This window comes from Rhinolophus ferrumequinum, chromosome 9 (genome assembly GCF_004115265.2).
Source record: "Rhinolophus ferrumequinum isolate MPI-CBG mRhiFer1 chromosome 9, mRhiFer1_v1.p, whole genome shotgun sequence".
In the NCBI taxonomy this organism is placed as follows: domain Eukaryota; kingdom Metazoa; phylum Chordata; class Mammalia; order Chiroptera; family Rhinolophidae; genus Rhinolophus; species Rhinolophus ferrumequinum.
In genome coordinates this window covers 22,547,943-22,690,770 of record NC_046292.1, presented here as the reverse complement: position 1 = coordinate 22,690,770, position 142,828 = coordinate 22,547,943, and the positions used below count along the sequence as shown (strand labels likewise).

Here is a 142,828-nt window from a genome sequence, read left to right as displayed (position 1 = left end):
CGTCAGGTGTGTCCTCTCCGGTATGAAATGGATGGGTGAGGAGGACACCAGAGACAGCCTCCCTAGATCCGCGCAGCCCTCTGTCCTTTACCCCAAGATGCTCTTGCTAAGTGGAAGCGGAAGTAGCTTGTAGGCAAAGAGCCCACTTCCAGGGTTACTTCCGGCCTTTCTAGCTCTGCAGGGGGCCGGGTCGCCCCTTTCCACCTCGCCTGCAGCCCGGGCTCACCACTTTGTCGTGGGTGTCCCGGTTTTCAACTGGTGGAGTCTGGGAGCTGCATCTGGGTCGTTCTACCTACGGTTTCCGCTGTCATTTCTGGCTGTTTGGTACAGTCAGAGCCTCCTCCGGGCCGGCAGAGGGCGCGAGAGCTTGTGGCTCGAAACTACCAGCATCTCGGACACGGAAGTCGAGCCACCGGAAATCCTCCGCCCGGAGTCGGAGGGGAGTGATCCGAGGGTTCCGGTGGTTGGCAGCGCACTCGTCGAGGGTCAACGATGCAGTGGTTAAGAGCATCGTTTTTTCCAATTGAAAAAAGAGCTCTTAGAGGAAGACGCTCGCTCATATTCACTCATGGAGACCAGAGTGCTTGCACACAACTCCTCGGAGCAGAGGGATGGCCCCTGGGGAGTTTTGCTCCGCCTGACGCGTCCCCGAGGCAAGTCTCCCAGAATTATAGCCCCAGTCCACAGATGGGGAAAACAAAACCCGGAGGGAGACAGAGACTTGCTGGGTAGGGTTGCCAGATTTAGTAAATAAAATTCAGGGTGCCTAGTTAAAATTGAAGTTCAGGTAACCAGCAATGGTTTAGAGTAAGTATATCCCAAATGTTGCATGGGATGTACGTCTACTAAAAGATTAGCCATGGTTTATCTGAATTCAGATTTAACTAGGTGGCCTGTATTTTATCTGACAGTCCTAGGCCACAGTCACCCGGCTGAGTGGAAGAGCAGAAAGAGCTATTGAAACATCCTATGTACCTCCCCACCTGTGACTCACTGGTATGTGGCCCTGCACTCTTCCTAGGGGTAACCCTGCGGTGGCCGGCAGGGACCACAGCCCATTGCAGCCAGTGGTCCGCCCTCTGCAGGCACTAGGCTGCTGTTCAGAAGCTGAGGAGAAGGGGCCGGATATCCACCCCTCAGGATTCAGGGGTACCCCATCACCCTCCAAGACTAGTTTCAAAACACTAAACACTTTGTGCCAAGCACAAACCTAGGCTCCACATGACACTGGCAAGTAGGAGAAACTCCTCCCTGTCTTTTTTTTTTTTTTAATTAACCAATTTGCAGGAAGACAAGCAGAAAAATTAGAATACACTGTGATCAACAGTTCTTTAACATGGGTAAATGCAGGATGCTATGACAGCTCAGAGAAGCAATACCAAACCACGGCCTAGAGTAAGAGAAAAGGAAGAGACACCCATGCTGAGACTTGAACGATTCATTCAACTGTTATTTATTGAACATCTATGTGTAGGGCGGTATTTAGGCACTGGGGACACAGCAGTGAACAAATGTGTGCCCTTAAGAGCTTAATTCTAAATAAAATGTATGTCAGAAGGTAGTCTATGGGGAGAAAAAAGTAAGGCTACTAAGGGGATTAAGGAATGCTGGGATGGGAGTGGGGAAGTTACAGTTTAAAGAGAACGGTCAGAAAGTCCTCACTGAGGTGACATTTGAGCAAAGACCTGAAGGGGTAAGGGGGAAAGATCGTGAGGGTATTTGGGTTTGTAAGGAAATGTGCTTGGCCTGTTAGAGGAACAGCAAGAAGGGAGTGATGTACTGCCTTCAACATAGCTCTAAGGAATTTTTAGTGATTATATTATTATATTATGTTATATTATATTATATTGACCCAGTCTTATAGTAAAATAAGACCTGGTCTTATATTAATTTTTGCTCCAAAAGACGCATTAGAGCTGATTTTCCAACTAGGTCCTATTTTTGGGGAAACACGGTATGTATGTATGTATATATATATATATATGTATATACGCTCCACACGGGATGTGGAGCGCAACATAGGGAAGATAATCGGTATTGCAACAGCTATATAAGATGTCAGAGGCGTAGTAGCTTGGGAGGTGGGTTATCACTTTATGAGGTGTTTAAATGTCTAGCTATTAACATTGCTTTGTACACCTGAAACTAATAAATAAATAAATACTGAAAAAAATAAAATGGAGCAAAGGGTTGAGTGGAAACTGCCATCCTGTTACCTCCCCTGTGGTCCCTTTATGGCCAGAAAGAGCTGGCTTGGACAGGTAAGTTTCCTAGGGGAGGGAAGACACCCACCCAGAGAGCCACCATCTCCCTCCTGAGCAGGGATGGACAGAGATGACAACTTGTGTCCCTCAGACCCCCCGTCAGGCTCCCTGGCCAGGCTCTCCCTATCCAGGCTGCGGGTGAAGGAAGTGCATGTTACCACCAGCCCACCAGGTCTCCCTCTGCCCCTCTTGAATACACTTTCAATTGTCTTCTCAAATGTCCTGTCATGCTTCTGCTCCAGAAGCACATCGGCCTCCACACGGCTGCAGAATGCAAACTCTGGGCGCTGGAATTCCAGGCCTTCTGTGAGTGCACTGCACTGTGAGCTCCTGGAGGACTCTCTCAAGGACGCATCTGTGCATCACGTCCACCACAAGGCACGGCCACAGGAAGTGTTCAACAGATGCGCTATGAGCTACCTTTCAAGATCACTTATTGAACACCTAAGTGTGCTAGACCCGGGGCTGAGTACTTTATACCATTTTCTTATTGAATCCTCAGAATAACCCTCCGAGGGAAGTATATTCATATTTAGCAGCCACGTATTACAAATGGCTAAACAGATTGACAGGTTAAGTGCTATGTTTATTCGTTTGTCCATGTGGCATACACTGTTTGAGCACCTACTTTGTTCTAGGTGGTGAGAACATAGCGGTGAAAAAAATAAGGTTCCCACAGCCACGGAGCTCACCTTCTAGAGGGGCTGACAGATAGCACACAGACAAACGTTATGGAGTATGTCGAGTGCTAACAGGTGCTGTGAAGAGGAAAAGCAGTTAAGGGAGAAGAGAGACTGGAAAGTGCTGTTTTCTAACGGGTGATCAGAGAAGGCCCCACCTAAAGAAAACACCTGAGCATAACCTGAGTGAAGTGAGTGAGCCCCACAGATAGCATGGGAAGATCATTCCAGAGATGGGACAGTACATGTAGGCCTAATAGGGCCAGTGCTGCCTAGGAGTGGCGAGTAAGGGGGAAGAGAGGCAGTAAGAGAGGTAGTTGGGTCAGGACTTTACATATTAATCTTGATGAAATGGGAATCGTGAGAGTGACAGGATCTGGCTGCTGAGTGCAGTGGACTGGAGAGGGGGAAAACGGGTCCAGCTCCTGGGTGACAGAGGATGGTGGCTTGGTCTGGGGCAGTAGCAGGTTTGTTAACCTCCCATAGTGAGTAATCACACAGGACGAGCTTCAGGAGCTTCAGGTGGGTCGTGGCGAGGTGGTGTTGGGAGGAGAACCTCACTTAGGTGAGGTCCCAGGCCAGGATGGGTCTGTGACAGGCCAACAAGACAATGACTCCGGGGCAGCCAGAATGGCATGAGGGTTCACTGTCAGTGGATTGCTTAGGGAGGCGCTCAAAGAAGGCAAATGTCAGTGGTCAGGAATCCAGGAGACCTCTGGTCAGTGAAGCCCAATAACATTCTCTACGTTTAATGTGGGGTTTTTTTTCTCTTTGAAAAAAAAAAAAAGGAAATAACTGAAAAGAAATGATTGTTTATTATTCTCAAGTAAGTCACATCAAGTGCTGTGTATATCTTTCTCAGAAAAGTAAATTTCACATTCTTGCAGTAAGTGTATCAAACACTTGAAGGCTCCAGTGAGAAATCTGTTCGAACTCTGTGCCAGCTGCTGTCACTTTAAAAGCCACAGAGAGCTCTCCCTCATGAATCTGCCTCAGACAAGGTATTGAGATACACCTGGATCTCACTGCAGCCAGCTGTCTCAGCAGGGCACCTGCTGCCTTTGGAAGGAGATGCTGGGCTCCAGCAGAAAAATCTGTTTGCCCTCTTCCGCCCCCCGCCCCACAGCAAAAAAAAGAAAAAAAAAGCATGAGTGGTTCCAGATCTACTTGGGCATCAAAACAGAAGTCTCAGAAATAGTCATATAGTCAGAAAGTTGAACCGAGCATGGTAATACATAAAACATGGCTTTGGGTGAAGAACAAATGGGCAGTAGAATAACTTTCCGATTGCTCTCTGGGTCTCTTAGTGTCCTGACCTTTCAGTCTATTTATTGTCAAAGTATCAAAATATAGGCCCAGCCTGGAAAAGGGAAACACCTCTGCTTTTGGCAAGCACCTTGATTACTCAGAACACATTTCCTCATTAGATGACCTCAAAGCCATGAACATGAGCAGGATTGGCTGAGATACTGAAACAGAATGGTCAGGTGTAATATTGTGATTTATATTAAGAAATATATTTTTGGTCTTCATCTCCATTACTGGCATAGAGCTCCTAAAATCCTTGGACTTTCCTAAGTAATGAGAGTGACAAAGGTGTCCTTTGTTATGTCCCACATTCCAGGGAGGGGAAAGGGCCTGGAGACTGAGTTCAATCACCAATGGCCAATGATTTAATCAATCACGTGTGTGTGTGTGTGTGTGTGTGTGTGTGTGTGTGTGTGTGTGTGTAATGAAGCCTCCATAAAAAACCCAAAGGACAAGTTCAGATTGCTTCTGGGTTGGTGAACACATGGAAGTACTGGGCGAGTGATGTGCTAAGAGAGAGAATGGAAGCTCCTCGCCATTTCTCCGTACCTCCTTGCCATATGCATCTCTTCCATCTGGCTGTTCCTGAGTTCTATCCTTTTTTAATAAACTGGTAATCTAATAAGTAAAATGTTTCTCTGAGTTCTGTGAGCCCCTCTAGCAAATTAATTGAACCCAAGAAGGGGGCTGATAGAACCTTAATTTATAGCCAGTTGGTCAGAAGCACAGGTGACAACCTGGATGTGACGATTGGCCCCTGAAGTGGAGAGTGGAGGATGGAGCCCTTAACCTGTGGGATCTGAAGCTATCTCCAAGTAGATCGTGTCAGAATTGAGTTGAATTGTAGGACACCTAGCTGGTGTTGGAGAATTGCTTGGTGTGTGGAAAAAACACGTGTACCAGGCTTAACCTGAGAGAAGCTCAAGTGACTGTATGGACAATGGACATGAGGAGATCCAAGATGGTGGAGTAGCTAAACGCTGCGCCAGCTTCCTTCCATGAACACATTAAAATTACAACTAAATTATAGAATAATCAACCTGGAGAATCATCTGAAGTCTAGTTGAACAAAGTTTTATAACTAAGGATATAAAGACGAAGCCACGTCAAGACTGGTAGAAAAAGTGGCGACACAAAATGAGCTCGCCCCACACCTCCACGTGGCGGTTGAAATCCAGAAGAGATATCTCGGCTGCGGAGTTTCCGACCCCCTCCCTCATCCCCTCGGAGGTGCGAGGGACCGCAGCCACAAAGCAGTCTTCCCAGCCCAGAGTACCGCTGCTGGGAGAAGAAGCCCCCACAAAAACTGGCTGTGAAAAACAGTGGGGATTCTGAGCATCCAGGTGGATGGAAGGCTGCGGGAAACCCAGACACCCTCGTAAACGGCCCGCACACAGGCACTCACCTTGGGCTCCAGCGCAGGGACAGTAACTCGGGAGGTATCAGAGACATAGGGGTGGCAGACAGAGGAACGTGGTTTCAAGGCCAGGGCTGGAGGACAGTCGCCATTTTCCCTGTGTGAGGTCCTTCTCCCACGCAGCCTGGCAAGCGGCTGCCATCTTAATGTATTGAGCCCGCCCCCAACTCTTACGGCCAAATCTGAATCTGATTGGTCTGGGGCTCTGCCCTGCTGACTCACTGGGACCCCGCCTCACCCAACTCCCCCAAGGATGGAGGCACTTTCTCTGAAAGCAGCCAGCCCACCCACATTCTTTCTTGGAAAACAGTTGGAGTCCACAGGCCCCAGGCAGGTGACGACTAGCCTCAGTATGCTCTGAGACTTTTCCTGAGTAGCTCCAGGCTCAGCACTGGCACCAAACCAGAATCTACTTTAACCTGGTGAACACAACTCTTTCCACTCTAATGACTCCCTAAGACCCTGCCTCACCCAACTTGCATACCACAAAAGGCTTTATCAGTGGCTGAACTTCAAGGGAGCTGGCAGGTGGCAGCAGGCCTTAGGGTGTCCTGGCTTTGTGCGGAGCTACCCCAACCCAGTACTCAGTTCACAGTGTGGCCTGTATCCGGCTGGTCACAGGCAGTGGGTGACTTAGGCCTGCACCAGAGCCCCTCCAAGAGGCCCCAGAACCAACATACTTGGAGGTTGGATTCAGACCACAGCAGAGCTCCCCCACAATTAGCTCCACAAGTGGCACACATAAAAGGTGGTCTCATCAGGCATCAGAGCCCACTGGGGCAAATACCACTCACTAGGGTAAGCCCCCTCCACATCTGCTCATAAGCTGTGGACATGGATCAAAAAACAAAACCCTTACATATCGTGCCTACAAGAGAATCACTTCAGATTGAAAGACACACACACAGACAGAAAATAAAGAGATGAAAAATATATTTCATGAAAATGGAAACAAACAAAGAAAAAGCTGGAGTAGCCATCCTTATACCAGACAAAACAGACTTTAAAACAAAGGCTATAACGAGAGACAAAGAAGGACCCAGTAATTCCACTTCTGGGTATGTATCCAAAGAAATCCAGACCGCTACTTCAAGTGACATGTGTATCCATATGTTCATTGCAGCATTGTTTACAATGGCCAAGACGTGCAGGCAGCCTGGGAGTCAGTCAGTCAATGGAAGAATGCATAAAGAGGAGGTGGTACATATATACAGTAGAATATTGCTCGGCCATGGAATGGGTTCTTGTCTTCTGTGGCGGCGTGGATGGACGTGGAAGGTGTTGTGCAGAGTGGAGTATATCAGACAGATAAAGACAGATGCAATGTGATTTTGCTTATATGTGGAATTAAAGAACAAAATAAACAAATCACAAACTCATAGATACAGAGGACATTTTGATGGTTGCCAGATGGGAGGAGGTTTGGGAGTGTGGGTGATAAAGGGGAAGGTATTAAGAATTACAAATTGGTTGTTACAAAGTAGTCATGGAAATGTAGGGTATAGCATAAGGAATATAGTCTAATATTCTAATAACTATGTATGGTGTCAGATGGGTATTAGATCTGTAGGGGTGATAGATGGGAGTGGGTTAGGGGACAGGGAGAAAAAGGTGAAGGAATTAAGAGATACAAATTGGTAGTTACAAAATAGTCATAGGGATGTAAAGTACAGCATAAGGAATATAGTCAATAACATGGTAATAACTATGTATAGTGCCAGGTGGGTACTAGACTAGTCAGGGGGATCACTTCTTAAATTATATAAATGTCTAACCACTATGTTGTACCCCTGAAATTAACATAAAATAATATTGAATGTCAACTGTAATTGGAAAGTTAAAAAGGGAGGGGAAAGGTGTAGGGCAGTGAGTGGTCTAAATTTCCAGGTATAAAACTAGTAAGTCATGGGGATGTAATGTACAGCATGGGGAATACAGTCAATAATATTGTGATAGCGTGGTACAGTGTCAGATGGTTGCTGCACTTATCATGGTGATCACTCCTTTAGGTATATAAATAGTTTCATTGTATATACTTGAAACTAATATAATATTGTATGTTAGCTATATTTTAATAAAAATATTTTTTTAATTAAAATGAAATATCCAGAATAGGCAAATCCATAGAGATGGAAAGTAGATTAGTGGTTGCCAGGGAAATGGGGAGTGATTGTTGATGGGTACAAGGTTTCTTCGTGAGGTGATGAACATGTTGTAGAATTAGACAGTGGTGATGGTTGTACAAACTATGAATATACTAACACCCATCGAATAAATACTATACTTCGAAAGGGTGAGTTTTAAGGTATATGAATTATATCTAAATTTTTTTAATTACAGAAGAAAAACCTTTTGGGTCACCCAGAGCAGCTGGGGAATTAGAAAATCTGAACTCTTTTGCTAAGTAGGTGCATAGCCTGGGACCTTAGCAGTATGAAGGAGCCTCTGTTGTGACCAGAGCTCCTAGTGTGAGGAGACAGCAACATCAGGGCCCTTGCACTGGACATGGCAATACTCTATGGCCAACCCTGTTATAACAGTTACTGCCTCAACAAGCAAAACCAACCACCACATATTCGACACTACTCATTGCCTTGTAGACCTGCAAGGAGTGAGGGTGCAGCATTTCCTCAAAACCTCCACGACACCCATCTCTTTGCTCTTTATCTTGGGTATGAATTTCCAAAGCTGTGTCAAATATTCAATTGCCCCCACTTTGGATCAGGCCTTAGGCTGCGTGTTAGGTTCACACAGAGGTATCTCTCAGTCATGAGCTGTATACAGTTCCAGGGCTGAAGGGAGGCAACTCGGACCCCACCGCAACCCGACAGCTCACCCTTCCTCACAATGCCAAGAATGGAGGCCTGTGGAGAGGAGAGAGATGAGTCAAAGAAGCTGGTGCCAGGGGCAGACACCCACACCGCAGCCAGGTCAGTACTGAGGCAGAGGCCGTGGGGTCCTCTGTGTGGAGCGGGAAGTCTCCCCAGCTTAGCCCAGGCTACTTTGTGAATTGAACTGCTGGATCCTACTGGACTATTAAAAAAAAAAAAACAACCTAAGTATTTATTTGCTTCATATTTACAGAGGTGTGAAGGAGACCACAGGAGACGCCAAGAACAGCCCCACACCTGGCTGACCAGGCACTTTGCGTTGCAAAGGAGGCGGACACAGCTGGAAGGGACAGGATTTATGTTGCATACTTGAACTACAGCGAGTGTAAAATTGGTCCTATTTACAGGGCAGAAACACTACAGGTGGAGCACGGTGGGTGGGAGCAGCAGGGCGAGCACCGGAGTCCTGGCCAGAGGGTACCCTGCTTGCCGCCTCCCCCACCTCTCCCAGAGGCATCTCTGAGGCCCCACTGGGGTTCTCCCCGGGGGTGGGGTGGGAGCCATGGGCCCGCTCACATGATGCTCGCTGGGGTGAAGACAGGGCCCACGCACAGAGTGTCTGTGATCTCCCAGCCGCAGGACAGAGGCTTGCACACGCCCTCAGCATCCTCGTCTGGTTCTGCAGGCAGCAGCTTCTCTCGCAGTGCTTCCCTGCAGGTGAGAGAGGGGCACTAGAGTCACCACTGTGGAGCCCACAGGCTGGGGACTCCTGATGCGCCTCCACCAGAAGACCAGGCCCCATTGGGCAGAGAGTTCTCACCTGAGCCCCAGAGCCCAGCTGAGGGAAGGGGCAGGACAAGGCCTGCTGACCCATCTTCCCCTTCCCTCATACTTCACCTCCACAACAAGGAAAGAAACCCGCATTTATTGAGCACTTACTATGTGCCCGACATTGTGCCAGGCACTGTACTTACATTATCTAATTGTATCCACCCCCAAACCCTGTAAGGGCATCATTATCATCCCCATTTTACTGATGAGGAAATTGAGATTCAGAGAGAGGTGACCTGCCCAAGGTGGTAGAACTAGGATTCAAACCCAACTCTCTCATTCCCACATTCTTCATAAACAAGGTTTGGGATTAAAAAGAATCATCTCCTGCCCCACTCAAAAAACCCCACAAACTGTTTCTCCTCCTACCTACCCATGTTGATACACGGCTCCATCACCTGATCGCCACAAGCTGGGAATCTTGTCCCCACACCCAGCCGATCCCTGCCGAGCCCAGCTCCTAACAGCCTCACAGGTACCTGCTTCTCTCCATTCCCGCTGCCACCACCGTCTCTAGCCGGAAATGCAGTCTCCCTGATCTGCTCCTGCCTCCTCTAGGCATTTCTGGCCCAGGGTCCTCCTTCCAAGCGGCAAATCTCTGCTCTTGAGTTGCCAGCAGCTTCCCTCTGCTCCCAGGCCCCTGGAGAGCTGGCCCCGGCTGGCCTCCCCCACCATATCCATCCTCACCGGCTGGGTGCCATCCACAGTGGCCATCTTTCAGGCTCACACGTCCCACCCCGGGCCTGTGCCTCTGCCTGCATCATCAGCCCTTCCTAATCCCTCCTTAGCCTTCAGGTCTCGGCTTCAGTGACAGATCTCAGGGAAGCCTTCACTGAGTCTGAAGGCACAATGTACTTCTCCTTGATAACAATAAGGGTTCAATATCTGCTTCCCTGACATTCTTTAGCTATAGCAGGGCAGGGACTGTATCTGAGTTACTCAGTGCCTGGTGCCCCAGCAGCAGGACAGCCCAGAGTAGGCACTTACTCTGTAGACACTGGGTGGGAGGACGGAGAAAGAGCGTTGGGTTCAGTGTCAAGAGGCCTGGGGTAGGGGGCATGCCAGCTTGTCCTTTACTTCTGCCGGGATCTGCTTCTCCACAGCCCTCTCTCTTGCACCTCATCCTCCCTGCCCTCCTTTGTACTTCTAGCCCATTCCAGTCCCCCACCTGCAGGAGTGCATCCCTCTTTACCAATGTGTACAATTCAACAACAAATCAGTAGTTAGGATCCTTACACAGAACCCAGTCAGGCAGTTCCCTTCCAGGTGGGAGTTTCTCCAGGCCAACCACCCTCGGCCTGAGCCGCTGTCTCCTTATCTTTCAAAAGGGGTTGGTCCAATTTCTTAAAACCCTCCAATGGCTCCCTACTGTCCTCAAGATCAAGTCCAATGTGCGCCTCCTAGGTCCTTCCTGATCTGGTCCTTCCCAGATGCCACTCCAGCCAGACAGAGCTACATGCAGTTCTTTGAATGAACTGGACTCTTTCAAGCCTCCACACCTCTCTGCCCATGCACCCTGCTGTCAGCTTGCCTGGCCCTTCTGTGCCTGGCTGATTCTCCTTACCCATCATGTGATTCCACCCCTCCCCTCGTTGGCTCACCACCATTTTAGATGCTCTTGTACCCCCAGGACTGGGCACAGAGCCAGTCTCTAAAGAAGGATATTTTGACGAGGCCCCTGTGATACAGGGAATTTCTTGACATGGCCATTTAAATACATCAGAATGTTTTGTTCCTCTTAATGATTGAAGCTAATTGTCTGCAATCGAATCGCCTCTGTCTGCTGCTGATAGAGCCAGGATGGGATAAGGAAGCTTGCATGGTGACTAGTTTTTTTACTTTGTTTTTTAGGCCTTGTCAGAATATCCCTGATGTCAAAATGGCTACATTAGCCTACCCCACACCCCTGCAGGGGGCAGAAACAACAACGTTGTGTGAATTTCCTACTGAGCCCCATCAGGCCCTCAAGCACCCAGCGTGCCCCTCAGACACAGGCTGCCCTCACTCCTGAAGGCCCAGCATAAAAGCCCCTCCTAACCTGGCCTCCACAGCCATCTCCCAAAGGGGGGCTCTTCACCTCTGACCAGCTGTGTGAGCTCAAGCAAGTGACCTATTTGTAATAACACTGAGTTTTGCACGGGTGAGCGGAAATAATCATAAGGCCTTGACAGAAGCGTTCAACAAACTCTAACTTTCCTCCCGTCTCGCACACCCTCTTGCCTCCTGGATCCCTAAGCTGGCCTGGCGAGGCAAGCAGGGCCAGCGTGATGCCCTTGTCTTCCCTTAATCCACACAGTGGCAGGAGTGGTCTTCCTCAAATCCAAGTCAGACATCGTCACTCCTTTGCTTCAAGCCAGTCCATGCTTCCTGCTCGCTGCTCAAAGCACTTCACTCAGCCTCCAAGGTCCTTCTCAGATCCAGCCCTGCTCCCCCTCCAGCCACGACCAACCTCGCAGTTTCACAGTTTCACGAAGGCAGCATGCTTGCTCCAGTTCCCTCTGCCTGGAACCCCTCTCCTGCCTCCTGCTGCCTAACTCCCAAGCATTCACCAGGCTTTGACTTCATCCTTCCTTCCTCAGGGAAGTAAGTGGATCTGGGCCGCAGGGAGGAATCTAAGCTTCCACAGCCCTCCCCCTCCAGCCAGCACAGAATTATCGGGAGTCCTGTCTGCCTCTCTGTGTCTCTCACAGGCTCTGAGCTCCTTGGGAAGCTCAGTCTCATTCATGGCCACAGCCAGGTGCCAAGCACAGGCCTCACTTGAAATCAGCAGCCTGTCAAACTGGATTACACAGAAGCAGGGTCTCAAATCTCAGGTGTCCCTCATTGCTTTTGCCCAGGTTGTTCCCTCTCCCTCCCCCTCCATTTCCCCTCAGGGCCCCCTTACCAGGCCACCCGGGACATGGCATAGGTGACGCGGCAGGTCTGGGTTCCCCCAAGGAGGGAACCCATGCCCACGGTGTAGGCGCCCATGTTCTCAAAGACCAGCCAGTCCCCTACATGCAGTTGCGGCAGCCAGAGTCCCTCAGCTATGCAGTCACAGCCATCGACCGCCGGGCCCCACAAGCTGCTGTTGTGCAGGGGCTGTTCTATGGATGGTTTCTGCAAGAGAGAGCGGTGGCCACAATCAGCTTTCCTGGGCATACTGTCCACAGCCGTTGCACTCCCGCCCTCATAAGCCTTCCATGGTTCCCATAGCCAATAGGAGAAAGACTGGTGGGGCCTCCTAGCCTGGCATTCAAGGCCCTCGCGCTTCTCTGCCTTCATTACCTCTTACACTCGGAAGCCACAATGCCTGCCTGGTCTTAAATCCAGGCGCCAATACTTGCTAGCTGTGTGACCTTGGGCAAGATTCTTAACCCCTCTGTGCCTCCGCTTGCTCCTTTGTAAAATAGGAATAATAATAGTACCTACTTCATAGGATTACTGAAAGGCTAAATGAGTACATATAAAGCATTTAGAACAATGTCTGGCACATAGCAAGGCCCCATAAGACAGCGCTGCCATTATTATTGTCTTTCTGGTTCAGTCTTCACTAGCTAATCTGACACTTTGCAGACCTTGGGTATGTCCACACCTCTGTAGCCCTTCCCCCTTCCTCAAATCCAGCTTGTCCCCTGGGCCCAGCCCTGGGGCACACTTCCACAAAGGCCTCCCAAATCCCTTCATTCCATAGCATACCCAGTCATAGGAGCCAGAAGTACACAGGTGAGCTATACCCACCCTCCCTCCGGCTCTTAGTCTCGTAAGGAAGACAGGCCTCCAACAGACAATCACAGAGTGACCTGGCAGAAGTCACAGAGGACCCCATGGGGTAGACATAATTACTCCCATTTCAGGGAAACTGAGGCTCTGGGAGGGTAAGTGACCTCCCAAAGATACAACTACCAATTACATTACATTACATTTTTTTTCTTAATTGACTTCCAAATCCAGAAAAGAAATCTGTAACACAGACCATTTGTAGACAACCAAGATACCAAGGCAATTTGTCACAGTTTAGGGGGATCCTGCCAGGACTGTATTGGAGGAGGAGTCATGACTGAAAGAGGGACATGAGTGAATCCTGACCGTTCCCCTCGAGGCCCCTCACCCCTCCTTCTGCTGCACTCACTGTGTTCCAGTTATTCTGTTACTCTGAGTTCCCCAAGTCGACCCTCTTTCTTTCCCCCCACCCTCAGCCTTCCCCATGCTATTCCCTGAGGCCCCAAACCTGCCAACTCCTAATTTGCCTTTACATCTCAGCTAAAACAGCCTCATGGAAGCCTTTTCTAAAACTCCATGCACCCCCAAGCTTTGCCTTCATAACATTGACCATAATTTATAATTAGGTATTTGTGAAATGTATCCGCTCAGCTTGTCTTCCCTCTCAGACTATAATTTCCATGAGCCCAGAGATCATGACAGTCTTGCTTCCCCTCATCTCCTCCATGGCTAGCATTCTGGCATATAGTAGGGGCTTTTTGAATATCAGTTAAACGAATAAATGGGAAATATATGAGTGATGAAATAGAGAATGAGCAAGACAGAAAGAAAGAAAAAGAAGATATGAATAGAAGCTAACCAAAGAGCCTAAAAGGAGCCGGCGAAGACCAATAGAGGAAAAAGGAAAGGTGTTTCAATACCTTATTCAACAGCAGGAATAAGTAAAATTGAGAAAGAAAAGCCACAGGTTTTTCTTTAATAATAGTCATATATTTGCAGAAATAATAGTCATATATTTGACAAAAAGTTAAATAAGCCATTAGTCTCGTTAATAAAAACACGCACACGTTGTTAAAATCAAGAATGAGAATTATCCTATATTTACTTGAAGTTGTTGAATGCATTCATTCATTCAACAAATATTTATTGAGCACCTACTGTGTGCCAGGTTCCAATCTAGGAGCTGGGATACAGCAATGAACACACACACACAAAACAAAGTTCCTGGGCCAGCCCGGTGGCTCAGGCAGTTGGAGCTCCATGCTCCTAACTCCGAAGGCTGCCAGTTCAATTCCCACATGGGCCAGTAGGCTCTCAACCACAAGGTTGTAGGTTCAATTCCTCAACTCCCGCAAGGGATGGTGGGCTGTGCCCCTTGCAACTAACAACGGCAACTGGACCTGGAGCTGAGCTGCGCCCTCCACAACTAAGATTGAAAGGACAACAACTTGACTTGGAGAAAGTCCTGGAAGTACCCACTGTTCCCTAATAAAGTCCTGTTCCCTTTCCCCAATAAAAAAACAACAACAGGAAAAAAAAAAAAAACAAAGATCCTGAGCTCAAGAAGCTCACATTCTAGGAAGGTGAGACAGACAAATATATCCTCGTTCATATAACAACATTCTTGTTTATAAGCTTTTTGTTTATGGGTAAAATTAATCTCAATTGCTCTGAATTATTTTCCTTAGCTCCAGTCATCAAAAACTGTTAAGCTAACTTTTAAAGATGGTAGTGGGGCCGGGGGGATACTATACAAATGTATCAACAAGAATCCTTGAAAAAAAGAGGTTTCAAAGGTTCTTCTACAATAAAGTAAAACAAAAAAAGGCACCCTTGAGTTATAAGTTAGAGTTCTCTCACTTCTTATTAAAGGTATAAATTTTAAAAAAAAGTGGAAAAAAAGATTTTAAAACTTCCAGTGGAAATAATGCAAAATTACCCTTTTGCTATTTAAAGCCATTATATTAATGAAAGCATTAAGTTATTAAATTCTTGGATGTACTGGGCCACAATAATACTTATTCAAATAAAATAATAAAACCTTAATGGGAGAAATAAAATACAAGACCTTTACCCTCTCCTAGATGGAAAAACTTAGTAAGCAAAACAGAGAATTCTTCCCAATTTAATAAATAGATTAAATCAACTACTACTAATTAAAAACCCTAAGGTATTTTTCTAAATGCTAGAAACAGTGCAATAAAAGAAATATGGGAGCCTATCAAAGGATATATAAATAAGCAATAATGACAGACTCAAATTTTTGTTAAATATTTTAAATCATACAAAAGTATATTTGTATCATGTGCAAGACATAGGGAATGACAATAAAATGAATATCTGTGTGCTCACTACCCAGCTAAAGAAATATAAAATTTCCAGTATCTTTGAAACCCGCGTGGTCTACCCCAACTACAGGCCCCTTCCTTAACCCCTCCAGAGGTAACCATTACCCTGAATTTCATTTTCATTATTCTCTTGCTTTACTTTGTTTTCTATGAGTATACCTAACCTTAAACAACATAGTATTTAGTTTTGCACATTTTGAACTTTATGTAAATGGATTATAATCTCTGCAACTTGCTTTTTTGTTGTTGAAATTTACATCCCCCAAATTCACCCACCTGATACATATAGCCATAATTTGCAATCTGCTGCATATAAGTCATTGTACGGCGTACACTATACCCATTTATGTACTACCCTGCCAACAAACATAAGGTTGTTTCCAATGTTTTATATTATAAAAATTGCTCCTGTGAACATTCTTATATATCTCCTCAAACAGTTTCTTTACAATATATACCTAGGAACCTGCTGGAAGATGGGGCATATGCATGTTTAACTTTAATTAACGCCAACTTGTTTCCCAAAGTAGATAAACCAACTCCCACCTAGCAGTGTCTAACAGATCCAACTACTACTCCTTAGCCTCACCAACATTTGATATTGCCATGCTTTAAACTTTTTTCTAATGTAGTCAGTATAAAATGGTATCTCATTTTCATTTTAATTTGCATTTCCTTGACTACCAACAAGGTTGAGCACCTTTTCATTTTGTATGTGGCTTTCCTTTTCTGTGAACTGCCCATATTTCTTTTGTTTACTATTTCATATTACTTTTTTCTTAAGGTTCTTCTTTGTCTCTATTTCTTATTTAAGAATCCTTCAGAGACCAGCCGGTGGCTCAGGTGGTTGGAATGACGTGCTCCTAACACCGAGGTCGCTGGTTTGATTCCCACATGGGCCAGTGAGCCTCACCCTCTACAGCTAAGATTGTGAACAATGGCTCTCCCTAGAGCTGGGCTGCCGGGGGGGCTGCCCTGTGCTGTCGCGGGCTGCCGTGTGCTGCCATGAGCGGCTGGTGGCCAGCGTGAGTGGCCGGCAGCCAGCAAAAGCTGCCGTGAGCTGCTGTGAGCGGCCGACCAACAAGGCACAACCGGCAACCGACTGCTTCCGCAGGGGGGAGCGCAAGGCTCATAATACCAGCATGAGTCAGCACAACTAGACTGAGAAACAATGGCTTGAACCGGAGTGGAGGGGGAGGCAGAAGAAGGGGGAAAAAATCCTTCACATATTGTCTACTAATCCCTTATCAATTTTATACATATGTATGTATATATTCAATACTTTGTCCCAATTTGTGATTGCCTCTTTCCTTTTGCTAACAGATAAACAGAAGCTCTTCGTTTTAATATAGACAGTCTTTGCCTTTTCAGTTTTTAAGACATTCTTCACTGTGCTTCCCTGTTTCGAGATCAAAAAGATATTCTCCTACATTGTTTCTGGAATTTATATTCATGTATGGTGTGAGATAGGGATCCAATTTCATTTTTTGCATATGGATAATCAGGTGTTCTAGCATCACATATTAAACAATCCCCAATGATCTGCTTTACAAGCCCTGTCAAAACTCAAGTTTCCAGATATGTGTGGTTCTTTTCTCTGCTCTCAACTATGTTTTGCTGGTCTATTTTTTTATGCTGGTATCCAAACTCAACTATTTTAATTACCCTCAACGTTAGAAATTGTATTATCTGTTTTCTATTACCTTAGTGGTGACTTTAGGCATTCACATTTTAACCCGCATGCCTAACTTCAAGTCCAAAATTAATCAATATTATTACCTTCCTCTCAAAAAATTCCAAACTTTAGGACACCAAGTTGCTATCCAGTGTTTTACTCAAACTTATTTGTGGCAGAGGCTGCTAGTTGCCTATCCCAGTAATTCCAACCCTTCATTTGCACTGGGCACATGATGACCTAGAATAAAGATCAACTTCCCTTGCAGGTACTTATGGCCCTGGGACAAAAGCCTAAGTTTTATGTGGCTACTTTTAGGAAATTTCCTTAAAAGACAACTGGAACATGGACTTCACCTCTTCTTTCCTAAATGTCTTGAACTTTAATTTGTACCAACCAAGATGAGAACAACACCTAGAAACAGGTCTAACTGGAAGCTACAGGCCTGCACATGACTATGAAACCACTATATGAGCTCTGAATTGCCTGCGTCCAGACATTTACATGAGAATGAAATAGGCCTCCATATCCTGTTCAAGTCATGTAATTTGGGACCTGCTACTCATAGCCAAAGCTACTCATAACTGAAACCTGTTTTTAACCCCACAAATGATATGTTACTTTCGGTGGTGGTGATAATATTGGGAAAATGTAGACCCACCCAGTCTCTTACACATTGCTGGTGGGATTGTCAATTAGTAAAATCACTTTGGAAAATAGTCTGGCACGATCACATGAGGCTGAACATTTGCATGCCCTATACTCCGTGGTTCTACTCCTTACTCATGTGTCACAGAGACATGAGCAAGAATATTCATAGCGGTGGTATTCATAGTAGCAAACACCTAGAAACTATCCAAATGCCTTGAGAGAAGATGGACAAATCAGCTGCAGCATATTCACTGACAAAGTGTTAGATAGTCACATGAATGAATTTAGAGATATACAGCAGTATTGATGAACCTTAGACTGTGATATTAAGTTTTTGAAAAAGTCCAAAAAGGTTGCATACACCATAACACCATTTTTGTAAAGTAAAAAACAAGTAAAATAAATTATAAATACATTTGGATGTGATAAAACGATATGACAGAAGACATACAAATGATCAACAGGTATATGAAAAGATGCTCACTATCACTAATTATAAAAGAAATGCAAATCAAAATCACAATGAGATATCACTTCACACCTGTTAGGAAGGCTGTTATCAAAAAACCCCCAAAGACAACATGTGTTGTGGAGAATTGGACCCTGGTGAGAATGCAAAATGGTATAGCCACTTTGGAAAACAATATGGAGGTTCCTCAAAAATTTACAACAGAACTACTATATGATCCAGCATCCCCACTTCTGGGTATATATCCAAAAAATTGAAAGCAGGATCTCTGAAAGATATTTGCTCGCTCATGTTCACTGCAGCACTATTCACAATTGCCAAACCATGGAAAGAACCTAAATGTCATCAACGGATGAATGGATAAAAAATATGTAGTGTATACATCCAATGGGATATTATTCAGCCTTGTAAAACAAGGGATATGCAACAACGTGGATGAATGCTCAGGATATCATGCTAACTGAAATAAGCTAGTCACAGTAGGACAAATACTACATGATACCACTTATATGAGGTATCTAAAATAGTCAAATTCATGGAAACAGAATAGAACTGAGGTTTCCAGAGGCTGAGGGGAGGGGAAAATGGGGAGAAGCTACTCAATGGGTATAAAATTTCCATTCTGCAAGATGAATAAGTTCTAGAGATCTGCTGTACAGCTATGTGCCTACAGACGGGAATACCGTATTATAAAATTAAAAATCTGTTTTGAGGGTGGGTCTCATATTAAGTGTTCTTACCACAGACATAGATATAGATAAAAAGAAAAAACTGTATAAAAAAAAAAACACGAGTTGAAATAGTGATGACTTTGCATGGGAAGAGACAGAGAGATGAGGTGATAAATGACAATGTTTATTACACTAAAAAGAAAGCAAAGCCAAGACCTCCCATGAAGCATTTTTATCCAAAAACTAATTGGAAATCTACTGAAATCATTAACTCTAACTATCTAGTTTCAAAAAAATACAGGGCTCCAAGAAATATATTCAATAGCACCGAAGGGAAATCCAAAGAATTCACCAGACAGAAAAATCCAGAATGCAGGAAACTACAGGACCAACAAATCTGTTTCACCAACAAATAAACAAATAAATTTAAAAAATAAAAAGCGGTTGGGGAAACCAATTGGTTAAGAGAGAGAGAGACAAACCAACCAAATGTAATATGTGGGCTTTCTTTGGCTCCTGATTTCAGCAAATCAACTATAAAAACCATTTATAAGGCAGTTGGGGAAATCCAAACACTGACTGGATGATGGTAGACTTGTTTGTTTTTTAGTTTGATGATGGTTTGTGATTTTTCAAGTCCTTATCATTTAGTGATACATACTAAAATATTTTTGAGGAAGTTTCAATAACATTTGTTCTGTACCTTTTTGTACTTTTCTCATGACATTGTTGTAGTTTATGTACTAATCTCACACACACACACACACACACACACACACACACTCACACACGTGTTTTACCCCGCAGGCCTCAGCACAATGCTTTGTATATTGAGGTACTCAAGTATTTGTTTAATTTTAAAGGGGGGGAGGGCAAGCATATTCCAATGACGAGAAGTATACCTTGAACCAAGGATTACGTTTAATACAACTTTCTATATCTGAGGCCCATAAACAAAATTTCTGGGAGTGAAGAGCAGGGGAGCAAAGCTGCCACAACAAGTAGTGAGGGGACTTTCCTTGGGGAAGTAGGTGCAGAAACCCCCAGCCCAGCTGGACCCTCTGACACACTCCCAGCACAATTATAGCTAACTTATTTTGTGTGCTGTCATTTACACAATGTCTGTCTCCACAGCCAGTCTGTGGACCCCACCCTGGATATGGTCACATTGCAGGACTTGGGAAATGGCTGATAGCCCAAAGGAAGAATCCCCAGTATCTTTCAGAGGAAGAGCAGCACGAGCCACAAAGAGCGTCAGTAATACCCTGGTGCCCAAGTCAGGAACACCAACTGGACATTAATCAAAACAGAGAAGTGGTGGGGCAGGGAGAGCAGGCTGGGACCACTTCCTGCTCATCTGACCAGCTGATGAAGCGAATAGGAAGTGAGATGGCATGTAACAGAAGAGGGGGACTGCAGGAGAGAAGAATTGGGAAGCAGCTGCCACCTGCTGTGTAACCTGGGGCTTGGTTAGCCTAGATTGGCCTGCTTCTTTCTGGGTGCAGTAGGATGTGGAATCCCACAAGAAAGCAGGCGACACTAGTGCACCACAGCAGAAAACTGAATTTCTGAGCACATCAGGGAGGCTTACTCCGACAGGCAGACATAACCACCTTGAACAACACAAGGCCTGGGCACCTGAAGGAGGGAGGGGGCTCCCTATGCCTGCAGCAGATAATAGGCAAGGAGAGCTACAAAGAGGACGGCTTTGTAGCAGGGCTTTGAAAAACTAGACAGAATGCAAAGGAAAAGAAACATACACACATATGGAAAGCTGGTGATGGTCTAGATGCTGATCAGGCACTTAGGTTTCCTTCCAGAAGAGGGACCGCACACACAAAGGCCTGGAGATGTGAAAATACAAGGGTGTGTCTGACTTTGTTTCCCCTTCACATGTCCATTGAAGCTGCAGGAGGCCCAGGGCTGGATCCCGAAGGCTAGGAAATGTTTTGCCTATTCCTGTTCTTTTGCTAATATGAAGAAAAACCACTAACGAGAACTGTTTCTTTCTACTTCTAGGAATTTACCCCAGAGCAGTCATCAGAGATGGATGTCAAGATACACTCACAATGCTCAAAAACAGGAAACCAAACGGCCAACCACTAGAGTTAGATTGGTAAAAATACTCTGCCGTCATCAAAAAGCATGTTGTCAAAGATTAGCTACGGGTATGGAAAAAGCCACATCCCATATTAAGAGAAAACACACAGGTTACAAAACAAAAGTACCCCAAACTTATGGGAATTATGGGTAATAACCTTCTTCATCTATTTTCTACAATGAATATGTTTTATTTTTAAAATTAGATAACAACACAAAAAAAATCTTATTTAAACACACCCACATAAAAGAAAAAGAATACAAAATAAACAAAAAAAGAAATCATAATAATAACTAATAATGAAATAAACACACCCACACAACTGAACGCAAGCCCATGTGGGAGAGGCTTACCTTCTGCAGGATGGGGGTAGGGCAGGTGTTGTCAAACAGGACTGAGTTGAAGAATCCATACACGCCCTCATCCAGGTGGTACACGATGGTCTTGGGGGCAGCACCGGGCTCCTCTGCAGGGAGGGAGGTGGTTAGGGGGAGGACCAGCAGCAAGATGAGGGGGGCGGGAGTGGGGAGCTGGCACAATGGTGAGTCCCACAAGGATGATGGGTTACAGAAGCAAAAGGGCTGCCCCTTCCTCAACTATGGGCTGGCTGCGGCCTCCTCCTGTGACATGAGGTTCACTGCCACATTGGAAATACTCACCCTTGCAGCTGAGTAACCCTGCCCAATACACTCACCCTGCCTGCATCTCAGCCCCTCAATGCCCCAGCAAAGGCAGAAGAGCAGCCCACCCAAACTCAAGACCCCAAGAGGTTAAGCAACTTGCTCAGAGGCACGCAATTGAGACAGTGCATGAACTGGAACGAGAAGCCAGGTCTCCTGGTGGGACTAGACAGAACAATGCCCCAGATCTATAAAGGAGGCCAGGAATGCCACACACACACACACACACACACACACACACACACACACACACCCCATTCTACCTGAAGCCCACCACCCCTCCGTATGGATTCTATCTGGGGAAGAGCACACAGACCTCAGACTCTCCTGCCTGAGGTTCCTGCAGCACAGGGCAAAACCCCAAAACCAGAGTCCCCCTGACATCTGTCACTCAAGGATCTGCCCGGAGGACTGGTCCTTCTAAAAGGGCAGGGAAGAGTGCTGATGTTGGTTGACAGTGTGGGCAGAGACGCCTTGAGTCAGCCCAAGCTGAACTTGAATCCCAGCACTGCCCCTTATCAGCTGTGTGATTTTGGGCTAGTGACTCAACCTCTCCATGCCTACATTCTCAGAATGCCTACACTCTGTCATCTGTAAAGTGGGCTTAGATAAATCTAAGTTGTCATTAATTGTTTTCATTACGTATGAGACACAGTAGGGTAAGAGCCTGTATGTAGGAGACACACATAGGGTCAAATGCAGGCTTTACCTCTTACTACCGTGTTTCCCCGAAAAGAAGACCTAGCCGGATAATCAGCTCTAATGCGTCTTTTGGAGCAAAAATTAATATAAGACCAGGTCTTATAATAAGACCAGCTAGGTCTTATTTTCGGGGAAACACGGTAGCTACTAAGCAGTTCACTTATATTCTCTCTGGCTTTCAATTTCCTCATCTATACAATGGGGTTAATAAAGTATCTATTCTCCCTAAGGTTATTTTGATCTTAATCTTCATAAAATATGAACATGCACAGGAAAAAAAGATGGCAAATAAGTGCCTTAGAGGTGAGGGGACTTGATTACAAGTTTCCCTAAAGCAAGGACCCATTCTCCAGATTCCCCCGCTCCCTAAAACCAGACCAGGCTCAGCCAGCCAGTTCCTAGCTTCAGGGAAGAACAGGGCTCTCTGCCCATCTGACACTTACCCTCCCTGCCAGGCTGGTCCAGAAGAACCTCCTTCTTAGCGGTGATGCTGACTGCCAAGGTGAAGGCCGAGGTCACGTAGTAGCGCCCCAGCTTGGCAAGGATGTCCACCCCACAGCCCTCTGGGAAGTACAGGTCCAAGGCGGAGTTGATCACAGAAACAATCTGATGGGAGGAGGTTGGGGGAACAGTTACATGTTTGAAATGTGGGGTTTATGCTGCAGACTTGCTACAGCTCTAATTGTTTCTTGAAAACTTCTTTAATTTCAGGAAGAAGGACTTGGCAGCTGCTAAGTCCCCAGCTGGTAACTGAAGACAGCTGGCCAAAAGGTAGGCGGGAGACCGAGCTGCGTCAAGCCCCTCATGCTTGTGTAAATCACCCTTCTCAGTGCCTGCACAGTGGGAAGAGGTACTCAGATTCCAGAAGCCCTGGGGCGGATCTTTCTTTCATAAATAACCAATCTCTTAAATAACACATTTTTTAACAAAAATATTCAGAAAATACAAAAAGGAAAAAGAAGATCAAAATGACCTCTAATTCTATCACCCAAATTAACCTAATCATTGTTGACTTTTTGGAGTAGCTCCTTTGTTTTTAATACAAATACTATTTTTTATTATAAACATGATAGGGCTGTGTGTTTTTTATTATAAACATGATAGGTGTGTGTGTGTTTATAACCTGTTCTACTCAAGAGACTGTGAATAACCTTTCCATGTCAATAAATGTTTTCATCATAAGGATGTTCCATAATTTAACCATCCCTGAGTGTTAGATGGACCATAGAAGTCCACTGGACTTCTGTGATGAACAAAGCTGCAGTGCTCATCTTTGAGGCTAATTCTCTGTGTCCATCGCGGATTATTTTCTTAGGGTCAGTTCCTAGATGTGGATATTCCAGGAGGAGGCTCTAACTAAGGAGCAGCGACCCCTAGTGGTTGCAGTAGGGATTGAGATGACACATTTTTCTTGATTTCATCTCACAGATGGGAAGGAGACAGGTGGACTGGTAGTGGACAGAAGGTTGGCTTTTCCTTTCCCTGTCCTCTCATCTGATGTCTCATCAGCTCACCTGAGGGTGAACAGGGCATATCCAGACCCTCAAAGAGCTTCATGATTTATGCAAATATGGCCTGGTTCAGCCTCAAATCTGTGTGTGGGCTGGAGTCAGACAGAGCTAGGTGTCTGACTGTGCACAGCAGCCAGCTGTGCGGTGGACTCAGAAAGTGACATAACTTCTATGTGCCTCATGTGCTCAACTGTTACACAAGTTAATAATAAGATCCAGGCAAAGCACAGCACAGCACATGGCACATGGGACCCGCTCACAATTGGCTCCCCACCTACTGTCATTTTTACCCTCCCCGCCCCACCGCCACCCCCACAGAGTCCAATGAGACAGTGCTGGTCCCAGGGTTACCTCTTCGAATCTCACTTTGGCCTCCTCCACTCCAGGGAAGCTGCCACCAACGTCCAGGATGTGCATCTTATGGCCCAGCTCGGCGCCCATTTCAAACACAAGCCGGGCATCTGCGATGGACTGAGCATAGGCCTGAGGGTCAGGACAGCCACTGCCAATGTGAAAACTGGGAAGGAAGGAAGAGTCTCGGCTCACATGCTAGGCCCCAAATGCTACCACCTTAGCATGTTGGACAGACATATTGGACATGGTGCCCATTTGACAGATGTAATGACTGAGGGCCTAAGAGGTTAAATAGGTTGCCAGGGGCCATGTGGCAAGTGACGAATGGACAGGAGTCTAGATCCAAGGCCCCGTGGCCTTTCATGCCCCTGCCATCCCTCCATTCTGGCCCTAGGGCTGGGCCTTCAGGGATGAAGGCCAGCTCCTGAGTCAGCCAGATCTGGATGTACCCCTCAGTCAGCAGTGTGACCTACCTGGGCTTTAGTTTCCCCACCTGTAAAGTGGGGATAAAACCCCACAAGGCTGTGGGATAATGTACATGAAACGTTTAGCACAGGCCCTGGCATGCCCTAAGTACAGAGTAAACGCAAGCTATCTTGTTAGGTCATTGCTATTCTTCCACATTCCTGCAAGGAGAGAGGCAGAGCAAAGGTGAGGCCTACAGGCTGGGAAAACTCCTGCAAACCCAGGTCCCTCCTGGAACCTCCTGGGACAAGACGTGGGGACTGTGTGGTTGAGGCAGCAAGACACTCCACACCTTCTTTCCAAAGGACAGGCCCTCCTTGGAGGCCCCAGGGGAGGTCTCATACAGAATTGATTAATTCCTGGGTAAGAGGCAGTGGGCCTGACATGGGTGGGGATGGCGGGGTCCCCAGGCACTCACCTCACACCTACCACATCGACGTGACTCTTCTTGGCATTTTGAAGCAGGCGTCTGCAGGATTTCAGTGACGCTCCAAACTTGAGGCAGAGGCGGCTCCGGGAGTGGGAGTCATTGGTGGCAATGCACAGAACCATCCTGAGGAAACAGGGCACCTCTGCTGGGTGGACCCCTCCCCTCACCCCAACCACTTCTTCTCTGAGTGAAGGGTGTGAACCACGTGGCTCAGAGTCGCCCAACCCCACAGGCCCCCTGACCCCTTCCTCTCCCTGCACAGCCAACGAATCAACCTCCAAGTGCTACCCAATCCATTCCCTAAATGGCCCTGGACCCCACCAGTTCTCCCCTGGGCAGCTCCACTTCCCCTACACCAACCAGGCATTTCCAATTTTTCTTGTCTGTGGGGAACTATTTTTCAAACAGTCTTATTGATGCAATATCATGTAAAACAGACAAAATGGAAGCTCCTTTGGATGAACCAGAGTGGCCCACCATTTGGCCTGCCCTTTACCCTAAGGCCCCTCCCTGGAATCCTCAGGGTGCCAAGTGACCAGAGAGCCTCATCCCGAGCAAAATGTCCAGCCCTGACCTCTTGCAAAGTCCATTTGCGTCAGGTCCCTGCCCGTGACGGGTGTCATTCACTATCTCCCTCACCTCTTGCACACGCTATGTTCCAGCCACACCAAACTTCTGCTTATTCCCTCAAAGATCCCAAGTTATTTCCGACCTCCATGTGTTTGTTTTTGCAGTTTACTCTGATATACTGTTTGTGCCCTCCCCAAATTCTATTCATTACTCAAGGCCCACTTCAAATGCCACCTCCTACGTGAAGCTTTCCTAAACACGCCCTCGCTCTCAGCCATGACTTTGACCTCCATAACACTGTGGGCTTTGCTCCGCCTGGGCTGTAATCAGTTATTTCTGCCTTTGTGCTAGCCATTCCCTGGCATCCTGAGTCCAGTCCAGGGGTGCGTGCCCCAATCTCCTGTGACGTGGCTGGGTCTAGGGCAGGGTTCTCGGCTCCAACTCCACTCCTCCCACCCTCTCCACCTCCCCACATGAGTGGCTCTCAGCTTACTTGGCACTTGGGTGGCTCTTCACCACCTTTGCCAGCTCCATCTCGTTGTCAAAGCTCAGAAGCTGGACCCCAAGCTTGGCAGCATACTTGATCTGTGCAATTTGCTTACAGGGGTTGGCGTAGATGATCTTACTGGCAGGGACACCAATACGCTGGACCAACTCCATCTCTGCCTGTGGGGTCCCAAAGGTGGTGGTGAGGAAGCACCAGGGCCTGCTGGGCCCACAGAGGCCAAGGAAGCATAGATGAGGGGCAAAGTCACAGCTACGCATGCAGAGGTCGACAAGAAATGGGCCTCACTTTCAGACAACAGATGTACAAAAATCGGGATTCATGTCGGTTCACCATTCTTTGATAGGCAGGGCTGCCATGTACAGTTGTGCAGGTGGTGCACTGCACAATCCTAAGCAGGGACGGGGTCCCACTCACAAAGAATACATGGTAGATTTGTATATTTATTACAACTTCCTGGTAGCAAAGCATCTTATTCGAACAAAATCAGTATAGTTAGTATAACAATTAAGTATCTTAAGGAAGGGGTACATTTGTTAATTCACCCAAAGGCACTCCATGGACTCATGGTGGCCCTGACCAGACTTCTGACACATTTTCCTGGCAGATTTAAGTGGTTAGAGAATATTACTTGATGTACTAGAAAGTTCACAAAACTACAAGTATTTTTGACACAGGCCTGCTGTGTGCACGACACTGTGCTGGGTGACACAGCAAGCCCCTCTCCCCACAGGGCCTCCTCTTCCTCACCTTTACAGAACACTACTCCACCTGATTGCTGTATTCTCAATACAGACAAATGACGATGACGGCAGCAGCCATGGTCATTGATCACCCACCACAAGCAGGCACCGAATGAGATGCTTTACATCAGGTGTTGGCAAACTTTTTCCACAAGGGGCCAGAGAGTAAATACGAGTAGTTTAGGCTTTGTAGGCCGTACGGTTTATGTCATAACTACTCCACTGCCATTGTAGCACCAAAACAGCTGCAGCAGACAATGCATAAGTGAATGAGCGTGGCTGTGATGTAATAAAACTTTACAGAATCAGCAGTGGGCTGGATTTGGCCCACCATCCACAGCTTACCAACCCTTACTTTAGATTAACTTTTATCCACTCCTTCCGATAACCCCATCATGTGGGTATTAGCTCCATTCGAGAGAGAAAGAAACTGATGCTTAGAAAGGCTATGTAGCAAATAGGTGGCCAAACCAACTTTCAAACTCGGGTCTGACTTGCCACGATTAAGGGAAGGAAGTTGAAAGGAAGCCACGCTAGGAGACATAGGACTATTGTTTAGCCATCCTGAGTTTGTAATAAGACCCTATTCTAATTTAGCAGCTTTTCAGCATGAAGTATTTATGTGCATTAATTTAGCAGCTTTTCAGCATGAAGTATTTATGTGCATTATCTCAGATGATGCTGATAACTATCCTATGAGATATTTATTGGCCACATTCTACAGAGGACAAAATTGAGTTCAGAGAGGTCCACCAGCCTGTGGGGACACAGCCAGTAAGTAGCAGAGTGGGACACAAAGGCCTAACTCCAGAGCTGTTATTCCTGCCACCAAAGCTTGCTTCCAAAGACCCTGAATCCATGTGTATATGAAAAGTGTTTTCGCTCCCTGCATCATCACATGACGTGAGAGGAAGAAGCAATGCTAGCACTTTGGGGACCTGTGGTTTAGGTTTGATTATAAATATTTAAATAATGACCATTTAATCATCAGGGAAACGCAAATCAAAAGCACAGTGACACCTGTCAGAAGGGCTATTATCAAAAACAGAAGAAATAATAAGTGTTGGTGAGAATGTGGAAAAAAGGAAGCCTCATACACTGCTGGTGAAGTTGTAAACTGGTGCAGCCACTATGGAAAATGGTATGCAGATTCCTCAAAAAATTAAAGATAGAACTACCATATGACCTAGCAATCTCACTTGTGGGTATTTATCCAAAGAAATCGAAAACACTAATTCAAAAAGATGTATGCACCCCTATAATCATTGCAGCATTATTTACAATATCCAAAATACGGAAGCAGCCTAGGTATTCATTGATACATGAATGGATAAAGAAGATGTAATATACGGAACATTATTTAGCCATAAAAAAGAATGAAATCTTGCCATTTGCGATAAAATGGATGGACCTAAGAGTATTATGTGAAATAAGTCTGACAGAAAAACAAATACCATATCATTTCACTTATGTGTGGACTCTAAAGAACAAAATAAATGAGCAAACAAAACAGAAATAAACTCATAAATACAGAGAACAAATTGATGGTTGTCAGAGGGGAAAGAGGTTGGGGGCTGAGTGAAAAAGGTGAAGGGAGTTCAGAAAAAATGGTTGATAAAATCTTGAATTTTTTTTTTATTTTGTTAATTTATCTCAATAAAAGCCCACTGGAACTCAAAAAAAAAAAAAAAAGGTGAAGGATTAAGAAGTACAAACTACCAGTTACAAAATAATTAGTCACAGGGACGTAAAGTACAGCATAGGGAATAGTCAAGAATATCAGAATAATTTTGTGTGGTGAAAGATGGTTACTAGATTTATCATGGTAATTACTTTGTAAGGTATATAAATGTCTAATCACTATGTTGTACACCTGAAACTAATATAATATTGTATGTCAACTATAATTTAAAAATAATTTTTAAAAAAAGGAAAAAATAACCATTGTTATGATTACTATATGCCAGTCACTGTATTAAATATTTTGTATACATTCTTATTTAATCCTCATAATAATCTTATGAGATAGGAAACAGAGGCTTAGAGAGGTTAAGTCCAAAGTAACACAGTTTACAAGTGACACAGCTGGAATTCTAACCCAGGACTGTCAGACTTGAGCACACCAGCTCTCAGCCATAGTACTTACTATGATGGAGAATTCAACTTCGATCCTGAGTTGACATGTATTTCTGGAGCATCCACTGAGTTGCCAGGCTGTATGGTAGGTGCTAATGAAAACAAGTGGTGAGTAAAGCAGATAGGGTCTCTGACCCTGTGGCACTTTCAGGCAGGTAAGGAAGACAGGTAGGAACTAATGAACACTGAATAATGATGGAATTACAAATGGAGCAGAGCCATGAAGAAAAGGTACAGTATACTAAAGAGAATGTGGGATGGGGAGACGTGGGTGTAGGACTGAAGGAGAGCCTTCCGGAAAGTCAAAAATTTAAGCTGAGCCCCACAAGAGGCCTTGGCCAAGCCAAGATGGAAGGAACGTTTCTGGTAGAAGAAGCCCCTGTGCAGAGGTTGTGAGGCTAGAAGTTGCTCAGCCTGATCCAGGTACAAAGCCCGGTGGAATAGCCTGGACAGGAGCGTGCAGTGGAGTAGATGAGGTGGGAGGGAGCTGGCCAGAGCCAATGGGGAAACCAAGAAGGCTGAGGTGGATTCATATTTTATCCTGCAAGTAATGGGAAACAGTTTGTAGGGTTTCAAGAATGGAAATGACACGGTCAGATTTGCATTTTAAATGCAAGGTCTAAATGCAGATCACTCTGGCTACCATGTAAAAATGGCCTGAGAATTGTGGGGAGACTGGTGACAACCATCCTGGGAGAGATGACAGAGGCTGCGCTAGAAATGAGGGGGAGATGTGTTATGGAGGCAGGGCTGGCAAGCGTGGGGATGTAGGGTGAGGGTGTCTGCGGAGGGACTCCATGCCCAGCAAACCAAGGGACCCTTCTCGAAGGGAAGATCATGAGTGCATTTGAACACACTGGGTTCCAGGCATCCTGTTTTATTATTAAGTCAGCAGCTGGTTATATAGGTCTGGGCTGGAGATCAAAACATGGGAGGTGGTGGCATATTGATGGCATTTAAAGCCACGGAAGGAGATGAAGGAGATTCCCTAAGCAGAGGGAGCGTTTATAAGAGAAGGGAGCCTGAGACAGAATCCAGAGGAATTCTCCCATTTAGAGAGTGGTGGAGTATGAGGAAAAGCTGGCACTAGGACCTGTAGAGATGTGAGAAGACAGATCACGTCTCCAGAAAAGGCAGAACAATACAGAGATTATGATGTCATTCCTGTCAAAGCAAAGCCAGTCCTACAACTTGGGTCTGTCTGGAAGGAGGTGTGGAAGGAGGTGTGGAGGGAGGTGTCGCAACTGTCAGAGGCACCCAGTGAGGGTGGGGCAGGCACAGGCAGCATTCACTTTCATCTGGTACACTTCTGAAGTCTTTAAAGTCGGAGCATCTGTTATTGTTGAGTAGTTTTTAAAAGGCTATGTCATGAGAATCTTCCCGGGTTCTTTGGGGCTGGAGGAATCCCGAAACCGTGGATTACTCATATATGCTTTGAGACATGCTTTAGATGTTTTTTTCTGGAAGCCCTGCAACTACCCTAAAAATTGAACGTATTGTAGAACAGACGTATGGCCAATGGTGGCAGAGTCTACATAGAACTATGCTTCGTGGTGTTCTGAGAAAAACCTTTCGACTTGTTGGCTATACTATTCAGTATGGCTGTATAGCTCATTGTGCTTTTGAATACGTTGGTAACAATTCAAAATTCAGATGTTGTCTTTGCTGAAAACCTTAGTCAACATTTTTATGGTATCCAAAGAGGTGACATTGTGATTGCAAAAAGCCCAAGCGATCCAAAATCAAATATTTGTAAAAGAGTAATTGGGTTGGGAGAAGACAAAATCCTCATCAATAGTCCATCAGATTTCTTTAAAAGCCGTAGTTATGTGCCAACGGGTCATGTTTGGTTAGAAGGTGATACTCTACAGAATTCTACGGATTCCAGGTACTATGGACCTATTCCATATGGACTAATAAGAGGACGTATCTTCTTTAAGATTTGGCCTCTGAGTGATTTTGGATTTCTACATGATAGCCCTAATGGTCACAGATTTTCTGATGATTAGCAAACATTTATTCTTTTGATTTGATTATTGTCTCCTGCTCAAGTGAATTTGTTATCGCCACTGAGACCATGTACTTTCTAATAAACTATTTGCTATTCAAAAAAAAAAAGGCTATGTCATTAAATGGGGGGTTGCTATTCAATGAGTGTCAAGTTTCAGTTCTGCAAGAAGAGTAAGTTCTAGAGATCTGCCATACAACATATTGCCTACAGTTAACAATATTGTATTGTACACTTAAAAATTTGTAAAGGGGATAGGTCGCATGTTAAGTGCTCTTACCACCAAAAAAAAAAAAAAAAAAGTTGAATACTGTACAAAGGCCAGATAATAATAAGAGGACCAAGGAGTGTCCCCAACCAAGTCTAAATGCATCAACATGGACAGACCTCCAAAAGCTGCTTGAAAGCTATTGCCAAACAGTACATAACATATGACCTTCTATATTTTATTACAAAATCATGAACTATTTTATATATTTTCTATGGATCATAATTGTACGTATTTTGTAAATACTATTATATACACCCACCAGACTCAAACTCATAATAGCGATTATTTCTGTAGACATAAAGCTGATGTCCTCTGTGTGTGTGTGTGTGTGTGAATACACATGTCATTTGAATAAATCAAAATGAAGGTTTAAACTGAAGTACTCACTAGATCATGGAGATGCTTGTAGTAGTGAGTGGAGGTGGGGAAACAATGGCATAAGGGAAAGTGACAAGTGAGTGCAGACACACGAGTGTAGACAACTCAGTTTGGCCATGAAGGAGCAAGGGATGGGGTGAGGGGTGATGTGGTGTCCGGGGAAGGCTTTTTAAGATGGAAGCATGGAAGAGATAGCAAGACAGAGCAAGGGATTGGGGCAGGAGAGATGACCTAAGGTCCTTGGGAAGGTGAGTGGACCAGAGCCCCGTGCAAGGCATGGCCTGTGCCCTTGACCCTGGAGCCTCTGTGATGAGCATCCGGACACCCCGCCCCAGCTGAAGCCAAGCCGTCCGTCAATGTCAGCCAAGGCAGTGTGCTAAGCATGGCCACCAGCTATGGCGGACCAGAAGAGGGCAGCCTTGGACTTCTATGAAAAGCTGGGCGGCCTGCAGACACCTCTCAGAAAATGCACCCCAAGGTCTGCGTGATTTCACCCACCAGGAGGGGTGACCTTTCCCAGCCCTCAAAGTTAGCATTTGTCACCAGCCTAGCCACAGCTCAGCCCTCCCCTCCCAGGATCTTGGAAAAGACAGCAGCCATAGAATCACAGACCTCATTGCTATACTCAAGCAGCCACTTCCCAGTAAGCCACTCAACCTTCTGCCTCTTTTCCTTATACGTTAAATGCTTCCTCAGAGGATTGTTGTCAGAATTATGGTAATAATAATTACCTCACAGGATTGTTGTGAGAACAAAATGAGATCATGTACAAAAAACGCTTGGCAAAGCGCCTGGCACAACAGAAGCATTTAGCAAACGGTAGATGCTTTTAAGGTCTCCACTGATTTCAAGGACTTTCTAAGCCCTAATATCCCACAGCTCTGCCCTTTGGAGCCCAGCCCCTGAGGCTAGAAGTTTCCAGAAGCAGAGGACTCTAATCAGTGGGGCTTGGTCCTGTTCTTCACCCCCAGACCAAGGGCGCCAGAAAAGGGGCCCCTTCCTCCTTGCCCAGAGCAGAGACCCAGCACGTGCAGGAGAAAGACCTGGCTATGCTACCAGTAAGCGGAGTGCCGTTGGCCCCCGTTTCCCCAACTGTAAAATGGCAAACTCTCTCTCTTTGCCCCTCACAGGGCTTTATGTCACACATGCACATAACTAGGTGCACAAAGCAGGAGCTAATGCAAAGGGTGACAAGAGGGAGAGACTCATCTATCAGTGCGAGCATTAACACTCGTCTCTGATAAAGGTTGAACTGCTTGTTCTGACCGGCTCACCCTGGTGCACACCTGTCCTCACTGGAATCCCTCCAGCCCTGACATCCTGCCCTGGCTAGCTCTCCTCCTTTCTCTCCCAGGAACCCTTTCTAGAACTCTCTCCACAACACCCAGCCATATTGATGACTTCAAAGGGGCTTACAAGGGATTTTAAAAAGGGTTCCCCTCAAAATAATCATTACTAACCATTAGAAAAATAACAGTAATGACAATATCACACACCAGTGCCTACAGTTAACAATATTGTATTGTACACTTAAAAATTTGTAAAGGGGATAGGTCGCATGTTAAGTGCTCTTACCACCAAAAAAAAAAAAGTTGAATACTGTTCAAAGGCCTGCTCCCACCGTAGGGCCTTTGCACTTGCGGTTCCCTCTGCCTAGAATGCTCTTCCCTTGGTCATCCACCGGGTTTGATTGATTCTTTGCTTCCTTCAGGTCTGTGTTCAAATTTCAGCAAAGCCTTCCCTGGCCAAACCATCTAAAAGTGCTATCTTCTTTCCCAACATTTCCTACTTCCTTTTCCCACTTCAATTTTCTCCACAGCATTTACCATATAAAATACTGTCAATTTTCATTGTTTAACTTGTTTTTTAGAAAGTAAACTCCATGAAGGACCAGGCTTTTTTTTGTTCTGTTCACCTGTTAAATTCCCACCTAGAATAGTACTTGGCCCCACAGAAGGTGCCCAATAGATGTTTGTTGGATGCATAAATATATCCAAAGCTGTACTCTGAGGAAAGTTTATGGCTTAAAGTCTTTTTCAAATAAGAACACGATGAAAATAGATAAACTAAGCATTCAACTCAAGGACAGCAGAGTCTCTTACTCAACACTGTACTGCCAGCCCCACCTAGCACAGTGATTAGCGCATTATAGGAGCTCAATGAATAAAAATTTTTTAAAAAGTAAATAACTAAAGTAAATCTAAAGAGAGCAGGAGGGAATTAAGACAATAGCGTTAATCAAATTAGAAAGTCAGCAGGATGGACAAAGTAACAAAATTCTAGAAGAATTAGTTAAGAAAATGTAATCGCACATTATTAAGATTATAAAAGAAAAAAAAGAAAATAAGAGGTTTTTATTTTGTTTTGCTTTGTCTTGTTTTAATTAGAATACTATGTATACGTAGCTTTATGTCAAGTTTGGAAACTGCCATTTAAAAAGGTGACCCATCTACCCAGGGACGCACAGGATTCCAATTTGGAACTTCAAGGCTGGCAAATTCCATGCTTGTTTCTCCCTCCCTCATCCCTTAAAGCCCCTTCCAAGTGAGTGGCCCTCCCCAGAGGGCATGGGCCAATTGTAGGTCACTCCTGCTTCCCCAGGGCCCACCTACAGCAGTCCTGTGTGTGTGTGTTCAGTGTGCTGCAAGGGTCAGTGTGCTGGTTGGGACAGCGGCTCACCTTGTTGGCACAGCTGAAGCCCAGCCCCAGCTCGGCCAGGACCTTTAGCACGCCTGGGCTGCTGTTGCACTTGACAGCGTAAAAGGGCTGAACTCGAGGCAGGCACTTCAGAAAGCAGAAGTGCTTCCTCACTACTGCACCCAGGTCGGCCACGAAGAAGGCAGCAACCTCGCCCTGCACAACAAGAGGGATGAATGTGAGACCCCACCCTGCTCCCTCCTTGGGCATGCCCTCTACAGTCCTCCCAAGTACCTGCTCCAAGCTCGGCTCTGGCCATGAAGTTACCTTGCTCTAAATTCTCTGGGGCTCCACAAGTCTCTAGGACTAAAGGCAAACTCCCCAGCCTGGCATTCGAGGCCCTGTGATCCTGCCCCAGTCCCTCGCCTTGCTGCAGCTCAAACCCCAGCTGCACAATGGATCATTTATTTTCCCACCTCCATGCCTGTTCCCACCATGCTCTCCACAAAGAATACCCTTCCTCGCTTGTGTCTGGCAAGTTCTTAATCTGCCTTCAGGTTTCAGGGCAAACACCACCTCCCCCAAACCAAGAAGATCACCCTGCCTTTCATGTTCCCACTGCATGTTGCACCTGCTTCCTAAGTATCAGAACTGGGTTTGCATGTCTTCTCCAGAAAAAGATAAATTCCTTGAAGGCCAAAGCTATGGCCTACAGCCCGTTGCTTTTCACATATCTCTGCTCCATGAAGCCTTGAGATAGTCTCACTGCCACTGCAACCCATGCCTGTGGACAAGTGGCCATCACAGATTTGCTGAGGACCAAACACGTATGAGGCTATGGGGAGACCACATTACTGAAACCTTCCCTGGGACTCAGTTTTTCTTTACGCAACACTTTTTTTTACTAATGCCCACTTGGTGTCTGACATTATGCTAAGGGACAGAGATGACCAGACAGGGCTCTAGCCCTGAAGAAACTTGGGTCTGGAAGAGAACAAACCCCTTACACAGTCACAAACCCATTAAATAAATGCTAGATGGAAATTTCTACACCATGCAGTGGGGGCCACCGAGAAAGAAAATACAAAATCTACCTGAGTAATCAGGAAAATGTGAGTAATAAAGAATGAGTAGAAATAGGTAAGAGAGAGAGAGAGGCCAGGAGAAGGGTATTCTACACAAAGGAGTGATAACAGAGCACATGACGTCACTGGGTCATTCTGGCAGAGTAGTTCAGCTCTGATGAAGCATAATCTATACCATGGGAGAAGCCAGAAATGGGGCTATGAAGGCAGAGGGGTTCTGACTTGATCCTGTAGGCAGTGGGGGACGGCCAAAGAATTCTGATTTTTGAGCAGGTCTGTGATAAAATAGGTGAGGGTGGGACGAGGCAGGGAGGAGGTAGGGGGGCCAAAGACAGGCTCCAGATTCCGGAGGAGCACCCTGGAGGGTATTTTAAGGAGGCTCAACTCACAGAGCTTGGCGATGCCTAGGTGTGTGGGGGAAGCCAGGGCTTCCAGGTTTCTGACCTAGCGGGCCAGGTAGATGATGGTGGTGCTGCCATCAAGGCAGTGAACAGGCCGGGCAGGTTCAGGGACAAGGACCAGGAACCGGGGATAAAATGAGCCCAAGTCTTGCAAATGGTAAGGATTGAATACCAAATACTAAGTGAAAGAATAAGATAAGTGACCCCAGGGGCCTTTTCAGAGGAGGCATCTGGGCCTGCACAGGGAACAAGGAACCCAACCGGAACTCGCAGCCCCTCACCATGGTGGCCTGTGAGGCCCCCAGAGTGAGCTCCTCCAGCAGGTCTCGGGTGCTGAAGCCCTCCTCCACCATCACGAAGTCCGTTTCATCCAGGTAGCCAGCCATACTGAGGAGGAGCAGATGGTCTGGATGGAGCCGCTGCTGCGGCCGCCGCCGCTGCCTGCCGCCTTAGAAAGTATGCAACACACTGCGGAGAGCGGTGGGGGCGGGAGTGAGGGAGGCGCTGGCCTGGGTGCCGAAGGGAGCAGGCTGGCCTCCGCAGAGCTCCCTCTCTTCCCCAGGCCAGGGCTCCCAGTTCTGTCACACCCCACCCCCAGCACAAGCCTGGGGACCTTAGGTTCACTGAGAAGAGTAGGGGCCATCAGGTATCCTGGACTGGGACCCCCAAGGCATTATATGCCTAGATGTCACGTCCTCTCTGAGCCTCAGTTTCCCCATTTGTAAATGGATGGACTGTTTTAAAGATCCTTTCCAGTTCTGAAATTCGGGTTTTAGTAAAAAGGGAAAGAAAGAGAGCAAGGAAGCAGGAAAGCCTAGAATCTTGGGTGGTCAAGTTTCCAAGGTGCATCCCCATCCCCGCCCTGACCACGCCCACCTAAAGTGGGCAGAAGTGGCTCCGCCAGGAGTCTCAGACCCAGAGAGGGAGCTTGAGTTCGAGTCCGCTCTGTGCTACATGACCTTGGGTACGCCTGGTCCCTCTCGGAGCCTCAGTTTCACCGTTTGTAAATGGGGACGGGCTGGTCTTGGCGTGCTAGGATTCTAAGCGTGCATGGGGGCGCCACGCGGGCTCCCCGGGCGAGAACCAAAGGCTGAGGTTCTGCCCGGGTGAGCCCTCCCGAGGGCAGAACCGAGGTCCCGCCCCCACCACACACACACACACATACACTCTTACCAAGCCCGGTCCTCCTCGGGGGCCAGAGCCAGGCGCGCTGCTAGGGGGGGTCGCCGGTGACCTCGAAACTTGTGCAACACCCCGAGGAGGAGTGGCCGTTGCGGAGCCGAGGCCCCTGCTGAAAGGAGGCAAGAGGGGCCAGGGGCAGGTCATCACTGGAAGCGAGGGCGCCCGTTCCCCGAGGCTCTCCGAATCACTCCCCGCACTCGCCTTAAAACGCATTTACACGGCTTCGGCCCATAGATCTCCCCAGCGAGTGAATCGGATCCTCCGCGCCTCCGTTCGCTCGCTCCCCCCGGCTCGGGCCCCGCGGCCTGCGCCCCGCCCGCCCAGCAGCCACCGACCCCCACGCCCCGCTTTCTGCCGGCGGCCCGTTTATATAGGCCCCGCCCAGACCCCGCCCTGGCACCCAAGCCCCGCCTCCCCGGCCACCCTCCCCCCTTCGTAGCCCTGGCAACCGGGTGCCGCCATCCCATTGGTCGATTCTGACATAAAGCATTCAGCTCTGCCAGCCGGCTCCGCAAACCTGAGTCTCAATACTTCTGCTGATCCATGGTCCACCGCTTCCCCACACCAGGGAATCGGAACTGCAGGGCCGCCACCACAAAATCCCGGGCCTCTACGCGGTGGGAAGTTTAGGTCTTGGATCTTGGATCTTAGAGAGTGGGCAGGAAGCCCGGAAGTTTCCTGTTTGCTCTGGGAAGCCTTTTCTGTGACTACCTCCTCTCCTCTGTCTGGTAAACTGTTCTCTCATCCCTAAAAGTCCCGCTCACGGGTCATGTCTTTGTATTACTTTTCTAATAAAATCCTTTTTATTTAATTGCCTCTTCCAGCATCTTCTCTGATTCCTCCAACTCAAACCCCAGCTAAAATGCCTTCAGAGGGCCTTCTTGTAGTTTTTCCCAGCTCAGAGCCATCCCTCCCTTCTTTCCATCCTCTGGCAAACTCCTATCTTCTCTCAAATGAAATGTGTCTCCTTCGGAGTAGGTAAGCATTCTCTAACTTCCCCAACTCAAAGTATTTCTTCTCTTCTATACGAGACAAACTGCTGCTCATCCATAAAATTTCCGGATAATGTCACCTCCCCCGATTGAGCCTCCCATGACTTTCCTAGCCTGTTGGAGCAATGGAACTCACAAACACTTAGGAGGAGTTTGTGGGACTCCTTTGGCCCTGGTTACCTACAGCGTGAGATTCCGGTTGTTGCTTTACACGGTTGTTTGGTTACACTTCCCAGAGCGTCTGTGAGCTCCCAGGGGCAGGAACTAAGTGCCTGGCTCCTCAGAGTGCCCATTGCCTGGTATAAAGAAGAGTGCTAAAGAGGATTCAAAATCTGTGTTATTTGAAAGCTAATTCAAAAGTTCATCTGCAACAGTAATCGTACGAGAACAGTTAAGACATTCTTGAAAAAGAAGAAGGGGGACTTCCCTCTACCAGATATCAAAGTATTTTATAAAGCTGTAGTCTTTGAAACAGCATAGTGCTTGCAGGAAGAGACAGCGGTAACACAGAACAGTCTAGAATAGTCTCCCGCATATTGGAGAACGTAGTACACAATGGAGGCAGCATTTCAAATCAGTGAGACCAAAGGGCTTTTGGTCTAACATATGTGTTCATGTTCCCTGTCAGGCTGTAGGCTTCTTAAAAGGCAGAGGCACTGCTAGTCCTGCCTCAGTAGCTCCCTAGGGCACCCTGCACAACTTAATCAGAACATAGATGGTGTAAAGCAGTGACCATGGAGTCTGGAAGAGCCATTTTCTGTTCTCCACCCAGCCTGGCCACATGACTACTGGGTGTCCTTGGTTGGGTCATCCTGCTTAGCCCAGGGTCACTTGTGCCTGGCATGATTTGTCCCTGTGAATAGAGAGGGTTCAGGCTGAATGATTTCTCTGGGCCCTTCTACCTGGAACCTTCTTGCTTTTCATTGAACAGCCTTTCAGGAGGCAGTCAGCTTTATAGGAGGGCTCATTTGCAGGTCCATGCTTTGAGAGATTTGTAGTTATTTACACCATAGTATGAATTAGTGACTAAGGTCCTCCTGAGAACAAACATCTACTAACCAGAACAGCCATGAATGAAACCTTGAAGGGAGCCCTCAAGAAAAAAAATGACAGTAAGAGGTGGGGATGGGCACCCAAACAAACTTTGGATCTACTTTTTTTTTTAAAACTATTCTTTGAGCTGGTTATATTTAGATGCCATGGTCTAAGACTACCTTACTAGCTCTTTTCATCAGCTGGTATCTAGTAGGCACATTCAGTATGCTTACTGCATGAATCAATAAAGGTAAGAAAGAACGAACCAGAATCTAGTCTGTCCATTTGTAATCTGTCAAGGGTTAGTGGACTGGATACAGATAAACTGGATTTATCCTTTTCCCTACTGGGTATGTTGTATCACTGAATCTCCATGACAACCCTACGTCACAGGGGCTATAATTGTTCCCATTTTACAGATAAGGAATCTGAGACCCAGAGAAGTTCAATAACTTGCTCAGGGTCACACAGCAAGTAGGGTGGAACCTGGATTTAAACCCATCTGTCCTGACTCTTAAACTTTATGCTTAACTGCTCAGTATCTGAGCACTCTGGCCCCAGCTTAACAAAAGTCACACAGTCATCCTGCTGGCATCCAGCCCAAAGATTGGCAGTCCCTCTCCTGCCAGTCTCTCATGCCACTGTTATCCATGGATGCTGTGTAGAGCCCTTATGAACACGTTGCTGAAACAGGACAAAGAGTCTCTGACCTCTGGCCAGGATCATGTCAGTCAATTTCAACCCATTCTTCCTACACCAATCATAATTATAGTTGCAAACACTCTAATAATAAAAATGTCTTATGCGTGCATAGAGCTGGAGAGTTTGCAAAATACTTTCCTGTTGATCATGTCATTCAGGATTCCCAATACCTCATGGGACTGGATGTCAGTTAAATTTAGGTTAGGCTGAGGAACATAGAAAAGCCAAAAATAACAGAGCCATAAACAAACATAGGTTATTCTACCACGTGTACGAGTATAGCACATAACACTGGAGGTAAACAGTCAAAGTCTGGTGTGACAGCTCTATGAAGTCTTCAGGAACCAAGACACCTCCTCTCAACTCTGCCATCCTCAGCTCCAAGCTTTTAGCTTCATGGTTCAAAATGGCTGCTGAAACTCCAGCCACATTCCCAGAGCTAATAGTTAACCAATATTCAGTGTGACTAGACAAATTGTTCATGGTCAGTGTCCTTTCTGATTGATCAGTGCCCATCTCCACACTGATTATTAAAGATTTTAAACATGAACCGTGCACATTCCAGGCAGCAGGAAGCCTCCCTGTAAGCAGCCATCCCCCCAATACCACCTGTGTTAATTTCCTAGGACTGTTGTAGCAAAGTACCAAAAACTGGGTAGCTTAAAACTGTTCTGGAGGCTAGAAGTCCAAAAAAGGTATCAGCAGGGCCATGCTCCCTCTGACTCTTTCAGGGGAGAATCCTTCCTTGCTTCCACTTCCGGGGTTTGCTGGTTATCCTTGATGTTCCTTGGTTTATAGATGCAAACTTCCAGTCATACAGCTGTCTTCTCCCTCTGTGTCTTCACATCATCTTTCCTGTGTCTGTGTCTGTATTCAAATTTCCTTCTTTAATAAAGACTCTAGTCATGTTGGATTAGGGCCCACCTGAACGACTTCCTTTTAACTTGATTACCTCTGTAAAGACCCTATTCCAAATAAGTTCACATTCTGTGGTATTGGGGGTTAGGACTTTAACACATCTTTTTTGGGGACACAATTCAACCCACACCACCACTCAACACTTTCTTTCATATCATTGGCCAAAACAGATACATGGTGTCACCTAGCTGTGAGGGGAATGGGAAGACGAAATCTGTCGTTGGGTACATTGTTGCTACCTCCAACCCCCAGTAAAGTCAAAATATTAAAGAAGAAAGGGAGACCAAATACTGCATGGATACTGGCAGTCTCTGACGCGAGTAGGAAAGGTTATTTCCCCCTTTTACAGATCAGTATACCAGTTCAGAATAATCATGGGATTTATTCCATAGGGTTAGATGGACAGAGAAGGAAATAACCATTTATTGAGCACCTATTGTGTGACAGGAACCATGCTAAATGCTTACAAACACATGACTGCATTTAATCTTTAGACAACCCTGACAGGCATTGTCAGCCCCATTTTACAGATGAGGAAATAGGGGTTAAATGTTTTGTGGAGGGTGACACAGCTAGTGAGCAGCAGAGCTAGGACTTAACTCTAGTCTGACTAACTTTATGCCTGTGAGATGGGCCCTGGGGATGAGGTTATGAAGCCAGAACAAAGAATGCTGAGACCAGGCCAAGAGCAAATAGCAGGAGACCTGAGAAAGGTTGGAACTCAGAGTCAAATACAAGATGAACTAGCAGACAGAGCAACAACCCGAAGTCAGCACTGCAAACTCCCTGTGTGCATCAGTGACCCTGAAGTAACCAGAAACCAGACGCTGAAAGCAGCCTCAGGCATTATAAGGTCAGCGCTGTCCTCAAGTTAAGGGTGGGCATTAATAATAACAGTAGCCACCATTTATTGAGCATCTACTATGCTCAATATTATTCTATTACGGGCTTAATAATAATAATTACTAAGATTACCAGAGAACTTAACTATCATGCAGTCTTGTTGAGATACATAACCTTTAGCTTCACAAGAACCCTATGAGGTCTGTGCTATTAGTCTTACCGGGGGAGGAAATAAGCTAGAGAAGCTAACCTGCTCTAGGTCACACAGCTAGTGAGCGTCACAGCTATGCTACATACATTTCCTCCATCCTCACAACAAGCTTGTAAGGTGGGAATTATTCCTCTTATTTCACAATGGAGGAATCTGAGGCCCAGAGAGGCCAAGTGATTTGCCCAAGATCACACAGCTGGCAAGTGGTGGAGCCTGGACTCAAACTCAGGGCGGTGCACTGGTAAGGAACTTGAAGTGGTACAGGCCAGGGTCATGTTGGAGCAGATCCTGAACCTCAAACTTTGGCTCCCTGAATTTTAGTTATTAGTGAGGTATCTGTGTCCCCTGGCACAGAAGCAGGCGGGACAGAGGCCGGTCTATGCCTCGGAACCCAGCCTAAGACTCGGCACCAAGGAGACAAAACTCAAGTGTGTTGATTGAAATGTGGGATTAGAGTAACAACTCTTCCCTAGACAGACAAGATCCTAAGATGCTGAATTGGGTGGTTTGGATTTCTTTATTTTATTTTCACTTTCTTTTAGGCTGAACGCAAATGTGAAAAAAATAATAGTGTCAAACAATTAAGGAATTCACACACTTTCTCTCAAGCCAGACCTGAGTCATTTCTGACAAATGTGATAAGAATACAACCACCAAAAACAAACTGAAAAACTACTCAGCTGAAATTCTCACTTTCTCCAGCAGCTGTATCCAGACTCACCTGGGAGTTTAATGGAAAAGGCTGTTGACTCTTCTGCATTCCCCAACGGTTCTCAGAGGGGTAGGCACCAGAATCACCTGGAAGACTAATTAAAACACAGATTTCCGGGCCCCACCCCAGAGTTACTGATTCAGTAAGCCTGAGAATATGCATCTCTGGCAAGTTCCCAGGTAATGCTGATGCTGCTGGCCCAGGAACCACACATTTTAAGAATCTCTGGCTTAAACACACTTGAAGCACAGCAGGCAAAGAGGTCAAAGCTGGGTACCATTGAAATTAGGGCTAAGGCTCTCACCCCCAGGCCCTCTCTGGCAGGCAGGTAAGGTGGGGCAAAAACCAACCTGGGCTGAATGGCTGTACTGTCTCTAGATAATAAGAGAATAAACTTCCAGGGTATATACGAGTAAACTTCAATTCATCTCCTGGGGACATCCTCCCTGGCTGTGTGACTTTGGCAGAGTTTTTTTTATCTTGTGTGAGACTCCCTTTCTGCATCTCTAACATGGCCATGTTAAGAGTACCTACTTCTTAGAATTGGTGCAAGGAGTTCACGGGCATGTAAAAGCTCTTGCCCAGTGCTTGGCACGTACATTAGTAAATGCATTGTAAGTGGTAGCTGTTTGTCTTATTACCCTGAGCCGGGGTGCAGAGGGCCAGAGAAAATCCAGCAATAGGCCAGAGGGATACTGCCGGGGGCAGGATGGGAAAAGCAGCTCCACTGGGAGGTTTGGAGAACCGAGCTGAGGAACACCCAGCAGGGGTCAGAGGCTTAGGAAGAGGGTCAGCCCAGTGCAAAGAGGTGGGTGGTGGAATTCCATTTCATTCCCTGTAGGACTTCACAGGGGCAGAGGCCGATGTGCTCAGCCCTGAGTCATGCAACACTGACCCAAATGGGCCTCTTTCTAAATTGCTGCCGTAGTCATGTTCTCCGCTAAAAAACTGCTCACTCACCGCAAGGAAGAGTGGAGCCAGGCAGCCTTGTCTGTACCTCCAGGCTCTGTGCTGCCTTCCCCCCACTGCTGATTGAACCATACTGCGTCTATATGCCTCCAGTTATCTGACCAATCAGAGACACAGAGACTGTGATCAGGTGACAGGTCAGAGCCAGGGGGAGTGGAATTCACTCCAGAAGGAGCCAGAGTGTTTGCCTCTGTCTCTGAGGCTTCCAGCCATGCTGGGTGTCTGTGAGAGACCCTGGGGCCACACAGCAGTCCTCAATAACGTGGACACCAAACCTTCTACTTTTGGAAGGCACAGCTGTCACTGTCTCTGCATTCTGTTGGTTAAAGTGGTCACAGAGCTGTCCAGATTCATTGTGGGATGGGACTATACAGGCATGAATACTGGGAGCCCTGGTTCACTGGGAGCCAACTTTGGAAACCAGCTGCCACACAATCCATTCAGTCTCTGCACATCTCCTGTCCCCTTCTGTGTAAATCATCATCATCTCTAGCCCAGAGATCTGTAACAATATTCTAAGTAATCCTCCTGTACTACACTTACCTCTTGCCAATCTAGTCCCCACACTGCCACCAGAGTGTTCTTGTCAAAATGCAAATTAAGCCAATCCCTATTCAAAACCCCGCAATGACTCCCCATTGCTCCTGGGACGAAGTCCCAGATCCTTAAAAAGCCTGTACAGCCCTCCATCAGGGACCCAGCTCCAGCTTCATTTCTGTCCAGCTCTATCTCTGTCCATCTCCTTACTCTCCCAGCCACCACCATCCTGGCCTTCCTGCTGTTCCTTGAACCTGCCACACTCTTTCCTTTCCTGGGGACTTGCCATTTGCTGGTCCCTACATCTGGAACATTTTCCCCACCTCTTTACGTGACCAACTGCTGCTTATCCTTCAGGCCTCTGCTTCGATCTCCTTGCCTCAGAGAGGCTGTCCTGACACTTTGGATCAGTCAACACATTCTTTTTTTGAGAGTAAGAAAAAAATCCAACTCAACCTGGCTCAAGCACAAAGGGAATGTATTGCCTCGTATAACTGAGCTACTGAGGGATCAAAGCTCAGATACAGGCCTTGTTTCAGGTCTCAGCTCTCCCTTCCACGGGGTTGGTTTCCTCCTTAGGCAGCCCTGGACCCTTGGACTGTGTTGTTTCTTTGGCCTTGTTGTGACCCTTGGACTGTGTTTCTTTGGCCTTGTTGTGTGATGTGCACGTCTCTGATTGGCCAGGCCTAAGCCTCAAGCCACCCCCTCTCCAGCTAGGAGATAGGATCATTATGGAAGGAGAGTAGGACAGGGGTGGTTCCCCAAAGGGAAAATGGGATAACGTTACCTGAAGAAGGGAGATACATTCTAGGCAGGTGAAAAATACTGGAGCATTCCCTTGATTGTCTTTGCCAGTGCCCTGAATGCTTCCTTCACACACCCAGGCACTCTCGCACCTGCGGATCTTTGCACAGGCTACTCCCTCTGCCTAGAATTTTTCTTTTTTTAATAATATAAATCCTCTCAAACAATGTTTATTTTGAAATCTCATGCAGAAAATTTCTAAAAATAATACATACATTTCACCCAGATTCCCAAAATGTTAATGTTTTAATACTATTTGCTTTATCATCCTTTCTCTCTATATACGTGTATATTTATTATACGTATGTTTATATACACATACATAATATCTATTTATGTCTATCTATGTGCAGTTTATTTTTTCTGAACTGTTTGAGGGTAAGTTGCAGACATAGTTCCACTTTTCCCCTGATACATCACTGTGTGTTTTACCTGGAATGTGTCTCCTCCAGGTAGCCATATGGCTCACTCCAGATATGGCACAGCCTCACTTCCTTCCAGTCTTTGTTCAAAGGACACCTACCCAATCGTCCTTTTAAAGATTTCAACCCACCCCGTTTATACACCCTGTTGTCACTCTTGGTCCTCTTAGCCTTTTTTACTGTTTCTCCTTTTATGGCACCTTTCACTTTCTAGGATACTTTAGAACTTACATATTGAGTCTATGTATTTTAAGCTTCATAAGGACAAAGATCTTGTGTTCACTGAAATATCCCAAGCTCCTAAAACAGCACTTAGCACATAGCAGATGGTCAGTAAATACTGAATGAATGAATGAATGAATGAATGAATGAATGAATGATGAGGCAAACCAAGGTCATAGCAAATAAGTGCTTTTCATCAGGCCCTGTCACGAGCCAGGCATTGCGGTCAGGCCTTTTCTGTGATGTCCTCTAAGGCTGCCTACGCTCTCACTGGGACCATACTGGTTTATGTAGCCCCTAGCCATTGTGGGGTAGACCCAATACAAAATTATGGGATCCCAGTTTTGTTGTCGTTATTACTTTTTTTGTTTTTTAACTTTTATTTATTTTAAGTGTGTTTTTCCAGAACCCACCAGCTCCAAGTGAAGTAGTTGTTTCTCAATCTAGTTGTGGAGGGCGCAGCTCACAGTGGTCCATGTCGGGATCGAACCAGCAACCTTGTTATTAAGAGCACCGTGCTCTAACCAACTGAGCTAACCATCCACTCCCTCGTTATTATTTTTGACTTCCCTTTCTCTCTCCTTCCCTTACTCCAAAGCCACTCTTTGCCCTAATGTGCTTCTCCCTCATGGCAGCCATTCCCCTCTTGTGTGGCAGAGGCAGGGCAGTGTGGTTCAAAGAATATTGGATGGGAGTCCGTGGAAAAGTCAACTCTTTCTCTGGATCTCAGTTCCCTCTGCTATGACTCCTATGATCTCTGAGACTCTTAGTGGCTTGGATAGCATCCTCCAGTCTCTTTACATTATCACCCTCGGGAATCTGAATTGAGGTTATGGCCTTTTCTCTGATGGCAGAATGTATGGCTTATTCTCACAGCAATAGATGAGAAAAGTATTTTCAGGTCTGAGGTTGCTGCTTGCCTGCCTCTCAGTTTGGGAATTAGACAAATGTAGATTTACCTCAGAAGCTGCCACACCTTCATAGCTCTATGACCCTGGCAGTTTGCCTCAACATTCTGAGTCTCAGTTTTCTGCACTGTAAAAAGCATTTAGTGATATCTTCTTCAGAGGGTTGTTGGGAAGAGTTAATCAAAAGACGCACACAAAGCACTTTGCATATAACCTGACACACAGATACTGTTCCTAAAGTAGTAGCTGTTGTTAGTTTTTGAGCCCTGAGGGGATTCCTACAGGTACACATGGGCAGGGGTAGTGGATAGGGGGGGCATTTCTGGAGTCCTCTCTGCACAGTAGGTGCGATCCTTGGTACTGTGTGCAGCGGCTGTGGGGCTGTGGGTATTTTGGAGACACCAGTTCCTGACTTTTAGACAGAGTTCCAGGCCCCTCGTCTCCCCATTTTGGAGACTGAGCCCAGAAGTCTGAGTCACAGAAAGCACTTAAAGGTCCCTGGGAAAGCCATCTGGGCCAGGAGCACTTAGAAGATGTTTTCCCATATGTTTAGTTTATTGAAATATTGTATTTGTCATTTATAGCTGCAAAAAAACTCCCAAAACTTAATGGCTTAAAACAATAAAAACGTGTTGTCTCACACAATTTCTGAGGGTCACGAATCAGGAAACAGCTTAGCTGGGTAGCCTGGCTCAGGGCCTCTCATCAGTCTGTGGTCAAGCAGTCAGCCAAGGCTGCAGACATCTGAAGGTGTTCCCTGGGACTGAAGGATCCACATACTGTAAACTCACTCACTAGCTGTTGGCAGGAAGCTGCAGTTCCTTACCACGTACATTTCTCTGTGGGGATGCTCAACACATGGCCTCTTCCAGAACAAGTGATCCGAGAGAGAGGGAGAGAGAGAGAGAGAGAGAGAGAGAGAGAGAGAGAGAGAGAGAGAGAGAGAGATGGAACAGTGTCTTTCATAACCTAAGCACAGCAGTGACATACCATCCCTTCCGCCATATTCCATTGGCCACACAGATCAACCTGATAAAATACGGGGAGCAGGGATTGCACCATGGTGTGCACACCAGGGTCAGGGGTCACTGGGATTCTTTTGAATGCTGCCCATCACAGGTATAATGTACATATGATGAAATTCACAGATCTTAGGTGTATAGTTTGGTCAGTTTTAACTGTCGAAGGTTCTCACGTAACCCACACTCCTATCAAGGTTTAGAACATTTCTATCTCCTCAGAGTATTCCTCATCCTCATTCCTCATCTTCAGAACGTTCCTCAGAACATCCGTCACCTCATGTCCCTTCCCAATCCATAGCCCCTCATCCCGAGCAACCACTGCTCTTATTTCTAGCTATATAAAATCCACAGTTTTACCCGGTCTAGAACTTCATAAAAATGTAATCATACCGTCGGCACTCTTTTGTGTCTGGCTTCTTTTTTCTGCATGATGATTTTGAGATTCATCCATGTTGCTGCGTAAATCAATGGTTCATTCCATTTTATTGTGGAGTTAGGCACTCCCACCTCTGTGTAATTCTTACCCTTTTTCAATGTGCCCTTAACCTGATATCTGGCAGTTAACTCTTCATGTTTCTCCTTCTACTGGACTGTGACCTGCCTGAGGACCCCTGTGTGAGCTGGGTCCCCAATGTGAGCTCAGTGCCTGTCAGGCAGTAGGTGCTGGGAACTGTCACATCCCGGGACTTGGAAGTGTGGCATGATGGGAACTAGGGGTCAGCAGAAAGAGGAAGGTCAGGGCAGGGCAGGCCAGACCCTCGCAGGATACCTGTTCACTGGGGCTGGAAATCACTCCAAGACACAGCGTCTGGGAGCTGGGCCCAAGGAGCTCAGAGAACTCTCCAACCAGAGGATCCAGGACAGAGAAAGGGTTTCAGTTCAAGAAGCGCAGTGAGTCCAGGGTTATTATCCTGGAGGTTACCCTCTGGCCACTGAAAAACTCACTGACTGGGGATAGTCCTGAAAGAAAGTGAAAACTGATTCTCGTCTCTTCTTTCTCCTCCCCTTTCACCTAAACAGTGTACCTGACAACTAGCCCCACCCTCAGGGGGCCTGGCCTCCTGGCCTCACGTGAGTACTGCCCTCCAGTCTCTGCATCTCACACTGGCCTCACCCTTTACAGGGACCTGAGGAGACCAAGGTTAAGGCACCAACACCCAGTAGACTTTCTGGAATCCCAGGGCCCCCAGGGCATACGCTTAGGGGGCAGAGTAGTGAGTCCCTGCTCCACTGCCTTCCAGCTGTGTGACCTTGGTCAGAAGATGTCCTCCTCTGTGAAATGGGGTCATAATCCCTAGCTACGAGGGTGAGTGCAGGACTGACTGAGGTAACGGGCTAAGCACAGTGGCTGACAGAGAAAGGGTGGTGTGACTTGGTGGGACAAGGTGTCAGGTGGACCTTCCCTTTTTATCCAGAAAGGTAAAATTAGCACCAGAATCTAGAGCTAAGAACAAAAAGGTGTGAAATGCTCCACCTTCCAAGCTCAGAGGATTGCTGGCTCCCCTCAGGGCTTAATAGGATGAGCCACTGCAGCTGAACCAGCACTACCCATGCTGCTAGAGGTATGAAAAGAAGCCACCTGTCCCTCTCTCCCCAAGGGGCAGAGCACGGAGCTACGGATTGGTTCTTCTCCCTGAGGCAGGGCAGGTATGTCCAACTGTATTTTGCAAAGATGGCTACCATCCCACTTGCTCCCCTGCAATGTGACTCTATCACTCCTCCATCAAAAGGACCAGTCAAGTCCACTCCCCTTGAATCTGGGCTGGCCTTAGTGACTCACTCATAACAATAGAACACAGCAGAAGCTACCCTACATGACTTCCAAGGCGAGGCCAAAAGGAACCTTGCAACTCTTTCCTTGATCTCTTGGAAAGCTCACTCTATAGACACTCACCATGAGACACTCCCTCTTGGAGCCCAGCTGCTATGCTATGAGAAGCCAACCCACGTGGACGGACCATGTGTAGGCTCTCCAGACAGCAGTGCCAGCTGAGCCTTCTACGTCATCCCAGCTCAGGCACCAGGTGATTCCAGCCCCAGCCATTCGAGTCTTTCCAGCTAAGGGCCCAGAGACATCATGGAGCAATGTATTAGTTGTCTATTGCTACATAACAAATTACCCCCAAATATAACAGCTTAAAACAACAAACACTTACCATCTCACACCATTTCTGACAGTCAAGAATCTGAGAGCAACCTATCTGGGTGGTTGTGACTCAGGGTCTCTCATGAAATTGCAGTCAAGCTGTCGGCCAGGGCTACAGTCATCTAAGACTTTCTCTGGGGCTAGAGCATCCACTTCCAAGCTCGCTCACATTGTCATTGACAGGAGGCCTCAGTTCCCCTCCAGAAGGGCCTCTTCATATATGAGTGTCCTCATGACATAGCAGCTGGCTTCCCCCAGAGTTGAGTGATCCAAAAGACAGAGAGGAAGAAACCACAATATCTTTTATAACCTACACTTGAAGGTGACATACAATTAATCCTGCCATATTCTATTGGCCACCCAGACCAACCCTGATACAAAGTGGGAGGGGACTATACAAGGACACGAATATGGGGAGGGGGGCGTGCTTGGGTCATTGGAAACCATCTTGGAGGCTGCCTACTGCAAGCGGAGCCCAGCCATCCCCTCTGTGCCCTGTCATATTCCTGACCCACAGAATCTGTGAGCATGAGAAAATGGTGGTTGTTTTAGTTTGTGAAATTTAGGGTGGCCTGTTACAGGGCAGTAGATAACTGGAACAGAGCCAAGAGAATAATTCATCCAGTTCTGGGTGCCACCAGAGGGCATCGACCTCTCCTTCCTCAGGGGTGTCAACCGAGCCACTGCACCTGCGGACCTGCCCTGGTGACAGTGAAATAGGGAAGAGGGAACTGGAGACAGAAGGCCAAGGATGTGACTAGGTGGTGTGTGGGCAAGAAGAGGAAGAAAGACAGATTCTACCCATGTCCACAGGCCCTGGGACTGGGGCTGCAGAAGGTAGGAGTGACGGGACTCAGCAGGCTGGCGGGGAGCACAGAGATGAGCCATGAAGGGTAAGCCTACAGCCACCAGCAGAGGAGGGCTGTTTGGCACCAAGCCCTTTATTGGCATGGCCTGTGACGGCCTCACAAACCCCTCCCCCACCCCCGCCCCCACACACAGAGTCTAGAGATAATGAACTGAACAGCTGTGAGGACCGAGAGGAAAGGAACACAGCCGCATTACTAGGAGTAAAGAAAGGGTCAGCCAAGGGCCAGCAGGGGATACATACCTAAGAAAACAAGTCCTGTTTTTCCTTTTGTTCCTCTCCACAAGAGGGCAGGGAAGCAGACCGCACCCAACCCCTCTACTACCACAAGTCCTGCCTTCTGGGACTTTGAATCCTATAGCGATTGACCTTTGAAAATGGAAAGACCAAGTGAATGTCCAAAACAAGAGACTTCATGAATAACTAAAAATGACTGAATTTTGGAACCACGTGGAGATGTCATCGAGGGGGCTAAATGCTGATCAGGAAAGGGAGAATGAAAGATTATAGTTGGTAGAAGCTATGTTTTTAAAGACTGATTTACCTTTAAATGTTGATATTTCTCAATCAAACTAGTTCCAGGAGCCATTATTATTATTATGATGATGATGATGATGATGATGATGATGATTGTCCTTGACTCCTCCTGTTTCACTTCATTCATTCACTTATTCATTCCTCTTTCACCTCATACATTCATTCACTCATAAGCACTTACTGTATGCCAGGCACGGTGCTAGGCACATTTCTATAAGTAAATTAGAAGTACAGTCAACTGGTCACCATGTCCTGTCCATTCAACTCCCAAATATCTCCTGAGCCTTTGTCCACATCTCCCACCCAGATGTCTCTGCCTCAGTTCAGGCCTCAGTAGCTCTCATTTGGATTATTTCCTTGGCTCTGGTCTCTTACCATCCAGTCCATTCTCCACCCTTCCCAAGAGAGATCTTTCTAAATGGCAAATAGGATTGTCACTCCCTGTTGAAGATAATTAGTTGTTCCTCAGCAACCATCCTTCCTTTAGTAATAGAGCCCCTACCTTTTAGCTAAGCATATATCTGTCCAGAATTAAAAAACAACAACAACAACAACAAAAAAAACCGTTTCCCAGCACCCTGGCTGTTAGTGATGGCCTTGTGACTTAATTCTGGGCAATGCAATGTGAATGAAATGATGTGTGCAAGTTCTAGGTTATGCCTTTGAATGAAAGCGGTGTGTGTTCCATGCCTCTTTACTCCTCCCTGCTGGCTGAAATGCAGAAGTGATGGTTGGAGCTGGAGCCCCCTGGTGGACCACAAGAAGGAAGAGGTATATTGAGTATGTCAGAGCAAAGTGCCAGAAGAAGCCAGGGTTCCTGATGACTGTGGAGACACCATGCCCACTCTGGCTTGCCTACCCAGGTTTTTCTGTAGCAAGAAGTAAGCTTCTACCTTCTTTAAGCCATTGTTATTTTGGAGTCTTTGTTATAGCAGCTGAACCTGCTTCCTAACTAATAAACACTCCAACTCAATACACTTGTGATGGCTCCTACTGTCTTAAGTCCAAGCACTTAAACCCAGCACCTAGGACCCTTTAAGATGTAGCCCCTGTCAGCCTAATGTCTCACCTTATCTCTTTCCCCACTTTATTTTAAACTCCATGCTTCAGTCCTACCAAACTACTTGCACTTACCAAATGCACTCAGCTGATTCATGCTTCCAGGACTTCACTTAAACTATCCCCTCTGCCTGGAATGTCCTTCGCTCTTCTTTTCTGCTGTCTCCTTCCTGGTCTCCTTTGCAATTCAGTTCTGGAGTCATGTCCTTTATAAAATTATCCCAGAACCTCATACCCCTCCACCCCAGATTAGGTTATTTGCCCCTGCTAAATGTTCCCTTAGCACTTTGTGTCTATTTCTCTCATGTTTGTTAGACTATAAACTTCAGGAGGGCAACAATAGTCGCTCTCTTGTTGACACTACATGCCTAGTCCCTAGCTAACCAAGAGAGTTCAATAAATATGCATCAGATGAGTGAATCACTAAATTAACCAGCCAACCTCATTTATCACACTGGATCATCACTGTCTGCTCACTCACTTGTCTGCTTCACCATCAGTGAGTTCCGGGGACACGGGGACCACAGAGTTCTGACTGCCAGTCATAGTAGGTGCTCAATAAGTGTTCTAGGAGCACTTCCAACATAGTGCCCTCTGCTCTGCATCATCATTTTCCAATAGAAATCCTGGTTCATTCCACAGGGGTTCTGTCAGAGGCAGTGTCCAATGTGCCCCATTTCCCAACAGTGTGTATTCGTTGCTGTTCACATCATAAGCCTTTATTTAGAAGGCTAGCAGCTTTTATGGAAATCAGCATTTGGCCACGGTGACCTCAAAATAGTAGCTGGAAGGCTCTGCTTGTTCAGGTGGCTTGGGCTTAGCCAGTTCTTTAGAAAACCACATCTCAGTGTTGTGGTTTGAGTGTCAAAGGGACAGGAAACTTATTACAGAGATTGGGAAGTGGGTTCCAGGTGAGGTGGGGTTGTGAAGCCCCAGAAGGGCACAAAACAAGAGGTGCCATCTGCAGGTGGGAGGGAGTTGGTCTGTGTAAATACTGGAAATCAAAGTCTGTGGTAAGTAGGTCTTGGTTCATTTGGCAAGAGCCTCCTGTCCAGCCTCTTTATTCTGATACCACAGAAGGATAGATCAGTTAGAAAGAGCCAGGTTTCTACAGTACAAAAACAACTGGGGAAATCTCAGTAACTTAATATAACAAAATTAGTTTCTTGCTCATACTCAACGCACGTTTGAATCAACTGGGGGTTTCAAGGGAGGTCTCAGAGACATAGGTCAATGGAGCCTCCTTCTCAACACAGGCAAGAAAGAGAGAATATATGAATCCTGCACTGGCTCTTAAAAACTTCTGCCCTGAAGTGGCATGCATGTCACTTCTACCCACATTTCATTGGCCAAAGCAAGTCACATGCTCTTGACTAAGTTCAACAGGGCATGGATATGTAACAGTGAGAGACATCAAATATCTTTGAAAAACAGTACAGTCTGCCACAAAAGAAAATACTGTGTGGTGGGAGCTTTCACTGACTATATGATTTCAGGCAAGCCAATTATCCATGAGGGGACTCTGTCTTCCCATCCAGAACATAGGGATGATAATAGTTCTGACATAGCAAGAGTATTGTAATGACTCAGCGAGATTGTATGTAGAATGCTGAACACAGGGCCTGGTATAAATACTTGCTCAACAAATGGTAACTTTTTAAATTAAATTTTGGAGAACCTTGATTGTCAAAAGGCAAGCATAAAATGGAAGCCCCATGGCAACTTCCTTCACTAAGGCTAGAAAAGTAAGAATTCTAGAGCTGCCGTTTCTTTCTTTTTCATACATGCAGCAGCTAGGATGAGGAGCTGCTGCCCTGGCCTGAGAAGACCTGGGATTTCATTTGGCCTTTGTAGACACAAATAGGCAGAGCTGGTCTCTTGGCTTGCTTTGGTTCTTAATAGCCAGGGCCAATGCAGCCTATAAAACAGAGCCATGAATGTGGCCAGCCAGGCTCTCTGGAGGTCAGCATTGAATTTTGGAGTTTTAAGGAGAGCCCTCAGGCAAACTGCAACCTGACCCGCCTAACCCTGAGAAATTGATTCTGGTGTGTTTTGCACCAGTTACTTGTATCTGAGAAGCAGGCAGGCACATAACCATCTCCTGCCTGAGGATTCAGGAGGGAACCAGACTCTTGAGAATGGGAGGTGGGAGCTTCTGGCACCCAGCAAAATCTTCCTTCTGGAAGCAGCAGCAACTTGCATCACATGTGGAATTTTGGAAGGCCTGAGCCACCTGCACCTCCATCTGGGAGAATGCACATTGTCTCCTGCTCAGTAGACTCCAAACAGAGAAGTTTCCATATGCAGGGCCACTAAAGAAAATTGACTTTCCTTAATTCTGCTGGTATTTTTCAGGTAATCACATCACTATCCTGATTGGACACCCCAGGCCAAGCCAGAAATTTGTATTCCGGAGCAACTCCTCTGGGGGTAGCATGCAGGAGAAACTGGAGGCTGCAGGACGTCAGCCAGGAGGTGGTTGTGATAATCCTGGTGAGAGGGAAAGGTGGCCTGATCCAGTGTTGTAGCAGAAGGGATGGAAGGAGACAGACATGAGAGGTGCTAAGGAGATAGGGAGGGTGGAACTTGCTGAACATTTGGATCTAGGGGAGAACGAGGAGGGAAAAGAAGGAGTCAGGCTGACTCCCAGGACTGATCTAGGAAAGATTTTTTTTTTTAAATTGGGCACCAAAAGTCACTTGACAGCACATCTGACTGGAAATCCATTCTGATTTGAAAGGTATAGATTCTATCATCTTTATGTATCTCATATGTTTTATTGCAGAAATAATGTGTTTCATTGCATGGGGCTGCCCTGGACCCTACTAAGCAGTGTTACCTAAGAGACTGCATGTGCCTCATTGCCACCTTGTCTAAAGTCCACAAGAATTCCCAGTTCAGAGTCACATCTGGTTTGAGATAAGGGATTGTAGACCCGTAACAGTAGCAGTGGCGGTGGCAGCTAACCACTGCACGAGGCTGTCCCAAGAGGGCCTGCAGGAATGTCCTGGGTACCTTTTGCTTTCCAGCCATCAGTCCACAGAGGTCCTGCCCTGAGCTGCTTGTACCCCCATCAAGGCCTCTTCTAGTCCACTGGTCACTGGTGCCCCCCGCCCCCCAACTCACAATGGGAAGCAGCACACGCTGCTACCCTTTGCAGCACACTGGGTCATGAGGAGACACTTGGGGGTGTCTCAGGTCCTTACCCTGCATCAGGGCATGGGAGTGAGGCTCTGAGATCCTGTGCTTGTTTTGGGCCCTCCCGCTGCCCCCAGAAAAGTGATAGATCCTCTTCTGCTCTAGGATTATTCAACATTGTTCTAGACAGGGGCTGCTCCTTCAGCCAGCATCCCTGATGTATAGCAGAACCATAGCTGACCTGTAACTGGCATGTAACCTTTTTGGATGCGGTATTTGGGTCACTGCAGCATAACTTAGCTGAAGCTGACTAATGTACTCCTTGAAAGTCTTTCTTTGGCTTTGGTAACACTCCTTCTTATCATTTCAATCAACAAACATGTACAAACAGTGCCCACTCTGTATGAGATGGGGTAGTAGTTAATAGTACAGGCTAGAGAGCCAGACCACCTGGGTTTGTACCCCAGCTCTACCGTTTGCTGGCCATAACCTTGGGCAAGTTACTTAATCTCTCAGTTCTTCCATTTCTTCATCTGTAAAATGGAACTAATAATAGCACCTACCTCATAAATTGTCATGAGGATTAAATGATTGACTATGTGTAAAACACTGAGCACAGAGCCTAGGACAGGGTGATCAGTCACCAGATGTTAGCTTTCATTATTACCACAAGCTGCCTGGCCTCACGCTAGGACAGATCCCTCAGGGCACTCCTGTTCTCAGGGAATTCATTCCTGGACTGGGGCAGCAGACAGAAATAAAAGCAGAAGATCACAATAAATAATGACATGTGAAAAAAAAGAAGGGTGTCTTGTGGGAGCCAGAGCAACAGGACCAATTAACTCGGAGTGTGAGGCTGTGGGTTGAATGCCCAGGAAGGCTTCATAGAGAAGGGGACATTTAAACTGGACTTTAAAGAATCAATAGGAGTTTTCCAGATGAAAAAAAGATGTGGTGGGTAGAATGAAATTTTAAGTTTTCCTCTTAACTCTCTAATCATTCTCTGACTCCTTTGCTGGCCACTTCTTTCCCCTCAAGTGTTGGTTCCCCCAATTTAGTCTTCATTCTTCTTCTCTTCTCCCTATCCTCTGCTGGAAAGAACTCATTTGCTCCATGGTTTTGATGCAGGTAGTAAAAGTGAACATTTACTGCTTGCCGTAAGTGAGGCATTGTGCTAAATACTTTATATCCATTATCTAAGTCAATATTCACTGTGATCCTATGAGGCAGGAATCACCATCCCCACTTCGCAAAGAGAAACTGAGGCCCAGAAAGGTTAGGCAACTTGCAGTATCACAGAAGGCGCTTTCAGCAGCAGGTACCAGAGTACCCAAATCAATGTGACTTAAATATTAGGGGTCTATCTCCTGTCACAAGAGGTCTAGTGGAAGGTGATACCCAGGTTGTGTGATTCAGCAACTCAACAATGTCAGACTCTGGGTCGGCTTCTCTCTGAGTCTCTTGTCTCTCTCCTCATCGTCCCAGGATGGCTGTTAGACTAAGCATTCTTCCCTCAACATCCAAAGGCAGGCAGGAAGGGAGGAGCTTTTCCTCTTGGGTATCTCTCTTTTTATTGGAGGGGAAAGCCTTCCCTAGAAGCCCTCAGGAAAATTCCCTTTGGTCCCCGCCTCCCCAGCCTATTCTTTCTGCCCTGACCTTCTCGTTGTAACTCCAGCCAGGCTGACCTTCTCCCAGCTCTGTACCAGTCGGGGTTCTTGATGGTTAACCTAAGCCGTGAAGGAATTTATTGAATACAGGTATCCTCCACTTCTCGAAAGTTTGCGTTTCGCCACCTTACGTTTATGAAAGTATCTGTTTCGCCAACAGAAAGACGTCCAAAGAGGATTTTTGCTTTTAGAGAAAATAGGCAAAAAGTGACATTAGCCTTCAGCATTAGTTTTGCAGTGAGCTGTGAGAGAGGCAGCGTGCACCCCAAGGGCAACGAGAGTGACCCAGCCAAGCACCTTCCCTGGATATCACGCTTCAAATCTCAGCATCAAGCTGCCAGAGCTTTGAACTGTGTCTGTGAACATCTGTGAGCTCCATTTTTGGGGTCTGGGAGCACCTAGAACTTTTTGCATGTAAATGAATGGTCATTGCTTCTTTGCTTTATGCCATTTTACCTCACAAAATGTTTCATAGGAATACTCTACTTTCTCATAGTGAGGGAAACCTGTAATGTGGGGTGCTCACAAATTCCAAACATGGACAGGAACCAAAAGCAATGAGGCTAAGAACACAGGCAAAGACATGGTACAGGGGAAGCACATGGACAGCCACTACTGGCCATTGGCCACCCACTGCTGCTGGACTCTCACCTCGCCCTTCAAGAACAGACCCTGCCACTTCCCCTCTCTCCCTCAAAGGTCAAAGTCCCAGGCAGGAACACCCCACTGGCCAGGCCTGGTCATGTGCTCACTCCCCAGTTGCCAGGAAGACGGGCAAGATTCTGTCCTTTCAGCGTCTGTAAGGTGAGACACGGCTGTTGTCCCCCAAGCCCTTTGCTGTCTAAGGCTTCCACAACTTCAGAGAGGCCTTCTTCTGAGAAGTACCATGCTTCCTCTCTACCTGCCACAGTCTCTCTTGCCTCCAGGCCTTTACACATACTTTTCCCTATGTCTGGAATTCCCTTCCCCTCCCTCTTCTCTAAGCAAAGCCTCCTCATCTCTCTTAGATGTCACTTCTTCTCAAATCTGGGCTGGGTGCCCCTCCATTACATTCTCACGGCAGCATAGCCTCCATCACTGTACTGTAATCACCATCTTACTTGTCTTTTTCCCCACTTGACTGAAGGTCTGAGGGTGGAGACTCTGACCTCCTTGCTTACCACTGGATCCCTAGAGCGAAGCACACAATACTGGGCACATAATATGTATGTTGGATGAATCTATTAAAGAATGAATGAGATTAATATTAATGGCACCACCATACCCCCAGTCACCTGGCCCCAAAACTCAGACATTCTTATCCCCATCTGGTCTGGTGTCAATTTTCATTAAGTCTACCTCCATAGTCTGGGCCTTCATTACCTTTCTACTGGAAGTTTTGCAATAATTCCCTGCAGTGGACATCTGTCATTTTGTCCTGCCCATTAGCTCCTTCCTTTTATTTTGGAAACTGTTATCATTTGCTTTGGGGAACTACTTCTCCCATTCTTTACAGTCTTGAGGGAACTCCACATTTGCCAAGGGGTACATATGGGATCCAAGCCAAGGCAGGACTTTGAATCTTGAGTAGAATGACAGATATAGGAAACAGTCGAGCTGAGTCATTCCAATCAGAGCATCTATGAGAAATTGTGTATTGGGTTTTGGGGTAGCCTCACCTAAGTTTAGAACCAAAAGAGAGATAGCTACAGAAATAAGACACAAGGAGTTCAAAATATCACCTTTATTACCGACAAGGCTGTTGGAGATATACTTTTAGGTCTGATGGGCAGTGGTCTTACTAATACTGAACCTCAAAATTAATCTTCTTCACCCCATCTCAAGCTGTGCTGGAAAATCATCGTCTTCCTGGTGGGGGTTAGCCCCTGGGAAATTGAGAGCATGGAGGAACAGAGCAGAAAAGCATGGTTCTCGTAGGCAGGCAGATCTAAAAAAGAAAGGGAGGAAGAGCTGAGTTGAGCCCCATTCATTCTCCCCAAACTCACCAATTAGATAAGTCGCTCCTCTGGTTCTATCTCTAGGGAGGATAGATGGGGAGAGGGGTGAGACAAGAGGCAAGGGTGTTACTCTACAAGAGGCCCCTCCACATGGAAAAAGCTGGAGGAGGGAATAAGCATTCCCCTCAGCACTGTCCACTGGTTCCTGATATCAAGATTATGAAAGTAGCCCTGGCTCCCATCATTCCTGAGGCCGCTAGTTGTACAACTGTGCCCTCCAGTGAATTCCTTTCTTGCTAAATATAGCCAGATTTCTGTTGCTTGCATCCAAAGAACATATATTAGTTTCATATTGCTGCTGTAACAAATTACTACATATTTGGTGACTTAGAACAATTGTAAGATTTATTATCTTACAATTCTGAAGGTTAGAAGTCCAAAATGGGTCTTACGGGGCTAAAATCAAGGTGTCGGCAGAAAGTGTGTTTTGGAAGCTTTAAGGGAGAATCTGTTTCCTTGCCTTTCCAGCTTCAGAGGCTGCCATCGTTCCTTGACTTGTGGTCCCCAGTCAGCAGTCCCACCACTCTGACCCCTGCTTGTGTCATCACATCTCCTCTGGCTCTTCCACCACTCTCCCACCACTCTGGTATCCTTATGAGGGAGGACTTGCGTGATTATATTGGGCCCATCCAGATAATCCAGGATACTCTCCATCTCATAATCCTAACTTAATCACATCTGCAAAGTCCTTTTTGCCATATAAGGTAATATGGTCACAGGTTCTGGGAATTAGGATGTGGACATCTTGGGAGAGGGCCTTATTCTGCCTACCACAAAACACTAACAGACATATTTCTTAGCTTGTCTTGCATTCATCTCTTTCCTCTCCAGTCTGTCCTGCAAGTGATCCTTATAACATGTGAATCTGGTCATAACTATCCTGCCTAAGAAACTTCCCGATTCCCCCAAAGCCCACTGAATAGAACCCACAGCATACTCTACTCTCTCTCACCTTTGACGGTTTGCTCCCAATGTTCTCTCAGCCTGAAACGTCCCCAACTTCAAAGCCAAATCCTCTGTATCCTTCAAGGTCCTTCTATTTTACAGAAATCTCCATGAATCCTCTTTCTGGAACCCAGCTGCTCTGTGAGTCCCATGTCTGCAGAAACTGCCCATCTTTTCACCTGGCAGTGCTGGGCACCAGCCAGTCAGACAGACCTGAGTTCAAATCTGCTCAGCCAGAGGCTAACCTCTTTGTGCCTTATTCTATTTAAAAAATGCAAATAATAAAGTAGTCACCTCATATGTAGTTTGTTGGGAAAATTAAACAAGACAATGCATGTAAAGTGCTTAGCACAGTGCTGGCACACCGTACCCAATAAAATTAGAAATTAATATTTAGTGAATAAATGAATGAGGTAGTCCCTCCTTCCCCTGGGCTCTCTCAATCTTCCCTTTATAGTCTTTAGTATGCCCCAAAGTGTAGGACATTTTTAATAATTGAATGAATGAAACTTACATTTTCTGCAGTATTAGTTGCTTTCCCTCCTGGGGATTCGATGCCTGGTCAGAATCACTGTAGGGATTACTTGTAGAAAGGGAAGACTGCTCCTTTGCACCTTCCCTAGTGCCCTGGGCACAGCAAACCTTGATAAACTCTCGGTCTTCTTGGATTGAAGTGAATTTTGGCCACAAAGAAGCTTCCTCTAGAGAAAATAAGCTTGCTTCCCCATCCTCACCACCACCCCCATGAACTCTGCTCTCTGGGGCACCACCTTAGTCCCAGTCTTGTGACTCTGCTACTGTGTGGTTTTGGGCTGGTCGCTACATATTCCTGAAAAATGAGCATAACAATTCCTGCCTCCTTTAAGGTCAGGCATCTTATAGAAGCCCTGTGTGGAGATGAGGAATGAATGTTAACTTCTTTTGTGAGGTAAAATAGAAGAGACCAAGCTGAAGGGAGAGCAAATTCATTATCAGGGTGTGGAAAATGAGTTGCTGTGAGCCCGTGGGGAAACGTAATTGTTTCATAATCACACTGTGGACTAGAGGTCCAAAGGGGCCCTCGGGGCTGGTCTTGCCAGGGTTTCAGGCATTACTTCACAGGGAGTGTTGAATCTTTCACACACCAGAATGCTGTAAGTTATTTCCTTGTCCAAGAGAAGATCATCTCTTATTATCTGACTTAAAAGGTTGTTTTCTTAATATAAAAGTAGTATCTGTTTATTATAGAATTCATTACCGAACTTTTTGAAGATACAAAAATGCACAGAGGAGAGAAGCTCCTGTAATCATACTATAGATAGATCATCACTTGTATCTATCAAAAAACATTGAGATTTTTGTTAGAACTACAATTTTGTATCCTGTTTGATGAACATTTTCCCAGGTGAATAAATATGTTATCCAATGGGGGGATTCCAGTATACAAATTTGTTGCAATTTATTTAACCAATCTCTTATTGTTGAATATTTGGGATATTACCGTTTTTGGTTTTGTTTGTTTGTTTGGTTGGATGGTTGGTTGGTTTCGTTGGGGTTTGGGGCTGTTAGAAGTGCTACAATTAATATCTTTCTTACATAAATCTTTACATACTATCCTTGATTATGTCCTTTAAATTCCTGGAAGTGGAATTGCTGGACCAAAGGGTATTTGATATATGTTGTCAATTTGTCTTCTAAAACTGATTTCACCCATTTACACTCCTACAGGAAATTTCATAGGAATCACCGGAGTTGCCAATGTCATTAACTGTCAAAAGCCGAACTAGAACTCCCAGCGGGCCCCTTGTCTTGCTTCACCTTTTCCCGCCCACTCCGCACACCGGCAGCGAGGCCCACCCCGCCTTCTGTCCATGATGGCCCGCCCCTTCCTTACTCCCTCACCGATTCTGTCCAATGAAAAGTAGCCTTCCCCAGAATCGCCACGTAGTTGGTAAGTTAAAGTGTCCATCGCACTCAGGGGCGGGAGGAGGGGGACTGACCGACGTGGAGACGGACCAGTGTGAGCGGGGAGCGGGGCGTGCGTGGCGTGCGTGTAGCGCTGGCCTGGAAGCGCTGAACCTGAGAGGTGTACTGGCAGGTTGAACAGTGAGAGGCTTCGGCGGCCATGGCTCCCAATGTACCCGCGTCGGAACCGGCCCCAGAGTGTCCTAAAGGCATCCGGGCCGTGCTGCTGGGGCCGCCCGGGGCCGGCAAGGGTACCCAGGTGAGCTGCAGGGCCGGCCTTGACGGCTGAGCTCGTGGAACTCCAAGGTCAGGGCGGCCGGAGGTCTGGATCTCCTCGGAGTGGGGCCGTGGGCTGAGGCCTGGGGGACTTTGGCCGGCGTCTGGGATTCTGGCAGGGCGTTTGCGGAGGGTCCCAATTGGAGTTCGGGGAAATCTGAGTTAGGATTAGAGTTATTGAGGGATCCAGGCTTGAGGTGTCCTGTTAGGAGATCTCAGGACTGATTAGATCCCTTAAGGGGTTGGAAGCTGAGGGTTTGAAGGATAGGGTGAGCCTTGGGCTGAGGCATCTAGATTACACCCTGAGTGGAAGCAGGGCCCCGAGATTTCTGCGATTTGGGAGTGAATTTTCTAGGCACTTGGGTAGGGGAACCTTTCTGGTGAGTAATGACTGAAGTTGGAGGAGCATCTCTGGCAAGTAGGGCAGAGTGGGAGCTGGCATGTGCTGATTAGGAATACTGCTAAGAAAAATGAGGTGTATGACCCGCGTGTTAGTTAAGCAGGGGGTTATGGGACAGCGTACCTCAATACAGGTAACAAAACAGGCCCAGAGAGGTCAGGGATGGGCAAGTTAGCAAAATTGACTTAATGAGGCCTGGAACCTCAGGTGCCATGGCTCCAGGTAATGGAAGTCTGAAGTTACTTTCTGCCCTAGCAGACAGCGGAGCCTCACTTGGTGTCTGGGATGTAAAGGCCCATAAATCCACGTTGGGATTTATGATCTCATTTAGGATTTGGAAGCCCATAGATTAGATTAGCAATGTCTCCTTCCTGCCTGGGATCTGGCATTGCCCCCCAGACCCCAAGCTCTTACTGGAATTCTAAAGAGGGAATTCCTGAAAGCCTGAGCTCCTAAGTGAATGGGGTTCTGGGGACTGCTCTGTGCCCACTCTTCTCTTAAACTTGCAAAGTCTTGGCAAACAGACCATCTTGTCTTATTCATTCTTGGGACTCCTGCGGCACTGAGCACATTACTTGGTACTTGACGGGGTTACTGGAAATGGATGGACACAGATTCATGTGGGATGCCTGGGAGATTCAGTTCATTTCTGTGATTTTGCTTTTTGGCTCTGAGGGCTAAGTTAAGAAGGTCCACTTACCTTTTTCTCTTTATAGCCAGAGCTGATTCGTCTTTGGAGCTCGCTGTTCCTAATTCGTTTACCTTCAGTAACACTGAAGTCTCTTTCCTGTTGCTACCACCCTCAGTTATTAGGTAACCTGCAGCCTTAGGAATTTTTAATCCCAGACTCTGCAGACTTTTGCTGTGAGTGTAAACAGGGTAGCTCAAATGCGTTGTGTTTTTTTTTTTAGTTCAGATTAAAGTTAATAATTTCAGTGGTTGTGAAATGGACAACCCACCCCATTGCTGACACAATGGCTTTATAATCTAGCAAACTTCGTAACATCCAAGCCTCAGTGTTCTCACCTGAAAAATAGGGATAATACCTACCTTACTCATTCACCATTTCATGAGCACCAAACATTGGAGATAGAACAGTGAATAAGACTGACAAGGTCCTTCCCATGTAGACCAAAAGTTCACAAGGATTTGGGGAGATTATGTTATATGTGTATGTAAAGCACCCATAGGTACCTAGATGACAGCCTGGCACATAGTAGGTGCTCAATAATTATTGACTCCCTCATCTTAATAACACATCCCCCTCTCCAACTCAGATGTATTTCAGTGTAAAGGGTGATGTATTCAGGAAGTTTTGAAGAAAATTCTATTTATGAACTGATTTATAAGGGTGCAGATGTGGTGGGAGTTGGTCAGAGAAGGTTTTGTGGAAGTAGAGGAAATGTGATTAGAGCTGGGACTTGAAGAATGGATAAGATTTGCACAAGTTGCTTAACTTCTACACCTTTCTTTCCAATGTGGAGCAATAGGAATACCGATGGTTATAGTTTTATGGAGTTAAAAAATAGTTCATAAATCATAGGCTGCAAAGTGGCAGCCTACGGCAGCTTTTAACCTGCAGACACACCCTAACTTTTTATTATAAAGAGTTGGAATACATAAAAGAAAGTGGGATGGTATAATGAAACCCCATGTTCTCATTACCCAGCCCCAGCGACCATCAGCTGGTGGCCATTCCTTTCCCCATCCACTCTCTTTTCACAAAATTATTTTAAAGCAGCTCCCAGACTTCGTAACATTTCATTTGTAAATATTTTAGTGTGTATCTCTAAAAGACAAATGCTTTTTTGTAAATAAGCACAATATCTCCTAAAAAAGTAACAATTTTTAATAGCAGTCAATGTTTAATTTCCATTTGTTTCACAAATGTGATCATTGTCTCTTTATTTACAGGTTCCCTTTTTTTTTTCTTGCAGGTTTTTTTTTGGGGGAGGGGGGAACTGGGTTGTTTATCCTGGGAGTATCCCTTTTTCTGGAAATTTTTTATTACATCCCCAGGGCATATTGAACATCTTCCTCTTTCCTCTCTATTTCTTGTAAATTGGTAGGTTAATCATAACCTTAATCAGGTTGAAGTTCAGTTTTTTTGCTAAACTGTGCTGTGCTGTCCATTCGGCACATCATGTTTGCTTGTCTCTGGTTTTCAGTGCTTGGGTCCAGCAATTCACTGTGGCAAAATAGTGGTTTTTAATTATATCATTCTTTTTGTTTATTAGCTGAGATATTTCTATGACGAAAGAACTGTCTCATCTCCTATTTGGCATGGTTTGTATAGAAAAGGCAGGATAAATGCTTGGTTTGTCAACTTTCAAAATAATAAGTTGACCACACAGAGTTTTCAGTTGTGAAATTTCACTTAAAAATCCAGAGCTCCAGTTTCTGTTGAGAAGTCAGATCTGGTGGCTCTGGTGGCGATGCCACTTTGGATGATTCATGTGCTCTCCTGTCCCCTGCATAGCCCTCTTCACTGCCTCTTGCTTACATCTGACCCACTTCATTGATTTGTATTGCCTGCCTGGCCTATATTGGTAAATGTTTGCAATCTTTGGTGTAAAATCCCTAACTTGGGTTTGTGCCTAGTGCCTGCTCAGTAATGTTTGTTTTTTTCCCACTAGTACATCCTTTTATACCTGCATAACTCAATAATTTATGTATTTTGTGTTGGCATGACTGAAATCATGTTTCCTATTAAAACTTCTCATTTTTAACTAAAACAGTTAAAACATTTTTAAACTACCTGCCTTTGCATCAACATAATGATGTTTAAAATAAAACATCTAGAATACTTGGGTTTGTTATTTAAATATCCTTACTTTCCTGTCTCCCTTTTAGGGTTGGATGTTCCTTCCAGTGTGGCCAAAACCAAGATGTGTTTCATGTTTTCTTTGCCAGGCCCTCTTCACAGTTTCTTTCATGTGTCCAATTTATACCAATTCTTCAAGGCCAGGCACACTTAGGCAACTAGCAACCATCTTTCAGGTCAGGCTCTGTCAGTTAGGTCAGTGCAATCATACTCACAACAACTTTGTGAGACCCACTCTCTTATTCCCCTTTTTATAGTTAAAGCAACTGAAGTTCAAAGGGCATGTTCTCTAGATTACGTAGCAAGTAATTGGCAGATCTTGCACCTGAATGACTCCAGAGATCCTGCTCTTTCTGCTGCTATCTGCTGCCCTGGGTTAGATTTTTGTCCTACCCTATGCATGTTTTGTTGGGTAAGTTTGGTGCTGGAGATGCAGAGAGGAGCCGTTGCCCTCAAGGGGGTGTAATATTACAAAATAGTCACCCTTTGCTCAGTTATGTAACAGACCTACCCCCCACCCCCCCAACCACCACCCACCCCGTGCAGCCAAAGACTACATGTGTCCTCTTATTTAAGCCTACAACCCTAGGAAGCAGGTCCTGTTTTTATCTACGCCTTTTTATTGGTAAACTGAGACCCAGAGGCTGTATCTTGCTCCAGGATATACGTAAAGTAACAAAGGCAGGATTTGAACTCCTGACTGTCTGATTCTTGAGCAGCAGATTCACTACCGTGTTTCCCCAAAAATAAGACCTAGCCGAACAATCAGCTCTAAGGCGTCTTTTGGAGCAAAAGTTAATATAAGACCCGGTCTTATTTTACTATAATATAAGACTGGGTCTATAATAAATATAATATAATATAATAAATATAAATGTAATATAATATAATAAATATAAATGTAATGTAACATAATAAATATAAATGTAATGTAATATACTAAATATATATAACATAGTATGTAATATATAATATGATATATAATATAATAATATAAACCGGGTCTTACATTAATTTTTGCTCCAAAAGATGCATTAGAGCTGATTGTCCAGCTAGGTCTTATTTTTGGTTAAACACAGTATCTTGTTGCTCTTAATCTAGGTGTAGAGGCAGAAGTGAACACATGCAAACAATACATACTAGTGCAAAGAACCACGTGGGAAGTGCAGGTGAGTGACTGACAAATGCTGGGATGGTTCAGAGTTAGATCAAGAACTACAATTTGATGACAGTCTTCTATTCTTCCTACCCACCCAGTGATTTTGGTAATAATATCCCCAATTTATAGATGAGGAAATAGTCTTAGAATCTCTGGCCTCAGGTTACATGGTAAGTTAAGAGGCAGAGCTGAAATTCAAACACAGGTTTCTGTGCTTTTAAAAAGCTTTTACTGAAGTATAATATATAGAAAGAAATGTGCAAATGTCATAAGCGAGCAGCTTGATGAATTTTCAAATATGTGAACACATTTGTGTAGCTTACACCCATATCAAGAAACAGAACATTACCAGCACTGTGAAATCCTCCTTGTGTTCACACACACACACACACACACACCCCTTCCCCAAGGATACTCTGGGTTCTCTTAGTTGTTTAATAAGGCCATATGGCATCATGACTAAGAGCTAGGCCCCGACAGTCTTGAGGCCTGTTGCCAGCTCTACTGTTACTAGCTATCTTGGGCAATTTAACCTCTGAATTTCATTTGTAAAATGCAGAGAAAAATAGTTCAACCTCAAGGGTTTGTTATGTATTATGGATACTAAAAACCGTAACATGTATAGAAAAATTGTTTGGCATGTCGCAAACACTCAAAGTGAGCTAGTGTTCATACGACTTGGAGGAAGAAGGGACACTGAGGGAGGTGTTTTGGTGGGAGGGATGTGCTCAGAATTTGAGTACAGGGAAGAGTAGAGTTTAGGCCAGTCGGAGGCAGGGAGAGGGCATTTCTGCATAGAGGAGCTTTGAGCTAAGGTCCTTGGAGAAACAAGTATTTGGGGATCCTACATAGGAGCTGCTTGCAGGGGTACAAGGCATGAGGGGGTTTGTGGAGGTGAATTTGAAGAGCTTGGGAGGTTTAGAAAGTTGATTGTAGAGGACGCTGAGCACTAGGCTAAGATATTTGGACTTCTTATTGCACTGGGGAGAAATTAAAGGCTCCTGAATGTGTGTTGGGGGAGGTGGGGAGCATGTCCAAGAATATTTTAGGAGATGATTCTGGTAGCGTACGCAGGAACATTAGAGATGGGAGCCGGAAAGGCTGGAGGCAGAAAGATGTTTTCAAGGTGAAAAACAATGAATTTGAGATTAAATTCAATCTGAACAACTGATAGCGTCCCTTTATTTCCCTAAATGCCAGGCACAATGCTGGATGCTCTTGCATGTGTAATCTTATTAAATCTCCCCGACAGCTCTGAAAGTGGACATGATTGTATTCTAGGGGTGAAGAAACTGAGGGCTTAAAAAGGCTGCATAACTTGTTCAAGGTGATAACAGTGAGGTATGGGTTTCCAGCCCATACCTGTCCCACTATAACGCCCAGTCTAGCTGCCACCCACTGTTATCAGAGCCTGGGGCCCTGAGCACCCCTCAGTCGGACTTCTAAGGGTGGATCTGGCTTTGTATTTTCAGCAGGTGCCCCAGGTGATGATTAGAACACACTTAAGTTTGAGAACACTAAACCCACCATGCTGCCTCCCTAGTGGTTTGGCCATTCTTACCCAGCCCCTCTTCCCCGTAGGGTTTTTATAGGGATGATGAGCCTGTTTCTTGAACACAGCAGGGGCTAGTGGATAGTGACACACACGTGCTTTGGCAGCAACAGAGTCCAGGGGCCAGCAGCATAGCCAGGTGTGAAAGCTTGTTAAAAATGCAGGGGATGAGGCCCTACCCTGTGGACTCGTTCTGCATTTTAGCAGACCCTCCCGCCCCAATTGGAGTAGGAGAAGCATAAGCCTAAGCTTGAAGTGTGAGAGGAATATAATAAAGTTATTTTGTCAAGCTTCTATAATTTGCAAATAAGGAGTAATGCAAAAAAGAAAGACCATGGAAGGAGGAATTTCATTTATTGAATGCCTACTGTATGTCTGATGTTTTCGATACTTTATTTCATTTTATCCTCATAACAGCCCCCATCAAGTAGACATTATTCCCATATCTTCATTTGGTGAGAAAACAGATTCAGAGACGTCAAGTAACTAGCCCAAGGTCACACAGCTATTGAGTGCTTTAGCCAGGATTCATGCGCCCATCTGACTCCAAAATCCTGCCTCTTTGCAGCCCACCACACCAACTCCCATGCAGCCCACAGGGAATGAAGGACTTAGTCTTCCCCCAGGCCACCCATGTCTTCCCTATTGGAGCATTCTTCACACAGCTGTAGACTCTAGTGACCTGGAACAGCACAGAAGAGTCCTGTAGTTTTGGGGGGATGAAAATACAATAGTTAGGTTCTGTGCTAACAGCTCTTGTATAGTTTTTTGGTCAGCCTTTCCCTTTGAACAAGCCTGACCTCCAAATTTTTTACCCCAGTTAATTTCAACAACCAACAAGAAAGACTGGCAGGAAAGCACAGTTCTCTGGGGGTGTGGCCACCAGGCCAGCCTGAAGGACTGGAAGGTTTTCCATTGCCAGAGGGTTCTGACGACCGGTTTTCCAAAGTGCAGTTTTTAACACCTCATCTGGGTTCCATTTTGCTATGAAGTCATTTCTTTGCTTGAACTGAATGATTCCATGAATCACAAACCAGAATTTGCTGCATTGAACCCCATCTGTTAAACTTTTATTATATGTACCGCAGAAAACTCCCAATGAACTGGTTTGAACAAGGATCCAACCCTACCTTTTTTAATAAAACAAGTGAGCCAGAAAGCTAAGTATTAAGCTCCTTGAACTGATTCTGTTCTCGTGGGTTCTATAGTTTTCTTTCTTTTCCGGAGACAGGGTTTGCCACTACAAAACCAATGTTGAATTGTCCAGGGTCTCTTCCTGTTCTAGTCTTCGTTCTGATATATAATCTACCAAACTATGAGCTGGTGGAGGGCAAGGGTCTGTGTCCTATTTATGTTTCCCTGGCTCCCTGGCAGGGTTCTTAGAAGAGGAGGCATCAGTGGTGTTCCTTTCTGTATGAATGAGTATGGAACGAGGGCAGTGTTCATTGAGCACTTACTATGTGCCTGGCCCTGCATATGCCAAATTCTATATAATCTCATCAACCCAGTGATATAGGTAATGTTACCATCTCCATTTTACTTAGAGGAAATTATCTATCTAGTCATTGTTAGACCTGGAGTCTGAAACGCAGGCAGTTTGATTCTCAAGCCCATGCTTTTAACTAAAAGGTTATCCTGCCTCCTAAAACTAATATTAAGTAATTACTATTTGTGCCAAGTGCCTTTTGTATGTATCTCGTCGGATCCTCACAGCTATGGAGGCTTTTTGCCTTTATTTTAAACAGATGAAGAAACCAAGCCTCTGAGAGGTTAAGTTTTGGCCATGATAATGTAGCTACCTAGTGACAGGGAAAGGGAAGAACTGGGTCTGCCTGGGGGGAACCTGTGTTCTTAACCTTGCCCCAGCTGCCTCTAAGGCCAGTGGCCACAGCACTTGACAGTCACATTCATTCCTTTGGCAAATATTCATTCAGCACATTACATGCCAGGCATTGTGCTTTATATATATTAGATTGGTGCAAAAGTTATTGCGGTTTAAAAGGTTAAAAATTGCAAAAACCGCAATTACTTTTGTACCAACCTAATAGGAATTCACCCAAACTTCACAGCAACCATGTGAAGTATTGATACTGCTTTTTCTTCTTCCCATTTGTAATGGGGAAACTGAGGCTCATGTGTCACTAAATGTGTCTAATGGAAGTAGGGATAATAGCTAACATTTATGACGGGTCCCTATGTGCTCAGTGCACTATTGTAAGTGCTTTATGTGTATTATCTCATGTCATTGTTACTATAGCCTTATAATCATTGTATGTTGGAATATGAGGTACTTTTATCCCTGTTACAGGTAAGGAAATATAGGCGTTTGCCAAAATGCACGGAGCCAGTAAGTGGCAGGGCCAGGTTCATACCCAGGAAGCCTGACTCCAGGGCTTGCAGTGGTAACAATAAATTGGTTTTTGTCTTCCCTTCCACAGGCACCGAAATTGGCCAAAAACTTCTGTGTCTGCCATTTGGCTACTGGGGACATGCTGAGAGCCATGGTGGCTTCTGGCTCAGAGCTTGGGAAAAAGCTGAAGGCAACTATGGATGCCGGGAAACTGGTAGGTTTGCTGGTACCAGTGAGTGTTGATATTCCTCAGAGCCTAGATCTGTACTGCCAATATGGTGGCCACCAGCCACATGTAGCTATTGAAAGCAATTTCAATTCAATTTAACATTCAGTCTCACTTGCCACAAGATATAGAACGTTTCCGTCATCGAGGAAAGTTCTGCTGGACAGCCCTGTGCTACAGGGCACATTGTATGAACTTAAGTAGCAAGTTACTTGGTTCATTCTGAATTTGTGGCTCTTATTTTATTCACAGGATTCTTGAGTTTCCTTTGTGCTGATGCATTCTGTAATACACAGTTTTTAGGGCCAAAAGTGAAACTGCCGTCCCTAGGCCAGAACTCAAAAGAGAACTCGAAGCCACACAGTGTTTTTAATCTACTTCTATGTTTCTAACAGCAGTTGCCTGGCAGTTGACAGAAGTCACCCTTCATATTTGGGGGATATAATAATATTTTCTCTTGTTTCTAGTTCAGTTAACCTGATTGGACAAACACAATCTATTATCTTCTAAATCTTTGATTAGTGCCAGAGCTTGATTGTAAGTGAGTTATTCTGGGACTTGGCCTCTGGGAATCACCTTCACAAGGCATTTTGTGCTTGGCCCTCTGGTTTTGTCGTATCTTACTCAGCGTGTTGGTTGGGGAAGGGCTGGGCTTTGCCCTCCATCCCTGAGTTATACTTCCTGTCAGGCTATATTGAATAATACGCCTGCCTGCCTGCCTACCTGCCCCTTCTACTTTCTCTTCATGTCAGTGAGGCCTTGTGTCAAGACAGAAAGCTAGATGTTGTGGACTTTGGGTCTTGGCAGAAGATCCTGTACTGAGAAAAAGTTGGGATGTGGCAATGAGATTACTTATCTCCAGCCTTCACTTATTTGCAGCGCTTATACTTTGTCCCCAAGGTCACAGCTGGTCCGGGAGATAAGAGCATTAGCTACCAAGAGGGGCAGGCTTCGCTGTAATACTGGCAGGGAACTTTTCTTTCTGTGAATGCCCAGGAAGGAAACCAGTTTTTGAAAGCTGGGAGGCGTCCTTATTGGGGTTTTTAGAGAGACTCAAAGGTGTGTTGGGCTGGCTCCTCAGTTCCTTGGTTCTAACCCAGTCTTGCCAATTCAGTAAACTCTGTTACCTCATGTCCAGGGTGACCTGGGTCACTTTACTGTGAGCCTAATCAAAATTGTAAAACAAGAAAGTTGGCCCCTTTCTGCATTCTGGTCAATCCTTCTTCTCCCCTGCAGCTATCAGGCTACACAGACACAAACTTGTGACCCAGAAGTTGCGCTAATGTCACCTAGTTAATGGATTTAAACCCACGGCTCTTTTGTTCTTGACTTCCAGGTGAGCGATGAAATGGTAGTGGAGCTCATTGAGAAGAATTTGGACACCCCTCCTTGCAGAAATGGTTTTCTTCTAGATGGCTTCCCTCGGACTGTGAGGCAGGCAGAAATGGTGAGTGGCTTAGTTTTGTATCACTATTGCATGCATGATAAGGAACTCTCGCCCTTAATCTCATAATTCCTTTGAGGGAAATGGGTCTGATCAAGCTCTGGTAGCTTAGGTGGGCCACACACTCTTTTACAGCTTGATGACCTCATGGAGAAGAGGAAAGAGAAGCTTGATTCTGTGATTGAATTCTGCATCCCAGACTCTCTGCTGATCCGGAGAATCACAGGAAGGTATTTGTCCCCTGAAGGTTCCTTCTTTTCATGCTTCCTCAGAGTTTTGTCAGACCACGGGGACTGCTCTTGCCTTATCCCAGCCATGAAGCTTAGTGCTATTTCAACATGGATTGATTGTATTTGGTGACATCTGTTGAAGCGATGACATGGGATAGGGATGTGGAAAAAAAAGCAAGGGATCTGAGGTCAGATAGCATCTCAGTCCTGTCACCCTTTGACTCTGACCCTTAACCCCTTCAAGGCTGTTTCCTCATACTTAGAGTAGGGTTCATAATACCTGTTTGAGGAATGATTGTGCCTGTTAGATAACATAATTAAGTGCATAATTCAGAGACTTGCTTACAGTAGGTGCTTAAGAAATGTTAAATTCTTTACATGTGTACCTCTGTTTTAGTGCTTTTTAACCTGATTTCAGTTGGAGTTGCCATACCTTGCTATAGGCTTTGTATTAATTATAAAAATAATATGACCATCTATACAAAGTTTAGAAAATGGAGGGGAAATTTGCCCATGGTGCAGCCACCTTAGCCAAAACCACTGTTATTTTTTGTGTGTTTTGTTTTAAAGTGCTTGTTTTCTCTGTAGTAGTTAACCTTGAAAACAGAAATACTTCTGCATCCGAGCAAGTTTGTTCTGAAAAGATCGCTTTAAGCTACAATTTCCTCTACTCTATTTCACTAATCACTCTACCATCTGCTTTGTGCCTTCCAGAAATATGTTGGAAGCTCTCAACCACTAATAGACCCTCCCATTCTTTTCTTTGTCGGGGGTCATAGCTTTTTTATCCCTTAGTCATTTTAATGGAATCTCAGGGGAAGGTGGTCAGCCTACACCATGGAACCAGACGTCCATGACCACTATTTTTAATTGCTGCATGATATTTCACAGTAGATGAACCATCATTTACTTAACTGTTCCCTTATGGCTATACATTTGTGTTTCTTCCAGTTGTTCACTGTTAAATTGATGCTATGGCCATCATAAGTACATGTAAATTTTTGGATTCAATTAGGGGAAAACAGTTTTCTTATGGTAAATTTTATTACTTTGATTTCCTAACGAGATTGAACATTTTTTCCACATGTCTGTAGTGATATCTTCAGGGAGAGAGGCAGATGCGTAAATAGACAATCAGAGTGAGTGTTAGAGGTGTTTGCTTACAAGGCCATATTAGATACAGTGGGCTCCGCCTTATGTTAATTTTCTTTTCAAGTGTCTGGGTTCCATGTTTCTCATTATTCCATAGGCTCCTTCAGTGCAGGAACTTCTGGGGTTTTTTGCATTCCCACGTGCACAGAATAGACAAAGTTGAGTAGGCCAAGAAACAGTAGGGATGACAGGACGGGACATCATCAGGGCTGGGTCCCTGGAGCACAGAGCAGATGTTAACAGTACGAGGTGACACTGGGGACCTGTGAATCAATCGGCCCAGCTTCTTAAGTGCCTGCTTTGTGCTCCACATAGGACTAGATGGACTGCGGCAGGGGACCAGAGAGGACATAGAACAGTGTGATGATCCTCCTTTCTAACCAGAGGGTCTACAAACCATGTATGGAAGCTAGGCTGTTCAGTGCAGTCGGAAGTCCAAGAAGAGAGCCTGGGGGCAGGGAGGGAAGGCTGCCTAGGAGAGCTGTAAGGTCACACTTGACCTTCCTGGATGGTGGCTTTCCCAATAGGAAGTAGAGGCAAGAGTAAGTAAGGGTTGGGGAAGGGGCTCTGGCTGAGGCTGGTGGCAGAATGTCTGTCCAGAGTTGGAGACGTGGCCTGGGAGGCTAGGTGATAGAATGAGTGCTGTCCGGGGAAGGTAGGATGGGAGGTGGACTGCCGAGGCGAAGAGGGTAAACGTGGCAGAGTCAGGAGTCAGGCGATGTTAAAAGCCACTGGGTGTTGTGGCAAAAACAGCATTCTGAGAACATTCGCCTGGGTCTGGCATACAGGCTAAAGTGGGGGAAAGGAGAGACAGAGAAGGACCCCGCCTAGGAGCCTGATTGTGACACACATTGAAGTGACCGAGGCGTTTCACTGGGGTTGACTGGTGGCGAGCAAAGAGATTCTGAAGAACAAACTACAGGATTGCTGTAGAGGGCAAAAGAGAGAAGGCTGAGTCTCCCCGTTCGGGAGTGAGTGGTTTAGTGTGGCCTTCTCCTCACAGTGGAGGAAATGGGGCCGGCCAGACTACTGTTTTCCAGGTTCACTCTGCAGAGCAGTGACAGCTGGCACCAGACGCCTGCTTTCGGCCTCCTAGTCCGCTACACTGGTTGCTGGAAGAAAAAGAATCAGGAACTCCTCAGTTTAATGTGGATCTTATTTAAATCTGACGTGACAAGGGCCCCACTGTAGATATCTTCTGAATTAGCTCAGACCTCACTTCTAATTTTATGAGTCATTATTCTTGAATCAGTATGGTTGGTGGTTTCTGTGTTCAGTGTTGGCTGTCTAGTACCCTAATTATCCTACCAGTTGGTTCTCTGGTGTCGTTAGGCTAATGTCTCAGACCGTCCCCATTTGTGGATGAGCATACAGATGGCCAGAGGGTCGCACTCCAGGTAGCAGTGGCTGTAGATTCCCAGCTCTCATCCCTCCACAGCTTCACCTCCACCTCCAGGCCAGGCTCAGTGGCTCAGAGAGCTGTTTTTGTTGGTAGTTGGAACCACCAACTATCTTGAGAACTTAGACATTGGGCTTTCTTTTTCCTTCTAGGGAATGAGCCTTGCATTCCTCTTAAAATGATGTTTGTGAGTGGGGAAGGAGCAGTGTGCTACCTGTAACTGGAGGGCTGAAGGAATCTGGGAGTGAGCAAGGCATGTAGAGATGTGGGGAGGAGAGGATCGCGTTTGTTGCCGCCTGGCTTCTGTGTGCCCTGTGCTGTCCAGAAGGTGAAGTAAAGGGTTCCACATCTCATGCCCCCGCCATTCCCAAAGGGAAAGCTGTGGCTGAGCCCAGGGGCCTATGCTGTCCTCTCCCTGGGTCTCCCACTTGCACCAGATGGACCCTTCCGACAGCCCAAAGGAGGGGCCCATCCTCCCCTTACATGTGTGCAGACATGTGCCCACTCACTATAGCTAATTTACTCTGCCATCCCCCCACCCCCATCCCCAGTGATGGAAATGGACCACCTTAGGCTATAAATGGACTGCTTGGCTCCGGGAAAATGCACTGTCATTGAAACTCAGCATCACATTTTACAAAGTTGTGGCTTTGATAGTCTAACACAGGCTTTCCTAACTGATGTGCTGAGATATTGATTCCCTTAGCCATGAGAGCAGCTGGGCAGGCCTAGGGTGGCCATACCTGCCCTGGAGGAGCAAGCATCCCAAATATTATATTCTGTGTGTGCCAAGAGGTGAAAAATGGTGGGACACTCTGGTCTAATAGACCTTCTTGAGGAGAGCAGCCGTCGGTTAAATATGCAGACCTTGGTTTGCACAGAATTGGGAAACCACGCGAACTTGAGTGAGCAGGCTGGGCCCTGGCTGCTGAGCCGGGTTTGGCCTGCCTCCTTCTCTTCTCAGGTTTCTGATCTCCTGTGGCGGACGTCTCCCAGTCAGAAACTCGGGCTTGTCACCTAAGGGGGCACAGCACAGAGACGGCCACCGTCTGCATATTTAGTGCCGAATAAATGTTTCTTGTTTAAAAAGTTGTTTTTCCTCACGCCTTGAATATTGCCCTCTAATGTTGGGCTCTCTTTTATCTGTGTGGTGTTTGCATCCAGAGGACTTATTTTAACAATAGCACCTTTCTGGGTTTATCAAAAACTAGGTTAGAAAATAAGGTTAGTTTCTCTGTCCCCCATAGCATTTTGTACAAATTTCTGTTAGAGGAGAGACTTGTACAGTAAACTACACGTTTATTGTACCTATTTATTTCCATGTTTGTCTCCCCCACTGAATAAAACACTGCCTGTGAGCAGGGATCTTGACTTGTTGCTCTAGCCCCTGGATTTAGCTTATGGCTGGAATTGGACTAGGTACTTAGTAAATTAAATGTTTGTTGAATGAGTGGGTGAATAGAACGAATGGCCGTGTGAGACCAGCACCAGAGTTCCTCTCTCAAGTCCTGAACTGGGTAGTTATGCCGGCCTCTTCCGCCAGACACTCATTTTAATGTTGGGTCAGAATAGAAAAACACACTCATTCTGGCATCAGCCCAGTTATTTCCTTAAGCAAGAGGTGCCTATAGCTGTGTTCTTTGCTGAGTTAAAGTCCTTACCTCCAGCCTCTGTCTCCATTTGTCATCTTTGAGACGCTGGGATTCAGGATACTTTCAGGCCACCCGACTTGTATTCATTTGCTGTCTTTCAGGCTGATACACCCCCTGAGTGGCCGTTCCTACCACGAGGAGTTCAACCCCCCAAAGGAGCCCATGAAAGATGATGTATGTAAACTCTGGACAGGAAATTTCCTTTTCTTTCTTCCCCTTTCTTCTTTTGCTTTCTTTTTTTTCCCATCTTCCCTTTATTTCTACCAATATTACTAACTTAACCATGAGAAATATTACTAGCATGTAAATCACATGGGCCATGACTCATCTGTACGGTAAATGTCTTTCCAAGTGGTTTATTGCTTGACTGCCAGTAGTTGGCTACCAGTGCCAAGTTTGTGCCTGTCTTTTGTCCAGAGCAGCCCCTTTCTGGCATCATGGCTACCTAAATGGTCAGCTAATCAGAAGGGTTCTTGGAAGCCCAGAATTAGAGCCAGGGTGGGGAAGATAGTACTGAAAAGTTTGTTGACCTACTTCAGAATGTCCTCTTTCTTTGGTGACTCCACTGTGCCCTACACATTCAGACTATTTTGGCTAAATTAACATTGCCAAGTTCTTATGATAGGCTTCAATTGCGTGCAGGTGTAAAAGGAAGCGCTTCATACATTCTCACTGTAACATTTGCCATAAATGGTCCATTTCATCTGTTTTAGAGCATGCAGGAATAGTAAGAATTTCCTGGATTTACCTTTGTCATATGAGACAAGGTCATCAGGTCATACGGGTTCCAAAGCCATCATTTAGTTACATTTCACAAAGTTAGAATTCTACCATTCAGAGTTCTTTCGTACTTCACTTGCTGCTTTCCAAATGTTAATGGCCGACACCCTAAGAAAAACACGAAATAGTTAAGCAACAAAGATCGTAATGGCTAATGCATCTCTGATTTTGATGTATCGTCCTGATCTCAGGAGCCTCAGTCTTTCTTGCTTCTGAACCTAGAAGTGTTCTTTTTTTTTTCTCTCTCTCTTTTATTTATTTTAGAAGTGTTCTTAAAAGCTTAACAGCCTGAGCAAAAGCTGTGAGAGAAAAGCATTGCCCATCTTCCTCACAAGCCCCTTTCCTCAGCGTTGCTGTTTCAGGCTCCCTGACTTCTCTGGACCAGTTGGTCTGCTCTTGGGACCAACTTGTTGGGAGTACTGAAGTTCTTTATAGTTCTTTATTGGAGAGGGTCTAGATTGTCTGTCTTTCCCTCTGATAGACTTTGGGATCAGACACTGTCTCCAATCTGCATCTGGCATCAGATAAGGAAACCTTGCTAACTAACAGTCCCAGCCTTTGATTTTCCTCTTCCTGTTCTCAGATCACTGGGGAACCCTTGATCCGCAGATCAGATGATAATGAGAAGGCCTTGAAAATCCGCCTGGAGGCATACCACACTCAAACTACCCCGCTGGTGGAGTACTACAGGAAACGCGGGATCCATTCTGCCATCGATGCATCCCAGACCCCTGATGTCGTGTTTGCGAGCATCCTAGCAGCCTTCTCCAAAGCCACATGTAAAGACTTGGTTATGTTTATCTAATGTTGGGTCCGCAAAGGAATTTCTTTCTTCTTCCTGTCCCTGTTGAGGAAGTGGGTAGGAATGGCAGAACAGGTCGAGGGAAGCTTCCTCAGGCCAGTGAGAATATCATTTGATGTATTGATTAAAAAAAGCACTTGCTTTATGTATCTTTGGCGTGTGTGCAACTCTCATCTCATCTCTGTGTGTGTGTGTGTGTGTGTGTGTGCGCGCGCATTGGTGTAGGTATGTGTACACTCTCCCACTTTCTAAGTTACAGGCGAGTTTGCTTTACCAACTGTTTACTTCTTTAGCTATACTCTTGATTTTATTTTTGACCAAAATAAATTAACTCGGGCACCCTAATTCCCTGTTATTTATCCCATGTCCAGCAGCTAGGACTAGAAGTCCAGGGTCAAGGGTAGTCAGTCAGGGCCGAAGTTCCTGATGGCAGATTGTTGGCAGGGAATTCTACTTGTTTCCTAGCCCACAGTGAAAAGACATGAGTCAGTGTAGACAGGGATCATTGATTTTTTTTTTTTTTTTCCCCTAAATGGAAGTCAGAAAGTACATTACAGATTCCAGAAATTACTGGGAGAGGGTGTCACCTAGAAAGAGCCAGGCCAAGTTGGAATTTTTTGTGATCTGCATGACGCAGGGATCATCTGGTACCCGTGTTTGCAGACTGACTTGTAGCCAAAGAATTAAACCAAGTGAAAGGTCCTTTTGAAGTCAGACTGTCTCTGAACATACAGTCTGGGCACCGGAGAGCAGCCAATCCACTTCCCCAAAGTGGATTTTGTTTTTATTCTTTCTTTTAATTTTTGTTTTGTTTTTGTTTTTAATGTTTGCCTCTGTTTCCAAGGATGAACAAAACAGTGATTTGGAAGTGGTCTATTCTTAGATTCGTTTTGATTAGAATTTATTCAAACCTTTTCACTGCAGGATATGAAATCCAAATCAGATGCATACCTTTTAAACTCAGATCTTCTCCCTTCCACATCCAATCCTTTACCCCTTACTTCCTGGTGGTGGTGGCCACAGACTCCCCAAGAAAAGATCACCCAAAAATAAGATCACCTATGACTGTGATCAACTTTTATGCCTAACCTCAGCTCCCCAGCTCTTAAGCGTTTCCTGGCTTCTATGCTATGCCTTTTGGTCTCTGGTTTGATTTGTGGCAAACAGATGAATTAATAGACTGCCGTGAGGGACCACAGAAACAGCGACCTCTGGAAAAAACATTAGAAAATCAGTGGCAGGTCCAGTAAATAAGGCTGCCCGCCCCAGCGTCATCTGCTGACTCAGTGCAGTGACTCTAAAGTGCCCAGTCCCCATCTGACCTGAGCTCTCCTGCTGTCTGTGGGACTACCAGAGCGCTTGTCCTCTGTCCACCTGGAAGCTGGGCATGGGTACGTGGCCATCTTGCTTTCCTCTGTCTGGTTCAAGTGAGTGTCTGCTGGCTCTGCTCTGCCTTGTTTCCCTGGCTGTAAACTCCACCCAGTCTGGTGTGGGGTGTTTCTGGGAAAGAAGCACATGACTTCTGGGAATGGGCAAGGAAAAGGAGTGAAACCAAAACTGTCAGATCTGTCTGCAGGGATCTGGAATCCTCCTCTGGATGAGGGTGGCCTTATGAAGCTTGGAATCTACTTCCCTTTGGGGACAGTTGCAGGCATTTGGCTTCAAAGTTGAGGTCCTTAAATGTTTGCTAATTGTGCATGATCCTTGTGCAAATATTTGTCATCCATCCATATACATCCACATGCACATATGCACACACGCTGAAAACTAGAAGATCGTGGGGGATGCATATGCCTTTTTGGGGGTGGTTACGATTCAGATTTTGCTTTATTTAATTCCAGAGCCTTAACCTCAGCAAGCATGAGAGCTTTCACCTGGCAGAAAACTGTCCAGTATTGACTGCATTTGGTTGCTGGGGCGTGCATGCCAGCCTTCTCTGATATTTACTTGGTTTTTAAAAACCCATTTTGTTCTCTCTTGTTTCCTCTCTATTTCAGCCTAGTAACTGAAGGCCAGGCGAGACTGCACCACTGCTCATCACCCTGCCGCGTCATCCTGCTCTTAGGTGCTGGGCAGAGGGGAGGGGTGGTCAGGGTAAGGAGGGAGAGTGGAGAGTGGTGAGGGGCTCAAGAAAAATATTGGAAGAGCAGCAGTGTTGTAGTGAGGCGATTTCTTTTACATATAGTAGGAGTCTTATGAAGTATAAGTAATTAATTTTTTTAAAAACTGATTGGAGAGTATCAGTAGAATTAGGGAGGTGCAGTCCTATTTCTAAGAAATCAAGTTTTCATTTACTCTGGACTGTTGACAGTATTTTTTAAAGCCAGTGCCCTGTCCTTGGCTTTTATCTCAGAACCTCATGGGTTGCCAGCCCAGGAATGCAGGAAATCAAACTGTTGTCCCAGCTGTCCTATAGCGTGGGACAGGGAGGTTTTGACTACTGACCCTGCTACCCCACACCATGAGATCAAAAAAATCATCTCCACATTTGAAAGAGACATGGGGTGTGCTCGTGGGGGCAGTGGCTCAGCAAATTAAGTTTACAGGCGTCATGGGGAGGGTGGGGCAGGCCGGTCTCACTCCCTTCCTGACTTGCCACTGATTTACCAGTCTGCCTGCTGTCGTGGGTAAGCTCTCAGCAACCAGCCAACGTATGCCACAATCCTGCGCTCTTGCCTTCTTCCATCCACGATGTGTGAAGGGACCCTTGAAATAAATGAGCAAGTGTCCTAAGCAACATCAGGGACCAAAGATTGTCCTTCCTATCCTCAAATCCTGTGACTGGGATCACTCGACAGCACTGTGATGTATTATTTTCAATGAGGTGCCTTTCTTAACTGACCAAATGCTGCCTTGTTTGGCCCCTAAATCAATAAAGTATATAAAAGTTTGTACCCCCTGTTGTGGCATTATTTGAGGGGATCTGGGCTGGTAAAATGACACTGAATTCTGGATCTGGCTTGGAAGCCCTTTCTGTGATCACTAGAAGCCGTGAGGTAGGAAGGTCCAAGTGTATGCTGAACAGGTGAGCCTGGACCCTCCTGACCTTCAGCTAATATGTAGGCTTTTCTTGAGCCCAAGGACAAGGCAGCTTGGTCTAGTGAAGACAGCACTGGAGTTCAGGGGACATACAACAAGTCTCAGCCAGTCATTCACTCTGTTGTCTGAAAAAAAGACTGGTGAGGCCACCTTCTCAGACTTACAGGCATTAAATGAAGTTTGTAAGGGGGAGCCTTTTGCTTGGAGCCTGGCACACGACAGACACAGGACAAGTATTCGTTGGATCCAAATATACACAGAAAAATACCTGCTTCCTGCCAGGCTGGATAAGTATTAAACGGACAGTTATCCACAGCCTGAAAACCCAGTGCTTCTAATCCGTAAGCCAGAGTTTTGGCTGCCTTTTCAAATGCCTCTTTAACACCCGTGGTTGCTTCTTTGTAAATCCATTTCTTCCCCTGCAAAAATGAGCTTAAATCATTTGTCCAAACCAAAGCTCCCATGCTCTTTGGAAGGGCTGCCTTTGCCAGTGAGGTTTCTGGGAAGTGACTGATCTCCCTGAAACCAAAGGGAGCTTGGCTGGAAGCGCCACCATTCTTCTTTCAGGCTCACTCTGGAGAGAAGCAGAGTTGTCACTGGCATATTAAATTCTGCTCCCTGAGCCAACTCCTGCCTCTTCTGCTTCACTGTTTCCTCACCTCTGCACGGTCTTCTGCAGGTGTCAACATGACTTACTTGCTCTGGCCTTCCATTCCCTCGGCTATTTAAATACCCCATGAAAATTTTCTTCCCTTCCTTGGTCATCCATCCCACAACAAACTGTGGGAAATATTGTCAAACCAGCCTTGAAGTCTGCATGGTATGGTTGAAAGAAAACTGAAAGAACACCCGGTGAGCTGTTATTCGTTCATTTCTTTGGGCTTGGTTTCCCCATCTAGAAACCAAGATTGGATAAGATAAGAGCTGTCTTTCCTGGAGGACTCATGTGTCAGGTACTATGCTATGGCATCACACCCATAACCTCACTTGACCCTCATAAAGCACCCTAGGTGGTCGGAACTGCCATTCTCTTATTTTACAGGTGAGAAAACCAAGAGTCCGCAGTGAAGTAAGATTCCTGAGGTCACACAAGAGGCAGGGTCAGGTCTCAAACTTGATTTTGTTGCCGAAATGATTTAGTGACTTGGCGCAGCTCTCTAGCAGGAAAAAGGCCCCTCGGATGAGAGTTCTTTTTCATGGACACCTCCACTGCCAGAACTGATTTTGAAGTCCCTGTCTGGCTGAGGACACAGAGTGTGTGCCTCCAGATCTGTGCAGTGTCGCAGACCAAACAGTCCTTGGTCCTCAGGAAGCCTGACCAGCCTGTTCTCAGGAAGACAGATGAATGAGTCAAGACAAATTTCAGCAGCAACTCCACCACGAGACCTTGGGCAAGTCGTCTCATCTCATCAGTACAATGGAAATGGAGCCTACCCCTCCAAGTGCGCTGCCACACTGGTGACCAAGCTCCTCGTCTGGGCCAGGGTTCCCGGGACACAGCCGATGCTCCATATGTGCTAATGCCGTTCACAGAGAAAATGGAGGCATTGGCAAGACCTGTTGTCTTCCTGAGCTTTAGGACCCAGGCTAAGGATTCTTAACCTGAAGATCCCCTTCATGTCCATGGACCTCTGAAATTGTGTGCAGAATTCTGTATTTTTGTATTTTCATAATTAAGAATAGTTTAACATATTTAATGCTTACTGTATGGTAGGTTTCGCATGTGTTATTCTTACCAATAACTCTGTGGAAGTAAGTACTGTTACTGCCTTCATGTTATGTGCGTGTATTTTGAGATTCATACATCTAGGAATGACGGAACCAGAGTGAGCCTGGTCTGTGGCTCCACACCCCGGCCTCTTACCACTGTGCCAATTGCTTTGACACTTTGTTGGGAGAAGAGAAAGATTCTCAAGGCACTCACGATACAGAGAAGTCTATGAGCCATGGGTCTGAATGAAGAAATTCGAGTAGGTTTGCTCTATTATAGTGAAGGACCTGAGTGGGGAGTGCTACCTCAGGTAAGGCTTGTTTCTATTTCGTCATTCTTTCTTTCTTGCGGTAGGTGCTAACACTCCAACGTACTGGACTTGCAAAGTTCTTGGAGCCACCCCTACCGCAGAAGGGCCAGAGGGGTGAGTGACTGGGGGAGAGAGGAGTCAGTCCCCCACACACCCCTTGCCCGGTTCTGGAAAGGGTGACAACAGGAAGGTGTGTATGCTGGCCCTACTTCACCATATGTCTAATGGCATTGCAGTATTCGTGACCCCAGAGGGAACTATCTTCACATCGTGGGAATGCGACGGCTCTGTGTTGAGAGTCATCCAGGGTTTCTCCCACAGGAGGCCCCTTTCAGGTGCCCAGTCAGTGCCCCCAACAGAGAATGGATACAAATCGAAAGACAATGTGTCACAGGGTGGGAGCAAGACAAGTCCCAGGTCGTGTCTAGGACCCCTCAGGCCACACAGATCTCTTGGGTAAAATTGTTGTACAGCAAATCATGACACTCTATGGTGTCCCTTAGGTAAAGACTTTGTGGACACATCTCTTGAGTTTCACGCTAGGAGATAATTTTGCTTCCCATTTAGCTGGTCTACATTCTTCTCCTAGGTAAGAAATGCTTCATTTTCTACTGTTTTCCCTTTTGCCCTCGCCGTGAGGAGGTGCTCTGTCTGTTCAATTGCTATGATTTCCTCTGCCAGGGTTTCTTAATAAAATTCTTACCCTACTTCACCCAATCTCAGTCATTCTATGTTTGCTGTTTTTGTGCTTGGACGCGTGTTGTAAACTGCCTTGAGTCTATTTTGGAAAAGAAACGGAGTGTAATGAAAGGACATTATGTGGTACAGGAGGTCAGATTGCAGAGAAGAGGGTAGCTTCGTGGAGAAGGTGGGGGCCGGCTGGCTCCGTGTGGAGGACGGGCATTCCAGGCATAGGGCACAGCCCCTGAGGGAAGGTACAGAAGCCACTGGCACATAGGGCTGCGATAACCTAGCGAACCCCTCCAGTCCCTGGGAAATCCGCATCTGGTTGGAAATAAGTGTTTTTCAAACCAAGCATAGGGTCAATAGAAGGGAAGTGTTTCAGCTCGAGGGTCGTGCACAGAGGGTTGAAGGCCCACCTGAAGCTCTGCCCATCTGCCATTCTTCTTCCCTCCTCTCTCAAACACACCGCGTCCGTGCTTTGACTGCATATTGGGTGAGCCTTTGCTGTGGGATTCCGGAGAGGGGAATCCCTCAGTGTTATTGTCAGCTCTGTTCAGTCACGTGCCTAGTGATGTCGACATAGGTTCTGGGGGTGACTGATGACCTGTGCTTAGGTCTTGGCCCTAACAGTAACTCACTGTGCGTCTTAGGGAGACATTGAACCCCTGAACCTCAGTGAACTCATCTGTAAAATGAAGATTGGAGCAGCCATCTGTGGGTGATGGAGTCAATATGAATTGAAAATTAGCTGCCCAGTAAATGGTCCTTTTTTCCTCCTTTCCCATTTGCCAAGGAAAAAAGAATTTTACCGTGGCTTTTAGCAGGACTTTACCAGCTATTTCAGAATACCCACCTTCAGTCATTCCTATTCCCCAATGCTTCCTCCATCCCCCATGGAATACTGCACCAACCGGAACAGTTTGCTTTCCACTGAGGTGTTTGCTAAAACCACATGTTGGGCTGGTAGTAGTACCTGCTTTTAGTCCACAGACTGCTCCAATGGCTGCCTGCAGGAACTGCCCTCCTTGAAGCCAACATGGGAGGGAGTGCTGACGAGCGTGAGGGGATAGATCTGTGTGCTTCAGTTGCGTGGGACCCCAGGGAGGGCTTGGGTTGGGCTGACAGTCTTTAGTGAGAATTTGTTGGCTCATCTTTGAAAACTTTTGAAAATTGCCCCACAGGAAAGGAATGAGCATCACCTCCCCATGGTGTGCTTGCATGATTAAACAAGTTCATGTACATCAAGAGCTTTAGAACGGTGATGGCCAGTGGTGCTCAGTACGTGTTCCTTTGCTGGCAGCTCTGGCTCAACAATCCCACTTTGTTAGTATATCCTAAGGAAATGACTCAGTATGAGCAGCGTTTTCTATAATAGGGTAAGAAATGGAAACAACCTAAATTTCCAACAACAGGGGAATAGGCAGTGATTCATTCATGGGATGGAATAGTATGCGATTATCAAATAAATTATCTCAAGACAGAAGAATTTTACGTTTTTAGTTTTCAATTACAGTTGACATATTAGTTTCAGGTGCACAACATTGTGATTAGACATTTATATAAGTTACGAAGTGATCACTCCAATAAATCTAGTACCCATTTGACACCGTACATAATGATTAAAATATTATTGACTGTATTCTTCATGCTATACTTCCCCATGACTATTTTGTAATTACCAATTTGCACTTCTTATAATCCCTTCCCCTGTTTGTTTCTGTTTTGTTTATTCTTTAGATTTCACATGTAAGTGAAATTGTATGTCATTTGTCTTTCTCTAACTTCACTCAGCATAATACCCTCTAGGTCCATCCACACTGTTGCTAATGGCAAAGTTTCATTCTTTTTTATGGTTGAGTAATATTCCATTGTATTTATGTACCACCTCTTTTTTATCCATTCATCCATCAGGGACACCCAGGTTGCCTCTATATCTTGGTCATTGTAAACAATGATGCAATGAACATATAGATGCACATGTGCCTTCAAAGTAGTGTTTTGGGTTCCTTTGGGTAAATACACACAAGTGGGATTACTGGGTCCTTGTCTCTTGTTATAGCCTTTGTTTTAAAGTCTATTTTGTCTGGTGTAAGTATTGCTACTCCAGGTTTCTTTTGTTTGTTTGTTTATTTCCATTTTCATGAAATATTTCCATCCCTTTACTTTCAGTCTGTGTGTGTTTTCAATCTGAAGTGAGTTTCTCGTAGGCAGCATGTGTAAGAGTCTTGTTTTCTTATCCATTCAGCCACCCTATGTCTTTTAATTGGAGCATTTCATCCATGTACATTTAAAGTAATTATAAATTCGTAGTTATTGTCATTTTATTATTCATAATTTTTATCTTTTCTTCTTCTTAAAGAAGTTCCTTTAACATTTCTTGTAATACTGGTTTGGTGTTGATGAACTCCTTTAGCTTTTTCTTTCAAGACAGAAGAATTTCATGATAAACTATTGAGGGAATAAACAGGTTATAAAACAATAAAGCAATACTCCATTTAGTAAACTTTTTGTTTTGGAATAATTTTAAGTTTACAGAAAAGTTCCAAAGATAGTACAGAGTTTCTGTACACACTTCACCCAGGTTCCCCCAATGTTAACATCTTATATAACTATGGTACATTTGTCAAAAGTAAGAGATTAACATTGGTACATTACTAGACTCTGACTTTATTTGTTTTTTACAAATCCTTCCATTAATGTTTCTGTTTCAGAAATGTACCCCAATATACCACATTGTAATAATACTTGTGTGTGTGTGTGTGTGTGTGTGTGTGTGTGTGTGTTTTACGTTTATATACATATAAAAACATCTGGAAGGTTATAAGTGAAAATATTAACTGTGATCATAGCTGGGTGGTAGAACTAAGGGAGATTTTATTTTAAATTTTTCTTGGGTCTTCTAATTTTTCTATGTTTAATACATTACATAATTAACAAACAAAAAAGCTAATGCCTTCAGGCTGAGCTGGTGCCCTCTGTGATTACTTCTAGTACGGCTCTGCTGTGTTGTGATTATTTTTTCATTTGTCCTCTTTAGATTGAGCTCAAAAACAGGGGCATGTCTGTTTCATCCCGTTTTTCCCCATCTCGAAGCACAGGGTCAGGCATGGGAGGAGGCACTGAAATCTGAGGGAATGAGTAAAGTCAGAGAATTTTCTTTCGACCAACTCTCAGAGATTAACTAGTCAGCACTCCTTCAGCTCAAGGAAACCCCAGGCTAACGTTTCCCGTACCCCTCCCCTACCCACTGTTCTAGGAACTCTTGGCTCAAGGTTGGGTTTCTAGGGCATTTCTTTGTTTCCTTCGGGAGAGCAAAGTGAGCTCAGGTAGTAGCCTAGCAGGGAAAGGAGGCCCAATTTATAAAACATTTATTTGACACAAAAACCTCTGTCCCCAGTGGCTTGCCCGGCAAACTTCTAGTCATCTTTCAAGGTGTGACTCCGATGTTCCCTCCTCTACGGCCTCCCCCGACCCCTTTAGCTAAGCTGATCGCTCCCTCATCTGTGTTCTGACTGCTCTCCATGTGTCTCTGATTTTTCTTCTGTCTCCCCTCCTAGATTCAGACGGAGGTCCTTCATGGCAGGCACTGTCTCATTCACCTTTGTTTCTGGGTCCCCAGGGCCCAGCACCCACAAAAGTAAATTTGTTGAGTCAATAAATATGGGTATTAGTGTGTGTGTTTCGCAGATGAGGAAACTGAGGCTCATAGAATGTGAGTGATACATAAAAGTTTGCCCAGTAAGGGGCAGAACAAGGACCAAGCCCAGGTTTGGGAGCCCATCTGGTAGGGACAGAAGGCATGACTTCAGATGGCTAAGGTCAGCTTGGCAAACTTTCAAAGGGGTCATGCCTCAGTTCTGACCCCTGCTGCCCTGGCAATGGCACAGCTGAGAGGAGGGAAGAAACATACTGAGCACCTACGTGTGAGGAGCTGACGTGGACACTCACGCAGAGGATTCTATTTTATTCTGAAGAAAGCATCGTTATCCCTATTGTACAGGGGAGGAGTGACTTGTCCACCATCCCCCAGTCCGGGAGAAGCAGACCAGGATCTGAACGCAAGCCTGGGTGCCTTCACGCCTGGGGGGTCAGGGGAGCGTAGGAGCAGGGGCTGGGTGGGGACTCTGAAAGGGACAACCTGACGGAGCTTTTGGGAGCCCCAGTCCTGGGATTGTGCCCTCTGGTCCTGGGAGCACCTCCCCCCCAGAGACAAAGGACCTCGCAGTCTGGGCATCTGCCCAGTGCTGCCATCCCTGCGGCTGTCTGGTCTCCACTACTGCCCTGCAGACTGTGGCTCCGGCCTGGCACCAGCACGAGCCCACCCGTGTCTGCAGCTTCCCCACACCTGTGCCAGCTTGAGGCAGAAGCAGGGGAGGCTCGGTTACTGGCCTTCGTAGCTTCAGGCCAGTGGGGCAGTGGTGAGGCGAGGGCTCTGACTTACACAAAGGAGTCCTGTTAGCCCAAGCCAGGACCCCAAGCGAGGGGCCCTCTGGCCCACCCCCACCCCAAGGTCACAGTGACTTCTTTTTTTGTCTCAGCTGCTCTGCAGGGAAGGCATATGGACCAGGATGTGGAAGCAGAGGGGACCCCAAAGGCCTTACTGGGCGGGGCTGGCATTGCCATGTCTCACAGATCATAACTCTGATAACAAAGCCCTCCATTCCTGTAAAATCTTCATGTGCCAGGTTCTATGCTGGGAACTCAATCAGGACTAACTTATTTCTATCAGGACTAACAGCCCTGGGAGGGAGGGAGGCTCTATCACAAACCCACATACAAATGAAGGAAATGGAGCTCAGAGAGGTTTAGTGACTTGCCCAGGTCACAGCCAGGGCACAGGGAAGCTGGATTTGAGCTCAGCCTGGCTCCAGAGGTAACAATGTTCTTCCAGCCACATCATTTTTGGAGTCCAGATTCCTGGATTCTAGACTCAGCTGCTTCCTTGTGCAAGTCCCAACCTCTCTGGGCCTCAGTTTCTCCTCCTAGAAAGAGAGGTAAATCTCTGAGGGCTCTGACTTCTGTGTCTACAATGTCCCTCCAGCCCTCAGAGGAAGAGGTCACTATGTCAACTGTAAAGGGAAGTTCACTGTCAAGCCCCAAAGATACAAAGACGAAGTACAGATTTTGTGAGGAGCTCGCAGAAGTCTAGTGGGAAGACAGTCTCCCATGCACTTCAATACTGCTAGGTGCTGTTATGTGCGGTGGGGCGCAGACCTGGAACTGGGCCATGAAGAGGAAGGGTTTGGAGAGGTGGGTGGAAATGGAGTTCAAGTGGAGGACACAGCATGAACACAAGCTGGGCACTGAGATGCTAGAACCTCGCTACACACTCTTGACTACCTCCAGGACGACTTTAAGGTCAGGCCACTCACTAGTACACAGACTTCTCAGGTGACCTTGGCCCTCTTCACGCACTGGCATCTCGGCTCCAGAGCCAGACAAGCTGGGTCTGAGTTCCAACTTCAACACATTTTGTGACCTCTGGGTTTCAGTTTCTCATCTGGAAAATGAGATACTATTTTTGCAGGTAGCCGTAAGGATTTATTGCAGTAATGCATACAGAGGGTTTAACATGAAGTTTGGCCCATGGGAAATGTTCAATACATCTTCACGGGATGTCCTTCCCTCCTCTCCACCCACCCCCTACTCCCCATTGCCTAAATCTTTCATCTCCTCAGAGTTTAGTTCAGTGTCTTCTCCTCCATGAAGCCCCCCTTCTCTGCTGCAACCCTCACTCATTGTCTTAACTCCTGCAGCTCTGCTCTGTCTATACCACACAATTCAGCGTTTTTGATTGAGTTTCTGTTGGTCACCTCCCCAGGATCTAGACTGTTTTCCCCTTCTCCAAAGTCTCATTTCCCATTGGTAATCCACACGGTTTCAGGGAAGCTGATCCTAATCCCTCCTGCCCCCCATGTAAAGAGTGAGGCCGTAATCTAAGCATAGGTGATAAACAACCCCTGCCTCTACTGGCTGATTCACAGGTTGGCCCATGACCTTGCTTAGTCCACGGTGAATCTCAGGACGTGGGAATTCTGGGGTACAGATTCCCTGTATTCCATCTCTGGGTTCAGATAGTATAGAGTGCAGATGTGAGGTCTGGAACTGCTGCAACCATTTTGCTACCACGGGAGAAGCCAGCCTGAGGATGATACTGAGGGTATAGAGTTAGGAGACTCGCACAAAAAAATGGAGTCCCAAACAAAAATGCCAACTGCCAGTCTCCACCAGACTTCAGTTGCATGAGCCAACAAATTTCCTTTAGCGTCAAGCCAGTTTTCTGTTATTTGCAACTAAAATCACCCTAATTCAAACACCATCTAGTTAAACTATTTTGTTTACCAGGAGATGTATTTATATACTCATATTGATTAGGCCCCTGCTCCACACCAAACACTCTGCTAGGCGTTAGGGATTTAACAATGAACAGTATCAGTGTGGTCCTACCCTCCTCAAGTGTATAACCTGGTAGAAAGAGCTAGGGATTAAAATGCCTGCTTTGGGGGCTGGCTCTGATGTTGTATTTACCCTGCTCAGCATTCATCCTTCCCCACTTTGGATAGCAGAACCCTGACTTTTCTTTGGACACCATCTAAAGGGCTGGTCAGTTGACTTAGGCCTGGCCAGTTGGTAAATTCCTTGCCCCTGGCCACAGCGATTCATTTAGTAATGAGCAGGAGTCAGCCTTGCAACTGCAAACTTTAAAACCAGGTGCTTCGGGCTGAAGTCTAGACGCATTATCCTGCCACACAGAAGCCCGTCCAGCTTCGTCTCCCCCTCGTATTTTATGCTTTGGCACAACAACCACTTAGAGGCCCCTGAAATCAACAGCACCCTGTTTCTCCTCCCTGAGCCTCCTTCTCCACTCCCACCTGGCAACCTCCAGTTCATCTCCTGGAAATGTAATTGGGCCACATCCACCCTGGGCACCTTTTTATTTATAAATGCATGAACTCATCCTACCTCCCCAAATGACTGGGGCTCCTTCAAGAACCAAGAGTAGGTCTCAGTCTCCTCTGCTCCCCCAGTGCCTCGCTCAGGGACTGACCCAAAGCTACATCTCTGGATGGGTGGTTGGAAGTCCTTCCCTTCGCCAGCAAATGCCAGGCTTCTCTGCCTCTGGCCTGCTGGTGCTGAGCCAGACACAGGATAAAAGCAGCACGCGGTCCAGTCCAGAGAGAAACTCCCATGCTAACAGTTAATTGTGGTGTTGGGTGATAATGATGGGCTTACAGGAGAGAGCAGCACCTTTGGGTGCCCCGGGAGAGGCTTGCAGGAGTCACCACCCAAACTGGGTCTTGAAAGCAGAGCAGGAATTAGCTGGATGGTGAAAGGAAAGATTCTAAGCACAGACAGCATCCTGCAGGGACAGCAAGTCCTTGTTGTGGTTGGAGCATGGGAGGAATGGAAGGGGCTGGGAGGTGAGGCTGGGAGGTGAGGCTGGGAGGTGAGGCTGGGCGTCCGGCGTGGCCAAGGAGGAGCAGAGTTTTACCCTCGTGCCCAGGAGGTGGGCACATGTCTTACAGCCAGTGATTGAAGCTTTGTAAACAGGAAAGGCATGATATGGCCAGTTTGTGTTTTAATATTGAGGCGAGCAGGGCTAGAGAAGCCAGGCGTGGAGGCTACTCTGTTAATCCAGGGATTAGGGCCACTTAATAGTAATAACAACAATGAACACTTATGCAGTGACCCTCTGTATGGCCCCCATTCTAATTACCTTGTGCATATTAACTGATCTAATTATCCCACAACCCTATTTTAAAGATTCAAAAACTGAGGCATAAAGAAGTAAGTATCTTGCTTTGCTTGATAAGTGGTGGAGACTGGATTTGCACCCTGGCTGGCCCATTTCAGGACCTCTGCTTTTAGTTACTGTGCTACATGGGTTCTCATCATCATCATATTGATAATAACGATGTTATACTAATGAATGTTTGTTGAGCACATATTCTATGCCAGGCTGTGCTCTGTTACCTTGGGTTTAATCAGATTGGCAAAGGGGACACAGTCTAGCTGAAAGGCCACCAGCCCCAGACCCCATAGTCCAGTGGAGATGCTGCTCCAGGCCTTGCTGTGTCTGAGCCACCCAGAGGGAAGTGGTCTGGCCACCTCCTCAAATTGCTGACAGAGACCTTTGGCAGGGGCAGACAGAACTTTGTGCTGCAGTTGGCTGACAGCCCAGCCAGAAGGCCTGAGCCATGTGGAGGGAGCTATTGCAGGGCCTGGGCCCATAGGGCCGCCAGGCACCCTGGCTTAATGTGGGAACACTATAAGGCTGCTACAGCCCAGAGTGGGGGACCAAGCATCAGGACCCCTGGGGTTTGGGCCCAGCTTGGTCATTGATCTTGGGCAAATCCCTACCCCTCCATGGGCCTCAATGTCCTAGAAGGTGAGTGAGTAAGACTGTCCCTGTCCTTGATCTTCCTCCTACATGTCACCTCTGGTAGGTGGGGCACTGTGCCGCCCACAAAGTAGTCTCTCCTGCCAGGAAACCCAGGCCCCACGTTATTTAGGATCTCCCCTTGGTGCCAGACCCTGTGCTGTGCAGTGGGGCCATGGGAACAGCAGGGGAGGAGCAGGGCTAAGCTGATTGCTGCCTTCAATTAGTCAGTTGTGGGGTTGGGGAACAGACAGGAAAATTAATCCCAGCCCAGTGGTAGGTACTGCTCTGCATAAACAGGATACCAAGGGGGCACGTGGCTCTAAGGAGGGAGCGACTGACTCTGCTTACAGTGGCCTGGGGGCTTCCGGACAGGAAGAACATGGAGCTGAACTGTGTCTTGCAGCTTCCAGGTGAAGGGTGTGCATTCCTGTTGAGGGAACAACCTGTGCAAAGGCCTGGAAGCAGAAAAGACCAGGCCTGTTGAGGAAAGGGTGAATGAGCTCCATGTGGCACGTGGTGGTGAGTGCAGGAGATGGAGCTGAGGGGGCAGGTGGGAGGCAGCAAGGGTCATTGGTCATTGATCTTGGGCAAATCCCTACCCCTCCATGGGCCTCGATGTCCTAGAAGGTGAGTGAGTAAGATTGTCCCTGTCCTTGATCTTCCTCCTACATGTCACCTCTGGTAAGTGGGGCACTGTGCCTCCCACAAAGGCTCAGATCAATGACCTGAGCACCAAGTTGCTGAGCCACACCTGAAGTCTCCGAGGCTAGAAAAAGGAGGGCCCACGCACAGGCCTCACAGGTACCTGGGAGGGCCCGGTGCCCCTGGAGGCCCATGTGGGCCCACACCACCGCTCCCTTCCCTGAGCACAAACACCATCCTGCCTTCCTGTTCGGAGTCCTCCCTCCTCTCCCCTCCCATCTCAGATAAAGCCCTTCACAGAGAAGACCATTCATCCCAAACACACCACACTTGTGGGTCTTATCCTCTATCTTCTGGTTTCTCCAGCAGCCCAGGGAGGCAGCTGAGACTCAAAGAACTGGCCAGATGATGCAGAAACAGTTATTGAACATGTATGGGTCAGGCCCCTGTTTGGCCTCCAGAAAACAAGCCAGTCAGGATTCCTGTAAGGAGCCCACAGTCTGGCTCGGACGACAGACGCTAAACATGTGAGCATGTCAGTAATCAATCAATTACTGTTGTTTGGGCTGTTCAGAAAAATAAACGTAGCTGGAGAACTTCAAAACAGGGAGCTGACCTCTCTGGGCAGACAGGGAAGGTATTCCTGAGGAAGTGACACTGCAGTTCAAACCTAAGGACGCGGAGGAACCAGCTTTCTCAATGAAGCAGCAGGGGGAACAGTGTTACCAAGTCCAAGATGACTTGTCCAAGGTCATCTGGCCATAGGAGGATCTGACTCCAGGCCCCCTGCTTCACAGTCCCCTCCCATCAGTATTTTTCACCCATAATTCAAACGGCAAAAACTTTCTGTATCTTTGATCTTACTGGATCCTCTGTGAGGTAGGGCCCATATTCCCCAGTCAAAGGCAAACTGAAACCCAGGAAGTCTGAATGACTCATCCATGTCTATAGACCAAGTCAGATCCAGGACAAAAACCCACATCTCTGGGTTCTGAGATATCTGGTGAGATCACGGAGGGAAATCGCCATTACCTTTCCCAGCTTTGCTTTGGGCGAGACCATCTCTGGAATGTCAACCCCAAGGGACTTTCCTGGGAAACAAGTTCCTGGAAGGACATGAGAACAGCCCAAGAGATATTTTCAACTTGGGGACAGCCCTATGCTGAGCCTGAGGGTACCCAGGAACCCCAGAGAGTTTTCCCAGCACTGCTGGTAGTCCAGAGCTCAGAGCAGACACCCGGACTGTGGTTTTTTTCTGCCCATGAGGTTTCAAGCTGGAGTGCTTTTGATGAAATGGAGTTTAAGCCCCACACTAGGGCTGGACAGGTCTCTCTAGGAGATTTGGGCACCACCATCAGAAAGACCTGTAAAGTGTAGGAAGCCCTAAGCCCTTGAGCACTGGGCCCTTAAGCCCTGAAGTGGGATGGGTGTCTTTGGACCCTAAGGGGGTCTTGACCCCATTCAGGGGCCTCTGGGTCCCACGGAAGAGTCTCTAGGCCCTTATAGAGAGGATCTTGGGGTTCTGATAAGGAGTTTTTGGATATTGTGGGCCTGGAGGAGAGAGTTCTAACAATACCAGATCACTTGTCAGAAGGATGGGAACAGTTGAAGTGTCTGAATATATTTGGGTGCATATATTTGCTGTGTATATGGAGTTTGTTCAGCCCGTTTTCTTCCCAGGGTGTTCACTCCTTAGTTATCTTATGTGTTCCACATTGGCCCTCAGAGCTACATTTTATGGAGCTAAAGAGATTGAAGATGGAGAAATGAAAAGAGCTGCCCAAGACCCCACAGAACACCTGGAATCAGACCTGACCTTCTCCTGTGGCCATCCGCCCTTGCACCCTCTGCTAGCCCGGAGCCCACCCTGCCCCAATCCAGCCTGGCCTGACCTTTCCAGCTCCTGCTGAGCTACAGGCCTTAGAAGGCAAAGAACCAAGCCCCACTCCCCACTTGAGTGCTTCTTTCTGAAAAAGCCCTGTCTGGGGAGGTGGGATGAACTGGGGACTTGAATTCTGGTTCTGCATTGCTGTGAATTTAAGTGAAATTTTGGATCTGAAAGTGCTTCACGAACTAAAAAACACTGAACCAACACAAAGAAGGGGAAACCACCACTCTGTTATGTACAGAGATGAGTGATTTGGAGTCAGGTCTTTGAGGGACTCATAGTCTGGGGAAACAGATGCACAGACCCACAATCCCAACATGGCATGAATAACTGGACAGTTAAGGGGTTTGCCAGGCACTATGAGGGCACAGACAACTCCTAAGGGAGTCAGGGAAGGCCCTGAGAGGAGGACATCGGCCCTGAGGGGTGTGTGAGAGTTTACTAAATAGACAAAAGAGAAAGTGTTCATTTCAGAGGGAGCAGCTGGTGTGAAGTCTTGGGGCTGAAAAGGGAGTGGTATCCAGCTACAGCATCCTAGCAGTGATGGGGGAAATGAGTCTTAGCAAGACAGGCCAGGCCAGGGCAGAGAAGCGCTTCAAAATGCTTCCAAAGAAGATATGGAGTTATTTTCAGTAAATAATGGGAATTCTATGCAAGGAATAATTATTTTCATTTTTTTACCAATTTCAAAATAGAGGCTGAGAGTGAGCAAGCAAATTGCCCAAAGCCTCTGTATTACTCAGGAAAACAGAACAAATAGGATGGAGATATTTTATACATATATCTATATGCATACTATATGGATTATATATACATATATACACATATATATGTCTGGAGATATATATGTCTGGAGATATATAATTTATATACATTTATATAAATATGTACATATAAATGTGCTTACCACATATTTATATGAATGTATATAAATTATGTATCTCATACATAATTTATATATACATATATTTATATTTTTATATACTTGTATTTTATATTCTATCTATAAAAAGATTTATTGTATATAAGAGATTTCTTATAAAGAGTTTTGCTTACACAATTATGGAGACCAGTAAGTCCCAAATCTGCAGGGTGAGCCGGCCAGCTGGAGACCCAGGAGAGCCAATGGTTTATTATAGTTCCAGTCCAAGCCCAAAGCTATCTGGGAACCCTGTGAGCCAGTCGACTTCACATATAAAATTAAGTATCACAGCCTCACGGCTTAAAAGTGGCAGAGGTGGGGTTCGAACCCAAGCCTATCTAACTCAAGATTCCTTTGCTGCAACAGTCACTGGGCAATAATCCGGGGCTCTCCTTTCCCAGCCTGGACTCCAGCTCCCTTGCCAGCTGGAAAACAGCAGCCAGTCTCCAACCAGGTTAAGCTGTTGGCCAGTTAGATAACCCAGCAGGGCGTGGGGAAGGAGCTAACCAGCAGCCTCTCTGTTTTACACGAGGCTTTACAAAGGGCTTTACACCCTCTTGGGAGGAGAGGTGAGGGCAAGGAAGTTGGGGCTTGCCCAGCAGAAGTGGACCTCCTGCACCTTAGGCTTCTGAAGAGCTGTGCCTCTGTCTCCCTTCTCCCCCTGCTCCCTGGCCTGGAGAATCATTGCTTTCAAGATTGTTAGAGATGGAAAAGCCCCCAACTTTCCCTTCTTCAAATCAATTTCATACCATTATGCAGACGGCAAAACAGAGGACCAAAGCAGGAAAGGGCTTTCCCATGGTCACTCAGCCAGTCCAGTTCTCTTCAACACAAATCTATAGGTCTTACTATGTTCTACTTGCAGAGGCCTTAAAGTGCAAAGGAATTGAATAGGCAAGTCCAGGAGTGTGGTTACGTGACTCTCCTCACCAGCCTGGGGTCCCTAGGGACAAGATTGACCCGCCCCCACCCCATGTCAGCACAGAGAAGATATGTGGCTATTCAATAACATCCCCACATGTTCCACAAGGTCGGGGTACATATGAGAGACACAGAGTATGAACTCTCAGGGAACAGAACTTCATGACTAGGGACTAATATAAATGCGGGTGGTAAGGGGAAAAGAGTTGAGATTAATACATCCCAGTTTCCAGGCTTCAGCTCCTGGATCCCTGGGGGATCCTTCTGTAATTTTGAGAACTGGAAGAGGAGCAGATCTGGAGAGAAGATGGCAAGTACAGCTGGGACCTTGAAATCATGAGTAAAGGTCTGGAGGAGGAAAAGTACAAGGCTTGTTTGAGGAAAATTGTTGCTGCGTCTTGAAGAATGGGAAGTATTAGATGTGAGGGGCAGAGGATTTGAATGGAGGCTGAGGTTAGTCCTTGATCCCTTCTGAGCCGTGGAGAGCCACTGAAGATCTTGAAGGAGATCCCCAAGGATATGATTCCAAAGGCCACTCCCAGCAAGCACCATGGGAACAGCATACCCCATATTCCTCAGAGAGAGGGGAAGATGAAGCCACATCAGTGTCCACTTTCTTCCCTGTTCACCCCATTTGAACTCGGCAACCCTGAAAGTGAGGAAGGATAAAATGCCCACTGGGCAAATGGCAAAACTAAGACATGGAGAGGTAAAGTGGCCTGCCCAGAATCACAGCTGGGAAGCAGACTCATAGGCTTGGAACCCCTCCCCCCACTCCGGTTTTACAGAGAAGGAAGGAGAAGCCGAAAGGGGAATGCCCCTGTTTTGCCAATAAGGAAGTAGAAATAGAGGAGGTTGGTCTTCTCTAGCCATTCAGTGAATAATGATCAAGTTCCCCAACTATCTTGGGTGTTGATTCATCTCTCCACACGACTGGGCCTTTCTACTGTCCCCAACCCCAGAGATTACAAAATACTTGTCTTGGTCACAGTATCTTGCATTCAAGGTCATGCCACTGCAGAACCAGACGTAACTTCACTCTCACTCAGTACAGAAGTCCAGAGAGGAGAAACAACCTCCCATGTCCCCCAGCAAATCAGGAGCTAACTCCAAAGGCTATTTCCCTGGGCCATTCTTGGAGTAGCCGAATAGAGGCTTGACTGGTGGGACCAGCCTCTGCGTGACCCTAGGAAACCTCTGTGGGGAGAGGGAGGTTCTGACGCCCAGAGATGGCAGTGGCTGGCCTGAGGCTCCACGAGCTAAGACCTGTTGCTGCCCTTGGTCAACACCAGGTACTTTCTGACTGTGATGGGGGATGGGCAGGACTGCAGCACCTGCCCACATCCCACCATGAGAACACACCAGGAGCAAGGGGCTTTCCACCCAGATCCCCGAGAAGTTGCTCCATCATTCTGTCTTACCACAAGCATTTCCTTCTCTAAAAACTCCCTTCCCGCACGCAGGCCCTGAGACCAGCCAGGCTCTCCGCACAGAGGACCCAGATTACTTTCTTTAGCTGTAGCCACACCAGGCTCAGGAATGTCCCAGGAGGCCCTCCTACCCCTGCCACTGCCACAAACTGAGGGTGTGTGTGGGGCTGGCCTCAGGAAGGGCTGGGCCTGAAACTGCACACTGAGAGTAAGTGTGACTTGCTCCCAACGCTGCAAAGCAGTTTATGTACGACAGCTGACAGCTCGCTTGATCCTCACAGCCATCCCGTGGGGGTGGGAACAGTTCCTGTCAATGGTCATTTTACAGGCAAGGAAACTGAAGGCGGGGAAGGAGCTCGAGGTAACAAGCTTTGCCGTCTGGCTCTGAGCTCTCTGTTCCTCCTGAAGGTCTGTCTGCTCAGTGGTGTCAGAGTATCAGGTTTTTGTTTTGTTTTGCTGTCGGAGATTTTTGGGGGGCGGTTGCCTAGGAAAGAGTTAAGATTTTCAATGGTGCCAAAGCGAGAAGGGTCCACGGGATGGGGAAACTGGAGTTTCGAAGGAGACCTGTCTTAGCAAAGGTGATGCAACAAGAGAACTAACTGTCTAGGCTCAGACTCGGCGGCGGGAAGCCCCTGCCAGGCTTGCATCCTTACATCCGGGCTGCTGCCTCCACTCTCTAAGGTCTCGGTTTCTCCTCTACAGAGGCCAGGGGGCCTTTCCAGAGCTCAGGCTTCGGGTGGGGCTGCAGACTGAGAGCTGCGCTTGCGGAAACTGGTTTGGCTGTGTGGGTGCATAAATTCCGGCCCCGCCGCTCCCCAAACCCAGGCGGGCCTCCCGCGCCCCTCCAGCTCCGCCCCAGTCTCGCCTCTAACCCCTTCACTCTAGGCCGTGAGAGGCTCCGCCCCCAGCGATGCTCCCGCTGTGAGGGGCAGGGCCTATGCCCGCCGTAGCCTGGCTGGAAACCCGCTGCGCCTACCCCACCTAGCGTGACCCACCTTGGGAGATGGAGGGTTGGCTTCCCCTAGGAGAGCCGCACCGGCTGGTGAGCGACACCTGCTCACCGACACTCACACATTCATCCATTCACTTATTCAACCTCCCCGATGTTTAGTCATCCATTCCTTCAACACATCCAGCACCTTCTAATTCTCACACTCAACATTTCTTGACAGCCACAGTGAGTCTTCTGCTGGACCCCAGGGACACAGAAGGAACAAGGTAGACATGGTGTCTACTCTGGAGGACTTTTTTGAGTGTAGGGGGCACAGCAGAGTGTGTCTAATGCTATATGGGACTTGGGAAAGCAGCAAGACAGCGAGAGATCCTGAAGTGTGTATCCAGGGAAGGCTACAAAGGATGCGGAATCTGACCTGGGTCAGGAAGGGAGCACCACCAGTTGGGCAGGTGAAGAATTAATAGTAATCGCCATATGAGCTCCTTACCGCGCTCTGTGTGCTTTATTTCCATTCATTTTCTTCTTTACCACAAACCTGGGATGGATTGGATAGAAGGATATTGTTACCCCCATTTTACAGGTGAGGAAACAGACCAAGAGGTTAAATTAACTGTCCAAAGTGATAGACCAATAAACAGGGAAGCCAGACTTCGAACCAGGTCTGGCTATCTCCAAACCTAGTGCTAAGTTTAGACTTCGATTTAAATTTTAAAATCCAGGGTGTTAACTATAAAGGCCTGGAGGCTCTACCCAAAATATAAGCTGTGATAGCCTCTAGGAGATGAGTTTACATTGTTATGTTACACACATTTGAATTCTGTATGAGACTGGAGATACCTACATATGTTAGAATTCACAGTTACCCTTATGGTACATTAATTTTTCTTTCTCAGGTAATTTTCCTTCCCCCAGGAATGAAAATTGCTTGAGTGTGAGGGTTTTGTTTTTTTTTTTCTTTTTCTTGATTACAAAAATATAGGATCTTTTTTTAAAAAATCCATCTATTTAAAAATAACCATTTTCAGTGATTTTTTTTCCCTTTGCGTTTTCCCAGCTTACTTCATCAAACATGTATAACCTTTGTAATTTGAAAGTAAATGTTTTTAAGAAATGAGTCGCACACATCAAGGAGTGGGGTCACACAACCAACCAGAGCTCTGGCGATTCCCGAGAAAAAGCCTGGGGGTTTTGGTTGACCTCAGACCGGAGTGAGTCAGCGGGGTGAAATAGCAGCCAAATGTGATTAAATTAAATATCTTAAAATGGGGAGATCATTCTGGATTATCAGAGTGGGCCCGACATAATCACACAGGTCCTTATAAGAGAAAAGGCAATGTGTGAGATAGAAGCAAAGAGAGAAAAATTTAAAGATGCTAAGCTGCTGGCTTTGAAGATAAAGAAAGGACCACAAGCCAAGGAATGCAGCTCCAGAAAAAAAGGCAATGGATTCTTCCCTAGAGCCTCCCAAAGAAATGCAAGCCCTGTCAACACCTTGATTTTAGCCCCTTAAAACCCATTTGGGACTTCTGACTTCCAACTGTAAGATAATAAAGTCATCTTGTTTTAAGCCACTAAGTTTATGGTACTTTGTTACAGAAGCTATAGAAAATGGATAGGAATGTAACTGCCAAAGATAGAAAACTGCCTCTGGTTGTCACAGTGTGTGAGCAAATAAATATATACACACCCACATTCACACACTGCTTTTGGCCTGTGCGTTCAGGGGAGCAGGTGCATACAGATGCTAAGTGGCTTCCAGCCTTAAAGAGTGAGAGCACCTGTAGCCACTTAGACCCACATAGACCACTGCTGGTCTTATTTCCACAAGTAAGCAAATGTGATTCATTCCCTTAATAAACATTTACTGAGTACCTCCTCTATGCCCAGCATGGTGCTGGTGTGGGTACACAGAGATGCACCAAACAGATCTTCCTGGGACTTCTGAGGAAGGGGGGACAGAAGTTCAATACTTTTTCCCATGTATAATTATAGTGAGGGTGTCCCTGAAGGGGGTTCAGTTCTAAAGCCAGCACTCAGGTGGAAAGGGCATATCATTCAAAATTACATTTAAAAGTCCTTAGATTACCTATAATGCATACTAATTCTTTTGCATGCTTTGGTCTGAGAATTAGGCTGAAGGAAGTAACTAAAAGAAAGGCTGTCTTGAGATAGCTGGACATTGAAGCTACTCCGTGTTGAAATAAAAGATCCTGTCTCTCACGATGAGCTGAAGTTGGGCAGAGAATTTAGGAGTGTTCCTGGCAATTACAGGGGAGATTCCAATCTGCTTATATGTGAAACATCTATCATCTTACTGCACGTTAAAGGTTAGTTTGTTTTTGTGAGGATAACACCAAATTCTGGAGTTGCATCTTTGGAGGTCAGTGATTGGAGATAAATTCTAAAGTTGGTATTAGTTAAATGTGCCTGTGATGTGAGCCCACAGGACAAACTATAGTCAGTGCTGTTACAGAAAAGAGCTGGACCCATGAGACTCCACGGTTGGAGGAACGTGGGGGCTTGCAGAGGCCTTCCCAGAGGAAGTGACATTGAACTGACACATGAGGCACAGGGGGGCATTACCAGGCAAGGCGACTATGGGGGAGAATATTCTGAGCACACAAACCACCTCAGCGAGTGTCTGGAGTTGAGGCCTCCTCTATAGGTCCAAAGGGGTGATGCTCACAGCCCACTTGCTGCCCAGAGGAACACTGTCACTTGCTGTCTTAACCCTGAGACCTCTAGGAGACCCTTGTCTGTAAACCCAGTTCCACTTTCTAGGAAATACTAGGGATTTCTTAAGATAGTTTCCTGTTTATGCCTGAGGCACATTTTATTTTCTGGAATGGCATGGTAAGCTTTTGGGAAGAGTGGTCCTAGAATCTGCTCTAACAGTGACTTGTTGTGTGGCTTTGGGCCAGTCACTTCTCTCTGGGCCTTGATTTGTAAAGTGGGGGTTGGGGTGATTTTGAACCCTTCCAGGTCTAACACAGTCCTGGGACTTAGAGAAATAGCACCCTACAGAGGTTTGAAACCCCGGGCGGTGGCACTGGCTCTGAATGTGAGTCCTGACTCCACCATTCACTGGCAACTTGGGCAAGTCATTTCACCTCTCTGAGGCTCTATTTCCAATCTGTAAAACAGGGGCCTTTGTTCCCATCCCTCTGGATTACATGAGAATTAAATGAGATCATGGACATAAAGCATTTGTTGCTGTGCCAAGCCCAGCAAATGGCAAGCACTGTCCTTTTTTGTGATGATTGTGAAGTGGTATGTGTTAACTCTGCTGATAGCTGTACAACGCACCACCCTCAGGGTTTACCATCAGTGTGGTCTCTGCAAACAGCAGCAGAGGTCCTCTGATGGGTGTTCAGGGAAACACTGAGAGATAAATAGCTTCATTTTCGCAGGAACTAGGAAACTCCCCATAGGGAAGAGTCTGCCAGGTAGGCCATGGCTGCACTAACTTGTGGGTACAAAGATAATTCCCAGATTGCTGCAAGAGTGGGCCTGGGATGGAGTCTGGGTGACCCAAATTAGCTCCAGGTGGGAAAGGAAATGTCCCTACCTTCACTGGTAACCAGGGCCAGGACAGGCTGAGGCAGAATGAACAGGAGGACAACTGAGTCTCCCCTCACCCATGACCAGCCCCTGGGATTCTGGCCCTGGCCCACCATCACTCTGATTCTGACCATCTGGTCATTTTGCAGCTTAGATAGTCTGACTGCTCTTTCCACAAGGAATGGAAACTGAGTTCCAGAAAGGGGCAGCGACTTGCCCAAAATCACTCAGCAAATGAGAACCAGAATCAAGGTCTCCAGGCCTCAGATCCAAGAATCTCTGACAGCATCACACAGCCTCCTTGACTCTGTCAAATGAGCGTGTAGCTGGTCGTTGCCAGGCAACTGCAGCAGCACCAGATGTTTTCTATTTCCACATTTCCATGGGAATCAGGCCACCCAGTGACAGTCAACCTCAGAGAGAAAATGTCTCTGGCTTAAGGGACAGTAGGGAGGAGGGCTTCTTCTAGCGAAGCCCTGACTCAGGCAAGACACAGTCAGTTCCCCTCTGAGGCCCCAAGTTCCTCCCAGGCAGCCGGGACCTATCTATCTTTCTGGCTTCGGGACAGACTCACATGATTTCTCTCCAGGCAGAGCTGAGCTGTTATAGATAGCAGCAAGTGCTGGAGGAGAAAATCCTGCAGGGCCTTTTAGTCACTATTGAGAGGCACCTTGAGAGAGCAATTTGGAGTCTCCCCTTGGCCTCTCTCTGCCACTCATTGGCTGTGTGACCTTAGTCAAGTCTCTCCACCTCTCTGAGTTAGTTTCATCATCTGTAAAATGGGGTTAATTCTATCTACCTCTCAGATCTGTTTAAGGAGTAAATGAAATAATGAATGTAAAGTACCAGGTATAGAAGTAGGTACTGAGTACAGGCAGAGCTCATTTATTGTGCTTCACAAATGTTGAGTTTTTTACAAATTGAAGGCAAGCGCCTCTACCAGCAAAACGATTACGACTCACTTTATTGCAGTGGTCTGGAAGCTAACCCGCAATATCTCTGAGGTACACCTTTATTGGTATCTGTGTCAGTTGGCTTTCTCAGTTGTAAACAAGAGTCCATTCTAGGTTGTCTAGCAGAAAAGGGCCAGAGAATCAGGCCAAAAGGCTACACAGCAAGGAACAATATCCCCAGACTGCTACTCCAGTAGAGATCCTAGAGTCCCCCTTTCCCCAGCTGCCAGCACACAGGACAGACATGGTAGTATGTGCCAGGAATGGCACCCCTTACCTTCTCACTTCCCTTTTAGGATCTGGTACAGGAGGAAAGAAGCAGAGTCCTGGCTCCCAGGGCTGGGCTGCAGAGGTAAAACACGAATTGCCAACACATGTATGAGCAGTATACACTGGGCACAGAGTGCTTACAACTCTTGGAGAGGGATACTGTTATGATGCCAGTTTACAGATTTGGAAACTGAGGCACAGAGAGGTTCCCTAATTTGCCTGAGATCACACAGCTAGTAAGTAGTAGAACCAGGACTAGCCATGCAGTCTAGCTCCAGAGCCTGTTCTCTTAACTACTACCTCTGTTCTCACTATCCTGAACTGGAACTCAGCATGAGGTACCTGAGAAATAGTGTTATATGTGATGGGAGGTTCTAGCATAAATATGCCTAGGTAGACGGATGATTGGATTTCATTCATTCATTCAACTGGTATTAAGCACTTTCTGTGTTCTCTGTGATCAGCACTGCACAAGACTGACGTGGCTTCTGCTTAGCAGTTGCTTAGGGATGGAGGAGAAAACACACAAGAAACAAGCAAACGCCCAAATAAACAAATAATCACAAATTATGAACGACTGATGAAGGCAGCACAAAGTGTGGTGTGAAAAACGATGTTGGGGCAGCCCTGGGGGTAGGGCGGGCTCTTCCTGGCTCATTCTGTCCAGCCATCCTGGCCTCGGTGCTGCTCTCTGAAACCACCTGGCAGCCGAAAGCTTTTGCATTGCCTGTTCCTTCTGCTTAGGAAAGTTTCCCCAGTTACCTAATGGCTAACTCACCTCTTTAAGACTTTGCACAAATATCACCGGCGGCAGTGAGGCTCTCTCCCTGACACCACTCTTTCACGTTGCCTCCTCCCTCGGTCCCACCCCCCATCAGCACTCCTCAGCCTCCTTGCTCTGCCCAGCCCTTATCACCTTCTAACAGAATTTACTAAACTGTGTTGACAATTTGTCAGCTTCCCCTTGTAGAAGGTAAGCACCACGAGAGCAAGGGCCTTTGTTCTGTTCACTGAACAGTGTGTTGCTCCCAGTATGTGCTCAAAGACATTTGTTGAATGAATGGAAATAGCCTCCCCAAGGTCACACAGCTGGGAAGCAGCGTGGCTGAGGTTTGAATTCAACTTTATTTGGCTCTAAAGCTATAGCATTTTCTTCCTAGGGTGGTTATGAGGCTCCAAGAAGTTCACGTGTGTCAGCCACACTTACTACAGTGGCTGGTGCAAAGGTTAGTGTACCATAAATGTGAGTTATTATTAATTACTACGATTACCATTGCCCCTCTCTCCTCCTGGGCTCATTTCTCTAAATTCCATAATAGTTCAGTCAGCTCTTTGAGGTGCTACTTCAAGCCTGACTTGGGTAGACACACTGACATGACCTTCAGGAAGGGAAAATACAGGTGTCTCTGACAGCCCAGGTTGCAGGGAGCCCTGAGGCTGCAGAATGCAATCCTTTATGTGGCCTTGGACACTGTGTAACTGACCTGAAATTGTTCTCCCACAATTGCAAACAACACAGACTTCCTGTGTTTTAAAAAAGGGGAAGTCCAGCCAGCAGTTTACCTTGAGTCATTTGTTTCGAGAAGGAAGCCTGGGCAGTTGGCAGAAGGTAGCGGAAGGAGGAGGGCTGCTGGAAGAAAGGAGGCCTGAATTCTAGAAGGAGTGCCACCACGTCTCAGCTGGCTACACTAAACAAGTCCCCTCTCTGGCCTTAATTTTCTCATTTGGAAAATGGGACACTGACCTTCACCTCACCTGCTGTTCTGCATAGTACTAATAACTATGAGTGTCCCGTGTGTAAAGAGCTGGGAATACTTATGCACATTTAACTGGGAGGGCTTGGAATAGCCTCTAAGTCCAGAAGTTAAAAATATACAGATCCGCATTCAAATCATGACCCAATCACTTTCTAGCTATGTGTCCCTGGACAAGTAATGGAATCTCCCTGAGTCTTGGTTTCTTTTCCTTGAAAACGGATCCTTGGTTTCACCAGTTGTGAAATAATAGCTTATCACCTGTACTGGTTTTAAGGGTTAACGGAGATATGCACATCAGGGTCTAGGAAGAAACTAGGCTCAGAGCAAGCTCTCAGGAAAGGTGGCTCTTGTTTTTAATCCTCGATGACCTCTCACTTCCTCACCTCTCCCCTGTGTGCTGTCTTGGCCAGTCCCAGCTGTGCTCAGGACAAAGTCACTTCTGACATTGCTTCTAATAGACCTTCTCCCACACCTGTGAGGCCACGCATAATTGTTATAATAGAGGATAATTTCATTCATATTTTTACTGATTATAAAAGTAATATGTTCATGGTAGAAAAAAACTTTTAAGCAAAAAAGTAAAAAGAAGAAAATAGAGATTATGTAACTTTACCACCCAGATATAATCACTATTGACAGTTGGGTGACTTTCCTTCCTGATTTCTCTTTACTGCATGTGTAACAGGATGTTCAGTTTAAGTTTCCTTTCATTTTGGCTTTGGGACAGAGGCAAGGAATGCCAAGGACCACCCAAGCAGGGCATGCTGAAGGATGGAGAAACCGGTTCAACCACCATTAACCCATCGCCCACCTCCGGTCATCATGGAGTATGTGTGTGTGCATGGCAGAGACAAAGAGAAGAGAGGCTGGTTGGGACGGATTCTTTTGGAGAAGATTATTGGTTATTGTTTGGTCCCCACTGCAACACCCCTCCACCCCAGAGATGACGGGTGAGGGTATGTCTCTTCATTTTAGGGTAGGAGGCTTGAAGGGAACCATTGTGGCAAGTTTGAGACATACCTCAAGAGCAAGGAGAAAGGGACAGCTAAGGCCCACTCTTCTATCACCCGCACTTCCCCCAGCAGAGAGCTTATCATGCTGACTTGGAAATGTCCATTGAGTTGTCTGACTCCCCAGCTGGACCTGGACACATCTTTCAGACAGTCTGGTCTGGTACCCCCTGCCCCTGCAGAAAGCTTAGCACTTACTTGATCCTTGATAAATGCTCTGGTGAATGAAGGGAAGACTGGAGAAGCTGTGGAATAAAAAGCACAAAGAATAAGTGTGGGGGGCAAAAAACCCAAAAACTTTCTTCCCACCTTCTAAGTTTTTGTAGCTGGGTTAGTCAAATTAACATCACACAGATTAACAGGAGAAAATGTCCAAAATGTATTACGATGTGTCATAAGAATGAGACTCTAGGAAGGAGGCTATGAGCAGTCGAGGTTTATTTTATATGCCATTCTGCACTAAGGAGAGGGAGGCCGGGGTCTGGGATTTCAAAGGGAAAGCAGGCATTTTACAGGTAGATAGAAAGAGCTATCATGTGATAAACAAATTCTCGGCTGCTCACCCAGAAACAATAGGACACAGGGAAACAGGCTTTACTAGAGCTCTCCTTGTCTGCCACATTTAGTTTATATTAGGATGCTTAATTATGATACTCCCTTCCTTTAAGCAGTGTTTTTTTCTGTCTGAATTCCCTTAAGCAGGTAAGGGGGGAGGTCAAAGTTTCTTTCTGAGTTTTTGTTTCTTAATAACCAAAAGGCACATTTTGGGGTGGCAAACTTTGGTCCCCTGTACAAGGATTTAGAACCACAGAGATCTAAGTTCAAATCCTGACTGCCACTTTCTAGCTGTGTTTCCCTTGGGGAAGTTATGTCATCTCTCTAACCTCATTTTCCTGACTTGTAAAATAAGGATAATTTGAGTATCTGTTCTACAAAGTTTTGAATGAAATGAGGACAAGCGCTGGCACACAGTAGGTGTCCCCGCAATGACAAACGAAGGAAGACAGTTATCTTAGAAACTCTGCAAACTGGCTGGACCTCCTGGGAATTTCCTGTCTGAACTGATACAGTTCTGGAATTTTCAGATCCTGGTTTTCTTCCCTGTTCTTTCCTCAGTTCCCATTATCATATCATCTTTATAGCGGCAACAACAGCTGCCAGTTGTATGGCAATTTCTAGAAACTGCATGGCTTGGTCTCATTTAAATCTCACAATAATCCTGTAAGATCTACATTATAATCACCATTTCACAGATGAGGGAATCGAGGCCCAGAGAGGGTGAATGACTTGCCCAAGGGCATAAAGATCTAAGACTTCGAGGGCACTGGTTTGGGCCTTCCTTAAAGGAATTGATTTAATACGTGTGTACACAGCACCCACTGTGTGTCAGACACTTAACATTAGAGGTATTAAACAACAATTTTAACTCCCACAGTTGAAAGTCTTTTTAAAAGAAAGGGTTTGTTAGGCTATTGCTATGTGCAGCAAGAAAAAGACCGATCTTGGAGCATAAAGTCCAAACCACCAGCAGCATGGTTAGGTAGGAAAGAAACCACCTCGTCCCGGAGGGACAAGCATTTTTATACATCAGATGGAGGGGGAGAAGGATGTAAGCCCCTCTGAAAGAGTTTACATTAGCTATAGACAAAGGGGATGGGAGAAGGTGAAGCAGGGCTAGTTCTGGGATAGGTCCGGCAGAGTCTGCAGTGGAGTCCATAATGCTCTGGGGTAAGCAAGACACGAGGAGGTTCCTGGCTATTCTCTCTTAAATAATCTCGGAAACAGCCACCTGGAAGTTCATTTAATTCCGACACACACTAAGGAGTGTGAGCAGTCTTTTGTTAGTTTTGCACTGCTGTTGTTAACTGATTCATCCCTTTTTGCTCTCCCTCCCACCCTCTGGCCTGTTGCAATTTAAGACGTCTCAGAATTTTCTCCTTGTCAGCGGCATGGTTCCTGCCCCCTTATTGATGAGTGGGAAGAACAGACATTCAAGTCAAAACAATACCTATAACTTTGCATGGTAAGTGCTACCCATGAAAACCCCAGGCTGACGACAATTTCTTCTGCTGGGGGCAATCAGCTGGAGAGCGGGTCCAGTCCACTGTTTTCTATCTCTGTGGCTTTGGGCAAGCCACTTTGCCTCTCTGGGTTTTAATTTCTTCATCTGTAAAATGGGGATTATAATAGTACCTTTCTCATACAATCACTACAGATAATGTATGTAGCACACTGTCTGGCACAAGCAAGCACCTAATAAATTATAGCTGGTTCTTTATTACTGTAACCTGATGTCAGCCAGGAGCCCCTTGAGATCACGGATGAGTCCAAGCATCCATTCGAAAACCCTCTCCAAGATTACTGCAAATTCCTGGGAGGTTTTATTTCTCCTGGTCCAGCTCTTGCTTCAGCCTATACTTGCTTCAGCACTACACCAACACAAATGTAAAATTTGGCCCCTTCAGACGATTTCACAAACACCCCAGTCAGGGCAGCCTCAGTGAGCATTAGGAGATTTTTTTTTAAGCTTTCCAGGGATGGGGGAGAGAGATCACATCAAAGCCACAAAAACCCTCAGGGTGAACTAAAAATACCCTGGTTCCCAAAACAGCCTCAGCTGAGCTTCTATTTCTCTCTCTACACTGTTCCCAGCACCCCCAGCCCAGGGTCAGCTCTTATCCACACACACACACACACACACACACACACACACACACACACGCATGAGGCACAGCACCACAAGGGTCCCTCGCAGGCCATCTTGAAGCCCTACAAGGATGGGAGGAAATGTTTGCTGTCATTCATGGTAGTTAATGTTGGTGGGTGGGCAACCCTGACTGGTTTCCTGCTGCCTCTCCCCACCCCTTGTTCATGCCTTTTACCCAAATCCACTCCTCCAGTTTCTGGTAGATGCTCCAGTCCTCTTCCTTGTTGCCTCTACAGAAGCTGCTTCTCAGAGCTTCAAGCCTTCCCTTCCCCTTAAACAGTGTTTCAGAGTATTTTCTCGATGAAAACTATCCTCTTCCCTTAGAGGAGATCACACAGTGAGGCTCTATAAGCTGCATCCGGCCCACAGGGATGTTTTAAAAATCAAATCGACATTTAAAAATTGAGAGATTACAATCGGAATGTGTAGCTTTCTTGTAAACTCTCCCCAAGGAGCATGTTAGCCTCAATCGAGAGCAGGGTCCCTGTCCTTTAGACAGATTTTTCTTATGCCCCTGCCTGTTGGCCTCATTTATTTCTCCTGTTTAACCCCTGTCGGCTTTCATTTTTGTGACCTCTGGTAAGAGGCATTTCAGCGCCAGTTTCCACCCTCCATTGCATAATTATAACAAATTTGAGCCTATGACTTTGCTAAGTTCCCAAAGGGTACCCAAGGTAGAAGAAACAGCAAGAGTAGTCACTTACGTATGCAAGTGATGGCTGTTCCTGGAAGGGCAAGGGGTCCTGAGGCACTGGGTCTCTGGTGCAAGTGGGCTTGGGCGGTGGGGCTGGAAAGGGTTAAGCTGGGGCTTGGTTGTGAAGTACCGTAATGCCCTCTTAAGGGGTATTGGGAGCCAGAGCGGGGTTTAAAGCAGGGCGACACAGCGTGAGATGTACACATGAGAAAAGCTGCTGGGAATCTTCTCCCGTGGGATAGATTGCAACCTTCTCATCCCCGGCTGGCCCGGCAGGAAACCCAGAAGAGGCTAGGGCAGTGATCCCGGAGGGCCAGGGATGCTGAGGCCGGACGCATGGCGGCGGCGGTGGGAATGGACGGGAGGACCGCCAGGGAGGGATTCGGAGGCAGCCTTGCAGGAGAGTGCTTATGCTTGACCTTGACGCAAAACACTGCGGGCGCGGCGGCTGCAACTCGCTTGTCTTCCCTCCTCGCCGCGCTGCGGCGAACTGCGGCGAAATCCCGGCCACTCGCGGAGCACTTCCCCGCGCGGCTGCGGCACGTGAGGAGCCGGAGTGGGAAGGCGGGGGCGGCGGGATGGCGGGGATGCCGGTCTTCCCTGGAAAGCCCAAGAGGGGAGGGGAGGGGAGGGAAGGGGAAGGGAGACAGGTCACGTGGTGCCGCCACCAGGCGCAGCCCAATTGGTGAGTACCGCCGCGGAGCCAGCCAGAGCTGCGCCGATTTCCAGGCACTGAGTAGCCCCCTCCCCTGGTTCGCGCGACCCGGGCGTAATGCGCTGGCCCAGCACGGAGCGGGGTAGGGCGGGGGTTCTGCTCTCTCCGCATTGTGTACCGCTGTCCCTGGCGTCCCACCGTGGTCCTCACTGCACCTTGGGAGGTCTGATTGTCTCCGTGAACACATCCCTTCCCTGCTCCTCTCCTGCATTCACCGACCTGTCTCTTTCTCCAGTACTGCCGGGAAGCCAGCTTTGTTTGGGCTGGCTGAAGCAGGTTTCTGTTAACATGCCATAGTTTTGCAGTTGGAGCAAATCAATTAACCTGTCTGGAGGTGGGAAAAATTAAAACAGAAATTCCACAAGCCCCACACATCCATACCGACCTTATTACTCCCCAAAGTGCTCCTTCTTTGTGTCCCCTTCTCTGTTTTAGCAGAAACCCAAGAGTCATCTTCATCTCACTGTCCATCCAATCTATGACTAAAATCTATTAAATTTACCTCCAAAACATCTCTTAAACCCCAGTACCCAGTTTTGTTTTTTTTCCCCTTGGCATCTATCCTGATTTGTAACTCTGTTCATTTGTGATTGTTTTTCGTATGGTTTTCCACCCCTGCACTGGATGTTCCATGAGAACAGGGACCTTGTCTGTTTTGCTCATTGTTATATCAACAACATACTACCGGGCACATAGTAGGTGCTTAATACATGTTAATGCATAATGAATAGATGCATAGCAAGTCCTATATTAGGTTTAAGGTGTGGAAGGGGGCACAGATTTTTAAGGTGAAACACAGTTCTGTCCTCAAGTAGTCATCTACCCACAAAACATGCCCTGAGCTTTCTCTCCACCTGGACTTGGAAGGGGCCAGTGTAAAAGACGAATAACTCCATTTCTACCTTTCCCCTTCATCTAGGGGCATCACACATTGACTAACCTAGATAATAAGACTCGGTTGTATTGGACAGGTCAGGTGTGGTGGTACATACCAACCTCTCGAGTCAGAAGAGTCCAGGATTTTGACTCGATAATCTGGCTTCCCAGGCCAGCTTTGCCACCTTCTGGCTGTGTGGCTGCAAGTCTCCTCTCTCTCTGAGGCTCCATGTTGGCCTAAATGGAGAGCAGGATCCCTGTTCTTTAGATAGGTTTTTCTCATGCCATCTTAAAAATGGGGATAACAATACTATCTCAAGGAGCTCAAAGATAGAATGAGATAAGTGAAAGAAAGTGCCAGGTTTTATGACAAGTGCCAGGTTTTATGACAATGTTGAATGTACATAGGTAACTATACCTTCTAGTTTGCCTAGACCAGATTGATTGACACCTTTTGAACCAGAACGGTTAATAATAGCATTCCTTTTCATTCTCAAAAGTGTCCTGGGTTTGGACAGTAAATTATGTAGTCATCCTTGCAAAAGGTGTGACACTACAGTTATCTACATGGTGCCCCGGAGACACAAAGGAGGGTGGGAGGTGGGTCTGACTGTAGAAAAGGGGTACAATGATCATGGAAATGAACCTGGAAGTAGGCATGCGGCTGCACCAAGTAGACCAGCACTGGCAAAGAATCAGGCTTGATACTTCTGAGTATGTTTAGATAACATCAAGAAGCCCAAATGGCTCAATTCCAAGGTGCATGGAAAGAGGTGAGCCTGGCAGTGGGAACTATAAAAAGTTTTTGAGCAGGGGTTGACATGAGCCGATGGTTTCACAAGAGGCCAATTGAGGAGCTGGGTCAAAGTTCAGGCAAGAGAGATAATGAGGCCTGAACCAGGCAGAGGTTCTGTAAGCACTTTGGAGGTTCCATAAGCACTGTAGAGGCAAATAGGACTTGGATGTGGGGGTTGGAAGCAGGTCAGAGCAGGAGGACTTCCAGATGGAAGGGGAGGCCATTCACTGAGGCAGGTGGTGAGGAGGAAGGGCCAGGAGACAGGAGGCAAGTCAGATCAGACTGACTAGGCCGAGTGCCATTCACCGCTCCTGATCCAGAGGGAAAAGGCAGGGGTCACACCAGGTAGAGGTTACTTTTGAGGCCAGCGGTAGGAGCTGGGGAGCCGTCCGTATTCAGGGGACATCTGATAAAAATTAGCTTTCAGAGCAACCTTGAAAGGCAAGAGAAAGCTCAAAAGTAGAGCCTCAAGTAAAGAAAGACAGGTTTTTCAGGCCAACTTCATTGTACATATGGCTCTCCTGGATCAAAATGTTCCCACAATGTTCCACTACCTAACAGAATAAAGGCTAAAGTTTTCATTCTGGTGTTCAAGACTTCTGGTAACCTGGCCCCCACCTATCTCTGGTGAACATTTCATATTTCACCTGCTCATGTTTGGCCCTTCTCTTTTTGTGAAAACACAAGAATTGCTCCTACCCCTGCTCCAACCATAGGGTCCAGGTGGGGACTACCAGTCATGGCATCCCATCCCCCATGACCAAGGGCGCAGTTGCCATAGTATTTGTCTCAAAGGGTTACATGAGCCCAAAATCACTCTTTTGGCTTATGCTAGTGTGGGGCAGGGTGTCAAAAAAAATAACTTTCCTCCCACCTTCTAAGTTCTTGTAGCTGAGTTAATAATCATGAGACCAATTAACAGCAGGGAATGTCCAAAATTTATTATGGAAACACATGTGAGAGGTGCCATAAGAATATGAGACCCAAGGAGGTTATACACAGTTGAGGCTTCTGTGCTATTCTGGACAAAAGAAAAGGAGATAGGGGTCTGGGATTTCAAAGGGAAAGCAGGCGATTTACAGGTAGATGAAAAAGAGCAAACGTGATAAATTCTTGGCAGTCCACCCGGAAACAATGGGACATAGAGGGAAACAGGCTTTACTGGATTTCTCCTTGTCTGCCACACTTAGTGTATACTATGATGCTAAGGTGATGCTTTCTTTAAGCTGCTTTTCTGTCTGAATTCCCTTAAGCAGATAATGGGGAGGGTCGAAGGTTCTTTCTGAGTCTTTTGTTTCTTAACCAGTTTAAAACCAACATCCCAAAAGGCATATTTTGGGGTGCCAAAACTTTTGTCCCTTTCACTAATCCACATTAGACTTCTTTTTCTTGCATCCAATGGAGTCATAATACAGACACTTTCCCTTCTCTCTTCTCTTGTGCATCCTTCCAAACATTCTCTACTTCAGTCACACCTGCTCTTCACATTTCTTCAGACTGATCCTGGGTTTGTACCCCTATGCCTTTCCTCAAGACTCCCTCAACTTTGAGTGTCTTACAACTTGTCAACTCCTATTCATCCTTTGAGACCCAAGTCAAAGGGCTCTTCTTCCTCAGGAAAACCATCCTTGACCACCCTGAGCAAGGCTTGCTATACCTTCCTCTGGCTTGTCACAGCTTTTTGTACATGTCCTCATCACCTAGTATCCCAATGACCTGCTTTCTTGTCTGTAACCACTGCCCCCCCTCCTTAAGCTATGACCCTAGTGCCTGGCAAAAGGCCTAACGCAACGTATAATAAATATTTACTGAATGAGTGAATAGATGGATAAGAATCCTTCTCTCTCTCATGCCATGTCCCTGATTCACTACTCAGTTTCTATCAAGGGGAGACACAGAAGAAAAAGTAAGAGGAACTGCTTTAGTCCCTCAATTCAAGGGTGATGAATTCAGGATAGAAGAAACCCCAGTAGAAACAGAGCAACTGCAAAGTCCAGTGGCATTTATGAGAGTGCCAAAGTACTGATGGTGGCAGCTTTGAGGTGAGGCAGAGTTTGTTTGGGAGCCAGAGCCAAGACAAACATTTAGTATGCTGAGCTTTTCAGCAAGCTAGGATTATGACAGCTGTTTCTGTCAGCTGCATAGGGAGAAGCATCTAAAGGCCATCTGCATCTGCCTAGAATCAGGGGTCCCCATCTCCTTTGGCACTACCTGACCCAAGTAACAAGACAGCTCTCTACCCCACTCTTCATTCCCACCACAGGCACACACCTCCAAGGGAGCTTTACAGTTGATCAGGACATTGGGCATTGAGAACAGTCAAAAATGGCATAGGCGAATTGGGCCTGTATGACAAGTTCTGGCCAATAGTCTGTGAGTAGAAATAACGTATCATTTCCATGCTGATGTATTTAATTGCCGGTGCACAACGGTCCAGTTCTCTTTCTCCTATTGAGGCAATCCTGACAGCCTCATGTTGAGGTGGTAGAGCCCAGGATGGAAGACGTGTTTCTCTGAGTTACCCAGTGGAGTGGAGGAGAGCTACCCTGGAAATTGCCTTGACCCACAGCAGATTTTGCATGAGTGGGAAAAATATACCATTGTTGTTTTAAGCCATTGAAATATTTGGGTTATTTGTTACCACAGCAGAGCCTAGCTTATTCTGAACAATATATAGAAATTAATTGTTGTTTTAGCCATCCGTCATCAGACCTCCTTCCGTCTTTTTTTTCTTTTTAAAGTACTGCAAAGTACTTGTCTGTTTATTCTTATTATTATTGGGAAATGTTGGGGAACAGTGTGTTTCTCTAGGGCCCATCAGCTCCAAGTCAAGTCATTGTCCTTCAGTTGTGAGGGCACAGCTCAGCTCTAAGTCCAGTTCCCATTTTCAATCTTAGTTGCAGGGGGTGCAGCCCACCATCCCATGCGGAAATTGAACCGGCAACCTTGTTGTCAAGAGTTCGCGCTCTAACCAACTGAGCCATCCGGCCATCCCTCCAACAGCTCAGAGGCAGCTTGTTGTCTTCATTCTAGTTGCGGAGGGCACAGCTCACTGGCCCATGTGGGAATCGAACCAGCAACCCTGTTGTTAAGAGCTCGCAATCCATGCAACTGAGCCATCTGGCTGTTCCCAGACCTCCTTCTTTCTTGAGGAGAAATATTCCTTCTCCTTATAGGTCTCTTTGGTATTGACAAATCCAGCGGTCACGTCTTTATTTTTATCTTTCTTGATTTCTCAGGAGCATTTGTCACAATTGACCACTCCCCTTGGAAACATTTGATCTTGATGTCTGTGACATCACCCATGCTTGGTTTCTCTCCTATTTCACAGCCCCTGCTTCTCAGTTTCTTTTGCTGGTTCCTCTTCTACTGTTTCACCTCAAAAGTGTAAAGGTTCTCAGGGCTTATTTCTAAGGATCTTTCTCATGGTTTTAAATACCACCTATGAAAAAGACAGCTGGTTACCTTCCAGTATTCATTCTACCATTCTTTACTAATAACAGAGCCCCTATTTTTAGGGGTACATTGTGCCAGTTAAAAAACTACATTTCCCAGTATGGCAATGTGACTATGGCTAATGAGATGTAAGCAAAAAAGTGCAGGACTTCCAAGGCAGCCTTCTTAAAAGGAAAAATGTCATCTTTCTTCCCTTTTTCCTCCCCTCTAGGTGGAATGTGGGCCATAACAAGGTAACCTTAAGATTGGACATCAAGTGCTGAGGGTGGTGGAATAGCCCTGAACTGGCTACCTCTGGCCTTATTTTTCATGAATTAAGAAAGAAATGTCTATCATAAGCCATTTTTTCTTTTGTTATTTGCATCTGAATCTAATCCTGATACATTCTCACTGCTGCTGAAGTCACTTGGTTGCGTGGCATTTGGAAGCTAGAGTCCAGAAGCCAGATCCTCCCCTAGTCAGAGCAGTGGGGAACCAGCAGAAGAAAGGCACTTCCAGGCAAATAAATAAATAAATAAATAAATAAATAAATAAATAAATAAATAAATAAAATGCATGCTGGGCCTCCTTCCACAAATTGTAAATAACCAGGCCACTGGGAGGATAGAATGGGAGGTGGGCCTAGTAACACAGTTTATTAGCTCACAGAGAGCACTGAATGCTAGATTAAGGAATTGTCCCTTGCAGATAGGGGGACCCTCTCTGTCTTATCTAGTAATGACTCCACTTTGTGGATGCTCAGTGAATGACTATATTCTTTATTAATGGTTTTTGTTTAATAAGCAACAACGAAAGAAATATTGGAAGGTGGACCAGTTAGGAATCACCATCTAATCTACCCTTGTCTGCTTTTTACAGATGAAGTAACTGAAGCATCAATTCCTGGAAATGGTATTCCACCTATTCATGAGGAAAGGCAAACCGAAAACTCCATCTTGGGATGATGGTGTAGAGGGTGATAGAATTGGGGGAAGCCAAGACAGGCTGGCTCTTCGGCTTAAAATCTCAAGATGGCTGTCCTGGAACCCAATGACTGGGAGGAGACGAGGCTCCGCCCAACAGCCTGGCCCCGCCCCGCTCAGCCCCGCCTAGCGCCCACCCCACCGCCCGGCGGGGACGCCGGGGGTTGTGAGGTATCTCAGCAAAGAGCCTGCGCAGTGGGCAGCGGCGCGAGGGGCGGGGCGGAGGCTTTATAACCACTTTGTCAAAGCTGTTTGGTTTCTATCCTGGAGAGGGCCGCGGCGGCGGCGCCGGCGGTTGGCGCGCAGGGTGAGGGGCCGCTGAGGTGGGAGCTGTGGCGGCGTTGGGCGCCCCTCGCCTGTCGGCCTCTGGGGGCCATGGGCTCCGAGAAGGACTCCGAGTCGCCGCGCTCTACATCCCTACACGCGGCTACGCCGGACCCCAAGTGCCGCAGCGGCGGCCGGCGCCGACGCCTCACCTTCCACGGCGTCTTCTCCGCCTCGGCCCGCGGCCGCCGCGCCCGGGCCAAGCCGCAGGCCGAGCCGCCGCCCCCGGCCGCGCCGCCGCCGCCCTCCCAGGTCCCAGCCGCGGCCCAGGCCCCGCCGCCCGAGGTACTGCCCGCTGAGCCAGCCGCTGAGGCCGAAGAGGAGGCCGAGGCGGCGGTGGGGCCCGGCTTCGAGGATGAGGCGGCGGAGGGCGGCGGCCCGGGCCCGGAGGAGGTGGAGTGCCCGCTATGCCTGGTGCGGCTGCCTCCCGAGCGGGCCCCGCGCCTGCTCAGCTGTCCGCACCGATCGTGCCGGGACTGCCTCCGCCACTACCTGCGCCTGGAGATCAGCGAGAGCCGGGTACCCATCAGCTGCCCCGAGTGCAGCGAGCGACTCAACCCGCACGACATCCGCCTGCTGCTCGCCGACCCGCCGCTCATGCACAAGTACGAGGAATTCATGCTGCGCCGCTACCTGGCCTCGGACCCGGACTGCCGCTGGTGCCCGGCCCCGGACTGCGGGTGAGCGCGGGGGCGTGGCCGCCGAGGGCGGCGGGCTGCGGCCAAGGGGTCCCCGACCGGGTGTCGGATCTTGGGGACTGTACCCGCGCGTGGCCGGCCTGGAGAGGCGGCCCTGGGCGCAGCGTGTGTGTGTGTGTGTGTGTGTTTGCCCCAGCGTGGAGGGAGACGTGAGGGATGCCTCATGGAGAGAGAGGCGGCACCTGCGGTTAGTTGGTACCTGGTGACCATCCGTACGCCCAGGCGAGTTGCGGTGAAGGCACCCAACAGCCCACCCCTGCCCAAGAGCTTGAGGTGGGGGCTGAGCAGTTGGTGAAGGAGGGAGCTATCCATCAAGTCAAGAAGCGCGGCGGTTTCTTGTCGGTTAAATGCCCCCCTGTCTGGAGGTAAGGGGTGTCTCTTAACGAGGGGATATATGGCAAAAGACGGAATGAGAATATTCTGAGGGGGCAGCGCTTCGGAGAGGTGTGTCCATTGGCTAGTGGCAGACTTAGCAGCACTGCAGGAGAAGGGGTGCTCTTCCTGACCCCTCTGCTGAAAGTTGGGGGTGATGAGAATGGCACTAGGGAGGAAAGACAGCTCAGTGGCAGAGCTCTGGGGGCCCCCTGGACATTGTGTGTCTTCTGTGCCAAGCTACTGGGAGGCCCCATGTGGTTCTTACACTGCTGCTTTGGGCAGGGTGCGGAGTGAACAGACCCTTTCTTTGTCCAGGAAGCAGTGGATCACTGAGAAAGAAGGCTGCCTAGAGGTTGATCGGGTAGGAGAAAACGTGTCTCCCAGCCCCACTGATCTTGAGTTCTTGATGACGGTCTTTTTAATGCACCGTGTATGCTGAATTTTTTAAGGTCAGTGAGAAAATATGCAGTATCTGCAGAGACATAATACCACCGGATTCCACTGTCTGGAGCATTCATTGGAGACCCTCCTCCCCCCACTTTTTGAAATCTGATTGTGTATTACTGTTAGTACATCCTATGAATGATTGCATGCAGCAAAGAGGGGCTCATCTAAGTGGTTGGGAGTCAGACTGTGCTATTTTACCTGCTCTTTGACCTTGGGCAGATCGTTTTATTCTTGTGTGTCATTTTGGGGGGGACAAAAAGATGCTAGGAACTCCTTGCAGTGTTTACATGTAATGCTAGTAAAAAGCTTTTTGACCCTTGGCTTCAAAGGAGTTAAGGGCTTTTCATTGTAGCCTATATATCAAAGCTCTTTTAAAATTTCCATGATGCACTTGTTTGTTTCTTTCAAAAGAAGCCCACGTAGAGTGTCTAGGGGAGTAAGAGTTAGCTTCTGTTTTTCTATTCTGCCAAATTTGTTTAGAGATGGGTGTGTTATTTAACCTCACTGAGATGGGGCTTCTGAATTACTTTGAAGTGTTGTGGTCAATGGTACTGTGTCTATCCTGTTTATGGTAGGTCATTTTCACTTTCAGTTAAAAAGTATCAGAAAGGACCATGTAGACGCTTGGAAGTTTTTGCTTATATGTGGTAGTCTGGTGATCTTACTGGCCCTATGAGGTTAATTTATATGGGATCCATGTTTTACAGACACTTATTAATCTATTTTCTGAACCAAAGGAATTTAAATGAACACTGCATGGTTAATTTGGGAATAGTATATTAACTCCTTTTTTGAGATGTGAGTTTCCTTGAATTTTAACTGAGAAATGTGGCACCACTGATTATCTTTCTGGAATAGCTCCCTTTTTGTTTTTCGTTTCTCTGAAGTTAATCTCAGACTTTCTTCACATGAATAAAAATGGACAGGAGTTAATTTACAATCTTGATGACAACTTTAAATCATTACTGATTTGGAAGTTATTAAAGAATGAGGCCATTTCTTAATTTAGCCAAGTATTGGATCAGTTATCCAGAGTTTATTTTTTTAATTAGCTGGAAGAATTATAACAACTTTATATATAATTTTAATTTTTATTAAATTTATTGGGGTGACATTTGCTAGTAAAATTATGTAGGTTTCAAGTGTACAATTCTATAATACATCTTCTATATATTGAATTGTGTGTTTACCACCCAGAGCCAGTTCTCCTTCCATCATCATATATTTGACCCAACCCTTTATCCTCTTCTACCACCCCTCTTCCTCCTATATATAATTTTTAAAAAATGTGTTACCTGTGGATTTAAAGAAGGTGAAGTCTGGGGAAAGAAAGCAACCTAGCATCTGAGTATCCATGTGCCAGGCATACGTACTTTAATTTGATCCTTGCGGCATTGTAAGATAGATTTGATCTAGTTTTACAGACGAGGAAACTGAAGTTTAAATAAATTGAGTGACTTGTTCAGGGTCATAAAACTAGTGGGAACACTGGACTTAACTCCAACCAAGGTCAATATTCTTACCTCCCAGCCTCAGTTTTAAAAAGCACGGGCTTGTCATTATTATTGTGGATGCTACTGTTTGGATCATTTCATAAGGACAACACTGAGTGACACAAAGGTGCTAGAATCTATTTGTGGGTTTTTTTGTTTGTTTTTTTAAAGATTTTATTGGGGAAGGGGAACAGGGCTTTATTGGGGAACAGTGTGTACTTCCAGGACTTTTTTTTTCCCCAAGTCAAGTTGTTGTCCTTTCAATCTTAGTTGTGGAGGGTGCCGTTCAGCTTCAAGTTGTTGTCCTTTCAATCTTAGTTGTGGAGGGTGCCGTTCAGCTTCAAGTTGTTGTCCTTTCAGTCTTAGTTGTGGAGGGCGCAGCTCAGCTCCAGGTCCGGTTGCCATTGCTAGTTGCAGGGGGCGCAGCCCACCATCCCTTGCGGGAATCGAACTGGCAACCTTGTGGTTGAGAGGATGCACTCCAACCAACTGAGCCATCCGGGAGCTCAGCGGCAGCTCAGCTCAAGGTGCCGTGTTCAGTCTTAGTTGCAGGGGGCGCAGCCCACCATCCCTTGCGGGACTCGAGGAGTTGAACTGACAACCTGTGGTTGAGAGCCCATGGCCCATGTGGGAATCGAACCGGCAGCCTTCGGAATTAGGAGCATGGAGCTCCAACCACCTGAGCCACGGGGTTGCCCCCCTCTATTTTCTTTTCTGATTCTTAATGTTACCAGCCTCTTTATTTTTCTTATCTGAAATAGTCCTAATCCTTTCCTGACTTGAGAGACTTAATGTTTGCAACGTGTTTTAAGATCTTCAGTTGAAGGTGTTCGATAAACAGGGAGTAACTGTAAAATTCTGTTACTTCCCAAACAGGTGTCTGGGGTCCCTGGGGATGTGGTTAGTGGTTTGGCCCGTTTTTTTAATGCCAACAAAAAAACAGCTTGTTTTGTTTTGTTTTTTGTTTTGTTTTGTTTTAATCAAACTGGTTATTCTTCTGGGTCTGGTAAAAATGGTGGATGAGCACTAGACGAGAAGCCTAAACCCCCAAGTATCTCTTCTTCTCATATCTGACCATCTTTGCTGCCCGCAGATCAAGCTCTCCCTTTGCTCTCTGTGTGTCTATGTGTGTGTATATTGGCAGGGTGAGGGGAGCATGGAGGTGATCCTACCGAGTTCTGATCATTAGTTTTACTGTGATTACTCATGATAGTGGGAACACTATATATTAACAAATTCAGTATTTGTTTACAGAATAGTTGTAGAACAGAGCAAAGAGGCCTGAATTTTTCTTTTCACATACTTGAGACTATTTTATTTGTAAATAAGGGAACCAATTTCAGTGGGAAAACATTTGCATTATTATTTAATATTATTAAGTACCACTAAGTGTAATCTTTAAAACATACTTTTAAATGAGATAAAATTAACTAAAAATACAAATAACTGACATTTTTGTAGTTCTTTATAATTTTCAAACTATAACCTCATTCAGAAATAATTTCATGTTACTTTCATACAAGTAGATGGTGGTAAACTCATTTTATAAAGGAGAAACCAGTGCAGAGAAGTTTGTGTGGGACCCAATGTCTCACAGCTAATAAATGGTGCAGTTGATCCTGTTACCCCTTAGAGTCTCTGCTTTAACATGAAGTCTTTTTAGAAACCCCCAAATCAGGTAAATATTTAATGTTTTCCTCTCAAGTGCCCTGTTGACAATCTTTAAACCCTTTCAGAATCTGTAGAAGACTGAGGGGTGAGCAAAGGAGGCAACAGGGCAGATCTTCCATACAAATGAAGAGGAGATAAGGCTGTCTTGACCTAAATTCTTTGTGCATATCCACGATTCTAGCCTCTTTCCTGCAGAGTGCCTGCCCCCCTCCACCTGACTCCAATAGGTAGTACCAGCTATTGGCCTTCCTGGGCAACTGGACTGGACCATCCCATAAACAGGAAGCCTCTGTTTGTCTCTAGCATACTTATGAGGGAAGAGCAAGCTCCCTGAGCAAGACAGATTTCTCAGTGAAGGAGCAGTTTTCCTCTCTGAAGCCTTCTTGGACTGTTTTTAATTTAGCTCTGTACCATCTATTTCACAACTCTTCACTCAACTTCCCCCCGCCCCCCCCCCATCTACATCCTCCTTCAACTAATACATCTTTCTCATATTTGTGAAAGTACTCATTCTAAAGTGGAGCACTTTATATGACTCCCCTGCTTAAAGCTGTTCATATCTGACCTATATGATGAGTTCTAATGTCTTTAATAACTTATTTATATGATCGAGCCTTATGATTTAAGCCCCTTTATACTATCCAAGCATCTTTTGATTTTATTTTCTATTTTTCACATATATCAATATTTCCCAAGGTATATTGTAGTTATTACTGGAAAGAGAAATGTTTTGTGATAAATAAGCTTAGGAAATGTTGGATTGAACAAAATAAAGCAACCTTATTTCTGAGCTTCTTAGACCCTTGAAACATGCTGATATACACTATAAATTTTGTTAATGCTAATATGCAGTGTAAATTTTCAATCTGGTATAATTTTCCCAAATTTAGGTCACCAGGAAACATGTTTTTGTTTTTTTCTATGGCATCTTTAAGGCATAACTGAAACTTTCCCTGACTGTTTGCAGTTGTATAAACTCCCTTATGGTTATTCTGGCCTTCCTTCTTATTAGTGTCCTTATTTAACAATGAATCTTGTTCTCTGAATAGATTGAGAGCTCCTCTAGACTAGGATGTCTATATTCCAACTTTTTCTACAATACTATGAACAGAATCTTTCAGTTAGCTCTCAGAAGAATAGGATCAATAGTTGAATATTGATAAGAAAAAGAATACAAACAGCACAGTTTTTTGGACAAACATATAGGGGGGTGGGTAAGAAGAGAATGGACGGTGATCATTCAACAAACTCTTTTGAGAATTATACACTGTTGAACCTTAGATGAGTACTGGGTATTACAATAAGGACTTAGACGTGGTCCTTTTGACAGGGAGTTTTACCTGGTAGAGGAAATAGGTAGGTAGGTGGTAGATAGATCATTATAAATGCACTGCAACAAATACGAAAGAAAATACAAGCTTTTAAAGGACAGATGAAAAGTTTTGCATGACGGTGTCCACAAAAATTTCACAGAGGAGGTGATATTTGATCTGGGCCTTTTGAAGAATATGAGTAGGAATTCATATCAGGCAAAGATATAGATAGGTAGGGAAAAATGCATCTTAAACCAGAATGTTAAGAGCAAATGCCTAGAGGTACAGAAATACAAGACTATGTCCTGAGTCTAGTTTGGTTAGCTTCTGAATGCACAGTATGGGGAGCAAGATCTAGGAAGGGACTAGAGACCAATCTGAAAAGATACACTGGATTCAACTTGATAGGCCTGTCTGTGCTGGGCCAAGAAGTTGAGGTTTGAAGGACTTTTGCTGTTGTTGAAAGATTTTAAGCAACAGAGTAACATCATGATAGATAACTGTTTGGAATAGGAATTTGGATTGGAGTGGGGAATAAGGAGATCAGATAATAGTCTCTTGAAGTTGTCTGGCCACGAGGTAACATGGGTTTGAACTAGGGCAGGACAAAGAAAGGTAGTAAGGGTACATACAGCTCATTGTGACAACTTGGCTCACGTCTACCACCCTTACACATGCTCAGGGTTCATTTGTAAAATGAACTTGGAGCTGGGAAGTACAGATATCATATAGGAACACAGTTCTTTAACTACCAGGGTCTGTTGGAACATAATCAGGTTCATACTAACGGGATTTTTTTCCTCCAGGGCTGAAGTTAGATAATGCTGTGGTCTAGCTGTCACCCATTATGATGACTTAGGAAATTAACAAAATTAGTCAAAGTTGTATGAACTTAAGGGGGAGAAAGTATACATCTGTATTCTTAGCAGCATGTAATTTCCTACACCTTCTATTTACCTTCTAATTAAGCAAACCTGAATGCTTAGATAAGCTAAGAGCAGGAAGCAGGGTAGGGGAGAGATTCCAGAGTGAGACATGGAAGAGAAACAAGATGGTTAAGGCAGATTTGGTCTCAAGGATGAAGCTTTTTTTCCAATTACCTGGGGAATAAGATTGCTCTATTTAGAACTTAGGAGTTTACTCCTAAAGTGGGCTTACACAAAATTTTAGAATTAAGTTATAGTACTTGGCATATAGTAAGTCCATAGGTACATGGATAAATTTAAAAAATTGCTTTAGAGCAGAAGAATGCCCTGGGGAAAGTAAAAAACCCAATCAGAGGGGCGGCCAGGTGGCTCAGGTGGTTAGAGTGCTGTGCTCATAATACCAAGGTCTCTGGTTCGATTCCCACCTGGGCCAGTGGGTTGCGTCCTCCACAACTAGACTGAGAACAATGGCTTGACTTGGAGTTGGGGGTTAGGGGAGGAGGAAAGGGGGGAAAAGGAAAACAAAGAACCCAAGCAGGGAAGGTTCTCTAGCCTTCATTCAGTATAGGTATTTTAAACATGAACCAGTATGCTAGACCCTGGAGATGAGAAATGGATGATACTTTTCCTTGAGTGTAGACTGCTATGCATATGAACATAATTACAATATGTGATAAATATTATGAAGTAATTATGCACAGGCATGAAATAGATAACCAGCTAGTGGATTTTGTAGAGAACATTTGAGCTGGTTTTTAAATGAGTAAGTATTTGCCATGTCAAGAAGTAAGGAAAGGACATTTCTAGGCAGAAGAAATAGAGTATGCAAAGGCTAGGAAGTAGGACCAAAAAAAAGTGCTGTTTTTATACCATACCTTTCAGAGCAAGATCTCAAATGCAGTTTCAGACCATGTTTAGTTACACTTGAAGATGGCAAGCACCTATACTCCATTTTGGGAATAGAAACTAAGGTTTGGGGATTTTTAATTAGTTCAGTGTCATGTAGTATGAGTCAGGGCCAAGGAGCCCAGACCAGGCGCCCAAAAACAGGAATGCCAAATCACGTGTCTTGAGTAATTCTGAGTAATTCACGTGTCTTGAGTCATGGTAATACATTGATGTGGGTTCATGAGTATTTGGGATTATTTTACTTCTTTGGAACCAAATTCCACACCCAAAATTGACATTGCCAATCCTATCAAATGTTCTTATTTAAAAATAACGGGGTGGTTGGGGGTAAATTGTTAAATATTTACTCCCACCATGTAAGGTAGGAATGAATGGATCATGAAATGTTCAAGGCTTCCTACTGGCAGTCTATCTAATTTGTATCATCAGAGGTTGATTTAATACTTTCTGTGATCATCTAGTCCCTTTCCCATTTAACACACAATAGCAAGCAAGTTACTTTCTTCAGGAGAAATGTTGTTTAGTAATTTTGCAGCTAGATTTGCTCAGAACCCCTACAGGATATGAATCATTTACATTCATACATGGACGTACGTTGATCTATTCTCCCTTTGCTCTTTCTGAGAAGAGTTTCAATATGGCAAATATTATATAATATAGATACCTTGTCATCGATATTTTCAGTGTCATTTTCAAATCAACTTGCAGAATCTATGATAAACCTGAGAACTTGAGTTGCTCTTATGAACACTGATGCACATTCAAATAAACAAACCATAGGATAAATCCTCCCCCAAAAAACCATTATTAGCCTTTTGTGTAAGTGTTTGAGGTCTTTGGCTATTGGAGGAATAGGGGATGACAAACCTCAGATGGTAACAACTAAGCCTGAAATCATTGACCTGTCTAAAAATTGTGTGAAATTTCACAACTGCTGTCTTCCCTTCTTCATTTTTTCTTAATTAATTAATTAATTTAATGTTTTATTTTAAATAAGTGTCCACTTATTAGTGTAATCTGAGTACTTAATTGACATATTTAGAATTAGTCACAAAGGCTAATATTTGTACATATATTGGATTTTTGGGGAGAGTAATTCTTAGTAAAGAAACATGAATTATAAGAAACAGTTAATGCTGATGCTCATAAATGCTGGTACTCACAGATTCTGAATTGCCCATCTTTACTGAGAATATGGGTCAGAAGAGAAGGGAGGAGATATGGCCTTAGGTCTATATTAATTAATATGGTAGATAATTGGTATTCTTGGATTCTGGAGCCTGTCAAGAGAAAAAGGTATTTTATGGTATAGATTTGAACTGAGAATGAAAGAAAAAAAGTATAGAAAGATAATATGAACTTGCAGTAGGAAAATTTGATCATGAATCCATCTATGGCTATTGTCTCTCAGGCTGTGGTCAGACTGGCTTCGCTGTAGAACTTAAAATGAAAAAGTACACTTGCTTTAGTTTTGGCTATAGCTCTTTAATTTTACAAATGTTCCATCCCTTAATGTAAACAAATTATTTTCTTTTTAATTAAAGTTTATTGGGCTGACAATTGTTAGTAAAGTTACACAGATTTCAGGTGTACGATTCTGTAATACATCATCTATATCTCACGTGTGTTCACCATCGAGAGTCCTCCTTCCATCACCATATATTTGAACAAATTCTAATCTCTCTAAATACAGTAAACCATCAAAAGGAAATCATTTTGTACCTTGTTGTTTATGAAACTTGCTGTGGCAAACTGCTCCTAAAAGTTTAAACTATGACTGAGTACATGCTAGAAATTCAAGCTAAATATGCTATTTCCCCCTATTTTTTCAGGAAATTTACTTTCTCACACAATACGTTTTGCAGTTTGTTAGGCACACTTGTGCATATGTGTTATATGTGTGTTTTTTTCCTCTACATCATATGTAGTATTGGGGGGTGCCAAACAGTGTTACCCCACTGGAATTGATGAATGTCTGTCTTGGTTAAATCATTCTTACCTTTCTGATACCACTTCTTATTTCCATACCCAGTTATGCTGTTATTGCCTATGGCTGTGCCAGCTGCCCAAAGCTGACCTGTGAGAGGGAAGGATGCCAGACCGAGTTCTGCTACCATTGCAAGCAAATATGGCATCCAAATCAGACATGCGATATGGCGCGTCAGCAGAGGGCGCAGACTTTGCGAGTACGGACCAAGCACACTTCGGGTCTCAGTTATGGGCAAGAATCTGGACCAGGTATAAACTGCCATTGTCTCATTTGTCTCTTTATTTTGTACTTCATAACATGAGCCCAAAGCTGGGAGAGATTACATTATTTTGTAACCGAGTATTTCCTGGGAGCAGAAAGCAGAAACTATTTGACAGTACTTTCAGTATTATATTTGATATGTAGCTTCCCTCTCTGACCATTACAGGTTATTCAACCCAGGTAAAATTGGAATACAACAAAATTGAATCCTCTGGTTTCTACCTTCTTGATAATATGTCTCAGATTGTACAGCAGTTAGGTCCTTTTGCAAGGGGCCTTTTCACAGCTTTAATGGTGAGCAAAAAGAAAGACATTTAGTGTTATACCAGAACTGTTTTTCTATTAGCCTTAAGCATCACCACTTTTGGAAGCCGGCTACAGATTTAAGGAAAGGAAATCATAATATGGATTAATGATTTACCTGGAAAGGAGGAACATCACGTGTTCAGTTCCGACCTTTACAAGTCAGAGTAAACCTATTTTAAAATGTCAGTGGGTTCATTGCCTTTTATAAATGTATTTATTTCACTGATGTCATTTGGGAGAGGCTAGTAGGAAAGATTTTACCATCCACTTTTTCCTGGCACAGCATTAATCTCCTAAAATTGTCATTTTAATAGGATAGTTCCTCGCTTGCTGTGAAATTACCAGGTGTATGCTATGTAGCATATCCAGTTGTTTTTCGGTTTTGAATTTAAAAGTATAATGGAAAAGGACTATGAATTACATGTTAACCACACATCACAATGCTACTAGGTGAGCCTGAGAAATGAATTTCCTGAACTAAGGTTTTTCAAAACTTAAAGCCAATTCCAGTCTGCAGACTAGTCTTCCTCCTGGACTCTACTTTTAATTCTGCCAGACTATTGGCTGGTGAAATTTCAGTTTTTTGGAAACATCTTCCTCTCTAGGGAAGTCTCCTTGCTCAGAGTGTGTGGCTCAAGTGCTACCATGTTTCCCCGAAAATAAAACCTAACCGGAAAATAAGCCCTAGCATGATTTTTCAGGATGACATCCCCTGAAACATAAGCCTTGGTGCGTCTTTTGGAGCAAAGATTAATATAAGACCCGGTCTTATTTTCGGGGAAACACAGTATGTAAGATGTCAGTTTTGGGAATAGGAAGTTCAATGTAAGACAGGATCCATTTTATGAAATTTCCTGAGGTTTAGATCCAGCCTCCCGGTGAAGTGGGTGGCACAATTTGGAATTTTCAGTCAAAAGTTCTTGACCGCCTCCTCATTTTTCATATGTACTCCTAGGTATAATAACGTCAGTAGATTTAACAGGGGGTATTTTTCTATCTGTTCTTCCTTCCCCTTTAGCAGATGACATCAAGCCATGCCCACGATGCAGTGCTTACATTATCAAGATGAATGATGGAAGCTGTAATCATATGACCTGTGCAGTGTGTGGCTGTGAATTCTGTTGGCTTTGTATGAAAGAGATCTCAGACTTGCATTACCTCAGGTGAGACAGATCATGTGTCCATTGCTTTTATAGGCTTGTTCTCTTACTGATTGAGGGAAAAGGATGTCAACAAGACATAGATGTCTGTCCTGTCATTATAGCATAAGGAAACTAAAAAAATTCCTCTGAAGCACCCCTCCGATCACGTTTTCCTCCAGTTCAGCAACTTCCAGGAACTGTTTTCATTGCCTTCCAGATAGAGTTCAATTTCCCTAGCATGGCTTTTAAGGCTTTCCACGGTCTGTCCCTAATCTTCGTTCCTAGCTTTTTCCATTTGCTTTCATACATGTTATATTCCAGATATGTAATCTGGGCTTGCTGTTCCCTGTGTCTCTTCTGTGTTATCTTACCCCTGCATACTGTTCTTGTTCTTTGCTTTGTCTGGAATGCTTTCTAATCACCTCACCCTCCCAGCAACCCTCTTTTAACCTGTTCAGTTCTTATCCGTGCTTCAAGGGCCACTTAAATGCTGTTCATGTGTGATACCTTCCCCAGCTTTTTCTGCCTCATTCTTCTTCACTGACATTCCTTAAAGGTTTCTTTATAAATGTCATCACTACTTCTTGTACATGTCTAATTTTGCTAAACTATATAAGTTTCTTAAGGCCAGAGTTACTTTTCTATAGCTCCTTGCATATAGTGAGTTTCCAAAGAATTCATTGAGTGAATATTAAAATACTGTTCTGAAGGAGTCAGTATTTACAAATTTAACATTCATTGTGTGGAGGAAACACTTTAATTTCCAACTTAGCTAACATTTGAGTACTTATACTTTTCAATTATTAGGGACACAGGGGTGCATAAGACATGATCCTTACTTTTATGATTGCTTATCCCATCTGGTAGGGAAGATAGGACAAGGGAATGAACAAAAATATTTGGACTAAAAGGGCTGAGTGTACAAGTGGCCAAACTCAAGAGTATGAAACTGAAACTGACATAAAGGCTGTGACAAAGTCTGTTTATATCCTTTCCCAGGAACATGGTTTACATTATTTATTGGATGTGTTAGGACATACGCCAAGAAAACTTTGCAAACCAGAGTGTTCGTTAGCTGCAAGGCACAATGTGTTTGGATCAGGTGTCAAGTGTGCAGGCTCTGCAGGATCCCTAGTAGTATCAGTCAGGGAAACTAGATCAGTGTTGGTAGGTCAGGGGAGACAGAATTCAGCAGGAAAGAAGAGAGAAGAGGTTTCAAGTGTGGAGGCCAGCCTTTACCAAAAAACAAAGTAAAGAGCCCAGAGCTCTAATAGTCTGGCCTTGTCCTTTGCTCCCTTCATGTGATATATTCATTTCCTGGGACTTCTTATAGCTGTTAATCACTCCTATTGAAAAGAAGGCTGTTGCCCTGATCAAGCCCTCTGGTGACAACAGCGGCATCTGTAACACTGACATTAACCCCAGTATGTTTCCTCCACAGCCCCTCTGGCTGCACGTTCTGGGGCAAGAAGCCATGGAGCCGTAAGAAGAAAATTCTTTGGCAGTTGGGCACATTGATTGGTGCTCCGGTGGGGATTTCCCTCATTGCTGGCATTGCCATTCCTGCCATGGTCATTGGCATTCCTGTTTATGTTGGCAGGAAGGTAAGACATTGAGTTCTGTGAATGTTTCATTTTCAGGTTTGTTGGTAAAGGTTTGAAGGTAGTGGGGAGGAGCTTATGTTCAGAGCTGCCTAAAAACCAGCTGGTTCTTGGATAAAAATAACCTTAATTTCTTAAATGGATTTTCATAAACCCCCAAGAGATCTCAAAGTTCTTATTAACATCCTGGGCCTGGTTTATCTCAGTGACTTAAAGGTGAAATGCTTACTTTACCCTCGAGTTATTTTGTCTCTTCTTAGATTAACTTTTTCTGTATTAGTTTATATCATCCTGGTCTGATTTAGGTTAAAATTTGAGAAAGATCCTTCTTTGGGGTGGGGGGTATGTTTTAATATAGATAGAGTGTATGGGAATATTCACTTGTCCTTTTACCCTCTGGCAAAAAAAAAAATTGATGTCCTAACCTGCTGACCTGGATTTTCTTTCTTATTCTTAGATTCACAGCAGGTATGAGGGAAGGAAAACCTCTAAACATAAGAGGAATTTGGCTATCACAGGAGGTGTGACTTTGTCGGTCATTGCATCCCCAGTCATCGCTGCCGTTAGTGTTGGTAAGAAGCTAGCCAAGACCGCACTTCCACGCCGCTGTCCCTCTGCCCTCTGCCCTCTCCCATCACCCATCTCCCCCCTCTTCCACCATCATATCCTACTTCCCCCCCACACCCCCCATCAGGTTTCTGACTATAGCAGTTTAGCCAGCTGGCCAGAGGTTTCACCCTGAAGGCCCCTGTGTTTTATACCAAACCCACCTTGGGTTAACTCTCTTAGGCACTATTATAATTATCAGGCCACACTAAATTATCAGGGATCTTTCAGAGATGGTTGAATTAAAGAATATTACTTTAAGGCCTAGTTTTTCACCTTTCATCTTCTATTTTCTCCACGGACCATGGAACCCACAAAACAAAATTGCTTCTATTTTGATTTGCTTAATGCTTCACACTATTTTGGGAGGCATGAGGGTTTGTTTTAGAGTAATAATAATACAACTAACATTTATGGAGGCTCTCCATGTGCCAGTAGCAGTACTGAATGTTTTGTATGTATGTATTCATTTAATTCTCATAGCAGCACGGTTGTAATAGGAAGGTACAGTAATTTGCCCAAGGTCACTTAGCTGGGGTGTGAATCAGGGCAGTCTGACTTCAGCGCCTTTGCTTTTTACAACTAAGCCTCACACAGCAGTAAGATTGTGGAATTAATACTGTGGTGGGATCCTAACCCCAGCAGTCATTTATTTAATGTTTGGTTATTGATTTGTTCTTGGATTAGCACTTCAACAGTGACTAGAAGGGGGAAAGTGAAAGCAATATATACTTGCTGTGCTGGACACTGTATGTTCTCTTTTGATCATTGATAACCCTGGGAAGATATATCCAAGGTCATACGGCTAGTAAATTGGAGCCAGGATTCTAATCCAGGCCTTTCTGATTCTAAGCCCAGTTGTCATTCTGTTAAACCAGTCTGCCTCTTTGGGACTAGCCATCTTTTGCCTTTCCTTGGCCCTTTATAAAGTGATTTGTCTGTGCTGAGGCTGGGAAGGAGAATTCAGGACAGTTGCAACCTGATGGCCTGCTGACATGTTCTCTTCTCTTCCCCCAGGTATTGGTGTCCCCATTATGCTGGCTTATGTCTATGGGGTTGTGCCCATTTCGCTCTGTCGTGGAGGCGGCTGTGGAGTTAGCACAGCCAACGGAAAGGGAGTGAAAATTGAGTTTGATGAAGATGATGGCCCAATCACAGGTAAGAGGAAGATTTTTATATCCTTTTGAATTTGTGGGACACAAGGTAAAAATCAGTAAAATTTAGCACATTTTACAGGGAGCTTGCCATTGGATTACTTTGGATAATGAGTTTTGTAGGGGGTAAAGTATTTTTAGCTTTTCATTTCTTTGTTCCAGAGTTATTAGGTTAATTCCTCTGGTACTTGCCTCTGTGTGGCAGGTACAAACTAGTAGGATTCCAAGTAACTCCAGGTTCACTGGTAATAGTAGTGATTATAATAAAGTCTTAAATCTGCACAGTACTTTATAATTTTCAGAGGACTTTACACAATTATTATCTCACTTGGTTTTTTACAGCAGCTCTCTGAAGAGGGAAGGGAGAAGCTATTATTATTCCACGTTTAATGGGAACTTCTTTAAGCTTTTGTCTCAACATCTGTTTAATGGGCTTAGGAGCTTCTGCAGAGATGGGACTAGAGCAATTTTTCTGACTTCTACTTTGATGTTGTTTCCACTCTATCATATTAACTCAGCTGGGGCACAAAGATCCCCAAAGGTTTTTCAAGCTTCCTATTAGAATCAGCACATGAGACCTAAACGTATTTTGAAATCTTCATGTTTGATTAGATGGTATCTAAGGTATATTTGAATAGTGGACTTGGAATCCGAATTGTAGTTTTGTGTGACTAGCCATGACTTAGACAAGTCATTTAGTTTTAAGCTTTTGTTTCCTCATCTAAAATCAGGGCTATTAGTGCCTAGTTGTTGGGAAGATTAAATATGAACATATGGTAAAACCCTTGATGTGTGGTGGCTGCATATAGTGGCTTTTCATTAACTGAGTAGGTAAGTGCTTTTCTGAGTGAATATTGTTCACTCTGAAGTCACTGCAGGAAAATGCCAGACTTTTTTGATGCTGTGCTATCTTGAATTAAGATGTTCGGTTCCTTCCTCAGTGGCAGATGCCTGGCGAGCCCTCAAGAACCCCAGCATTGGAGAAAGCAGCATTGAAGGTCTGACGAGTGTCTTGAGCACCAGTGGAAGCCCGACAGATGGACTCAGTGTTATGCAGGGTCCATACAGCGAAACAGCCAGCTTTGCAGCCCTCTCAGGGGGCACACTGAGTGGGGGCCTTCTCTCCAGTGGCAAGGGCAAATACAGCAGGTAAGCAAATAGATAATCTCTGACAGCACCAGTTGGAATTGCAATAAGTAACATACCTGTATGAGCCATTTCTCTCTGCCAGGCACGTCCCATATGTCATCTCATTTTGATTTAATCATCAATGGTTTTGCTTTTCTTTTTTTTCTTTTATAATAAGAAAATAGTCTTAAAGAGGTTAAGTGACTTACACAAAGTTCAGTGTTCTTTCCACTGTTCCATATAAAGATAATCTTGACTTCAGATCCTCCCTCTACTTTATTAGGCTGTCTGCTTTAGGAAGGGAAAGCAGACATTTTTGTAGAATTTCCAAGACTGTGCTCTCTATTAGGCTTGTCACTGGCCTTCGGTTGAACAGCATTTATGCTTTATTTTGTTGGCTTATTGGTGCTATGATCTTATTACCTTCCTATTCCCATTTATTAAATAAAGAAAATAAATCCTATGAGCTTATATTGAGAATTTGTAAAGCTTTATGACTAAAAAGGTTGTGACTTGTTTGGTCATTTCACCAGTTAGACAAACCAGAGCATTCAGAGGAACATAACAGATGTTACATGAGAAGCAGTTAGTTGAATGTTTTGAAGACAAGAGGCCTGAGGAGGGGTAAAGGTAAAGCAAAACAAGGGAGGGAGGGCGGGGCGATGCTTGCCTTCAGATATGTGAAGTGCCTGGAACTGGAAGAAAGGATTGAATTTCTGACTCATGCTGTGAGGTGGATTAAGACGACTTGGCTGAAGCTAGAGGGGAACTAATTTTGTTTCATTATAGAGAATATAGAGAAAATCTATATCAAATCCAAAGAAGGAATGGATTACCTTAGTAAATACTCAGCTACCTATCCCTGGAAGTATTTAAAGTGAAACCAACCAGATGGCCATTTGGCTATTAGAAGGAGTCAAGCAGCAGATGGCAGAAAGACTGGATCCCACACCTGAGTGCCTGTCAGTCACGTGGGAGGCTCTTAAAAATAGACTTCCGGGCCCTATCCTAGTATTCATAAATTAGAATCTCCTGGAGTGGGATCTGTATTTTGAAAAGCCTCCCCAAGTGATTCTAGCATAGTCATTGCACGAACTACCACCTGGGAATCATGTAAGTAGCTGGCCTTTGTGAACGTGATTCCGTGACAGAGCCGAAACTAGAAGCCAGGTCCCTGACTCAATGTACTTTCCGTTCTACTGCCTCATTTTCCCGGGCCGTGGCGCAGTCTCAAGGGCCTCTGAGGCTGGAGCAGCACAGCAAAGGCACAGGCGGAGGGACGGAGATGGCTCGAATGTGCAGCTGTCGCTGCTGCTGACCTGTCTGTGTCTCCTGCTTCTGGACGTCTCTAACCAGGGGATCCCGCCCCCACATGCCGGAGAATTCACTGCTGTGCTTTCTTAAAACCAACACCCCTGCAAATAAGCAGACAGACCTAATTGGAGACTGACTTACTGAAACTGCAACTTACTTAGCCAGTCCAGCTGTTCCAGTTCTATAAAAGCCTTTTATAGGAAATGAATGAGTCAGATGGGTTTGACTGTGAAACCCATTGTGAGGAAATACTTACGTGTATAACAAAATGGTATTGGAGCCAAGAAAGGAAATAGTATGGGTTCTTAGCTCTGAGACACCAGTGGAAAAGTTTGCTGCTCTTATAGGAGGTGGGCTCCTGTATGTCCTTCGATCTCATAGCTTCGGGGTAAGTTGATTGCTAAATGTTTTGAGTTCCTAGTACGTGCAAAGAGCTGGAGGGTAAAGTGAATAAGATAAGATCTTTCTTTTTTTTGGATCTCACAGATGAGTGGATCTCTGTGGGAGCACTTCGCAGCAAGTGACTGGTTTGCTGGGAGAGTGAGGGGGAGATGACACTTTCTTTGTTAAGGACGGAGTATGACTTTGTCATCTAGAGAAAGGAAATGTCCAGAGAGTGGGACTGGCATATGCAAAGTCATGGTGGTATAAAATGTGTATAGGTGTGTCAGGAAAGAAAAAGTTGAAAATGTTTATGACTTAGGACGTATGGTGAGAGAGGAGCCGGAGAGAGAGCGTGGACACAGATGAGGAAGACCTTAAATGCTTCTTGGCAGCAGGGAGCCGTGAGAGGACTGGGGAAGTGATCAGATCTCTGTCCTCATTGGCACTGATCTGGAAGTTGTCTGACTTGGACTCGGGGCTACTGGATAGAGAGCCCAATTGCAATTTTCCAGGCAGGAGATGTTGAGGCCTGAAGTTAAGCAGTAGCAATGGGGGTAGAAAGGAGGGGACGATTTCCATAGATATGTGTATTTAAGAGAGAAAATGTGTGGGCATCTCTTTGGCAATTGGAGAAGATCAAATCAAGTCAGTTTGCAAGAGAAGAACGGAAGAGATGTGTGCCAGGAAGCAGACTGTCTCGGAATACCAGGCCTCATATTAACTTGCACGTCCCCTCTTTACACAGGTTAGAAGTCCAAGCCGATGTCCAAAAGGAAAATTTCCCCAAAGACACAGCCAGTCTTGGTGCAATTAGTGACAACGCAAGCACTCGCGCTATGGCCGGTTCCATAATCAGTTCCTACAACCCACAGGACAGGTATGTGAACAGTCAGATGCCCAGGAGAGGTTGCATTTCTTGGTCGGGTACTAGGCCTTCAGTAGCTCAGTGCCTTATGTTAGGGCTCTGTGTGCCATCTAGTGGGAGATACAGTGTGTGTACTCCGAATTCATTGAGCAGGTTCTTGGCGGCTCTTGATTGATTCTTCTTGTTAGCACTTGATTTTTAGAGGTTTTTTTTCCTTTCTTCCTTTTTTTTTTGGCTTTTCTTATCTATTAAACAGTGTAATTATTCACATGGTACTTAAAGAGCTGGATTGGTGTTCATTGTTGTCTGTGGGTCTGTGGTTTCTGCTCTCCTGTTGCCCTTTGCTTGATGTGGCTCCTGTAGCCTATTTTTATTTTTGAGAAGCTAGTATACCTGGTATGATGTGATTGCAACACTCCCTTCTGGAAAGTTTTTAGTTTCTTCTAATTGTGGCATGGTAGTAAAAAACTATGACTCTTCCTTCACTTTCATATTTGGGTAAGGTAGTGTGAGGCTCCGACACTTAGTTGAATTTTGGAAGCTCTTTCTTGGCAGAGAGGGGTGTGTATGTGTTTAAGTTAACTGAAGGGATCTAGTTGTTGTTCTCCATCTTACTTGAATGTGAGGTTAATTTTTTATTTTTGCTAAACGCGAGCTCTAGTCTGCTGACCTGTTTTTGGACTTCCTAATCCTGAACCCACAAACTGCTTTCACCAACAGGTAGAGCATGACTCATGCATGACTCAGCAAAGTGGATTTTGTCTCCACAGAGAATGCAACAATATGGAAATCCAAGTGGACATCGAAGCCAAACCAAGCCACTATCAGCTGGTGAGTGGAAGCAGCACAGAGGACTCGCTCCATGTTCATGCTCAGATGGCAGAGAATGAAGAAGACGGTGGTGGTGGTGGTGGTGGTGGTGGCAGCGACAGCGGCAGCAATGAAGAGCATCCCCCCTGCAGACACCAAAGCTGTGAACAGAAAGACTGCCTGGCCAGCAGATCTTGGGACATCAGCCTGGCCCAGCCTGAGAGCATCCGCAGTGACCTGGAGAGCTCCGATACACAGTCCGATGACGTGCCAGACATCACTTCAGATGAGTGTGGCTCCCCTCGCTCCCATACCGCAGCCTGCCCCCCGACTCCCAGAGCCCAAGGTGCACCGAGCCCAAGTGCCCATATGAACCTCTCTGCCCCAGCTGAGGGCAAGACTGTCTTGAAGCCAGAAGGTGCAGAAGCCAGAGTATGAAGTGGAATGAACGCTCCTGTTCTGAGAAGCACACTTGTAACTGCATCTTTTGGAATCTTTTTTTTTTGGGTGTGGGGTGGGGTGGAGATTTATGTATTTTATTTCAAAGATTCTCTGGTCATAAGTTTCCCCCAAGGAAATTCTAAGAAATTTGCAATTTCTTAACAGATAAAACATGGAAATTTTGCCCTTAGTCCCACCCTTCCCCCCTCCCCCCGCCTTTTTTAGTTTTAATTTATTGGTTACACTCATGGTGGCAATCCATGAGGTGTGTCAAAGAGTGTACAGATGTATGTGTGTATATTGTATGTATGCTAACATTACTTAAGGACACATTTTAATAAAGATTTCTGTTGCAATTCAACTCATCTCCTTTTCCTTGGCGTGGGCAGTCCTACAGAGCCAAGTGTTTGAAACAGACCACTGCATGTTTAACAGTCTCTAGATCTGAGTGCTCCTAATCCCAGGGAAGAAGGATTGTATTCTAATCAGACTGCAGGGGAGTCATCGAAACCAAGGACTCCTAGCATGACAGGAAGCAAAGCTAGGCTTGTTTTGGACTATGTAGTCAGACTGAAGAAATAGCTGAGTCAGCCAAATAGAGCAGCTGTAGATTAAAATGAACTTTGTTTGCCCTCTAGAGGCAGCTGTGCAGCTTTCCTGTTACAGCTTTTTATTTAGCCTTTCCTGTATTGTAGTCACTACTAAAAATGTGTTCCCAGAGGAGGGTCGGGGTGGCAGTTCCGTGGCTCTTCAGAGGCATCCCAGTGAACGTTGCAGAATTACAAATTGGGAAACAGTATTCTTACTGGAGAAAGAAATGTACTGATTCTGCATAATCACCAAAGAATAATCTCCAAGTTTGTTACGATCTCAGATGTGCATTCCCTGTCCTAAAGAGCTTTCTCAGTTTTGCCAATATATCTTAAATAAGGGGCTAAGGATTCTGACTCAAATTTGTAATGAAAGCAGAGAGGAAATGCCATTAAAATCTCAACGTATTTAATTTTATCTGATCTTATAAATTCATCAGAATTGAGCTAAATTAGTACTAGGGATTTTTGCTCTGTCTAGAATAATGATCTAAGAAATGAACACTCATACACAGTACAACAGAAAAATTACAAGATTTCATGAGACGTGATGTAAGATTCCAAATCTGGCAGTAACTTACTTTGTGACTGAGTTAGTTACTCTCTCCTGCCCCTAATTTCCCCAGCCCTCAGATAGTATTTAAAGGAGCTTCCAGTGCCAAACTTCTGTATCACCTTAGCCCTGGGCCCAGAGGAAGAATTGAAAACATCCTTTCCCTGAGGACCGGATGGCTTTCTGTTTCCTTTCACAGGTGCACCTGCTCTTTGTCTTCCTGGCCTGTGCTTTACTACAATGAGGATGATGAGTCTGGACAACAGCCATTTTGGAAGGTTCTTATCTCGGGCACTGCAACCAGACTTAGCACATTTCCCTGCACCTGGGACAGGAAATGCTGTTAGTGGACTTTTGGTCTCTGGAAGAAGGCACCCTAGAGGGTGTCCACATGTGAAAAAGGGAGCCTGTTGGGAAAAGGGGCAGTCTGGAAATCTCTGAAATGCAAATTACCAACTGAAGACTTGCAATTCTCTTGAAGCCTCAGCAAGAGAGCAGTTAACTCAGTTAACTTGGATAAAATCAAAAAAGTCTGTTGGAGGGACAGGCGTTTGCAGGGAAATCTGTATTATTCTCTAGGCTCCACTTACTGCTGTGAGACTTGGGCAACTTACTCTGAGTCTGTTTTCACTTAGCCAAAATGGGGATAATAATCCTATTTATGGGGTGTAAAGATTAAGCGAGATGGTGTACTGAAAATGCTTTTTATAAAGGCCCCTGTTTTTTCCCTCCTGCAGGAATAAGAAGAAAAAAAGCAAAAGGAGATTATGGGTATCAACTAAGAAAAGCCCAGAACCCTAGACCAGAGGCTATGAAAAACTGAGTTTATTACAATCCTTTGCGGCACTACTGTTCTACCTCCTAGACGTTAGTGGATGAAAAGGCCTGTCACCACCACCTGGAGGAGAACACGGGTAATGCATCGGAAAAGTTGCTCAGCTCAGAATATGGGAAATGTTTGATTTCCTCTTGGTAGAGCTTTCATTCATTCTGAAATACCAACTATATTTCAGGTATAGGATGCATTAATAAGGGAAACAAAATTTCTCTTCCTGTGCAATTAACACCGTAGTGGGGAAAGATGATCAGATACATAAACTAGATGAGGGTAAATGCCCTGAAGAACACAAAGCCAGGAAAGTGAAGCGAGAGTGGCAGATGGTACCACTTCAGATGGCTAGTATAGGCCTCTTTGATAAAAGTAGCATTTTCTTATTAGAGTCCTGAATGGAGTGAGAACGATGTGGATAGCTGGCATGAGGAATAAAGGACAAAGGCTCTGGTGGGGTGTCCTCAGTCTAAGCACACAGACACACAGCGTACAGGCCTCTATGGCTGGAACACGGTGGACCAAGGAGGAGAGTAGCACATTAGGTAGAAGTGACTGGGAACAATATTGTGTCAGTTAACAAAACAACTAAGGAGAAGGACATTTAGGTTCCTTAGAAGGACATTTAGACCAGGACGAGGGAATCTTCGAAGCCAAACCGATGGGTGTTTGTGGTCAACTTTCAAAGGGGCTAAAACGGAAAGGGCTGTGCCTGGTCACACGTCCTACTTGGGCCGATGGAATGAAACTGTTGGATATGGCAAATAGGTATTAATTCCTACCTCTTTCTAACGTACTTTCTTATACTCCACAGGCTGGAGAGCTAAAAACTACAGTATAACCTTAAACTTCCTTGAAGCAAGGTTCTGAGTATAATTTAAGTTTTGCCAATTAGATGCACAAATGCAAGGTGGAAGGAAAAAGTGATTCAGCGATCATCTTCAGCTACTTTGTTGCTCCTGCAAGGATATAGAGACCTTAGTGGTATTCCAGTGTCCACCAGAAGTTTTGTGGGTGTGAAGGGTTTCTTGATCCATAAATAACAGTGATGTGTGTTCTGGTAGTCAGTCTGTGTTGGCCTCCTGATTCCTCATCTTTCTGATGGTGCCAGAAGTAGCAGCTCCCATAGAAGAACAATCTGGGAATCTTTCCTGGAGGTCCAGCCTAGAGATGACTTGCCCAGGCTTTCCAACTCTTGGCAGCACCTAATTTACCTGTATTGAGTTCTGTTCTACTTAACCTAGGTAGAAGGGTTTTGTTTCCTGCAACTACTGCACCCTGACTGATAAAATATTTGGTTCCAAAAGCGGTTACAGGCAATAGGCCCTCAAAGCTGGGACTCAGATTAGTTATGACTGAGTTGGATTGGGAGGAAATAAGAATCTAATTGCCACCGGAAAATGGTAAGCTAGCAGGCAAAGATGACTGCTCATCTGAAATGAAATGCCTTTCGGAGGAAAGACTTTGGCAGACCAGGTGGCTGCCATGATAGACAGTCATGTAAGAAATGAGGACTTAAATGGTAGTGGCTATGCTAGAAGGGCTGAAGAAAATGGAAGGCTCCATAGTTTTTAACTTGCAGCTCTAGGCAAGTACAGGAGAGCCCCAAGAGAATTTTGTCTCTTGAAGCCACAGGACTGGTATGCATGAAAGTCAAATGGAGATTCCGGATTATTGAATTGCAGCATAAGTTAAATTCATAGCCTTACCGGGTCTCGTATGTGAAAATTAGGGCATTATTTGGGAAACAGTGGGACTCTGAAATAAGAAATTGGGGACATCTGAATGGATTTGGATAAATCCTAATGTTGTGAACCCACAGACTCCACTTAACTTTTTCCTCTCAGTCTTACTTGGAGACCATGGGGTAGTGCCTTGGAAGGGAATGCCAGTACCTCCTCTGTCCCATCCTCTGCCCTGTTGCCACCAGATCTGTAACTATAGGCAGACTCCAGTATGCATCTGGAATGCCAGCACAGTCTGATGTGAGAGGCTTGCAAAAGAAATGTAATATTTTGCTAATTTGAATCAGTAGAAACCTGAAGAATGTGTGGGAACTGGATTCTAAACGTATTAGACCAGGAAGAAAAGAACATAATTTTATTTTTATTTGGGTTAAATTTATTAAAATAGGCATTCTAGAGATGCTGGCTTTAGCAGCTAAGAGTGGCTCTTAGCTGGTTGGTTGGATGAAACTTGGACTTAATGGTGGTCTACATTCAAAAAGAAATTGAACTACCAAAATTCCTTAGCATAGCATTGGAAAACAAAGCCAAGAAAACGTGAAGATGGAAATGTTGATGCAGATTTACCGTATGTGTGACCTATTCATCTCCTAATTTTGTCCTCCAAAATTACTCAGGATATTCCTTTCACCAAGGAATTGGAAAGTACATAGATATGGGGAACACCTTACCTTGAAAAGTACCGTAGTGAATATCCTCCTTGGGCTGAGACTGATTCTAAGAGATGTTGCCATTGAAATGGAATCCCTGATATCAGTGGGGTGATGGGATCCTGGAGTGACAGGGCCAAGGGGCAAGAGAGCCGGAGTGATGAACTACAACCCACTAAGTTTCTCCTTGGTCTGTACAACACAAAGCAAAACTCCAGGAATGGCAGAGGAGCCTGTTTTGAGTCACCAAAATGGAGAGTATGGACACTAGCTCAATTCTCAGACCCAAGGCTCTTGACTAATGGATGCTGGGTATCCTGGAGGAAGCACCCAGCATATCATCATAACCGAATTAAAACTTCTGGTCTTCCCCAAAGGACTCATAAGCCATTAACCTATGTTCCTGTGCTTGGAGAAATGGAAATACCCAGGCCTTTAGGGAATATTCGGAACTGGCCCTAAATCAGCACTAATCCCAAGGGCCCTAAAAGGTCTTTGTGGTCCACTAATTGGAATAGAGGCTTACGGAGTGTTATGGGTTGTATTTGTGTCCCCCAAAATTCATATGTTGGAGTCCTAACCCCCAATACCTCAGAACGTGACCTTATTTGAAAATAAGGTTGTTGCAGATGTGGTTATGATGAGATAATACTGAGTAGGGTGGGCCCCTAATCAATATTGGTGCCAGATAAAAAAGAGAAAATTTGGACACACACACTCACAGGAAGAACAGCATGGAAGATGAAGGCAGAAATCGGGATGATTAATAAAAGCGAAAGGAATGCCAAAGATTGCCAGCAAAGCACCAGGAGCGAGGAGAGAGTCATGGAACAGATTCTTACAGCCCCCAGAAGGAACCCACCCTGCCGACACCATGATCTCAGACTCCTAACCTCCAGAACTGTGAGACGATAAATCAGGGTTTAAGCCACCAGTTTGTGGTGCACTGTTACGGCATATCTAGCAAACTGATACATGGGGTCAAGTAATTTAAAAGGAACTGTGGCCCAGGTCTATGTCACCTATCCATCCCGTGGTTATTTCCCGGTTCCTGTGGTCACAGTTGTAATAGACATACTTGGCAATTGGTGGAATCTTCACATTGATCCACAGCCCGCCTGAAAGCTATTGTAAGAAGAATAAAGGAAAGTCCCTGGAACTGTTCTTCCCTATCAGAAATGTAAGCCCAAAGCAATAATGCATCCCTGAGGGAATGATAGGTGTTACCGCCACCATCAAAGACAACCACCATCAAAGACAAATTCGGGAGTGGTGATGCTTATCTTATTTACATTTAAATTGTTTGCCCTGTACAAGACTTGGCTTGTAACTGGTATTTCAGATATATTCTCTTTATGAAGCAAATCCACACCTGCCCCTGACACCTGCAAGCATACAATGATGGACCTGGAATATGCTTTTTTTTTTTTTTTTCTCAAGCCCAAAGAGCAGAAAGCATGGAAGCAGGTTACTTTCACCTGTCAGGGTCAACAGTCCATCTTGCTGTCCTGCTCTGGGCTATTTCACCTCTCCAGCTCTGGAAATCTAATCTTCAGGCACTTGAATCATCTCACATTCCCCAGAACATCACTCCACATGTGATGACATCATGTTTTGGGACCTAATAAGCAAGAAATAGCAGGAATCAAAATGCCTTGGTAACGCATGTGTGTTTTAGAGGATAGGCAATAATCCCTGTGGCAATTAAGGGCACTTCCACCTCCATGAAGTTTTTAGGGATCCAAAGGGGAGTCGTTTGGAGCATGACAGGTAATCTAAAGTGAAAGATGAGCTGTTGCGCTGTCCACCCC

The 142,828-nt window shown here is 45.6% G+C and overlaps 3 protein-coding genes, 1 long non-coding RNA gene and 1 pseudogene across 12 annotated transcripts; 3 read left to right on the top strand and 2 right to left on the bottom strand.

The window, feature by feature from the left end:
* Window positions 1-7,730: 7,730 nt before the first annotated feature.
* AZIN2 (antizyme inhibitor 2) lies at window positions 7,731-37,347 on the bottom strand. Of its 5 annotated transcripts, none has more exons than XM_033115534.1 (11): window positions 37,208-37,347; window positions 36,998-37,115; window positions 36,106-36,292; window positions 34,381-34,554; window positions 26,154-26,326; window positions 25,079-25,213; window positions 24,193-24,358; window positions 22,774-22,936; window positions 21,302-21,414; window positions 12,216-12,430; window positions 7,732-9,211 (listed from the first exon to the last, which is right to left on the bottom strand). In XM_033115534.1, the coding sequence occupies exons 3-11, from the start codon at window positions 36,208-36,210 to the stop codon at window positions 9,073-9,075; spliced, it is 1,383 nt and encodes a 460-aa protein (XP_032971425.1). In that variant the 5' UTR covers window positions 36,211-36,292; window positions 36,998-37,115; window positions 37,208-37,347; the 3' UTR covers window positions 7,732-9,072. The 5 variants fall into 5 exon arrangements, with proteins under 5 accessions (XP_032971427.1, XP_032971425.1, XP_032971426.1 ...); XM_033115535.1 differs by having other exon boundaries at window positions 36,998-37,112; window positions 37,208-37,335; XM_033115533.1 differs by having other exon boundaries at window positions 36,998-37,303.
* Window positions 29,158-31,119, top strand: LOC117027612 (mitochondrial inner membrane protease subunit 1-like; annotated as a pseudogene).
* A 10,740-nt stretch (window positions 37,348-48,087) lies between the features above and the next one.
* On the bottom strand, window positions 48,088-50,638 carry LOC117027613 (uncharacterized). The gene is made up of 4 exons (XR_004423950.1): window positions 50,561-50,638; window positions 49,460-49,693; window positions 49,198-49,361; window positions 48,088-48,263 (listed from the first exon to the last, which is right to left on the bottom strand). It is a non-coding gene; the product is annotated as an uncharacterized LOC117027613 (long non-coding RNA).
* Window positions 50,639-61,642: 11,004 nt separating this feature from the next.
* AK2 (adenylate kinase 2) lies at window positions 61,643-80,747 on the top strand. 3 transcript variants are annotated; one of them, XM_033114173.1, is made up of 7 exons: window positions 61,647-61,863; window positions 70,254-70,379; window positions 71,728-71,838; window positions 71,971-72,065; window positions 76,370-76,442; window positions 77,632-77,827; window positions 79,848-80,747. In XM_033114173.1, exons 1-7 carry the CDS (start codon window positions 61,765-61,767, stop codon window positions 79,850-79,852), a joined length of 705 nt encoding a protein of 234 aa, XP_032970064.1. In that variant the 5' UTR covers window positions 61,647-61,764; the 3' UTR covers window positions 79,853-80,747. The 3 variants fall into 3 exon arrangements, with proteins under 3 accessions (XP_032970065.1, XP_032970063.1, XP_032970064.1); XM_033114172.1 differs by lacking the exon at window positions 79,848-80,747 and having other exon boundaries at window positions 61,646-61,863; window positions 77,632-78,000; XM_033114174.1 differs by lacking the exons at window positions 71,971-72,065; window positions 77,632-77,827; window positions 79,848-80,747 and having other exon boundaries at window positions 61,643-61,863; window positions 76,370-76,441.
* Window positions 80,748-116,752: 36,005 nt separating this feature from the next.
* On the top strand, window positions 116,753-137,011 carry RNF19B (ring finger protein 19B). Of its 3 annotated transcripts, none has more exons than XM_033115219.1 (9): window positions 116,756-117,496; window positions 126,681-126,886; window positions 128,227-128,368; window positions 129,789-129,951; window positions 130,406-130,520; window positions 131,572-131,712; window positions 132,650-132,857; window positions 135,280-135,411; window positions 136,170-137,011. In XM_033115219.1, exons 1-9 carry the CDS (start codon window positions 116,868-116,870, stop codon window positions 136,645-136,647), a joined length of 2,214 nt encoding a protein of 737 aa, XP_032971110.1. In that variant the 5' UTR covers window positions 116,756-116,867; the 3' UTR covers window positions 136,648-137,011. The 3 variants fall into 3 exon arrangements, with proteins under 3 accessions (XP_032971111.1, XP_032971110.1, XP_032971109.1); XM_033115218.1 differs by having other exon boundaries at window positions 128,224-128,368; XM_033115220.1 differs by lacking the exon at window positions 135,280-135,411 and having other exon boundaries at window positions 116,753-117,496; window positions 128,224-128,368.
* Window positions 137,012-142,828: the final 5,817 nt, after the last annotated feature.

Coding starts and splice junctions, on each gene's coding strand:
- AZIN2 (XM_033115534.1), bottom strand. CDS start 36,210: ATGGCTGGCTACCTGGATGAAACGGACTTCGTGATGGTGGAGGAGGGC. Junction 26,327..34,380: donor GCTTCAGCTGTGCCAACAAG/GTGAGCCGCTGT, acceptor GGGACCCCACAG/GCAGAGATGGAGTTGGTCCA. Junction 21,415..22,773: donor GGACCAGCCTGGCAGGGAGG/GTAAGTGTCAGA, acceptor CCCTCCCTGCAG/AGGAGCCCGGTGCTGCCCCC.
- RNF19B (XM_033115218.1), top strand. CDS start 116,868: ATGGGCTCCGAGAAGGACTCCGAGTCGCCGCGCTCTACATCCCTACAC. Junction 117,497..126,680: donor TGCCCGGCCCCGGACTGCGG/GTGAGCGCGGGG, acceptor TTCCATACCCAG/TTATGCTGTTATTGCCTATG. Junction 128,369..129,788: donor TCAGACTTGCATTACCTCAG/GTGAGACAGATC, acceptor TTTCCTCCACAG/CCCCTCTGGCTGCACGTTCT.
- AK2 (XM_033114172.1), top strand. CDS start 61,765: ATGGCTCCCAATGTACCCGCGTCGGAACCGGCCCCAGAGTGTCCTAAA. Junction 61,864..70,253: donor GGGCCGGCAAGGGTACCCAG/GTGAGCTGCAGG, acceptor TCCCTTCCACAG/GCACCGAAATTGGCCAAAAA. Junction 71,839..71,970: donor CTGTGAGGCAGGCAGAAATG/GTGAGTGGCTTA, acceptor ACTCTTTTACAG/CTTGATGACCTCATGGAGAA.